At 32.2% G+C, this 118898-nt stretch overlaps 6 protein-coding genes and 11 long non-coding RNA genes across 21 annotated transcripts; 10 read left to right on the top strand and 7 right to left on the bottom strand.

Moving 5' to 3' along the window:
• Positions 1 to 4774: 4774 nt before the first annotated feature.
• Positions 4775 to 6913, top strand: LOC121123410 (uncharacterized). The gene is made up of 5 exons (XR_005866002.2): positions 4775 to 4996; positions 5182 to 5267; positions 5336 to 6344; positions 6398 to 6537; positions 6598 to 6913. It is a non-coding gene; the product is annotated as an uncharacterized lncRNA (long non-coding RNA).
• A 13964-nt stretch (positions 6914 to 20877) lies between these two features.
• Positions 20878 to 23243, bottom strand: LOC139907563 (uncharacterized). The gene is made up of 3 exons (XR_011784268.1): positions 21775 to 23243; positions 21583 to 21722; positions 20878 to 21520 (listed from the first exon to the last, which is right to left on the bottom strand). It is a non-coding gene; the product is annotated as an uncharacterized lncRNA (long non-coding RNA).
• Positions 23244 to 25362: 2119 nt separating this feature from the next.
• Positions 25363 to 27475, bottom strand: LOC139905337 (uncharacterized). Its single transcript, XR_011780000.1, has 2 exons — positions 26945 to 27475; positions 25363 to 26882 (listed from the first exon to the last, which is right to left on the bottom strand). It is a non-coding gene; the product is annotated as an uncharacterized lncRNA (long non-coding RNA).
• Positions 27476 to 27781: 306 nt separating this feature from the next.
• On the top strand, positions 27782 to 29108 carry LOC121117564 (uncharacterized). The gene is made up of 3 exons (XR_011779999.1): positions 27782 to 27901; positions 27987 to 28124; positions 28252 to 29108. It is a non-coding gene; the product is annotated as an uncharacterized lncRNA (long non-coding RNA).
• A 4509-nt stretch (positions 29109 to 33617) lies between these two features.
• On the bottom strand, positions 33618 to 34724 carry LOC121117553 (uncharacterized). Its single transcript, XM_040712013.2, has 2 exons — positions 34517 to 34724; positions 33618 to 34222 (listed from the first exon to the last, which is right to left on the bottom strand). Exons 1-2 carry the CDS (start codon positions 34546 to 34548, stop codon positions 33802 to 33804), a joined length of 453 nt encoding a protein of 150 aa, XP_040567947.1. The 5' UTR covers positions 34549 to 34724; the 3' UTR covers positions 33618 to 33801.
• A 5-nt stretch (positions 34725 to 34729) lies between these two features.
• LOC121117544 (uncharacterized) lies at positions 34730 to 36838 on the top strand. The gene is made up of 2 exons (XM_040712004.2): positions 34730 to 35812; positions 35930 to 36838. Exons 1-2 carry the CDS (start codon positions 35466 to 35468, stop codon positions 36720 to 36722), a joined length of 1140 nt encoding a protein of 379 aa, XP_040567938.1. The 5' UTR covers positions 34730 to 35465; the 3' UTR covers positions 36723 to 36838.
• Positions 36839 to 41347: 4509 nt separating this feature from the next.
• Positions 41348 to 43401, bottom strand: LOC139905335 (uncharacterized). The gene is made up of 2 exons (XR_011779998.1): positions 43229 to 43401; positions 41348 to 42403 (listed from the first exon to the last, which is right to left on the bottom strand). It is a non-coding gene; the product is annotated as an uncharacterized lncRNA (long non-coding RNA).
• LOC121117538 (uncharacterized) lies at positions 42315 to 43359 on the top strand. The gene is made up of 2 exons (XR_005864200.2): positions 42315 to 42452; positions 42555 to 43359. It is a non-coding gene; the product is annotated as an uncharacterized lncRNA (long non-coding RNA).
• A 1164-nt stretch (positions 43402 to 44565) lies between the features above and the next one.
• Positions 44566 to 47347, top strand: LOC121117497 (eukaryotic translation initiation factor 3 subunit D-like). The gene is given in 5 exon segments (XM_040711954.2): positions 44566 to 45080; positions 45145 to 45761; positions 45764 to 46097; positions 46336 to 46601; positions 47251 to 47347. Coding segments are annotated over 5 exon segments (1662 nt in total). The 5' UTR covers positions 44566 to 44661; the 3' UTR covers positions 47277 to 47347.
• Positions 47348 to 51663: 4316 nt separating this feature from the next.
• LOC121117486 (eukaryotic translation initiation factor 3 subunit D) lies at positions 51664 to 54611 on the top strand. 2 transcript variants are annotated; one of them, XM_040711943.2, is made up of 5 exons: positions 51664 to 52266; positions 52332 to 53285; positions 53524 to 53789; positions 54276 to 54362; positions 54441 to 54611. In XM_040711943.2, the coding sequence occupies exons 1-4, from the start codon at positions 51848 to 51850 to the stop codon at positions 54308 to 54310; spliced, it is 1674 nt and encodes a 557-aa protein (XP_040567877.1). In that variant the 5' UTR covers positions 51664 to 51847; the 3' UTR covers positions 54311 to 54362; positions 54441 to 54611. The 2 variants fall into 2 exon arrangements, with proteins under 2 accessions (XP_040567877.1, XP_071744331.1); XM_071888230.1 differs by lacking the exon at positions 54276 to 54362 and having other exon boundaries at positions 51729 to 52266.
• LOC121117505 (WD repeat-containing protein 54) lies at positions 54528 to 75702 on the bottom strand. Of its 3 annotated transcripts, XR_005864196.2 has the most exons (4): positions 75259 to 75702; positions 74551 to 75185; positions 73942 to 74139; positions 73752 to 73881 (listed from the first exon to the last, which is right to left on the bottom strand). XR_005864196.2 is itself a non-coding variant. In XM_040711967.2 (3 exons), exons 1-3 carry the CDS (start codon positions 75536 to 75538, stop codon positions 54626 to 54628), a joined length of 1074 nt encoding a protein of 357 aa, XP_040567901.1. In that variant the 5' UTR covers positions 75539 to 75617; the 3' UTR covers positions 54528 to 54625. The 3 variants fall into 3 exon arrangements, 2 of the variants coding, with proteins under 2 accessions (XP_040567901.1, XP_040567917.1); XM_040711967.2 differs by lacking the exons at positions 73752 to 73881; positions 73942 to 74139 and adding an exon at positions 54528 to 54784 and having other exon boundaries at positions 75259 to 75617; XM_040711983.2 differs by having other exon boundaries at positions 73758 to 74139.
• Positions 75703 to 83346: 7644 nt separating this feature from the next.
• LOC139905325 (uncharacterized) lies at positions 83347 to 84492 on the top strand. The gene is made up of 2 exons (XR_011779986.1): positions 83347 to 83962; positions 84009 to 84492. It is a non-coding gene; the product is annotated as an uncharacterized lncRNA (long non-coding RNA).
• Positions 84493 to 93571: 9079 nt separating this feature from the next.
• LOC139905324 (uncharacterized) lies at positions 93572 to 95209 on the top strand. The gene is made up of 3 exons (XR_011779985.1): positions 93572 to 94240; positions 94294 to 94433; positions 94496 to 95209. It is a non-coding gene; the product is annotated as an uncharacterized lncRNA (long non-coding RNA).
• Positions 95210 to 95536: 327 nt separating this feature from the next.
• Positions 95537 to 97128, top strand: LOC139905323 (uncharacterized). Its single transcript, XR_011779984.1, has 3 exons — positions 95537 to 96162; positions 96215 to 96354; positions 96417 to 97128. It is a non-coding gene; the product is annotated as an uncharacterized lncRNA (long non-coding RNA).
• Positions 97129 to 97500: 372 nt separating this feature from the next.
• Positions 97501 to 98677, top strand: LOC139905322 (uncharacterized). Of its 2 annotated transcripts, XR_011779983.1 has the most exons (3): positions 97501 to 98106; positions 98160 to 98299; positions 98362 to 98677. It is a non-coding gene; the product is annotated as an uncharacterized lncRNA (long non-coding RNA). The 2 variants fall into 2 exon arrangements; XR_011779982.1 differs by having other exon boundaries at positions 97501 to 98299.
• Positions 98678 to 100930: 2253 nt separating this feature from the next.
• LOC139905320 (uncharacterized) lies at positions 100931 to 101613 on the bottom strand. The gene is made up of 2 exons (XR_011779980.1): positions 101340 to 101613; positions 100931 to 101251 (listed from the first exon to the last, which is right to left on the bottom strand). It is a non-coding gene; the product is annotated as an uncharacterized lncRNA (long non-coding RNA).
• Positions 101614 to 102299: 686 nt separating this feature from the next.
• On the bottom strand, positions 102300 to 110483 carry LOC121117477 (helicase domino). The gene is made up of 4 exons (XM_040711929.2): positions 110066 to 110483; positions 105882 to 109935; positions 105452 to 105687; positions 102300 to 105315 (listed from the first exon to the last, which is right to left on the bottom strand). The coding sequence occupies exons 2-4, from the start codon at positions 109824 to 109826 to the stop codon at positions 102435 to 102437; spliced, it is 7062 nt and encodes a 2353-aa protein (XP_040567863.1). The 5' UTR covers positions 109827 to 109935; positions 110066 to 110483; the 3' UTR covers positions 102300 to 102434.
• Positions 110484 to 118898: the final 8415 nt, after the last annotated feature.

Genomic DNA, 118898 nt, shown 5'->3' with positions numbered 1-118898 from the left:
GAAGCTGTTCCCTCTATGTACATAAAACCTTTTATAAAAAATAAAAAAAGTCGAAATTTATCATAACTAATCTATAATAGTACAAGGTATAGGCATTAATATCATTCATTATAGACTTGAAATGAACTCAAAGGAAATTTGAGGACTCAATGAAAATATTCAAGGAATTTGATAAGCAGTATAAGTTTGTTTATTTTTCCCACCTCTATTCTCAAAGGGAATAGAAAATTAGGGAATATAACTTAACTACCAGTAGTTTGTGTTCAATACAGCACATTCAAAAATCAAATTAATGAGGCTCTTTGTTTCTCCTCAGTCTCTACTCCTCAAAGTCTTGGATTTGTCCTAGTCTCAGTTTCAAGACCAATGTAAAGCAACTAAATTAAGTCTTTGTCTTGTCTCTGTGCCGGTTTTACCATGAGGGAGTCAGTTGGTAAAGATAAATATATACCCTTTTCTTTGTTTTTGTTAATTTGAATATCGTATTTTTTCTTTAGATTACATATGTTCAATCTTATAAAAAGTAATTTTGTTTGGGGGTTAGGACAAGTGCCCTCAATACCTCTTTAAAACTGGCTATTTATTGACTGCACAACGAGCAACTAAATAAACAATTATTTTAGAAGCATTTAAAAGATGCAGCATATTAATTAATCCTAGTTTTTTTAATTAAGGCCCGTACAACAAGGCTTCCCACTTATGGGAACACACACAAAAAAAATTGACTTAGAAAGTAATTACCTCCAAACTCCACCCCATCACATTTAAAATTGTTACGTGAAGCCTTTTAATTATATATATTCCTAAAAGAATAATAAAATTATTCAAACTCAACCCAAGCATAGAATGGGCACCTATATATCGCCTATATGTTGAATATTTTTCTATATGAAACATATTTATTAAACCTACATAAGGGCGCCAATATGACCTATGTAACTCAATATGGTTATGGTTGATTATGACGGTCGTTTAAAAAATCTGAGAAATTGCACTACTGGTGTATATCGAGGCTATTTTTAGTTAGTAGCATCTCTTGAAAGAATCTCATGAAGCGAACAAGCTCCATCACTAAACATCGTCTTCCTCTCTTCGTTTTTCTTTATTAATTAAACCCTTTTATTATTAAGACGGAAGGATTTTAAAGTACTCTATATATAAAACATAAACATAAATAAATACAAGATCAAACTTATTACATTCAGGTATATTGGTTTATTTAACTCGTCCTCAGACGTACTACACACACACACACACCAACTTTCAGTCAGATAGGTCTATTTTTCCTGTTTGCCATTCGTTTGAATCAAGGAATCGGCCGACAAATTATGGCGACTGTCTTTTGAATTCGCAAGGAACATTCCTCATCGAAAAGGATAAACTATATGTTTCATATTATTCATCGTTATTGGACCGTTTGAAAGCTCAGCTGGAAGAAAAACGCACACGATTGGGACACAAACAAGTCCTTTTCTATCACGACAATCCACCAGCTCACATCTCATCAGTTGTAGTCGTAAAATTAATGGAAAAAGGGGTCGAACTCGATATGCCCACAGTACTAGCAATCCCTCGCACCTTAACTCTTCTGTCATCCATCACCATATCATGGACTTTATCAATGATTTCTGGAGTATTAACCTCAACAGGACGCCCAGAACGTTCAGTGTCACTTGTGTCCATATGGCCACTCTGAAATTTTTTAAACCACTTAAATACTGTTCTAATCGAAGATGCCAAGAACGTAAAATAACCTCAATACGCGTCCGAATATCATATCTGGGACTTTAGACGAACTTTTCAATACTCAGAAGTGCAAACTGTTATTGATTATAATAAAGAAACATATATGAATGAAATTTCATTCATTTTTGGTAGGAAATGTCCAACCAAAAAAAAATCAATGTTATAATTACAGATGTAGAACTTTTCAAAATCAAAAAGTTTGTGTTGGTAATCTGCAAGATATAAATGCTCCTATTTATTATTCCTCCCTATTTTGAAAAATTTAAGCGTATCAGCAAGAAAGAGCACTAAAATGTTCATAGTGATCTCTGTAGGCAGACATGTCGTTTATCAATGTTTCTTGCCTATACTTTGTTTTTGATTTACCTTCACGAGGTTTTAGACAATTTTCACCTCTTTAGTCATACCCTCTATTATATATCCCAGTCTTTACTCCTAAAAAAAAGATAAATAAGTCCCAAAATCAAATGGTAGTTAGACAATTCTTTGAACTGTCGAGTTATTAGGTAGATTTTTAGTGGAGCAAAGTTCAAAGTAGAACTATGCCGTATTGTTCCATGGATCCTTCCCTGTTGTCTGTATTGTTGTTTGTGGATTGCAGTTGTACTTTGCCTCTTTGCCCAACACTTGACCAAAAATCTACCTAAAGACTCTACAACAAACGATACCAACAATTGGTAAGTTTCCGTAGGGTAATGAGGCCTTCTTCTACTTTGCCCGTTACTCCACCAAAAATCGACTTAATATTCAGTAATTTTTGGAAAGGATACATAGGCCAACAAAGCTAATTCAAGCTTAAGCAATCAACGTTCTAAACAATCACCTTGGAAAAAAAGTAGAAAAATTGTAAGCTGAAAGAGGCAAAAACAACTTTGTTAGCAGGGATATATTAAAATATATAGTATCACACATGCTATGTGTATTATGGTTCTAGGTAATTTTGTTGCTAACATTTTCGCCCCCTAAATTTTGCCACTGGTAATTATTCCTCGAGGAGATTTTGTCGCTTGACATCTTTGCCGCCTTTTTATTTTTTTCTATTATCAGTTCGAACTTTACTATTGTATCTAGATCTGATTAATTATTAAGGGTGACAATTTTGGTAAGAATAGAAAAGCGTGCGAGGAGAAGAGAAGAAATACTTATGGCATCATTGATTAAATAATATACATCTTCTTCTATCAATCATGAACGTCATCATTCCCGCCTTTATTATTCAATATTAATATAATAATATTAGATGGGGATAGTCGATAGAGAACTGAATTAAATGCCTAAAATAACGTCGCCTTCTGTCTGGATTTCTGAAAATGGAGGCCCAGGAATTTGGAAAATACTTACCGGATGAGAAACAGATGGCTTGTCGGATTCGTCGATATAAATGTGCCTTTATCCTCATCTCATATCAAGAGCATGGATATTCATCTAAAAAATCAAGTTAATGATGAATACATCAAGTCAGACTTTAACTCTGATCTCACAAAGATGCCTATTGCACATAACCTTATCCATTGCTAAACATCTACGTTCAAAAAATTTATGGAGAAATACACGGGTAAACCTATCCCTTCCCGAGGAACCATCATTAAATTAATGGAGGATGTTGGTACTGATGTCATTTATAGAAATACATATAAAAATGTTTTGAGTCATCCACACCAAATGACGATCAAGTTATCAGTAAAAAGTATAAAATATTTACTAATTTCGAAATGGAACTCGGAATTTTGTACTATCTAACAGTAAGTATTCAAAAAAAAAAAAAAAAATCTAACCCTCAAATATGATTCTATTTTAGCTAAAAATATCAAGAATTATAATACACAACTCATTTAATGGCAAAAACAACTACTTAAATGGTCACAACAACGGGGGTAGTAGCTTTGGATGGTACGTAACTAGTTTTTCTGAGACTAGTTTCTTCACTTAAAGACTTGGGTATGATAATTAGGTTTTCCAATATGACATAGCCAATAAATATTACTTTTTTTTATCACTTAAGGCTTAGGTATGGTTGATCGGCTCCAAGAAATGGTGTTCAGAAAACTCATAAAAGGCAAAAACAACTGCTTAAATGGTCACAACAACGGGGGTAGTTACATTGGGTGTAGCATTATAATTAGCAATTGTGTATATCCTTCATGATAATTCATTGTTATATTAGCATAAATAACGGGGGAAATATCTTTTTTGATGCTCTGAATAAGGAGTAATATCGCCGGACATTACTACATAATTAGCTTTTGCTCTAAATCTTTAAGATGGATTTACTTCTAACATTTTTTTTATTACTATATTTATTGTTTAATTTTATAATTTTGACATTTACTTTATTATTAATCATTAGTTAGATCTCATCGGTAGAGATAAATCTATCATGTGCACAATTGTATATAGCAACTTCCACATGAAGAATAGGAGTGATCATCTTTTTGATTAAACTCCACGTCTCGTTTGTGTTTTGCAACCTAAAGTTATGACATATTTAACTGGATTCCGATGTCAGAACAAGAAAATATTATTTGGATCAATCTATTATTTCAATATTCTGTATTTGTAATTTATTGTTATTATTATTTATATGATTCTAATTGTTTAATTTTGTATATTTAACATAAATGTAGGATGGTATATTTTTTTAGTATGTAGATTATATTTAATTAAAGCCTTCTTTTTTAAACTTGGAACTTCAAATATATTTTGAAATACCCTATTTTATCTTTTCATCAGTTATTATTCCGAGAATATGATTCATAATGAATTACAATTTCATGGAGTGTGCCGTTTTCAACTCTACTGTAACGGATAAAAAACGTCTAAGTCAATTATACGTAGTATATCTTCATTAAACATTTTTGCTAATAAATACTTTCGTTATACCCTCAAAAATCACAATAAAGCAGGCAGATGATAATCACATCAGTATTTTAAACAATGATACCATATGTATTTTTTTCTTCCTTTTCCTTGCACTCGTTTTTCTCCACAATATTATGAACTTTATTAATTATATAGCTAGGAGAAGAAGAAAAAAGGAATAATGACAAAGAAGTTATCCATAATCTTGTACTGTTGATATATTATATGATAAGGAGAAGGAGTGAGCAATCACGGATCTGGAATGCTGAGTATATTTCGACAGGACTCATTGACTTGTGGCACGTTGATGAATGAAATGAGAAATGAAAAAAATCCATCGATAGAAAGAAATGAATATTTATAGATGAATCATAGACCTTGTCCGAATATGGTGAGTAGCCTCTTATTTTTCTACCGTATCTCATTTTACTATTAACGAGATTAAATAACTCACGAAGTTGAATCTCTTCGTTTGAATTCATCTCACTTGGCCTTAGTCTGATCCCATTGTGTAAAATTATATTTTATTAATATTAGTTATTAAGAAATTATTACTGATTCTTTCATTCCTTGTAGGCTCTGGCTCGACTTCCCTCTAAAGCTGCAAATCACCAAAGAATCTTACCTGGACAAACTACTTAAGACTATCTCTATTCCAAATGGTCGGTAAAATCATCATGCTGGACTATCTCTTAATCAATGATCTCCTTTGTATATTTCCGGAATTTAGACTATCACTCTCCAGAAGCCTTTTTTCCCATTTTGGAACTCTTTCTCTCTCGATCATGCTCAATCAAGAGGGCTATCTTGTCAACTTTATTCTGATCATTGTTTATTAGAAAATACATCAGCCGTAGATGATACAATTTTTCTTTACTTTAGCGTTGTGGAGTACGACTTTTTATCTCTTAATACTAACTTTATTACTTTTTATTTGACATGATTTTGCATTTTTTATTTATATGTGTTATCTATTTATATATAGTTTATAGATAAGCTCTGGAGGAGCCGATAGTTTGTCTTATATTTAGTTTTTTTTAATTTTCAAGTCATTAGTAAGGGTGACAATTTTGGTAAGAATAGAAAAGCGTGCGAGGAGAAGAGAAGAAATACTTATGGCATCATTGATTAAATAATATCCATCTTCTTCTATCAATCATGAACGTCATCATTCCCGCCTTTATTATTCAATATTAATATTATATTAGATGGTGATAGTCGATAGAGAACTGAATTAAATGCCTAAAATAACCTCGCCTTCTGTCTGGATTTCTGAAATGGAGGCCTAGGAATTTGGAAAATACTTACCGGATGAGAAACAGATGGCTTGTCGGATTTATCAATATAAATGTGCCTTCAGTCCCCTGTCTAGAATTACACGCCACTCATTATCCTCATCTCATATCAAGAGTATGGATATTCATCCATAAAATCAAGTTAATGATGAATACATCAAGTCAGACTTTAACTCTGATCTCACAACGATGCTTATTGCATGTAATATAACCTTATCCATTGCTAATCATCTACGTTCAAAAAATTTATGGAGAAATACAAGGGTAAACATATCCCTTCCCGAGGAACCATTATTAAATTAATGGAGGATGTTGGTACTGATGTCATTCATAGAAATACATATAAAAATGTTTTGAGTCATCCACACCAAATGACGATCAAGTTATCAGTAAAAAGTATTTACGAATATCGAAATGGAACTCTGAATTTTGTACTATCTCACAGTAAGTATTCAATTTTCTTTTAAATCTAACCATAAAATATGATTCTATTTTAGCTAAACATATCAAGAATTATGATACACAACTCAGTAAAGGGCAAAAACAACTGCTTAAATGGTCACAACAACGGGGGTAGTAGCTTTGGATGGTTTGCAACTAGTATGTCTGAGACTACTTACTTCGCTTTAAGACTTGGGTATGATATAATTTTTCCAATATTACATAGTCAATAAATATAACTTTTTTATCACTTAAGGCTTAGTTATGGTTGATGGGCTCCAAGAAATGGTGTTCAGAAAACTCATAAAAGGCAAAAACAACTGTTTAAATGGTCACAACAGCGAGGGTAGTTACATTGGGTGTTGCATTATAATTAACAATTGTGTATACCCTTCATGATAATAGTATGTTGTTATATAAGCATACCTAAATAACGGGGGAAAATCTTTTATGATGCTCTTAATAGGGAGTAATATCGCCGGACATTACTACATAATTAGCTTTTGCTCTAACTCTTTACGATTAATTTATTTCTAATATTTTTTTATTAATATATTTATTGTCTAATTTTATGATTTGACATTTACTTTATTATTAATAATTAGTTAGATCTCATCGGTAGAGATTATCTATCCTGTGCACAATTGTGTATAGCAACTTCCACATGAAGAAGAGGGGTGTTATCTTTTTGATTAAACTCCACGTCTCGCTTGTGTATTGCAACCTAAAGTTATGACATGTTTAACTGAATTCCGATGTTAGAACAAGAAAAAATTATCTGGATCAATCTATTATTTCAATATTCTGTATTTATAATTTATTATTATTAATAGTTATATGATTTTAATTGTTTAATAATGGTTTATTTTTTAGTATGTAGATTATATTTAATTAAAGCCTTCTTTTTTAAACTAGGAACTTCTAATATATTTCGAAATACTCTACTTTGTCGTTTCATTAGCTATTATTCTGAGAATAAGGTTCATAATGAATTACAATTTGATGGAGTGTGACGTTTTCAAATCTACTGTAACGGATAAAAAACGTCTAAGTCAATTATACGTAGTATATCTTCATTAAACATTTTGCTAATAAATACATTCGTTATACCCTCAAAAATCAAAATAAAGCAGGCAGATGATAATCACATCAGTATTTTAAACAATGATACCATATGTCTTTTTTCCCCCTCCTCCTTGCACGCGTTTTTCTCTACAATATTATCAACTATAGTTATAACTCATATAAATTAATATTTTAATAAACTTATTTTCTAAAAACTTATATATACAAAAATAAACTTCTTCTTCCTCCTCCTCCGTTTTTTTTTCTTTTTTTGCCTAGTAACATATTTTCTTCTTTTTAACCAGTTAATTCGTCTGGGATTGCTGCAAAAACTTATTTAGGTATGTTACAAAAGAGGGAGTGCTCTAATCTTTTTTCTCCTCTACGTATTAAGTTGCTCGAACAGCTGATTGAGAAGAAGTTTCTTGACATACAACACGTAATAGATATGTATATTTTTTAAGTTATAAATTTGATGGCTTTATCTTAAAAACATTACAAAAAAATTATCCCAATAATGTTCTAGAGGGTGTAAACTATTTTGGCATTGCAAAAATTCAATAAAAAGTCGCAATATACAGTGTCATTAAATAACTTAAAATGATCTCTAAATTGGCTTTGATGAACCTTCTAATTAATAGAGAATTTTTTTTAAACGCAAGGAAACTTGAACATTTTTCTATTCATTAGTAAAAAAATATATAAATTGATTAAGAGTATTTGTATTTGAGAATTTGTAATTTGTAGGTGCTTATAAATTAGGGGAGGAGTGTCATGTTTGTGTTATGTTCATTCTTTTTTGATCACTGAGCCTCGTACAACACATCTAGGAAAGTGTAAGTTTCGTAATTCAAACTACGAAAGTCCTAAATGTTGAAGTACATCATTTAAGTGAGGTAACAATGACAAAACTCTTTGGGTCATATTTAATATGCCAGTCTTAAGAAACCAATTCTTTTTACGTGCAATTCAAGGAGAAGGTGGACTAAATTTTCGACTACGAATCTCCGAATTTCTCAGTGAATAGCTAATGGATTTCAATAATTGAGGTACTTATGGGAAGAAACACTTTATGCACAAACGTAAGAGTCCCTTTTCAAATTCATATTTTGACTTTTTTCATACTTTGTAACATACCTAACTTATGAGAATTTAATCTGTTCGACAAAGCCAAATAGTGACATTGTATAACTAATTTGACGTATGACTTTGGTAATATTTCTTCTTGATTACTTAAGACAACAACATCTTTCTATATTAGATGGGTGTACAAACATGGATACATTTCGAAAGAACCATCACATCACACTTTCATTATCATGCCCCATGTGTTCGTGGAACGGGTAAGCTCATAATAGTAACGATTATATATATATTGTTTCAATGATTGAAATAAGAATACACTTAACGTACATAGACATAACTGATTCTAAAATGTGTAAAGATTCCAGGCAATTTTTTTCATCTACTTTTATTTTTCCATTGTATTGTCATTTAATACTTGGCGTTGGAGTTTTTCACTTGTTTCTTTCCACATTTTCCTTCTATAAGTACCATTACCTCTTTCTATTTCAAAAAGTATATTTGACTTTATTGTATTTTATTAAAAAAATTAATATTTAAGTAACTAGTTCCACGTAGAAATACGTACAAAGACCATGATGAAATTAACATTTCTAAATATTTTTTGTTGAAACTTTCAGATTGTCATTCGTCATTATGCAATTCTACACTTATAATTATTTTCATCTGGATTGACACAAGCCGCACAACCTCATTATTAGAACTTTTCAAAAAAATAATAAATAATTATTCTATCAAATAACAAATGTAGAATAAAAGAATTAATTCTTGTTAAAAAGTGATTAATCATGAACGTGGAGATAGGGACTTATCCGATCGTTCATTGAAATTTGTGATTTAACTAATCAATCATGGAATTGTTGATCCTCTGGTGAAAGATTTTGTCGGAAAATTTCCTTTTTTGGTCAGAAAATTTGAAAGAGTCCTCTCAAAGCAATGATCAAGTATGATTTAATTCTATCAAAGGAAAATAAAAAAAGTTATAAAACATTTCCTTTTATTTCTTTCAGATTAAATTCTAATTGCAGATCGCCTTTATTAGTGAGAATGGAGTTAGGACCTCCTATTAAACCACATCGAAGGAAGACATTTTTGAAGGAATATCCATAACATAGTTATGAAATTGTCAGTTCCTTCTTAGTTCCTCATATTTCTCTTGTATTGGAGAAGAGCATCTCTTGATGAACATGTTTTCATCTATAGATGACTTCACACGGTGTCAGGAAAGCTTGCATACGGAAAATTTGTATAGAGAAAGTTTCTCATGCGATTATTCGCACTGGGAAAATTCGTATAGGATAAAACTCGCCGAGGGGAAAACTATCATCTTTTATTTAATGTAAATAATAATCTCACTTATGTAATGACCAATGTGTTCGAACTAGAGACAAATGATAATAGAAAATAATCAAACACGACAGTATTTCGAATAGAATTACTAGCCACTAATGAATACTTAAACAAAGTTGTTAATATATTATTATAATCTCTTAATTATCCGTTATGAATTATCATTAGACTTTGGCCATGATTGATTATTCATATTGCAAAAGCCTCATAGTGCAACGAACATGCATAACATCAGATTATGGGAGAACAGTGATTTCATCTTCGTTATGAGTCAGTATGTATCAGTAGAACAGGTGGTTGGATGTTGTCGCGGCAAATCTATCATTTTAGCATAAAATTGCAATTTGCATTATACAAACCACGTTAGCATAATTAATAATTTCAAGTTTGAACTTGTCGAATAATTATAGCTAGTTTTAACTTATCCAATTTTCTCCTTTTGTCTATTAGTGCCAAATGAGAAAAAGTGTTCTAACTTGGCGCGCTATTAATGCACGCCACAAAAGGAGTTCTTCACTGTGAATAATAATCACTTTTTTCAGTCAATGCTATTTTGTTGCTATTGTTAGGAAGAGGTCTAAATAGCTTTTCTGTTCTAAGTAAAATAGTATTATTCTCATCACAATAAATAGCTTAGAGCCTCTTAAAATATGGTTGAATACTCTCCACCCTCCGATTGGCCAATGTCCCGGGGGTTGTTTCAATAACAAGCGTGTTTCATCCTTTCAAATTCATGTTTATTGAGTACTTCTAATTTCGAATTAGTTAAAGTTGACTTTAGAGTATAATAATGCCTCTTTTTTTAAGGAATTTTAGAAGTTTGTGCTTTTGTAGCATAATTTTTAGTATTAAGAAATTCGGACCCTCAGTTTGTTGGCAAATTCGAAGGATTATTTATCCTAGACTTCATAAATTAATGAAAAAAGACTTTGTATTATCGCTACATCGGTCCCATCGGAACGTATCTTCAGCAAGACAAGACAAATAATTTCTGAACGCGGAAATTTTATATATATTAAATAAATTTATGTCGAATAGATTACAATCTTTCTGTTACAATTTAATCTTTAAAATTATTGCTATAATTATTGAATACGGATTTTTAAGTACCAGTTTGAATCATTGTAGTAATGTGGATTGGTTAAAAAAATTAATAGTCAATATAATTATAAATTAAAAAATATATTTACCAATATCATTCTTACAAATCTATTTTTTAATGCATGGTAACAAAAGCATTTATTTACTTCAGATTAAACATTAAAAAGTACTGGTTACTTGCATTGAGGCCTTAAGATTTTAGCATACCACATAATAAAATGATAAACCATTCGTTGCCATTTTTATTAAGTTTCTAAGTATTATTACATATTAACCTAGAGTTATTAGGCGCCAACGAACAGGCAAACTTTGCCTTAATAATATAGAAAATATCTCCCCAAGACATCATCAGGGTTATTTTCTATTTTTCATGAGCATACTTAGACTTGGATATTTTCTCCTCAATATTGAAAGAATAAATATACCAGCTTAAGAAAAAAGAACAATATGAAGTGATGTGTAATATAGTTCAAAGAGGTACTTTAGTCTAATGAACAAAGTACTAATGCTATTTGAAATGTAGAAAATATTATAATTTTATTTAAACTTATAAATCTTTATTTTATAATGCATTTTTAAATCACTAAACTAAACATAGGCAAGAATTATTCTTTTAGATGGAGATGTGAAGATACACAAAACTTATTAAATAATGACCAAAAAAGAAGAAAACAGTCAAAGACCAACCGTTTTTCCCTTTTTAAACGCTATACTTAATTTTTTCTTTAAAAAAAAATCATTTTTATTTATAGTATAGAGTTGTATGAGTTAACCCAAAACGCCTGCACCATTTCTTTCATTTTAACATACCGTTTTTATACAGCTCTACCCTTGAATCCGTTCCTTAATTCAAAGATGCATACTCTTTTAAGTCAATTTCATATCCTACCTCATCAGTCATCACAAATAAAATTTTAAACATACTTAAATATAGAATCGTGAAAATGTAGATGTTGTAAATTTTGATGAAACAATTGTTTAAAAAAGACATGTCAAAAGTTCAGATGTCCAAATATTAATAAATAAATACATTATTGTATATCTTGATAATGATGTTTTTTGTTTAATTTTAAAAGAGTATGTATTTAACACATTAAAATTAAAGGTATAGGTACAAAATCGAAATCTCCAAATTATTTATCATAATGCACATAAAAAAATAACATACATATGAAAATCTGAATGATCTATAATCATAAAATAGATTCAATATTATTTTTTCCTTCCATAATGAAGTAAGGATCGATGACATACAAGTAAGATACATTTAATTGAGTTCCAGAAATTAGTTGAAATAAAGGAACTTAAAAGTGAACTCTGGTGCGTTCCATCCTTTTTCTTCCTACCTTCAACTCTGTATTTTTATTTAATGATGTCTTTAATGTAAAGAGTTTTAGATAATAAAGTGAGAGCAAACTGATAAAAAAATTATATTACTAGATGGAATAACCACCTTGGGCCCTGTTTATATAATTGAAATAAAGAAAAAATACAGTGAATAGCATTTACATACGCTCAACAGTCAAAATGTCAAAAGATTGAAGTAGTTGAGTTTTATTCCCAAATCTCAAATATGAGTGTCCGGTACTTTCGCCTTAAACCATTTCGCCTTAGGACATTTCGACCTAAGTAAATTTTGCCTCAAGGATATTTCGCCTTCATATATAAACAAACGAGATTTATAGGTTGTTATTATAGATTTTTTTGTTGAAATTGATGTTCCCCTTGAATATTTTTATCAAAAGATGTAGTATAACTGTTTTGTAATCTATGTACAAGAAAGAAGGTTCACATAAACCATCCCTTTCTATTCCATTTCCAGATTGATCTAACTGTACTGAACCTTACGTCTCTCATTTCCCAGCACTCTCCTACGACCCGACGTTTTAGTGCCTCGCCTAATCCTCTCAGTGACGTGTCTTACCACAGCCTCTTCTTCTGACGCATCCTGGATCATAACGAAATGAAAATCACTGTGCTTGCCTAATATTATAATATTTCGTTAATCCATGAGTTTTTTTCAATATGAATTATCCATCATGTCGAATGATAATTGATAACGGAGAACTAATTAGTACTTCTTCCATTGGAATCGTTGACTTGTTTTTTTATTTTTCTGATTATATTAATGAATAATTATATTTTCTATTTTGTCTATGGGATGAACTCATTAAATAGTGAGATTTCTACAATATAAATTGAAATTTCAATATTATTCAAACAGAATACAACCATTTAATACTCAACAATATATTTTTTTTAAATAAAGGATAACTACGTATAAATTTCGTTTAAGGCGAAACTACCGTCGGAGCCTTAAAAAAAGGCTATAAAATTTGTTTGTTTTTGTATTTAAAAGCTCAAAGCTTTTTTGAGCGCTTGGTCTAGAAAATATCAATAAATTATATTAATATAATATTTCAAAACCTAATCTAAAAATATTTCAAAACAATTTTTTTAAATGTATTTATCATGTTTAGAACTTGAGTTATCGGTGTTTACAGTTGAACATATTTGTTTTCTCATTTGAGACTCATAGCTCAAAGAAGATTAAATCCAGAAAGTGTGAAATATTTCATTTTATAGTTGAAAGCCTCAACTATTTTCAAAAGGCCATATTAAGAAAAGAAGAAAAAGTAAAGGGTTGGAAGGAGAAATTATTAAATAAATCTGCAACTCTATTCACATTTTAACATATAATATAAATAAATATATTGCCTTCAATAAGTAGGGATCCACATGAGAGGCTTAATTAGCACACATTATCAACTTTCAGCAAAGATTAATCTAATTCTATACTTAGTGAAGACATTTTAAAAATGTTTTGAAATCTTTCAATATTCAAGAAGATAATTATTCTCAAAAAACTATTAATTTTGACTATAGACTGTCATTTGTATTGAAATAACAAGGATATAATGCATTTTATCGATAAGGATATATTATTACATCATAAAATTGCTTCAACATAATTCATAGCTAAAAATAGTAGACATTAACTAAGTCTTCTGTATTAATTAATTTTTTTTTAATTTTATTAAAAGCGAGCCTATACATTTGTAATTCCGTTCTACCTAAGTTATTTTAGAAGCAGACACCAAAACTTTACAATAAGCATCTGGTCACCCTGAATCTCACAATCACTACGGCATGTCTTACTTCTCTTACATAATCCTCTTTCTGTTGATAACTCTAACTTCAACTAAGTAAAAAGAATGGCTGGAGGGAATATTGTCAAATGTATAGCTATGCTTTAAATAAAATATGATGTTAATAATGTCATGGATTTCTCAACTGTTTAGAAACTCATGGTAGAGTAGACTTAGTTAATGTCTACTATTTTATTTCATAGCTTAGGTATACATTTGTAATATTTTGTACTATTAAAAGTAATATTTTATTAATTGTAAACTAACTATTTCCTTATAGGAACATTATAAAACCGATGAAAAGCTCATGATTCCTCACACCAAAAACTTTACTTAATAACTTCCTTAACTGAACTGTCATTAGCTGTTTTTAAAGCTACAGCAGCCTCTCTTAAGCTATGAGTATTAAAAACTTCAATATTTATACTTGTCATTTGCATGATCTCTTAACCATCTATTAGCAGTCTGAGTTGAAAAGGTGTGGCAATTCTCCTTCTAAGTCAAAAATAATTTATCTTTTAATTCTAGTGTTATTTACATATTCATTGATATGTCTGACTAGATCCAGTCTTTCATCGAAGAAAAACTTGCTAAATTAAGTCTCAGTTTAGGTGCTTCACGTTGGTATCACCCTTCTTTAAAGAGTAGTTGTATTATCCACATGTAATAATATCTGTGAGTGACATGAACTTGAAATTACGCTTTCTCTACAGCTCATATTCTGAGCTCATTAATATGAAGATCTCGATCATTCCCTGTCTACCGACCCTGTTCAAAGGACCCGTATGATAATGAAATGCCATAACTCCGTAAGGAAGCATCCATAAAAACTTCCAGCGTTGGATTAAATTTCTTCTCACTGGTGTACATGCAATTATTAGTTCTTCCCATCATAGTATATCTTTCTCGCTCTAGGAGGATATTTGTATTTCTGGATTGAAAGGATCATCAAAATTTTCCTTTTATTAATCTAACAGAAGGTTTCTCTGAAAGAGAGGAGCATACTCAAACGCTGGTTTCATACTTCCAATTTACCCAGTTATTTGTTTCGGACAGACAACCCTCGTCTTTGGCGGAATATATCAACAAGATCTCGGATCTTTTGCGTAGTCATTTATTGAAGGTCTCGGACGACAAACATCGCCTTAGGAGGAATTAAGTAGCAAGATCGGGGATCTTTTGCGCCATTATTTGTTGAAGGTCTCGGACCGACAACCTTCTCCTATGGCAGAATTTTGCAGCAAGATCTTAGATCTTTTGTACTTTCTCCTCAGAAAGGGTAATTTCATGGACACATAGTCCATAACAACTGTCGGTGTTGCGTCCTTAGAATCAAAGAATTCTTATTCAAATTGACCTGGAAACTAAGATTGTGGGTAATAGTGTGGCTAAACGTGAGGAGAGCGATGCATGCACAAAGGCATTGGCTTGCAAAATTAAGTCATCTAAATAGATGCTACAACATATCTTAAGTTGTGACCTTAGATATGAAATCATTTATTTCAAAAGCTTAGTAAAAATTATCGATGCTGACGTCTTACCAAAATGTAAAACAATAAATTGGTAAATATTGTTTCCTCATTAAATTGGTAAATATTGTTTCCTCATTAAATTGGTAAATATTGTTTCCTCATCAAAATCTTAAAAAACGACGGTGGTCAGGAAAAATCTTAAAGAATGAAATGTATCAAACAGATCTAAAGAGCATAAAAAGGGAATCTTGATTTAGCCAAAATCTTAATGAATCAACTTATTCTAATTCAAATTTCGAATAAACTTATTAGAGATCTTGTGATTTCTCTTTACTCTCCATCGAGAGTTATCCATTTAGGAACAGCGAATATTCCGGAAATGTAGAAAGGAGAATATTCATTTTCAGTAAATGTCTCAATAGCTCGGGAAAACAATATTTCCGTTGTTTCGTTATCAATTGCTGGTTTAGCCTTAGAGCATAAAGGAGGATTGCCTCCCACATAGGAAAAAAAAGTTTTTTTAGATAAAAATTGTGGTTTATAACCATATTCAAAATATTAAGTATAGATTTACTTTTAGTTAAAATTGCACAATTATGTAAATATAGTCCTAGCTTCTAAAAAAATTGAAGAAGTTATACCCAAATTTCAAAGTATTTGAATTGCTTTGTCTAAGTCTCAAAATCAAAAATATACCTAAAATACGGAATAACTCAAGGAGGGGTACTTCTGTATTCTTCTCTTGGAGGCCTTTCTCAATTTTAAGTCAGATTTTGAGTAGGACACCCCGTGTATGGCCAACGTCTCCCCTGAAGATGATAGGGAGTGTCTAATGCAGCATGTATAGAAGGACGATAGCTTGTCCAGTGTCGTTATTTCTATAGATTTTTCACTCATGCTTATTAAATTTTAATTTAACTATTTTCTATCTATGTTTATATGTCTTTGACTCTTAAAGGGTAGAAACAGAAAGAGGATGAGGTTAGAAAAGTAACACATGCCGTAGAGGTTGTGAGATTCAGGGTGACAACATTCTTATTGTAAAGTTAGGGTGCCTGTTTCTAAAATAGCTAGGGTAGAACGGAATCACAAATGTATAGCTACGCTATGACATAAAATTGATTTTGAGGGGTTCCATTTTTCAAAATGATTAATAGACAAGATGTTCAAAATATGTTTTCATATAATTTGAAACAGCAAAACTTATTTATTATGAGTTTTATGATAAATCGATGGTAGCATTTGAAATATTATGCTTAAAAATAATATTATTAACAAGTATATAAAAATGTAATATCATGATTTCAATTCCTTTTTGTAAATATGCAAATATTTCTCCATGTGATTTAAACTTTTCAACCCATATTATTATACCTCGGAACAACTTTTGATTCTTTTGATAAAGAAAATATAATAGATTATCCAATATTCAGAGCATCAAAACGCCTCTGGATATTTAATCAGAATAATATATACATAAGAATAAAGGATAGTAAATAAAATAATGCAAATGCATCCTACATTTTTCTAAGAAAATAATCCTTCTAGCTGCTTACTTTGTGAATAGGTATGAAAAATCGTGTGTATAATAGGCATGTTAAAAAAAAAGAAACCGAAAATCAACATGCTTACTCTGACATTTTGAATAATGTTTTGGAGGAGATCAACTATGAGAAGGGAGGAATGAGAAAAGGATATAAACGAGGAGTTTTTCTAGAGTTACTCCCATGTTGATCTTCAATTCTACTCTGAGTCCAACAAGGACTTTCAATTATAACTCTGAAACGAATCCTCATGCCTCTTTCATGAGTACACAGGAATTTTCATTTAGGTTTTGAATATATTTAGGAAAGGAAGTTCACTACTCAGGAATTTAATAATTATGACAACTGCTAAAAAAAAGAAAATTCATTCTTCAGATTACCAATTCCAAAAAAAACGGGCTAGCTAAAAATGCTCTCCTCCATAGAACGAATTGAGCGCCCCCTATAACTTCTTTAACATACCTAGGTATAAAACGTTATATAACTTTCGCAATTTTTTAGCTATCTTATTTTAATTTACTTTTTTGATTTCAAAACTCCGGAATATTTAAGATATTATCTATCACCTGATGAAATTTTATTAAGCTGGCACTAACCATATTTGCGCTTTTTACCCCGGAATTGTATATATTTCTAGAATCATAACAATAGTAACATTTGTAATTCCAATTAATTATAATTATTTGTCTATAACTACTAATTTTTTTTTTTTAAATATCTTTGTAGTTACAGACAAATATTTATAATTAATTGGAATTACAAAAGTTACTATTTATTTGATTTCAAATAATATATAACCTGAATTATACATAATTCAAGTCACAGATAATCGAAGTCGAAGATTGAACCTGAACTTTCTGCTGAGTTGAAGAAATTAAGAAGCTATTGACAATTATTTCTTTATCTGTCATTTTATTTAATGTTTATGAAGCCAAGAAAAACTGTAATATTTTAACTATAAATCTGAAAAAACGGAATCAAACCCCCAAAGAGAAATAACAGCTATTATCTCACAACGTATCTTAAAAATATTTGAGCTTTAGAACTTAAGTTATTAATAACGAATATTACAAACGGATTCAAGTAAATTATTAGCGACAAATGTAAATTATCCACCAAAATACAAAGAGAAATTTTTACACAGAAATAAATATACTAACAGGGCATTTGTTTCTAATCGTTGTAGGTGACAATTAAATTTATTTAGTCAGTCATTGTGTTTGTTTTACTTTCAATCATTTTTATTTTAAGATCTTGATATGAGGTAGGGTATCTGTTATGTTTACATAGATTTGGAAAAAATGGGTTTCAACAAATCCTTGTAATAGCTTGGGCACATTGCCAGTGGGAACTGAATGTAAATGCATTTATAGGCATATAAACATCTAACATTAAAGATATACAAACACATTTTTATCCTAATTTACAATGATAATTTAAATTAATATAAAATTCTTTATTAATCTATAAAATGTTAAAACTTTTAATATGAACAATGTCACTAATATGAAATTAAAAATATGATAATAATTAATATAATAACCTATATCAAACTCGAGATGATGCCATTTTTGCTACAAAGATCCAAATTATCGCACTGCTGTCCCAATCCACGGGATGTTCAGTATTTTGCATTTCCTCAGAAAAATTTGATGCTCCAGTGTCTTTGGATCTCAGTCTGCAGGAGAAAGAAAAGTGATGCAGTCCCCTCACTCATTATTCCCCTTTGTTTCTCCCTCTTCAGATGAACCCAAATCCTCCAGAGATATTCGTAAGGAAACTCGCAAAAGGAAAGAGCTTGTGAAACAACTATTGGAAGCAAATAAGGTCCAGGAAACCAGTATGGACTCGGAAACAGAGACTGATAAAGAAGGGCTCATGGAAATTTGTAGCAGGATCACTGAGTCCCAACAAGAGCCTTTGACCAAGACGCAAGGCACCTACATTAACTTTTACAAATTCGAAAAAGGTCAAGTGTGAGGAAGCAAATGGGCCTTTGTTTTGGGAACGCAAATGCAAAAAATTGCAATAAGAACTTTCTTTGACAAAAAGGAATTGTGTCGGTAGCAATCCAAGTGCAAGTTTCTAAACTCAAAGAAGTTTAAACAAAATTTAATAAGGACCACCCTAGAAAAGAGCCACTCATAAAATCTAAGTAAAAAGAATTATAGATCCCTTAAAGAATTTCAAAAGAGGATACTCAAAGGAGGATGTAACCACTACCCTCATCTTACGAAGCATTAGTTCTCGAGCCTTTGAATATTCACGTTCCACGAAACGTCTTCCATTCCCAGTCGCTATACACATGAAACCTATTTACAAGATTTTAAGTGTAAACCTGGCTATCTCGAAGATAGCAACAAAATTATCTCTGAAAAAATTAGTATTTGAGAAAAATATCAAGAGTATATGGCGGTTCTTTGTTTCGATGAGATGGAAGTTAGAAGGACATTTGAAATTTTCTCTAAACTTAAGCAAATATTTGGACCTTGGAAAAAAATGCAAGTTGCAATGGTAAGAGAGATTTTTCATGCCTGGAAGAAACCAATACAAGTGAAGTTCGACACAAATATGAAAAATAAATTGTTGTTCTCCATCATTGAAAGGCTTGAACAAGCTGGAATTTTAATCAAAGCGATTGCTTTTGATTTGGGTAACAAATCATGAATCTCCAAGTTACAGCTCTTTCCGGACAACTATTCATTTGAAAATATTGTGGATAGAAAACGACAATTTTTTGTGTTCTCTGACTGTCCTCATTTGGTCAAATTATTTCGAAATCATTTATTTGATTCAAGATACATTTTCAATGATTTGGATAGTAATTCTGCAAGTTTGACTAAAGAGGACATCCAAAACCTTCTTGAACAAGGTTGTGGGGAGTTGAAGATAACCTTCTAAGTGACTAAAGAATCCCATCTTGAATGTAATGGAAATTCAAGATAAATAGTTAGAACTGCAGCGCAGCTTTGATCTAACACAAAGCATTTTTATTCATCTATAGGCACAAGAAAAAATCTCAGTGTAGAATCATTCAAATAGTTAATGATTGGCTTACATACAGATACTTCATTATTATTAATATGCAAATTAATGTTAGTCTGTTTAAATAATTAGTTCTGAAATTGATTAATTTATTATTCTATGAAGTTTCAAGCAAGGATATCGTCAAGCTTCATAACAATCGAAATAAGTATTGGAAAAGATTTACTTTTATAGATATTAATATCAATATTTGTTAAATATTTTTGCTTTTCATACTTTTTGGCATGGCCCTAGGTTTACCATTTTGAACTATAAATGAATTTTAGTTATATTTATTTACGTAATTTGTGTTGCCTTACAATGGATTAAGTCTGTATTTTAAAATTATTACTTTACAATTACAGAGTGTTATGTGCCTCAACAGTGACGTCATTAAATGTTCCTTTCTGCTCTTGATAATGACAAAAACACAAGCGTAGAATTTCCTTGCTGCCTCACCTTTATATAAAGTTGATAATATTGTACAGAAAAACGCGTGCAAGGAGAAGGGGGGGGGGGATACATATGGTATTACTGTTTAAAATACTGATGTGATTATCATCTGTCTGCTTTATTATGATTTTTGAGGGTATAACGAAAGTATTTATTAGCAAAATGTTTAATGAAGATATACTACGTATAATTGACTTAGTAGTTTTTATAACGTCACACTCCATGAAATTGTAATTCATTATGAACCTTATTCTCAGAATAATAGTTAATGAAACGACAAAGTAGAGTATTTGAAATATATTTGAAGTTCCAAGTTCAAAAAAGAAGGCTTTAATTAAATATAATCTACATAATAAAAAATATACAATCATACATATATGTTAAATATACAAAATTAAACAATTGGAATCATATAATTAATAACAATAAATTATATATACAGAATATTGAAATAATAGATTGATCCAAATAATATCTTGTTGTTCTGACACCGGAATCCAGTTAAAGATGTCATAACTTTAGGTCGCAAAACACCAGCGAGACGTGGAGTTTAATCAAAAAAGATAATCACCCCTCTTCTTCATGTGGAAGTTGCTATATACAATTGTGCACAGAATAGATACATCTCTACCGATGAGATCTAACTAATTATTAATGATAAAGTTAATGTCAAAATAAAAAATTAGACAATAAATATACTAATCAAAAAAATGTTAGAAATAAGTCCATCTTAAAGATTTAGAGCAAAACCTAATTATGTAGTAATGTCCGGCGATATTACCCCTTATTAAGAACATCAAAAAAGATATTTTCCCCGTTATTTATGCTTATATAACAACATACTATTATCATGAAGGATACACACAATTGTTAATTATTTCTGCCTTTTATGAGTTTTCTGAACACTATTTCTTGAAACCTATCAACCATAGCTAAGCCTTAAGTGATAAAAAAGTAATATTTATTGACTATGTAATATTGGAAAACCTAATGATCATACCCAAGTCTTTAAGCGAAGAAACTAGTCTCAGACAAACTAGTTGCAACCCATCCAAAGCTACTACCCCCGTTGTTGTGACCATTTCAGCAGTTGTTTTTGCCATTTAATGAGTTGTGTATCATAATCCTTGATATGTTTAGCTAAAATAGAATCATATTTTATGGTTAGCTTTTAAAAAAATTGAATACTTACTGTGAGATAGTACAAAATTCAGAGTTCCATTTCGATATTAGTAAATAATTTTTACTGATAACTTGATCGTCATTTGGTGAGGATGACTCAAAACATTTTTATATGTATTTCTATAAATGACATCAGTACCAACATCCTCCATTAATTTAATGATGGTTCCTCGGGAAGGGATAGGTTTACCCGTATATTTCTCCATAAATTTTTTGAACGTAGATGATTAGCAATGGATAAGGTTATATTACATGCAATAAGCATCTTTGTGAGATCAGAGTTAAAGTCTGACTTGATGTATTCATCATTAACTTGATTTTTTTAGATGAATATCCATGCTCTTGATATGAGATGAGGATAATGAGTGGCGTGTAATTCTAGACAGGGGACTAAAGGCACATTTATATCGACAAATACGACAAACCATCTGTTTCTCATCCGGTAAGTATTTTCCAAATTCCTGGGCCTCCATTTTCAGAAATCCATACAGAAGGCGACGTTATTTTAGGCATTTTATTCAGTTCTCTATCGACTATCACCATGTAATATTATATTAATATTGAATAATAAAGGCGGGAATGATAACGTTCTTGATTGATAGAAGAACATGTATATTATTTAATCAATGATGCCATAAGTATTTCTTCTCTTCTCCTCCCACGCTTTTCAATTATTACCAAAATTATCACCCTTACCTTTATATACGTTTCTTCTATTCGTCCTCTTTTCTTTTCTTCTCAAAACGTGAAAACATAAAATGAACCTTAGACATACGTCATAGCCGATAAACAAACAATTACATGGAATTTAAAACTCAGAGAGAGGAGGTGGGAATTCCCAATCGAAATAATTAAATTACTCCGTTCCTATCGAATAAATCAGGATTTATAGAGCAAAGAGAGAAAAGAAAGCCTATTTCCATGAATCAAAGTCAGAATTTGGAATTTTTACTCAACTTTTTAAGGTGGTTGCTCCCATGGAAAGCATCACCTTCATCTGCCAAAACAGGACTTGCCAATGAGACGTTTATGATTGCGATACATACAACAGCAGGTATTATACAGCTCTCTGAGTACTAGTTTGGCCGTAAGTATATCTGTTTAGGCAATATAACCTGAGATCAATTAGAACTACATTTCGGGCAATACAAACAGTTTTCATGGGCTGATTATTAATAAGCTGCCGACAATTTGTTGAGGTGAAGAAAACTCATACAATTAATAAATTCTTCTAAACAGTGCTTATTTGAAATTTTTTATATTATGAAGAAAGAAAATGATTCTTTTTAAAAAGAAATAAATGAGATTAAATCAATTCTAGATCTTAAGAGGTGATCTTAAAAAATCGTCAGATTTTCTTTCTTTAACAACATTGAATGCAAATCATCTGCATGTTCTTATATTTTCTTCACCTCAAGCAAAAAATATTTTACTAACTTCTTCAATCCCTCGAAAGTTATTTGTATACTTATTTATTGATTTATTAAGGATTGGAGAATGTTCTATTCCTTTAGATTTAAAATGCAGAAGCAATACTAATTTTAAAGACTATGCTGCCCAAGCTACTTTTAAATTTCAGTGGAAAAAAATTAAATAATGAAGCCGACAATCATTACATAACAATACATGCTATGAAAGTTTTGAAATACATTTAATCCTAAAAATTGTTTGCTTCAAGCAATCCTTGTACAGTTGGTATTTGAAATTCTATATGTTTTCTATACACTTAAAAACATTTACTATATGTTAAGAGTAGAATTAAACTGAAGGATTATTGACATTAATGATTCATGATCACTATATGTAATTATGTTCCACTTCATCAGAATAACTTTATCTTTAATTCTGAGTGATGAAGAAACACGATCTATCTTTAGATTCAATTTCAAACAGTCTCCAAGGAGTCTATCTTCTATTTGATGAAGAAAGCTTATGATAATTGATAGCCGTCCTAAACAAATGACAGACAGTACAAATGAGTAATTTCAATAAATATGACTGACGATAATTGGGTCTTGAATTGATGATGACAAGGATAAGGAGTTAACACAAAACAAGCCTTCCATTTCACTTCCCTAATGGGTTTAAGTGAAATCAAACAGTCTTTTTCGTTCTTCGCTGAAGTCCACTATGGGAGAGTGATCCTCTGGAATGCTTCATTAGGACGAGGAAGATCCTGAATGGGTTGGGGTGGTCTCTGGTAAAATGATTGTGGTAAAAAGGTTGAGGTAATATCGTTTTGTCCATTATCATGAATATAATATCATCATGAAGCAATATGATTGTGATTAATTTCATTGAAAGACAATATTATCGTGTCCAAATGGATACAGTAATTCCATGTGTATATGCACTTCTTTCAAAAAAAAAAAAAAAAAAAACTGTGAGTGAGACATACAGTAGATTTCAGGATCGATTAATGAAGAACACATTTTGAGTTACAATTAATCCTATCAGTGGATTAGCTGATTTTGAACTAAACACTATATCTATAACTAAGGATGTTTTCCCTTTGTCTAAAGTTGTTGGACATTTTTTTCATTTGGTTCAGTGTTTGTGGAGGCAAGTTCAAAAGTCAGGGCTACGACAAATTTATATTGAAAACGATAATGTACTAACTAAAATAAAGAGTTTTATTGCTTTACCTTTTCTACCTCCTGATAGAATTATAAATACTTCAGAGATCTTCACAGAAACATTTCCTGAGGATTTCAGTCATTGGCGATTATTTTAAAAATAATTAAATCGATAGATATATGGAAAGATCAAGAAGAGAGCCAAGATATTCGCCAGCTTTATGGAATAGGAATAAAAGAACGGAAGAAAGTTTACCTAGAAAAAATAACTCCTTAGACTCTGCGCATTTCTCGAAAACGTCATTAAGGAAAATGGATTACAAGAAGTTGTCTTCCAACAAATTATATCAGTATCAGTTTCTTTGCCCCCAAAAAAAAAAAAAAAAAATATCTATATTATATAAAGATAAATGATGCACTAAATAATTTAATTCAAAATATAAATAACTTGCCTATTCTTGATTTTTTAGGTGGTTGCGCGATAAATATAAAAATAAATGTATAATTTAAAAATTGAATTTGTTTTAACTTATTTTAATATTTGCTACCATAAAAGTAGAAGGTAAATATCCCGAGTCGTCACCTACAATGGGGAGGTAGCTACGCGGAAGAAAGTAAATGGAAAGATGGAGGACTAAACGAATAAAATGTGTATCATTATTGGCGAGATCCCACTAAATACTAAAAAGGTAAAGATGAGTACGTAAAAGATGATATATATTGTACAAGTATTATAAATACAAGTTGTAAATAATACCAATATGCTACGATAACATTTATCTAAGTCAAAATAGATTACATCTGACCTATCAGCTATTTGTGATTAATATTAGACATTCAACCCTTAAATGTTTTTTGTTTCACACATGAAACAAACCAACCAAACCCCTATTTTATATAATATTCAACAAGAATGTGTCAAACTATTACAACTATGTTGGTATGTGTGAGTAGATATTCGTATGATATTGATGTTGTCATCAGCATACGTGCTAAATAGTTATAAAGTCAATAAAAAAAACTTTTTAAGTTTAAAGCATTTTTTATATATAAATTATAATTCAGATTAAGTGTGACTATTTATTTTATTCTATAATTAGTAACTTCTATTAAACCAATGAACATAATAGTCAATTAAAGAAAATCATCATTTAGCTCACTAATTTAACTATCATCCACGAATAATAAAGATTTTTCATAAAGTTACTAAATTATAAAAAAAATTCCACTAAGATCATTCCATCTAGGTCTTTCACAGGTCCAATGTTATGAATTAAAGGTTCAATGTCATCACTTGGGCAACGAAAATGATCGGAATTGCACATCCTTTTTTAAAGATCCTACAACAAGAGGATTCATAGAACGAAAAGTTTTAATGCCATCCCGCACAATATGTTTTGTAAATTCATTCCTCCAAAGAAGTTTATAGAGTTATGACGAAATTCGATCAGAACCTCAGTTTCTCCTTCCAGACTTCTCTAACTTGATTTTTAACACCGCTCTGGTGGGCGATGAGTGATGACGTCAAATAATGACGTAATTTATTTCATAATACTTAATATATGAAAATGTCACTAAAGCTAGTTTTTTTTTTAATAATATATATTATTTTTTCTTTACACATTCTAAATAGGAACAAAAACAAAAGAACCGAGACCGATAACTTTTTTATAAGTTATAACATAAGATATTGATAAACAAAAATCCCTAGTTACCTTCTGACGTATAAATAAATGAATGAATCATAGGAAAAGCTACACCTAGCGAAGGAAAATACTGACCATACAATTTTTTTAGGCTAACGGTCGCGTTTCGTTACTTGGTTTAAAGCTTTACTATAGACCATGGGTGGCAACCTTTTCAAGAGCAGATCCATTTTTCAGAATCCACCAATTGTGGAGGGCTGCAACACAAAACCCTGATTTGGTATTTTTCGCTTTTATTTAAATTTAAAATAATAGCATTTACAACTAGGATATGAAACAATAAACATGCATCTATTTTATTTATAAATGACAGGAGATATTAACTGCATATTTTTATAATATTCATAGTTAGTGAGAAGCTTGATGTTGAATGTTTTTAGCCAAATGGTTAATGTTTGGTTCTATTCTTGATGTGCACAGACGCAAACTATGCAGCAGATAACTGTCAGTTAGATTGCTTCTCAGTTTGCTTTTCATGAGTTTCACTTTAGAAAACAGTTGCTTGCACACAGGTATCCGTACTTCCAAACATGCATTCAAATCTTCTGGCAAACCGCTTTAAATTACAGTAATCTGCCGCAGGTAGAGACTTATAAAAGTCGATTAGGTTCATTTCTTTGAAATTTTGTATGAGAATGTCATCCTCCTGCAGTGCGTTCAATTCATGCTGGAGCTGTACAGCTGCTGAGCTTATCTCACAGGTACAAGACAATGAGAAGACAGTCATCTCACTTCTGAGATTTATGAACTCTGTAAAATATAATATCATCACTACATCTCGGTCTTGTGCCCTTTCATAATGATCAGAAACCAAAAATATGTAGGTTTCATGTTTTCTTTGGAAGAAATTCGAAATATTAATATTTTTTGAGGAGGTATCAAATATTGCAAATATTACTGTTATAACCTGCTTCTTGATTCAATGGTTTTTATTTCTGTAACCTTCGATGAATCAATGATGAATAATTACTCTTTATTCCAATTGGCATTACGTTTTCTCTGGTAGTCCAAATATATCATGTCCACAACCTCATGAATACGGAAAATATCAAATCTATCTTTTTCAATGTCAAAATCATAAATTTATAAATAGTCATTTATCATAATCAAACTTATATTCAAATGTTTAAAATAATGTCAAAAAAATTATAAAAAAGGCTTTATGATGATATAAGCTTTAAACGATCTAAAAGTTCAGGCCAAGAAAATAATTGTTATTTTAACTTCAAATCAATACATTTTTGGTATAATGCGTATTTGTCAGTTATTTGACTAGTTAGCATTCTCCCCATTAATATTGAAAGATCAATGTAGGATATAATATTTCATATTATTCAAATGAAACTAACTACATAATCTTCTACACATGATTTGAAGTTGACATTTTATTTTTGAAGGACAAATTTATCAGTTTAAATTAGTATTTCAATATTTGTTTTAAAACTTACTTCACTTTAGAAAACCCTTTAAAGTACATCTACTTTCATTTCGAATTGTATACATTAATTCATTTTGTGTTTAACAAGAATTTTTTTAGGATTTCATATATTATCCCAAAATGGAAGAGTTGCGATGTTAATATAAAATTACAACTAAGACAAATATTATAGCCTTATAAATTATAATGTACAAAAATCAAGAGTTTACCAACAGGAATTTCTCCTTACAAACGTTATTTTTTCCCCACAACAGGTTGCGCGATTGGAGCTTATGCTCCTCCAGATAGTATTAGACCTCATTGACATTGTTAACAAGTGACGTCACACTCTAGCACAGGATTTTTTTTTGATTGCATATATCGGTTGGTAGGAAAGGGGCCTGTTTTGTTCATCCTATTAGTCTAATTGTCTATTAAGTATTAACTCATTACTATTAAAATATAAACTATAGTAAAAAGTGTAACATATGCATTAATTTGGATAAAACATTCTATTTCGTAGGTTTGAACATTGATAGATGGGATGTCAGATGAAAACGAAGTTACCGTTCCGGAGGTAGAGAAAATTGCTTCTCTATCGGGACCATTAAATCAAGGAGGACTTAATAATGAAATACAAATCAGTCCCAACGTTTTTGAGGTTATCTATTTTTTGTTTTGTTTTTGAATCAAGAGTCTGTTTATTTCTTAAAAATCTATTACTATACTGACCCTCATTTATTTTCTCTTTCATTATGATTTAATTAATTTATTTATACTAAGTTTAGGGTAGCTCGACTTATTCATACAAAGAAGACGGATAAAGATGGTGAGAATCTGCATAGAGTTCTGGACATAGAGCTTGACAAGGAGTATATAATCAACAAAAATAATGGTTCATTTCAATTTTTCAAGATTAATATAACAAAAGAGGATTTAGATAATGGAGTCATGATTTTGTCCGAAAGCTGGGATAACTTCCAAATTGCCTTTTTTCATGAGGGGGAACTTTCTATGGCGAAACAGTCTGAGTCTGTAATTGAAGGGATTGCAAGGAACTTTTTTGTTTAACTTCGAAAAAGGATCACAATTATATGATTGCAGAAGAAATTTTTTTTAATTATTATGAATATATACTCCCTGGAAAACATTTATTTTGTGTTTGTCTGAATAGTGGATATTGCAGCTTGTTTTGTTCGAAAGCTCAACCTCGATACGAAAAGTGTGCTGAAAGAATTAAAATAGAAAGGAAGGATATACAAGTAATGCAAGAAAAAAAAAATTTCTTGGAAGATGAACTTAAAGAAGTCGAGAAAAAAAAAGATGGAATCAAAGATAAAACAGAAAAATTAACTCCAAATACGGAAGAATTCATATCCAAACGAGTAAATTTGTATAATGATTTATTCCCAAAAAGTGAAGAAAACCATGGTTACTGTAGTAATTTAAATATTTTTCGTTGTTAAAGCTTATAAACCTGAACTGCTTATTTTCTTATTGCAAGTAAAAAAGTAGTTTTTACCATTTTGTGTACATTGACTTTGTATTTATCGCTCATTACTTGTATAAGACTAAGCTCTTTGCTTAAATTCATATTAATGTATGAATGATTGATATACGTCAAATAAACAAATTTTATAAACTATTATTGAGATAATACCTGGGAATTAGTACATATCATCATAACGTTGATGAAATTATCCATTTTGTACGATGATTAATTCACCTTCAATACAAAAGAGGAGAAAATATTCTGAAAGTAGTTTTTGTTCTTAAAATCTGGAAGGAACATAAGAAAGAGACATTATTTGAAACTGGTAATAATATTAACTTGGCTCCATTCATGTATTATTATATCCGTAATTACACAAATTAATGATTTAATAAATATATATTTACTAATTGTTACTTTTTAAAGTGATTATCGAATATGAGCAGGGCCACTGCAACGAATTTCGCAGCTCAGGAATTCCTTATTCAAGTAACTTACATATTCACAGCGTGTGCTGTAGGCCATATTTTGAGGCTTCTGTAGGCAAAGAGGTGTCTGGCAAAATTATTAATATAATATATTAAATGGCTCTGTTGAGTAATTAATAAGTAATATGACTGAGTCACACTAATTTGGAAATATCGGGACAACTTTGGTTTTGGCATAGATATGTCAAACTTTGCAAAGTAAGAGGTGTGACCTATATCAAGCCTAACATACACATTATACACCCTGCTTATGTAATTTATCATTCAATAATACTGTTTAGGCATTTTTACCTAATTAGTAACTAAATAAACACAGTAAATCAATTTAGTTTCATTTATATTATTTTAATGCAACTTTCTTAGCCCGTGTTACTCTGAGCTTGTGATAATATAGAACAATTGTAAGTTGTCAAAAAAAGCGTTTAACTTCAAAAGTTAATATTTTGTAAAAAAATGTCCTATGCATTAGATGCAATAAATAACTTACGAAAATAGTGCGTAGAACTGACTTTATGAAGGATTTTCTGAAGCGCATCTAGGAATTTTCTTATTTTCCCCTCACTAATTCGGTACTTTATTTTTATTTTCCAGTACCTTTGTTACAAAGCAATTTTTAGGTTAAAATTGTTACAAATATAGTTAGTATGGCACAAGAGTGCCTAAATTTGTATTTGATTTTATATAACTATGGATTCTTAAGGACTTTTTAACACCGAAGAAACTGCCACTCTTATTTATATGAGCAAATCCAAGATTAATAGAAATACAAGGTTATACCATAACGCTTTTCCAACTGATGTTTGACTTCCACCACGCTTTTTAATAGTAACGTCATAAAGTATAACTGTTACCAAGAGTAACCTTATATCTATATTAACCTTGAGCAAATCAAAATTCTATTATTAAGTTATTTTTGGGTATAACTATACTTTTTTTTAGTCTCTGATGAAGTCATAGATATATATATTTCAATACAAAATAATTCTGATTGAAGTCTTCTGAGTTAATTTTACGTTAGATGTTAGTGTAAACGGATCGATCGTAGGTATTTGTTATGCTCCTCTAACCCACTCTCAGAAAATTATCCTAGTCCTGAGTACCCCTATCGTTCAATCAATTTGACTGATGTTATCCCAACTATCATCACCAAAGCTGTTAAGGATTAGATGAAAAAATTAAATCCAAAAGTGAGGATATCTAGTAGTATTGATCTTCGTTTTCTTTGTACACACCCTAAGAAGAGCCCACAGCCTCTTTAGAACATCGCAGAATGCATTCCTGTGGCAATATACATCTTAAAGGTGCTGTTTCTTGCATTTGGTGAGTTATCTTTGTTTTTTGTAGGTAGAAGGTAAGGACTTAATTGCTCCCCCCCCCCATTAACATATCCAGAGCCAAAACACATAATACTTTTTTATCATGATACAAATTTTCTATGACGCTACTGTCTGAGCAGCAACTCTTTCTTTCTATCATTTCCATCTTCTCATCGATGTATTTTATGCTAATTTTTCCCAAGGTAACTATAAATATATTTTCTAGTTACCTTGGTTTTTCCAATCTATTTAAGCACTTCGTTATTTTTCTGTATTTACCATGAAGAAGAACAAAATATTTCCACAAAAAAATTATTTCTAGATATTGTGTCGGCCAGAATATTTTTTTCATTATTTAAGGGTATTTATATTCTATAAATTTTGGTTATGTAAATCCTGGACATAATTCATATACATAGTTTTTGTTTACTTTTAATTTCAACTATCTTGTCTTCTCTTTCCTTTTTAGTCTCTTTAGGTTCATGAAAAATAGTTAGCTAATATATAAAGAAAAACAATTAAAATTTGCAGAGTAATTAGCGTTAGAATAAATGTATATATTTTTTTCACAAATGAGAAAAACTTTTAAAAGTAGATATAACTTTTAGTCTATTTAGTTAAGTTTAAAGGTTTAGATATGGCAACAAAATGAGACCGGAAGGTCATATATTTTCGTGACCCTTCGAAGTAATGATTAACTGAATAACTCGAAAAAGTAGAGATCCTTCTCCTCTTCCTGAGTGAATATGTTCTTATTTTCCCTTCGCGTACCTACGCTTGACTAATGAGTTCTCAGACTATCTGGAGGAGCACAAGAACCAACCACGCAATTTGTTGTGATAAACATCAATTTTTATGACAGATTCCTGTTGGTAAACTTATATGATCTTCGCCCAAATATAAAAGAGTAATAGTTTGTCGTTGTGGTAGTTTTTTTTGATGACATCACGTGAGGTTTTGTTTAACTCTTCCATTCTGGGTTATCATTTTAAATTCCCAAAAATTGTTTTTTGAGGCGAAATTGATGGACTCTATTCTTGTTCACAGCTCAAAATCAAAGTTGCTATTTTTTAAAAGGTTTTCTAAAGTAAATCGACAAAAAATAATTTAACTAATTATTTATACGGATAAATTTGTCCTTCAAAAATAAAGTATCAACTTCTATTCGTGTTTGTACAAGATTATGTATTATCATTTATCAGTTTCATTCAAATGATATTATATTTATTTAATAGATATTAATCTTGTAATAATAAAATAATTCATTCATTATGGTAAACAAGTGAGTTTATGTTGGGTGTCGAACTGGGTCCTATAGGAAACTTCCTTTTGGTGTCGGACTATATCGATTTCCCTAATCCTTAATTCGTAAACATAAATGGATCAACATGACCCGTCGCGAAACCTCATCGATACCTACGTCTAATTCTGTAGTTTGATCATAATATTTTAACGAAAGAGATTATTTTTATATTCCTAAAGGACAGAAAACACAAAGACTTAAGGCTGAGGCCTAACCTTCAATTTCTCCCAAAAATAAACAATCAAAGATGAGAACTACTAAAAATTATATGGCATGTGAAAAAATTATTACTGTAGTTAAGAAAACCAACAATAGACAACCCATTCGATGAGCTTATTTTTTTAAGGCAATGAAGCATTTTCCGAAATATATCAGTTTGATTAACTCATAAAGACCGAAAGTCCCATAAAACACCTAGGCTATATAACCATGTAGAAAAATCTACATTTCGGCATTATAGGGTTAAAAAAAAGAAAAAAGATTCGTATAATTGTTTCTTATATGTTCTTAGTAATCAAAACGGTGAAAACTATATTTTGACGTTTTTTATAAACCAAAAATACAAAAACCGAATTATATTTGGTAATGAATGTTACAATATACAATTTATAAATTTGTGTGGTAACATTCAAAACATTTTGGATGGAGGCCCACGTTGCATTTTTTGCACATAAATGAGGTTCTGCCTTACATTTCCTAAATAGCTTTGCTTGGTCACAGGATCTTATCAAATGGTCTTTACCATCGAATCTAGCCACTTCTGATAGCTTAGAAAACTTATTTCGCCACTGTAAGCTTAAGTATCCAAAAGATTTACAATATTGAAGAGATAAGGCTTGAATAAACTCGTAGTGCGTTAGTGGACTTCCTTTTGTCTTCATTAGCTGGTAAGCATTGTTTACAAAAGTCGATTACAGATATGTAAATATTGGCCACCACCATTTTTTATGACGTATCCGTACTCTATAAGTACAAATGGCCTGGTCCATAATATCAACATATCCCATGTGGCTATTATATTTTTGAAAACAGTCAGGCTGTTGAATTTGCTTATACTTTTTTTCGTTTCGGATATAACGCCTGGTTGACTTGAGAATAGTGGAATCAAAATTGGTAGCAATACTCACTCCTTTATTATCTTTCCATTTTATCAGTAATATATCATCACTCATTCTTTGGTCTACAGCTCCTCGTGGCTCATTTTTCATCCACTTCTTCTCTGAGATATTTTTCTGTTCGATTGTCTCTATAAGTTCCTGATGCAAGATAACCTCGGGGCAACATTCCCTCCTAATCCAATCTTTGCAACGTTATCAATTGGAGTTTCATCATTTTTGCCCATATAAAGATCAAATCCATGTAAGTATCCTCCTTTTGAGCACATTGCCCACATCTTATAACCAAATCTAATTGGTCTACCACGAATAAATTGTTTTGCAAAATGTTTGCCAAAGTAAGGGATCAGCTAGATGTTCGGGAAACCCACCATGTTCAATAAATTTTTCTGAATGTGATCTATAAGTGGCCTCAATTTACTTGCTCGGTCATTTGTCTCTAGGGTGTTGTCATGAAAGTGAATATTGTGTAATATGTCGATAAAGCGATCTCGTCTCATACTATTTGCAAGGAGTTTCGGGACATTGTCTTCTGATGACCAGTATTTTCTTTTATTGGGTAAAGGGCATGTTGCAGAGAGAAGTAATCCTCCTATGAAGACTTTCAATTCACTAATAGTTAAATCAAGATTTTTTTTTTTTTTGAAATGCATAAAGATTTGTTTGAAAAACAATTTCAGATAGGAGCTCTTCGTCAAAAAAGTCATGACATTTATCTAATGACATAGCTACATTAGATGGTGGTAATGTAATAACTGATTGAGAAATAGGACATTCTCTATAATCTTTCCGCCAACGTCTTCGTGCATGCTTTTTTGAGTTAGAAGGTATATTTTCCTCCATCTCATCCACATCTTCATCTTGTTCAATATGAGCTGGGGCTTGTAAAAGAAGTCTACTCAAACGATCAGAATCTCCTATGGCTTCTTCATCAGTCTTGTCACTATCGCCATCAGATAAATCATTGACATCTGGAAATCCCATGATAATATCATTATTACTATCAAGCCTATCCAATATTTCAATGATTTCATCTGTATTCAACCTCATATGTGAAAATATAATAATAAATTACATTATTAATTGCAATTATTGATAGAAAATGAATTCATACATCAGAAAATAATATTATAAATAATATGAGAATAAAATAGCCTATAACGCCGAAATGTAGAAATTTCTACATAGAAAGTTTCGACGAATCTTATGTTTAAATTGCATAAGTATAAATATAAAAATAATAACCAATTTCACAGATATAACATTTATGAACATGGTTGTGATTTAAAAAATAAAAAATAGTTACAAACAGATGAGTAATTAATTAATAAATACTTACGAGCGAGACTTGCTTGAACGTGAGGACGCCATAATAAATGAAATGTATATTTATAAGGATTATCTCGTTAATCTGGATTTTTAGACGTATATAGAATCCTAGGTAGGACACTATAGTTTGTGATGACATGATTATGGACTTCAAAAAGTGATCTAAATAACGTTCATAAGCAGTTTAAATGCATGTAGAAAAATCTACACTTCGGTTCTAATGGTGGAATAAAGGATTCTACTAAAATATACTTAAAACAAACAATAAAAGAATTATCCCATTTCATGATAGATGGAGGTAAGTAATTTTGTAAATTTATGAAGATTAGTATTTTTTATAAATTATAGTATATACAAGTTAAAGGGTTAAATGGTTAAAGGAAAGTAGCGCAACATAGCGTAAACAAAAAAAAAGTTGTTGGACATAAAATATTTTATTTTTTAAATGGTAGATGTCCTTTTCCATTTAACATTTCATTCAAACAGGTAAAGAGGAGTTGATGAAGGATGAATTAGAATAAACACATAATAAATGTTACTCAAACACCCTCTAGCGCTTGTAAAAGAACTACATTTGGTCCTTCTTTTTGAAAAAAAGAGAAGTTTATGTACTTATAGCGCCACTTTACTTTAACGCTTTAATACAAGTCAAATACATACACACGCCCTCTATGTGTATAGCCTGCTTACAGTTTGTGCCCTTAATATTAATGCTGCTCATAATAGGTGAACCTGACGTCATGCTCCTGTACAATAAATATAATATTTTTCGATTGCATGTGTTAGCCTATATATTTGTTGACTCACTCCTATTTCTAAGTTGAATTGTGGTTGCGCTGCCAGTTTAATTCCATCTATTACCTTAATAGTTATTACTTATTAATTATAATAAAAAGTATAACTACGTTAAATTGACATTAACATTGATATTTCTTGGGTCAAAAATATTGATTGAGAGGATGTCGAATGACAAAGATGACTTCTACTTCATTCTGAATGTTGAAAAACATGCTTCTCCATCGGATATAAAGAACGCATATAAGAAATTAGCGAGGATTTATCATCCAGATAAAAACGTGAATGATGAAGAAGCCGTTAAGAAATTTCAACAAATATCAAAAGTGTATGCCATCTTATCCGATCCCTCCAAGAGGAAAATGTATGATCAAAAAGGAAACGTCGATGAGTTGGAAAATCAAACAGTTGTCAACATAAATGAACTTGGAACGATGTCAAAAATGTTTTTTGGGTTCTTAAATAGAGGAGGACTTAAAGTTGAAACCCAAATCAGTCCCAAAGTTTTGAGGTTACTTAATTTTTGTTTTTCAAGAGTATCTATGGTTCTTTAAATCTATTGCAACTCTCAAAATTATTTATTTTCACTTTCATTATGATATAATTAATTTATTTATAATTACTTTAGTCAAGCTCATCATATCGCTAATGGGAAGAAAAAAATAGATGGTGAGGATCTGCCTAGTGTTCAAGACGTGAGCTATGCCACTGAATATAAAATCATGATTCAAAGTCAAACGGCAAAATTTTATAGGATTAATATAACAAGAGATGATTTAGATCATGGAGTCATCATTCGGTGTATAAGCAAACATAGTGATAAATTCAAAGTCATATTTTTTGACGAGAAGGGGGAAATTTCTATGTTCAAAGAGTCCGAGTATGTGACTCAAGGAAGTGAAGGGAACTTTTTTTTCTTCCCGTTTCGTAATTATCATTTGAAAACTGAGCATCATAATTTAACTAAAGAAAAAGATATTCCAATAGCATTTTCTTTACTGGAATCTTTCTATTTGAATTATGAGTCTATACTTCCGGGAAATCATTTATTTTGTGTTTATCAAAACAACTGGTTAATGAGTGGAAATTGTATCTTGTCTTGTTTAAAAGTTCAACCTAATCACGAAAAGAATATCGAAGAAATTAAAGATGTAGAGAATAATATGCAATTGAGGAAAACAGAATTGGATAAATTGAAGGTGGAATTTAAAGAAGTCAAGGGAAAATGTGATGAAATCTCAAATAAACTAAACAAAGTAACTCCTGCATTGAAAGAAATGATATCCACTCGATATGACTTGTATCAGGATTTGTTTTTGGAATGTAAAAAAAAATCTACAGGTGTCATTTATTGTCCAAATGATTCTCCAAATGATTCTCCTGGTTTTTTAGATAACGTACTTTATTCATTTAGAGGTTAATAAATCTAAAAAAATCAATCAGTCTAATTATGATATTATATTGTGCATCATTTAATGTGATTTTATTGTATAAGTATATGTCTAACCTCTTAATTATAATTCACTTGAATAACTGATATATGCACATTAATTAAACAAATTGCATAGATTGTAATTCGATTTACCCCTGGGAAATTAGAAAATATCATCATAATTGATGAAATTTTCCATGCTACACAGTGACTGGACGCAATTATTCATTATTCACCCTTAATGCAATCATAATAAAGAAGAGATTATAAATTTTGTGGTTGCTATTAAAATTCAGAAGGAACACTAGAAAAATACATTATATTACATTGTTTATGGTTGACAGTTATCCATCTATTGTATACGCAATTAGACAAATTAATAAGTAGTTTTAACATTAAATAGTATAATTTTCAGGGTAAAAAGAAAATTGCATTTTTTTTTGCATCCATGGATATTTCATTGTTAAGAGTACTCTTTACTTTACTAATTAGTAATTACAAATTTTCAATTTAGTAGAGTGCTCAGGTTTCCTGATATATGAATATAAAGTAGCCAGATTTCTTTAAAGCTGGTTGGTGTGTAGCTAGTCAGGAATAAAGCTTGGAGCGCTCTGGTGAAGGAGTGTACGATATAGTTTGAGATTCGACCCCGGTTTCACTGCCAAAATTGGAAAATATTAAATATCGAATTCTTATAAATAATACATGTTATCTGAACCAAAATTTATGTAGACTTCAAATTTAAAGTCGAAAATACAAAATATACAAAGGCTTTTTAGATATACTCATTTTTATAAAGGTATGTCTAATCTGACGGAAATAAAAAAATGTCTTCAACATTTTCAAGTGAGTCAGTGAATGTGGTTTTGAGTACCTGTAGTTGTTTTATGACAAATTGGACCTTGAATGCTACTGGTCATATAATTGCACAATATCACGCGTTCCATAAATATGGATATTTTACTCAAAAAATTGAGTTTCTGTTCTGTCGTAAATTTTTTTTTTTTTAAATCAGAATTATTGAGTAGTTTGACTCAAATTGGGTATCATTTTCATAGAGAAGTATATCCTGGCCATAATTGATAAACTTTTCAAGAATATCGCTCATTCCGTATTTTTGTTGCGGCCTCTCGTAATGCGAAATTTCGATAAAATTTTAAATGCGTAAATCGTAAAAAAAAATCTGAAATATTACATATGGTAGGAGAAAATAAAACCCATCAGCCTAAAATATACTATTTCAGGTACAGACCGTATTTTGAAGTATATAGCTCCAAACGTTTTTATGTACCATCCATTTTAATGACGGACGGTATTATTTTCACACGTCAATAAAATTAGGGAGTAGGCCTAATATTTTTATTTTAATGTTGTAGTACAAGAAATAGTAATATATAACATATAAATTAGGTATCAATTTAAAGCGTATTAAATTTCAAATAAAATTATATATAAATCAACCCTGTAGTCATTTCCTATCAGTAGATCTGGCTACCTAAAGCCAGGAATTTATCAAATAATGTGGATTTTTGATTTTGTTTGTCACTTGATACATATTTTTTAAACGGGCATTGCACAAAAGTTATAGAAGAAACAACTGAACAAACAGTTTTATTTTAAAGCCATGGCCACTATCTATCATTTAAACATAAATAATAGTTATTTTAATGCACATTGTAGATTCTATAGGTCTAAAAATTTGGGATTTCAAAATTCGTCACGCAAAAACTGTAATTTTTGTGGGAAATTGGTCACTAATTCAATTTTTTTGGCTAAATGACCCAAAATACAAGGTTAAAAACTTTAAAAAAATCATAATCTACTGACATTTTTACATTATAAAAGACTTGGAATTCCTTATTTCTTCAAAATCTTTAGAGCACAATCGAGAATTATATTATGATTTCCAAAGATTTCATTTCATTTTTAGGACCCATTGTCTTCCAAGGAATTTTTCCCTTGGAAATGAAAAAAGTGTCATCCCTTCAGCTCACGAAGGATTCCTGTAATCCACGGCGCACGACAAGAAGGCATACGTGGGGTATTTTAACAAAATATATCGCATTTGTAGAGTTCTTCACCTTAAATATTTTTAAATTTTGAATGTTTTGGGCCAGGACACAAACACCTGAGAGAGTCAGCTATCGTCAAAGCGGATAGCCTGGTGACGTAACTCTACTTATAGGGTTCTGTTTGACATGTGTCAACAATATTTAATCCATTGTTTTTATAGTTTAATTCAACAACACACGTTTTTGACTCGTAAAAATGTCTAATTTTGTTCCTACAAACTATAATATACTTCCTGTACCTATTATATATGTTCATCAAAGATTTTGAGTCGTTATTTTGATATCAATAATACTTTAGCATACTTAAAAAAATAAGCAGAATGAACCCTAACTAGCTTCAGGTATAGAGTATCCCATTAAGATATTGGAAGAAGTAATAAATCGTCAATACTTTAATTCGAAAAATCATATAAGCTTTATTATAGAATAATTTCACCTTCAATCTGTAAGTGCAAAAAGACGAAGATACTCTCCTGATTTTTTAGAAATTTCAATACTTGAATCTGAAATTATTTATTTTCCATCTAAATCGCGTATAAGAAGAATAACAAGTGTGTTCTCAGTTCAAGAAGGAGTGCCAATCTCAACAATTAATTATTTACAATCTAGAATTAAATTATTAGATGAAAAAGACAACATATTTCTATAATAATTGACCAAGTCTATTCCTCACAGAAAGTTGAATTTAGTACTGGCAATTTTTTTTTTTTTTTTATGTGATAGGAATGGAAACTATTCTAAAACCATACATTGTTTTATGGTGAAGAGTGTAGTTTGGAAATATAGTGACATGGTAGCTATGGTACTAATCACAAATATTACATCTTCCATTATAATATTATATGAAAGTTCTTGAAGTTGAAGTTCAAAGTTGGCCTACAACCTGATTCAACCCTTACGGATGCGTATGCCTCAAACAGAAAACTCTATGTACATGAACTAGGAAATTGAACTTTTCCTAGATATATACTGAATCCTTTATCCACTTCCGAAAAAAAAATATTGATGTTATTCGATTCGGTACAAATTTTCAAAAAAAAATTTATAACAACTTTACTAGCAGATTAAAATTTTCATGTTCATCTTTTGAAAATGAGGATGTTATTCTTGAAGCCGAATTTGGGCTCGTGAGTCAAATCTACTACATGGAGCTAGGCCAGGGATTGAAATTAGCTCACAAGCTTAATCATAAAGTAATTGCTCCTCAATCAATTGAAGTGTAATGTTGATCTTTCTGTAAGGTTTTTTCATGAGTTCACTCTGAATGCACTTAACCATTATGTGTCGAAAGATGATCAATTCAGAAGCTTCAAACAAACAGGACAAGTTATGGATATTCTTCAGCGCTTTTGGAATTGCATAAATGTGAACTCTAATACTATGTACGTCCTAAAGAGAGACGATTAATTAAAACCAATTTCTGTAAATGAGTGGGAATAAATTGATTTCCTGATTAAGTTTGAAGAATGGATTATAAATGGGAGACACTCTCAAAAAAACATGGAGGTGTAATCTCTTCCGAGACAGCTCATCTCGCCAATCAAACATCCATAGGTCTTGCCCATTTAGCTAGTATATATTTACTGCATAAAAATTAAGTTAAGTTTATTTTTCTTCGCAAAATTAATTCGGACTCAATAGAAATGCGTTTTGGGCGGTATAGACAACTTGCTTGTGGAAATTACTTTATCAGTTGTCGACAGCTTTTTTGAGGGTGGAAAAAAAATCGTGTTAGCCTACTTTTAAAATCAATATCATCAATTGCATTCATTTTAGTCGATACAAGAGAGTCTAATTATACAAGAAAAGAAGAAGTTTCTATATTTATCAGCCTTATATCTTCCAATTCTGCAATGGAATTATATTCACTTAAAAGTCTGGAGCCGCTCATTTATTTTGTATGTGGCTATTTTACCCATTCTATTTTAAAAACATTAAATCGGGAGTGCCGCACCAAGTTCTTATCTTCGGATGGAGATATTAATTTCTCAATGGATGAATTGGGATAATATCAAGAATTAGATTCTTTGTTAATGAAATTAATAGAGGTGGTCTAAAAAAGCCCAGTGATGTAATCTATTTTCTTGAAGAACATCTCTATGAACTGATGCAACATTTCTTAAAATAAAGAAAGGCGAAATGTTATTTTATCTATGGCTACTCTAAGAAGTGGGGTTTTTTTTGAAGGTGCACGAAGATTTTTACTTCTAATCACACTATAGCATGGTTTGAAAAATCTTCATGCAGAAATGTTTAATATGTTTGCAAAAAAAAATTGTGTATGAAGCAAACATCCATCTTCATGTAAATAAAAAAAGGATAAGTACTTGCAAAAATTCTTCTAATACTAAAAAAATTTCAAAGCTGAAATTAGATTGAATAGTAAATTAGCTCCATTTTTTCTTCAATATCATTTGTATATTGTACATGTTATATTACTTTCATTATAAAATTAAGTTCAATTAAAATTATGTGTGAAGTGTTCAATAAAAAAATTACATTCTTAGAGGTTTAAAAAGGCTAAGTTATGACTTATGCGCTGTTAAAGTTTCAATTTACTTTATTAATTTGATAAATAAAGTTGATAATACCCCCATTGTAGATTGTGATGTTAAGATAATTTTCAGCCTGTTTAGAGTCATCCATACCAAATTATGAAATGGAACTCTGAATTTTGTACCATATAACAGTAAGTATTCATTTTTTTTTCAATTATCAAGGATTATGATACACAACTCATTAAATGGCAAAAAAAAGTGCTTCAATGGTCATAACAACGGGGGTAGTAGCTTTGGATGGTTCGCAACGAGTTTGTCTGACATTAGTTTCTTCACTTAAAGACTTGGGTATGATCAATAGGTTCTACAATATTGCATAGTCAATAAATATTACTTTTGTATCACTTAAGTTTGAGACAGATATGACATTCAAAATGTACCACTATGGTGTGTTGATTGACAAAAAGGCAGTGTCACACATCACCTCAGAAGGCAAGGTCAACACTGTGATTCAAGCCATCAATTTGGTTTCCTTTCTGGGAGCAAAAGAAGAATTGAATCAAACATAGACCTGGGAAGACATTTTCAAAAAGTTGGGGAAGTTTCTCAACTCCTCAGAGATTGAACCTAAGAAAGCTTCTAAGCTCTCTTTCATTCGTGAACAAATGGCTCTCCTCTTCACCAAACCAACACCTAGATAATATTCACCTTGTCTTCTTTCAACCGCACTCATGTAGGAGAATGTCAGATGAGGACTATGTAGAATATCCTAAAAGTCAAGAGACCTGGAGTTAGCTACGAAAAGAGAGATGAGCTTTCGGAACCGATATCTGAGAAGAACAAACTTGGCCTCTCTTTCTTGAGAGATTTTGTCAACTTTCTCATCGAGTGGCAAAACAGTAAATCACCTGGCCTCAGAGGCCTTCCTAGCAACAAAGCCGACGTGCCTTGCTGCAGCAGATCTGGCAGAGTATCTTCTCCTAGATGAAGACTTCTCCTATGTACTCCTCAGCATGTTCCAGTCTGTTCACATCGAAAGAAGGTTCAGATGGTACAAACAACTAAGTGGAGGTATCTACAACATCAGCGTGAGACAGATCCTGGAAGCAGAGAAAAAGATTTGTATTCTGAGTCTTATCAAATTCTCAGGTAAATAAGATATTTGTTAATAGCGAGCTTCTTTATTTTGTTATTAATTATTTTCAGAATATAATAATATCATAACAATATTTGACTTTTTTAAATTTTCAGGTCTGACTACTTCAGAAAATAAAGGTCTGCTGGATGAAGACCTGGTAAAAGCTGAGCTCATTTTTACTAACTGGCAACCAGATGACCTCCAGGAACTAGCTTCCAAGTGAGAGAGTAATGCTCTCTACTTTGTTGCCGGGTATATTGGTTTTTTTTGGAAAAAAAAGATCAGCTGTACATCATACTAAGAGTTAATGGTCATCAGAGACACACCTACGGACTAAATAACCTTCGATAGGCCAACCAATCAGCATGTAGACCTGAAAGAGTTCATCGACATAATGAGCAGAGGGGGGGTTGTCGACTCCATCCGACCTTCTCTACCTCTCCTGTCTTTATGCTCACTCCATATTCTCTTACATCACAGTTACTCCTGAAGAGAAAAACCAGTTTACTTGGCACCCCAAATCCTAGAGCTTCATTTGTTGCCACATTCCTTGACAGGATGCAGGACAGTTTAAACTCTGACATTATCGCCGTTGTGGGAGTAAAGTGCAAGGAAGGATACTCCTGGTCAGCTTTTCTTCAAAGAATTACATTCGCTTTGTTTAATGTCATGTGTAAAAATTTCAGTGCTAAACTGAATGATGACATCCGATTTTTAACAAAACAGAGAATGGCAGCTAAGAGTTCAGAAGCTAATAGAAAAAAAGCTAAATTTCAATCGAAATCACCTGACTTGTAGACTTGGACCAACTTTGTACTTTTTGATTGTGCCTTTTCTTTTTTATATGTTTTTAATGTTTATTTTGATTAAAGTACTAATAACTACCACTTCTATTAGAAATATATAAACTCATCTTTATTATTTTGATGATTTTTCCTAGCAAAATACTTTTAAAAACCCTTTATTTTGTAGAAAAACACTTGGGGAGAGACATTCCATAAAATACACCCATATTGGAAACGCGTGAGCGCAGTGTCCTGTCCTGCTTACAGGAGTCCTTGGCTCTGTATATAGCTATAAATTTTGCACCGACTCTTCAGCCCTGCTTGAAATTCCAAAAATTTGTTCTTGACTTAATGTATAATAAAACTAGATTTATTTTAAAGTGTTTTCTAACGTAGAGGTTCAAAATATTATCAAATTTATTATTTAAACTGATAAATTTGTTTTTCAAAAATAAAGTATCAACTTCAGTTTGTACAAGATCATTATGTTATAAATTTTATTCAAATAATTAAACTTTGTGAAATATTATTCTTCGATTGATCTTTGGATTGATGTGATTAATTCATAAAGTTGGTACAGTATTTGTACAATGCGGTTAATAATGTTATAAGCCTTTCACGATGTTATAAGCCTTTCACGATCTAACAGTTCAAACAAAGATATTTCTTAAAGAATAATTTATACTTTAACTTCAAATCAATATATTTTTGGTATAATGCATATTTGACTAGTTAGAATTTTTCACATTAGTATTGAAACATCAATGTAGGATATAATATTTCATATTATTTGAATGAAACCTACTACATAATCTTCTACAGACATGATTTGACCTTGAAATTTTATTTTTGAAGGACAAATTTATCAGTTTAAATTAGTATTTCAATATTTTTTTTATAACTTATTTCACTTTAGAAAACCCTATAAAATACATCTACTTTCATTTCGAATTGTATACATTAATTTTTTAGGATTTCAAATATTATCCCAAAATAGAAGAGTTGCGATGTTAATATAAAATTACATCTACGACAAATAATATAGCCTTATAATGTACAAAAATCATAAGAGTTTACCAACGGGAATTTCTCATGAAAAATTATATTTTTGACCACTACAGACTGCTAGATTTGAGCTTGTACCCCACCCTCCAGATAGTATTACAACAAGAAGCTTATAGTAAAAAATAAAGAAAAAAGAAGTATATGATTATAAAAACCCTTCGTCCTATAAAAATAGAATAATTGATCACAACTCTAATAAATAAATAAGCTAGAGAAGCCACACGTACGCTACACAACAGCGATGGCTGGAGCAGTAACACACGTGGAGTGTCTCCCTCTAGCGGTGTGAGTTTTCGCATCTTCTTTCTGTAGGTTCCTCATTCCTCCCGCAAGAACGAAGGGAAGGGGAAAAGCATGAAGTGATAATGGAATGGGAGAGAAATTCGAGATTAGTAAGGTACAATACAATCCCACGGGATGGGGTCCCTCGTCCATCCCTCCTCAGTTCAAGGGCATGCCTTATCAGCCCTTTTCCAAGTCTGATCGCCTTGGGAAGATATCGGATTGGACGGGCAACACCTACTCTGACCGGCGACATGTGAACAAGTACAACTCTCAGTTCGGTGCTGGAGGCACGACCTACGCCTACTACTACAAGGAGGACGAAAAATCGCTCCAACTGGTGGATACGTCCAAGATGACGCGTCCACTCTATGGGCGGGGAAGATACTTCCGCGGCGGTCGTGGAATGGGGAATAACTTCCGCGGAGGTCCTCACATGAGGTGGCCCAATGCTAAGAACACGGATGGAGTCCAAGTCCTGAGCAAGGGTCAAATGAACAAGGAGAGGTAATGCAAGTCCCATTTTCCCATTTCGTCTTTAGTAGTGAGCATTTCTTTGTTTTTTTCTTAGAGAACGCATTCGTCAGGTTCGTAAATGGCAACGAGGGCGCCAAAATTACAACAAACCTGTTCAAATCAAGCAAAGAGAAGCGTCTGTGACAGTGAAAGGAGATTGGACAGTCATCGAAGAGATCGAGAAAACACAGCTTAGCAAATTGTCATTACCAAACATTGCCGAACCAGAAGATCTTCTCTGTTGTGGATCCTTAGAATACTACAACAAATCCTATGATCGTGTTAATATTAAGAGTGAAAGACCACTAAAAAGAATAAATCGTGTCTTTCATACTGTTACTACCACTGATGATCCCATTATTCGCAAGCTTAGTAAATCACACCCTGAAGCTAATGTTTTTGCAACTGATATTATTCTGGCTACTTTGATGTGCGCTCACCGCTCAGTGTACTCGTGGGACATAGTTGTTCAAAAGATAAGCGATAAAATTTTCTTGGATAAGCGTGACAATACTGAATTTGGATTACTCACTGTGAGTGAAACTGCAGCAGAGCCACCGCAAGATGAAGGAAGCAGTCTTAATTCACCTCAAAACTTAGCCCTCGAAGCTACTTTTATCAACCATAACTTTTCTCAGCAAGTGTTGAAAACTGATTCTGAAGTTTACAAATTTGAAGAAAAAACCCTTTCTGGAGTCCTGATGAAGAGGGTGAGGTTGCTTCGGTGGGCTACCGTTATAGGATGTGGACCTTGGGTAATAATATTCGCCTTATTGCTCGTTGTGAACATGATGCCGTTTGTTCGGGCCCAAACAATGAAATACAATTTATGAATATCAAAGCATTGAACGAATGGGATTCTAAATATTCTGGAAATGTTGATTGGAGACAAAAGTTGCATACCCAAAGAGGGGCTGTTCTTGCCAACGAACTTAAGCACAATGCGTGTAAATTAGCTAAATGGACAGTTCAAGCTCTACTAGTCGGATCTGATGCTTTGAAATTTGGGTAAATATTCATCTTCGAATTCTGATTACAATTTAAATGATGTTTTTCTCGTTCGTATGATAGATTGAGTTATAATTTGATCATCTCTGATATACATCAGAGGGGTTAAAAATATCTTAGTTTTAATGTTTACAATTATCATCCTGATTCCAAGACCTTATTATTTATTTTTTTGTTCAACATTTTATAATTATTTTAAGGATATTTATTCATACTACTTTGCATGTTTATATTTCAGATACATAAGTAGGTATAACGTCAAGGATTCATCACGACATGTTATTCTAGGAACACAACACTTTAAGCCCGCTAAATTTGCAAATCAAATCAATTTGTCCTTGGATAATGCATGGGGTATTGTTCGATGCATAGTTGATTTAGTTATGGCCCAAAAAGATGGAAAATATCTTATTGTGAAAGATCCTAATAAGCACGTCATTCGTCTATACGACATTCCCGACAATACTTTTGAATCGGAAGAAGATACAGATGACTCTGATGAAGGTAAAATTTGAGTTGTGTGGGATTTTCATAAGATCGAATGAGCATAGAAACTTATACTTGAAAAATGATACTTTTATAAATTCATCTTTTCATAGTCACCACGTAGCTGCGTTTTTACCTTTTAAAAAAACATTTTCGCCTTCTATTAAGAACCAGTCTACAGACAATGAACTTGAATGTTATTATGATAAAAATAAAACATTGCTTCCTTACAAAAAAAAGTCTTGAGGTCTTACGAAAATGAAAATAATAAATTTATTACAAATTTTTTGCTCTCACTAACCTCACATTTCCAAAATGAAAAAGTGTTGTTTTTGTGAATACAAGTAGAATTCATTATAATAGTGTATATAGACTAGTTCCTATATTAGGACGAGAAAGTAAAGATAGAAACATAAATAATTACTAATATCTAATATGTGATTTTGTTGTGTGTGTTATGAAACTAAATACTTAACCTTTTTTGTTTATTTATCCTGTTTAGACGGAGATGGTTTGGAAATTCCTCTAAAGGCCTAATCATTTCTTGATTTGTTAACCCTAGAAGTTTCTTGTATACACAATTCAAAAGGTTTGTCTCCCCTTTTTAACAAACTTAATTCATTATATAATTTTTTTCCATTTATCAATTATACATAATTTATTTCAGATATTTCGAGTGAAGAGTATAACTGAATCCTGATGCATTATATTACTACATATATACATTTACTTAATAAACCCTATGAATATACATTTTCATTCTTTTTTTTTTTTTTTTTTTTTTTATTTAAACATTGTAAATGTTCCTGCTCTGAATTACAGCATCATAATTGTATTTTTTTAAGTTTACTATTGTCTATCGTATATTTGGATTATATTTGTATTGTAGCTGGATATTGCGAAGGAAGATCCAATTGGGCTCATGAACTTAACTCCGGTAACTAGTGTCTCAACCATTTTTGCAAATTTGTGCTGTACAACACGTCCAGTTGTCGATAGTTCCCATACCTAAAAGAGGAGAAATTAGTTAGTTTATTTTTCGAATTCAACATAGGAGAAAACACTTTTTACAATGATAGCCTGTTAGACAACTAAAAAAACTTGTGCCATATTTCTTATCACATTTAAGACCTAATATCCTAAAAGATGAACCAGGTAATTGATCCAAATATCAAAGTGAAAGTTTCCTCGAAAGGAGCTAGTTGCCTCACTTATGGCCATACCGCTTAGCTTATTATGGAGATCCGAGCTTTTGGTATAAAGCTAAAACATAATAGGCAAATTTAATCACCAATTTCATAACATAATTAATGGAATTTAAGCTGTAATATCAATACTAATATTAGCAACTTTTATGTCAACTTGCCCTGCGACTTTTTTTAAATAACTTTCTTATAGGCTTTTATAATGAATTATGACCATACTTCTTTTAATGACGATCAATGTATATTTGGAGGTTTATAAATAAACATGATAAAAACTTTTGGGGAGCCTAAGTATGCCATCCCCCAAAAAAAAAAAAAAAAGACTAGCTGACGAGAATATTTCTTTTTAATTTTAAAATAACCCAATTTCTTATAAATGAAAGGAATTCTTTTATTTTTATAGTCTTTCTATTAAAAAACAAAACATTTTTTTGCCCCTGAAATAAACGAAATTGCAATTTTCATCGATTAGTTTTTTATCTCATAACTTATTTGATTTAGAATGTAGTTATTCTTTTAGTTATTTTCGAAACGTCAATTACTTATTCATAAATAACTCAAGCCCCTATCTACTCTATTTGAGCTGCAAAAGACGGTTTTTAGGTATAGCGTAAACCCACCTTATATGACCTCCCCAAAAATTGACACCCCGTCTTAGCCTGTTCAAGCTCTAAAGAGGGACTCATGCAAAATTCCAGCCTCCTAGGTTCTATGGTGTGGGATCGTATAAAGGACATCTATACACACACAATCTCTCTTTTATATATTTTTTTTATATACAGAAGACTATATACAATATATATATATTTTATTTTTTTTCATTACAAAGAAAATAAATATAAAAACCTTTAAGATTAACGCGTCTGCTGAATAAAAGGAGCCAGCAACAGACAATTATCTAAATAAAGTGGAGATTTATGTATGAAACTTCAGTTGTTGAACTGGATTTCAGTTTCTTATCACACTACAAAAGAAGTATGCCAATTCATCTGGACTGCATGTATTGCTTTTCTAGTTCTATATTTATGGGTAATTCCACGCCAAATTAATCAAAAAATAGACATTTTTACGGCACTATCTCCTATTTTAATATTGAATAGAAACTGAATAATCTAAAATTTTATTTTTTATTTTTTAAATGGACGCTCACAGTATCTTAAGAGTTTCATAAAATATCCAACGAACAGGTGAGTATTTACTATAGAATTGTTCCAATGAAAACTTTGGACCCCGTCTTGAACAAAGAAAGAAAAATTCTCACCAAAGTTACAACCATTTCTCCATTTATAACTCTTTTAAAGCTAGAGGATTATTGAACTAATTGCAATATTGGATATTATGAACTAAATATGAACTGCTCATTTGAAAATCATAAACCAAAAATAAGATCTTAATTTGTCATTTATCTTGAATATAATAAAAATAGAGTTCAATGTAATTATTTTGCTAACATAACTGAATATGATGCCTTGAATAAACCTCTTTTGCCTTCTGATTTTGACTCTTCTCTCTAGAAATATATATATTAAATATTATAATAATACTAGGGAAATCAAGCTTTCTAAAACATAATAATACAGTAATACAGACCAATAAAAGTTGTTTAACTAATAATAGGAATGATTTTGAAGTTTCTACTCGCTTGACAAGAATCTCAATAACAAAATAGCATTTGCAAGTCCAAAATAAAACTGTGAATCAAATAATTGTAATATAACTTTGAAGCATTTTAAATATTGTCTTAAATCAAACTTATAATTAACTCGTATGGCACACATTTGGTAATTTTTTTTGTAAAGATCCCAAATTTTCGAGTGAGTAATATTACGATTTAGCTGCTCAGAAGAGGATTCCTGAGTCAATAAGCTTGGAAATTGTGACGACATTCAAAAATTCCAATGAAATCTACAGAAGTTAAGAAGTCACTTATATTTTTTTAAACATATAATCACTCAATAATTCCCAATGCCTATTTATAAGCAATAGCACAATAGAATATGCTTTGTTGACAAATCTATCAAGAAAAGAGCGGTACGTTATATTTAAAGTCTAGAATAATCTCCTACTTGTTTTCCAAGCACAAAAGAGTCTCGCAACTAATAAAAAATCAATAAACAGGGATGAGGCTTAAAGTGTCCAGGTTATATAAATATCCATATAGACTATACATTTCTACATTTTATGCATCAAGGACACTTATCAATGATATAGTTTTCCAACAAGAGTAACATGACAAAAGAATACCAGAGAAGGCAAGCTAACAGACAGAGTAGCCAAACAGAGTAAGGCCAGTAAATGTATTGAATATAAAATAGAGTTCCGTAATACCCAGCAAGGCTTCAAAAATAAGTTTAAACGGATCGCGGATATTGTCGATGGTACCCTTGATCCCGTTGGGAAGTGTAACAATATGGAACCAACGATTCTGCATGAATTGAATTCAATCTTTGTGAAGGAATCAATTAATGACTAAAGATCACCCCTAACTGGAATAAGTAGCATGGGACTGAATCCCTTAAGATTATGGGCCCTATTACTATAGATGAGCTTAATAAAGCAGTTCCCCCTGAGTAGAGCAGGTAAAGATTTCTTTGGGTATACAGCGGTATATATCAGGAATCTCTACCAGGGGAATTTATTGAAGCACTTGAATTTTTAAATGCCCACACTACATTTATCCCAAAATTGAGAATCCGGAGAGTGCGTCCGACTTCAGACCTATCTTTATCTTATTACATATTGTACTTGTATTACACAGGATCATTGATTCTAGACTACAGACAATTAAGATCTCCGTAGAGCAAGGGGGCTTCGAAAAAATGGATGGATGCTCTATCAATAACATGTTTCTAAAAGGTCTTGTTGCGCATAGCAAGAAGAAGAGTAAACCACTTTCTTTGGTGTGGCTTGATATGCGTAAAATATTCGACTCTGTTAGCCATAAATCGCTGATTAGGGGCCTTATAATTCACAAAGTCCCATTACCAGTGGTTAATTATATTAGAATGATCTATCTTAACCAGTTAACCAACCAAGTAGGGAATTTTTTTTTTCTTCCTTTTTGGATATTGTTTTGCTCAAATCCAAACTGCCATAAAAAATAACGGTTCTAGGACACATTGGCGAAAGCCATTTCGCCGAACGGACACTTTGTCGAAGGACCACTTTGCCAAATTTTATAATAAATATATTTGATGATGATTCATTCTCCAATACTATGTAATTAGGATTCCCATTCATGCTACTCCAAAATTAAAAGATAATTTGTTTAATTATTTGTCACAAATTGCAATAAATAAGTGTTCATTAATTAATAATTTATTGATTCATTTAATTATGGGGTTGATTCAAAAGTTAATATTCATTTTTGATCATTACATGTATATGAGCACAACACAGTAGCATGGCGTTCCAATCTTATCGTTTTTGAAGGACAAATTTATCAGTTTAAATTAGTATTTCAATATTTTTTTAAAACTTATTTCACTTTAGAAAACCCTTTAAAATACATCTACTTTCATTTCGAATTGTATACATTAATTTTTTAGGATTTCAAATATTATCCCAAAATGGAAGAGTTGCAATGTTAATATAAAATTACATCTACGACAAATATAGCCTTATAACGTACAAAAATCATAAGAGTTTACCAACGGGAATTTCTCATGAAAAATGATATTTTTGACCACTACAGACTGCTGGATTTGAGCTTGTACCCCACCCTCCAGATAGTATTACAACAAGAAGCTTATACTAAAAAATAAAGGAAAAAGATGTATATGATTATAAAAACCCTTCGTCCTATAAAAATAGAATAATTGTACACAACTCTAATAAATAATAGCTAGGCATGGAAGGGAAGTTTTAGCTAGGAGAGCTAAGAGGAAGCTAGAGAAGCCACACGTACGCTACACAACAGCGATGGCTGGAGCAGTAACACACGTGGAGATATGGAGTGTCTCCCTCTAGCGGTGTGAGTTGTTGCATCTTCTTTCTTTAGGCTCCTCATTCCTCCCGCAAGAACGAAGGGAAGGGGAAAAGCAAGAAGTGATAAGTGGAATGGCAGAGAAATTCGAGATTAGTAAGGTACAATACAATCCCACGGGATGGGGTCCCTCGTCCATCCCTCCTCAGTTCAAGGACATGCCTTATCAGCCCTTTTCCAAGTCTGATCGCCTTGGGAAGATATCGGATTGGACGGGCAACACCTACTCTGACCGGCGACATGTGAACAAGTACAACTCTCAGTTCGGTGCTGGAGGCACGACCTACGCCTACTACCACGAGGAGGACGAAAACTCGTTCCAACTGGTGGATACGTCCAAGATGACGCGTCCACTCTATGGGCGGGGAAGATACTTCCGCGGCGGTCGTGGAATGGGGAATAACTTCCGCGGAGGTCCTCACATGAGGTGGCCCAATGCTAAGAACACGGCTGGAGTCCAAGTCCTGAGCAAGGCTCAAATGAACAAGGAGAGGTAATGCAAGTCCCATTTTCCCATTTCGTCTTTTAGTAGTGAGCATTTCTTTGTTTTTTTCTTAGAGAACGCATTCGTCAGGTTCGTAAATGGCAACGAGGGCGCCAAAATTACAACAAACCTGTTCAAATCAAGCAAAGAGAAGCGTCTGTGACAGTGAAAGGAGATTGGACAGTCATCGAAGAGATCGAGAAAACACAGCTTAGCAAATTGTCATTACCAAACATTGCCGAACCAGAAGATCTTCTCCGTTGTGGATCCTTAGAATACTACAACAAATCCTATGATCGTGTTAATATTAAGAGTGAAAGACCACTAAAAAGAATAAATCGTGTCTTTCATACTGTTACTACCACTGATGATCCCATTATTCGCAAGCTTAGTAAATCACACCCTGAAGCTAATGTTTTTGCAACTGATATTATTCTGGCTACTTTGATGTGCGCTCACCGCTCAGTGTACTCGTGGGACATAGTTGTTCAAAAGATAGGCGATAAAATTTTCTTGGATAAGCGTGACAATACTGAATTTGGATTACTCACTGTGAGTGAAACTGCAGCAGAGCCACCGCAAGATGAAGGAAGCAGTCTTAATTCACCTCAAAACTTAGCCCTCGAAGCTACTTTTATCAACCATAACTTTTCTCAGCAAGTGTTGAAAACTGATTCTGAAGTTTACAAATTTGAAGAAAAAAACCCTTTCTGGAGTCCTGATGAAGAGGGTGAGGTTGCTTCGGTGGGCTACCGTTATAGGATGTGGACCTTGGGTAATAATATTCGCCTTATTGCTCGTTGTGAACATGATGCCGTTTGTTCGGGCCCAAACAATGAAATACAATTTATGAATATCAAAGCATTGAACGAATGGGATTCTAAATATTCTGGAAATGTTGATTGGAGACAAAAGTTGGATACCCAAAGAGGGGCTGTTCTTGCCAACGAACTCAAGCACAATGCGTGTAAATTAGCTAAATGGACAGTTCAAGCTCTACTAGTCGGATCTGATGCTTTGAAATTTGGGTAAATATTCATCTTCGAATTCTGATTACAATTTAAATGATGTTTTTCTCGTTCGTATGATAGATTGAGTTATAATTTGATCATCTCTGATATACATCAGAGGGGTTAAAAATATCTTAGTTTTAATGTTTACAATTATCATCCTGATTCCAAGACCTTATTATTTATTTTTTTGTTCAACATTTTATAATTATTTTAAGGATATTTATTCATACTACTTTGCATGTTTATATTTCAGATACATAAGTAGGTATAACGTCAAGGATTCATCACGACATGTTATTCTAGGAACACAACACTTTAAGCCCGCTGAATTTGCAAATCAAATCAATTTGTCCTTGGATAATGCATGGGGTATTGTTCGATGCATAGTTGATTTAGTTATGGCCCAAAAAGATGGAAAATATCTTATTGTGAAAGATCCTAATAAGCATGTCATTCGTCTATACGACATTCCCGACAATACTTTTGAATCGGAAGAAGATACAGATGACTCCGATGAAGGTAAAATTTGAGTTGTGTGGGATTTTCATAAGATCGAATGAGCATAGAAACTTATACTTGAAAAATGATACTTTTGTAAATTCATCTTTTCATAGTCACCACGTAGCTGCGTTTTTACCTTTTAAAAAAACATTTTCGCCTTCTATTAAGAACCAGTCTACAGACAATGAACTTGAATGTTATTATGATAAAATTAAAACATTGCTTCCTTACAAAAAAAAGTCTTGAGGTCTTACGAAAATGAAAATAATAAATTTATTACAAATTTTTTGCTCTCACTAACCTCACATTTCCAAAATGAAAAAGTGTTTTGTTTTTGTGAATACAAGTAGAATTCATTATAATAGTGTATATAGACTAGTTCCTATATTAGGACGAGAAAGTAAAGATAGAAACATAAATAATTACTAATATCTAATATGTGATTTTGTTGTGTGTGTTATGAAACTAAATACTTAACCTTTTTTGTTTATTTATCCTGTTTAGACGGAGATGGTTTGGAAATTCCTCTAAAGGCCTAATCATTTCTTGATTTGTTAACCCTAGAAGTTTCTTGTATACACAATTCAAAAGGTTTGTCTCCCCTTTTTAACAAACTTAATTCATTATATAATTTTTTTCCATTTATCAATTATACATAATTTATTTCAGATATTTCGAGTGAAGAGTATAACTGAATCCTGATGCATTATATTACTACATATATACATTTACTTAATAAACCCTATGAATATACAATTTCATTTTTTTTTTTTTTGTTTATTTATTTTTTATTTAAACATTGTAAATGTTCCTGCTCTGAATTACAGCATCATAATTGTATTTTTTTAAGTTTACTATTGTCTATCGTATATTTGAATTATATTTGTATTGTAGCTGGATATTGCGAAGGAAGATCCAATTGGGCTCATGAACTTAACTCCGGTAACTAGTGTCTCAACCATTTTTGCAAATTTGTGCTGTACAACACGTCCAGTTGTCGATAGTTCCCATACCTAAAAGAGGAGAAATTAGTTAGTTTATTTTTCGAATTCAACATAGGAGAGATCACTTTTTACAATGATAGCCTGTTAGACAACTAAAAAAACTTGTGCCATATTTCTTATCACATTTAAGACCTAATATCCTAAAAGATGAACCAGGTAATTGATCCAAATATCAAAGTGTAAGTTTCCTCGAAAAGAGCTAGTTGCCTCACTTATGGCCATACCGCTTAGCTTATTATGGAGATCCGAGCTTTTGGTATAAAGCTGAAACATAATAGGCAAATTTAATCACCAATTTCATAACATAATTAATGGAATTTAAGCTGTAATATCAATACTAATATTAGCAACTTTTATGTCAACTTGCCCTGCGACTTTTTTTAAATAACTTTCTTATAGGCTTTTATAATGAATTATGACCATACTTCTTTTAATGACGATCAATGTATATTTGGAGGTTTATAAATAAACATGATAAAAACTTTTGGGGAGCCTAAGTATGCCATCCCCCCAAAAAAAAAAAAAAAAAAAAAGACTAGCTGACGAGAATATTTCTTTTTAATTTTAAAATAACCCAATTTCTTATAAATGAAAGGAATTCTTTTATTTTTATAGTCTTTCTATTAAAAAACAAAACATTTTTTTGCCCCTGAAATAAACGAAATTGCAATTTTCATCGATTAGTTTTTTATCTCATAACTTATTTGATTTAGAATGTAGTTATTCTTTTAGTTATTTTCGAAACGTCAATTACTTATTCATAAATAACTCAAGCCCCTATCTACTCTATTTGAGCTGCAAAAGACGGTTTTTAGGTATAGCGTAAACCCACCTTATATGACCTCCCAAAAATTGACACCCCGTCTTAGCCTGTTCAAGCTCTAAAGAGGGACTCATGCAAAATTCCAGCCTCCTAGGTTCTATGGTGTGGGATCGTATAAAGGACATCTATACACACACAATCTCTCTTTTATATATTTTTTTTATATACAGAAGACTATATACAATATATATATATTTTATTTTTTTTCATTACAAAGAAAATAAATATAAAAACCTTAAAGATTAACGCGTCTGCTGAATAAAAGGAGCCAGCAACAGACAATTATCTAAATAAAGTGGAGATTTATGTATGAAACTTCAGTTGTTGAACTGGATTTCAGTTTCTTATCACACTACAAAAGAAGTATGCCAATTCATCTGGACTGCATGTATTGCTTTTCTAGTTCTATATTTATGGGTAATTCCACGCCAAATTAATCAAAAAATAGACATTTTTACGGCACTATCTCCTATTTTAATATTGAATAGAAACTGAATAATCTAAAATTTTAGTTTATTTTGCCTCCCTCTCAGGAGTTGGATACTCCTTAAGTTCCAGGCTCGTGGCTGGCATCCATATTTTTAAGCAGCAATTTCTATTTTATTTTTAATCATGTCGATCTACTTTAAACGTGATTGGATAGATATTTACACATTTATTATTCTATATTTATATTTTTACCCAATAAAATTCATCTTTGACCTTGAGGTCACGAGGTCTAATTTTTGACTTTAAGAATTTTAAACATGGATTTTTTTTCTTAAACTTTTTATGAAATGGCCGTCAAGATATATTTAATAATTACAAAATTAGTTTTGGACTGCATTCAAATTTGGGTCAACGCTATAAGTGAAATACCGAGAACGGGATGTAAAAAACTTGGATAAAATATTAGAAAAGAGAATTAATATGGAATTGTGGCAATACAAATGTATACTCATTTATATATTTTTTTTAGTTCCAGATTATATAGATTTAGTACACTATAATGGCCGTAAGTGTTTGTAAATATATAGGGTATAATAAGCCTAAACAGCTACAAATTTTGGTAAATAGAATTTCAATAAAATTCAAAGTAATGATAGGATCACAATATAAATTTCTAACCTTATTTTTTTATCAAGAATTCACAAATAATTTATAATGGCACAGAATAATATTTTTTTCCCCAACAGCTGCTGTATTATATATATAATTTCTAAATCAATATTTTACTTTTTACTGTCGATACTTCAAAATGTTTTCACCGTTAGGAAAATGATAAGTAGCAAGTATTGTGGTGGCCCTCTTTAGCCTATCTCTTATGATACAAATTCTTGATCTTATTCACTATATTTGTATTATACAAAATTGGTATTCCTAATATTTTCTTCACAAAATTTATAAAATTTCATAAGAGACAAAATTGGCTTTGAGTTATTTCCTTCTGAACAATGGTGTAGACTTACTTTACTCACTAACCTTTTAACTTTACCTCCTAAACCATCGCATGGCCCTTATCCGTGACTTGTTGCAAAACTGAGATTCCAAAATCTTCTTAGTGGTAGCAAAGGTCTAAGAATTTCTTACAATTCTATTATTTGTCCTGCACATCCGTCCGAAAAATATTTTATGTAATTAATGTATGGCAAGGTTTCTTTAACAAATTTGATAAATTTTTTGAGATATAAATGGACGCTCACAGTATCTTAAGTGTTACACTCAGATATCACTACAAAGTTAATATGTTATAAGCTGGTGTTTTCATAAAATATCCAACGAACAGGTGAGTATTTACTATAGAATTGTTCCAATGAAAACTTTGGACCCCGTCTTGAACAACGAAAGAAAAATTCTCACCAAAGTTACAACCATTTCTCCATTTATAACTCTTTTAAAGCTAGAGGATTATTGAACTAATTGCAATATTGGATATAATGAACTAAATATGAACTGCTCATTTGAAAATCATAAACCAAAAATAAGATCTTAATTTGTCATTTATCTTGAATATAATAAAAATAGAGTTCAATGTAATTATTTTGCTAACATAACTGAATATGATGCCTTGAATAAACCTCTTTTGCCTTCTGATTTTGACTCTTCTCTCTAGAAATATATATATTAAATATTATAATAATACTAGGGAAATCAAGCTTTCTAAAACATAATAATACAGTAATACAGACCAATAAAAGTTGTTTAACTAATAATAGGAATGATTTTGAAGTTTCTACTCGCTTGACAAGAATCTCAATAACAAAATAGCATTTGCAAGTCCAAAATAAAACTGTGAATCAAATAATTGTAATATAACTTTGAAACATTTTAAATATTGTCTTAAATCAAACTTATAATTAACTCGTATGGCACACATTTGGTAATTTTTTTTGTAAAGATCCCAAATTTTCGAGTGAGTAATATTACGATTTAGCTGCTCAGAAGAGGATTCCTGAGTCAATAAGCTTGGAAATTGTGACGACATTCAAAAATTCCAATAAAATCTACAGAAGTTAAGAAGTCACTTATATTTTTTTTAACATATAATCACTCAATAATTCCCAATGCCTATTTATAAGCAATAGCACAATAGAATATGCTTTGTTGACAAATCTATCAAGAAAAGAGCGGTACGTTATATTTAAAGTCTAGAATAATCTCCTACTTGTTTTCCAAGCACAAAAGAGTCTCGCAACTAATATGAGGCTTAAAGTGTCCAGGTTATATAAATATCCATATAGACTATACATTTCTACATTTTATGCATCAAGGACACTTATCAATGAATCATTAAGGTGATAATTTTGGTAAGAATAGAAAAGCGTGCGAACAGAAGAGAAGAAATACTTATGGCATCATTGATTAAATAATATAAATCTTCTTCTATCAATCAAGAACGTTATCATTCCCGCCTTTATTATTCAATATTAATATAATATTACATGGTGATAGTCGATAGAGAACTGAATAAAATGCCTAAAATAACGTCACCTTCTGTCTGGATTTCTGAAAATGGAGGCCCAGGAATTTGGGAATTACTTACCAGATGAGAAACAGATGGTTTGTCGGATTTGTCGAAATAAATGTGCCTTTGGTCTCCTATCTAGAATTACACGCCACTCATTATTCTCATCTCATATCAAGAGAATGGATATTCATCTAAAAAATCAAGTTAATGATGAATACATCAAGTCAGACTTTAACTCTGATCTCACAAAGATGCTTATTGCATGTAATATAACCTTATCAATTGCTAATCATCTATGTTCAAAAAATTTATGGAAAAATACACGAGTAAACCTATCCCTTCCCGAGGAGCCATCATTAAATTAATGGAGGATGTTGGTACTGATGTCATTTATAGAAATACATATAAAAATGTTTTGAGTCGTCCACACCAAATGACGATCAAGTTATCAGTAAAAAGTATAAAATATTTCCTAATTTCGAAATGAAACTCTAAATTTTGTACTATCTAACAGTAAGTATTCAATCTTTTTTTAAATCTAACTCTAAAATATGATTCTATTTTAGCTAAACATATCAAGAATTATGATACACAACTCATTAAATAGTAAAAACAACTGCTTAAATGGTCACAACAACGGGGGTAGTAGCTTTGGATGGTTCGCAACTAGTTTGTCTGAGACTAGTTTCTTCACTTAAAGACTTGGGTATGATCATTAGGTTTTCCAATATTACATAGTCAATAAATATTACTTCTTTATCACTTAAGGCTTAGCTATGGTTGATAGGCTCCAAGAAATGGTGTTCAAAAAACTCATAAAAGGCAAACACAACTGCTTAAATGGTCACAACAACGGGGGTAGTTGCATTGGGTGTAGAATTTTAATTACCAATTGTATATATATGTTGTTATATAAGCATAAATAGCGGAGAAAAAAATCTTTTTTGATGCTCTTAATAAGGAGTAATATCGCCGGACATTACTACATAATTAGCTTTTGCTCTAAATCTTTACGATGTCATGTTAGAAAACTACAATAAGTCAAGAATGGTTGCCTGAATTGTCTTATCAGTTAAATTTGAGTGCATGGATTAACTTTTTTTTTTTTAAAGATAAATATGAAATAAATGAAAGTGGGATTCTAAAAGCTGTTCTTACTAAGATTGGAAGAAGATATGGATTGAAATCTAACATTATTTTATGATTTACTTTATTATTAATAATTATTAAAATCTCATCGGTAGAAATATATCTATCCTGTGCACAATTGTATATGCAACTTGCACATAAGGAAAAAAGGTGATGATCTTTTTGATTAAACTCCACGTCTGGCTTGTATTTTGCAACCTCAAGTTATGACATATTGAACTGAATTCCGATGTTAGAACAAGAAGATATTATTTGGATCAATCTATTATTTCAATATTCTGTATTTATAATTTATTGTTACTATTAGTTATATGATTCTAATTGTTTAATTTTGTATATTTAACTTAAATGTATGATGGTTTATTTTTTAGTATGTAGATTATATTTAATTTAAGCCTTCTATTTTAAATTTGGAACTTCAAATATATTTCGAAATACTCTTATTTTGTCGTTTTATTAGTTATTTTTCTGAGAATATGGTTCCCAATAAATTACTATTTCATGGAGTGTGACGTTTCCAAATCTACTGTAACGGATAAAAATCGTCTAAGTCAATTATATGTATTATATCTTTATTAAACATTTTGCTAATAAATACTTTCGTTACACCCTCAAAAATCATAATAAAGGAGGCAACTGATAAATACTGATGTGATTATCAGTGATGATCACATCAGTATTTTAAACAATGATACCATGTGTCTTTCTCCCCCCTGTCTCCTCGCACGCGTTTTTCTCTACAATATTATCGACTATATCAATGACATAGTTTTCCAACAAGAGTAACATGACAAAAGAATACCAGAGAAGGCAAGCTAACAGACAGAGTAGCCAAACAGAGTAAGGTCAGTAAATGTATTGAATATAAAATAGAGTTCCGTAATACCCAGCAAGGCTTCAAAAATAAGTTTAAACGGATCGCGGATATTGTCGATGGTACCCTTGACCCCGTTGGGAAGCGGAACAATATGGAACCAACGATTCTGCATGAATTGAATTCAATCTTTGAGAAGGAATCAATTAATGACTAAAGATCACCCCTAACTGGAATAAGTAGCATGGGACTGAATCCCTTAAGATTATGGGGCCTATTACTATAGATGAGCTTAATAAAGCACTTCCCCTGAGTAGAGCAGGTAAAGATCTCTTTGGGTATACAGCGGTATATATCAGGAATCTCTACCAGGGGAATTTATTGAAGCACTTGAATTCTGTATTTGCCAGTGGTAAGATGGACAAGAGATTGTTAAAGTCCCACACTACATTTATCCCAAAAATTGAGAATCCGGAGAGTGCGTCCGACTTCAGACCTATCTTTATCTTATTACATATTGTACTTGTATTACACAGGATCATTGATTCTAGACTACAGACAATTAAGATCTCCGTAGAGCAGGGGGGATTCGAAAAAATGGATGGATGCTCTATCAATAACATGCTTCTAAAAGGTCTTGTTGCACATAGCAAGAAGAAGAGTAAACCACTTTCTTTGGTGTGGCTTGATATGCATAAAATATTCGACTCTGTTAGCCATAAATCGCTGATTAGGGGCCTTATAATTCACAAAGTCCCATTACCAGTGGTTAATTATATTAGAATGATCTATCTAAATGCTAGCACAAGTCTTGAGAGTGAGTTAGACGCTAAATTTTGCAGAATAATACTGTAGGGGTACCCAATGTCAGGCACTTTATTCACTTTAGCGAGGAATCTGTGCTTCATGATTTGGGCACTGACGCGCCTTATGAGATTGGTATCTCTGGTACTGATATCTAAAGAGCGGCGCTTACTAATGCTTTGGTCGTGCCAATCATGACAGACAACGTGGGAACCAAGTCTAAATCTAATCGATATAGGGTAATTCCAAAGAATAACAAATGCGAAAGCTGTGGTGACAGGCCAAATCAAAGAGCTACTTAAGAGATTTGGCTTATCTAAAAGTGGTATTGATATCATGGTAGTCAGGGCCATGAGTGACTCATTTAAGGTTTGGGTAGCAGAACATCAAAGACAGGACCGCCTAGGCAGGTTTTAACTCCCTTAAATAATTTTTAGTTTTTGTAGGTTGTAACTAATATTTTGCTTTTACCTAGTTGTCTATATTGTAAATATCATATGTTTATGATTCAACATTTGAATAACTAGAATTTTCCCTTGTTGGTCCTTATGGGCATTGGGATGAAATATGTTGTGTGACATTGGGCTACAATTAAATAGATTTGTGGATAATTGAGATGCAAAAATTATCGTTTCTTTGATTGTTTTTCTTTTGGTTTAACCTCTAATTTTATTAATTTTTTATTTAATTAAGAATTTTCATTGTGACTAGATCCATTTCTAGCCTTTCTTCTACTGAATTTATGAAATTGAATTCCTAAGCGGCAGTCCTTTACTGGTGATGGATTTAATTTTGATTAACCTTCTTAATAAAATCTACATCGTTCAATTAACCCAAGGTTAGTATAAATACAAGTTTAGACCATCATGTAATCGGGCTTACAAGAACCAAGTTTTTTACATCCCGTTCTTGGTATTTCGCTTATAGCGTTGAACCAAATTTGAATGTAGCCCCAAAACTTTTTTGTAATTATTCAATATATCTTTACGGTAATTTCATGAAAAATTGAGAAACATTGAAGTATATCATGTTTGAAATTTTTAAGGTGAAAAATTTGACCTCATGACCTCAAGGTTTGATCTAGGGGACGGTAATGTGAAAAGGTACGATTGGGGGCGCTCGAGCAAAAAAACAGTGATTACATATATTTTAAAGCAAACAAATTGATCTCAAAAATTTAAAAAATGTGACTATTAGGTTTAGTATTGAATAGGTTGAATATTATCCAGTTAATACGGTGAAAATACGTTATATCGCGATTGTACAAATGTACTTCATTATTAGCGCCTTTATATTGTATTATATACTCAGAATATTCTTACTTTATATGCAAACATACTACTTAGCATAAATAGTAAATACTCATAATTAAAAAAAAAAAGTAGAAATACGGAAAAGTAAGATCCATACAATACAACCCAGATTCCACATTCTAAAAATTCAAGAAAATACTTCTAGGGAGTCAGTAATTATAAAACTTTATTAAGATTTTTTTTTTTTTTTGCATCAGTTAGCTTTTATTTCTTTAACTATTTTGTTCATAGATGTGACTGGTTAGGTAAATATCTTGATCTAAATTCCAGGTGTTAAACACATGGTTGTAGTAGAAAATTGTTGGAAAAAAAGTACAGTTACAGTATTAACCAGTTAACCAACCAAGTAGGGAATTTTTTTTTTCTTCCTTTTTGGATATTGTTTTGCTCAAATCCAAACTGCCATAAAAAATAACGGTTCTAGGATACATTGGCGAAAGCCATTTCGCCGAACGGGCACTTTGTCGAATGACCACGTTACCAAATTATATAATAAATATATTTGTTGATGATTCATGGTCCAATACTATGTAATTAGGATTCGCATTCGTGCTACTCCAAAATTAAAAGATAATTTGTTTAATTATTTGTCACAAATTGCAATAAATAAGTGTTCATTAATTAAGAATTTATTGATTCATTTAATTATGGGGTTGATTCAAAAGTTAATATTCATTATTGATCATTAAATGTATATGAGCACAACACAGTAGCATGGAGTTCCAATCTTATCGTTGTGGTATACTTTAAATAAATTAAATAATAAGCAAACACAACAGTGCTTCGTTCATAGGGACTTTATATCTCTATGAATTCGATCGAATGGAAGAAGTAATAACCGTAATATATCCGTTATCTATTATAATTTTACGTAATGGATTATTTGTATTTAAAAAGGTTCAAGGATGGACTGACAAGCATAACAATTTACATAAGATCAGGGAAGAGTACAAATTTCAGATTTTTACTTCGTTATGATTCAAGATGTTTCTGAAGAAGAGGAGGTTGGCTGAAGAGAAGCAAACCACTGAAAGGATTTGGCGAGGCACTCAAAGGTAAGGTCGTAGGAGAGGTACAGGGTGATACAGGGTGTCCACGATAAATTGGAACTATCTTAAAGTTCAACCTGCTTGATAAAAATAGAATTTGGAGTGTATTCGTTAATATGAAAAAGTTAGACATGATATTAAACAATAAATTTATTCAACATGTCCTCCCTCAGCAGCCACCATCTTCTCCATCCTGCCCCTAAAGGATTTGCATACCCTGATAACTTCCGCGGAATCGACAGCATTCCACTTCCTCGAAATGGAGCCCTTCAGGGCCGTGATGCTCTTGTGGCTGACCTTGCTCACCTCCCTCTCCAACTTCCCCTACCAGTAGTAGTCACACGGATTGAGGTCGGGTGTGTTGGAGGGCCAGGTGTTGCGATCCGAGAAAGTGATGTCGTGGGAGTTGAATGGGTTAGTGGTCCTCATGGCGATAGGTGCGGGCGCGGAGTCTTGTTGGAATATGACCTCCCTCCCAGCGGCTGTATCCTTCATCCAGGGGATGACAAACTCCTCCATGCCTTCGCAGTACCTTATCGCGTTAACCCTTTCCTTGAGATTGAAGAAGAAAGGAGGCATCACCTCACCAGTGCTGCAGATGACACCCAGGGTCATCACAGAGGCCGGAAACTTTGTGATGAAGACTGCAGGGACCTCTTCTCTCTCCTTGGCAAGCCACCTGTCATTCTGGACGTTGTAGCTTCTGTCGACAGTCCAGTTCTTCTCGTCGGAGAAGAAGATGATTCTTCCACCATGGCTCTTCAGGTCATTGAGAAGACGCTTACCGTTGGTGAGCCTGGTGGCCTTCATGGATGCCGTGAGGATGTGTTGTTTGGCCATTCGGTATGACCTGTACCCGAGGTCCTCATTCACAACCTTGGAGACCAGCTGCTTGCTCACTCCACGGTTCTTGGCCAACCTGGACAAGGAAGCCTTGATGTACTTCCGAAGGCCTTCAAGGAAGCGGGGAGTGCGGATTCGGTCACTTCTCATGTTGTGGGCCTTTTGGCAGACCTTCCCCTCAAACTCCCAGGTATTGAAGACCTGGTACACCGTGGTCTTGGGGTAGTTAAGAAGCTTGTAGATAGCATAGGGCTTGTGTCCCGCGCGAGCCAATTCGAGGATGGCGTCTCTCCTTGCTTGTTCCATGATAACTATTGTTTGTTGTCAAAACAATTGCAGTGGAAGTTATAGTGTATTGTTCACGTAACCTTTTATATTCGTATGATTTAACCCCGAATATCCACATTATGGATCTGGATGAAGTTTAAAGTAGTTCCAATTTATCGTGGACACCCACCCTGTATACCGCAATAATTTTTTTCTTACTTTGAAACGAATTGGAGAAGAACAAAGTTGAAGAGAAAACTGACGGTGAGTATAACAATCATTTCCTATTGAAATTTGGAATATGTACGAAAGGAGTCAAGCTATGACGATTCGAACGAATAATAGTGTATAAGGATTTCACAAAGCTTTAATGTTGTGTCTTGACGAGGTTGAGGAGACACAAACTATTTAAACCAAGGAATCCAGGATGACCGAAAGAAATGAGGAGAGGAAAGACGTGGAGGAATAAAACAAAGGTTGTCTAATAGGAACAATTATATTCTTATTAATACAATAACCTACTCTGATACATACATAAAATACACGACTATTTATACTTAAAACGAGGTAAAAGACTGTACTTTACACACATATATATATACAATAAAATAAGGGAAGTAAGAGAACAAGGGGGAAGGAAACACGAATACATTACATTTAAAAAGCTGTGTTAGTAGTATTCATCCCGACATATGGAAAGTAATAGACGCTTTGAAGAAGGAAGAGAGCTTAGCAAGAAGAAAAAAGTGATTTGGACTGGAGTTAAATAATTCCAATATCCAAAAAAATATTTAAGTATAAATAGAAGGATCTACAACATTACTCTTAATTATAATCCAGACGAAAAGATGGAATATCTTAAACATAGCCTGGAATTATCATACGTTTTTAGATTTATTCATCGTTATTATTTATTTAAAATATAATATTTTGTAAAGTACTTTTTTGCTTTCATTACATTTAAAAAAGGTTATAGAAATAAATCATATAAATATATCATTTTATGGAATAATTTAGTTTCAAGAGCTATTGTTTCTTTGGGAATGTAATGGAATAATGCTGGATTTCGGATTCAAAATAACTAGATTCTTAAATATGGTACACTTTTGATTATTTCAATATACCCTTGCGCTAGGGATACTCCACGCTTCTTAGGGGTTCTCCAACAGTTTAAGAGACCCTGGACTAAGGAGCAGTAAATATAATTAACCAAGAAAAGAGTAATGTTTTTATTTCGTAAGGTATAACCCCCCAAGAGATGCCAATACTTTATAAAGAGATATTTGAAGTGAGTCAGTTCGGATAGACTTTACAGATTAAAAAAGGATTTAGCATTGGACACTAGACTGGAAATATGAATATACCCTTAGTTGATATATTTTCTGATCATCCAACTTTTCATTTCTTACTGAAGCTTAGGCAGCACGGACAACAACTTGTATGAAAAGATGAAAAAATCTTGGTAAACATACTAAGCAATAATTAATTATTACTTGTGTTCCTTGTCTAGTGTAATTTTGGATTCTACTCCAATGAAAAACACAGTTTGAGAATCATTGAGACCCAGACACCTTCAAGAAAGAGGAGTGCCCATCAGGACTTGACCAGGTACATAGGATTTCCAATACATTCCATCCAAATTATTTTTCATTCGCATTGCCCATTGAATCTCAATCGACACTCCTTGAGTCATTGATTAATCTTAATCCACGCTGGACTCCCTCTCTTCTTCAAACATATTTTCTCTTTCTAATTCATTTATTGGGTGGTTGTAATGACTTTTGATAAAACAGTTCTAATTGAGGTTTGAACTATCTTTTGAAGTATCCTCATAATTATATAGTATTGGAGCATGAATCATCAACAAAATATTTATTATATAATTCGGCAAAATGGCTTTCGGCAATGTGTCCACGTACGTAAAATAACTTGTCTTCCTATATTTATTTGAGAATTACCCATCTTCTTACTGCAGCAACATTTCAAAACCACATAACTTACTCCTTTGAAAATTCCCAAAGCGAAATTTCCGTAAAAACCCATTTGATACCCTAATGAAAATAGTTATAGTTGTATCTTATATATTTATTCAGAATAAAAAATGTCAACCCATCAACAAGTAACAAAAAAGTTTAGGCAGTATAGCGTGGTATATTTGAAATATGGATTTGTATCAGGACCGCTGAATCAACATCAACCTATGTGTCTGGTATGTGAGAAAGTGTTTTCAAACGAAGCCATGAACCCCTCCAGACCCTCAAAACATTTAAGAACACTACATTATGATGAAAAGAGATGGGAACATCTCTGGAAGTTGGTTCAAGAACTGTTATTTGCTAGGCAACTTATAACAAACATTAAAGGAGAGTCGGTACTTGATAATTTTTTGAAAGAGAAAAATATCCCACTTGCAAATATGCTTGCGTACGCAACAGATGGGCACCATCCATGATAGGTCGTCATCGTGGCTTCATTAGTTTTTTGAAGAAAGCCGTACCTGTAATACTTACAGTTCACTGTGTAATTCACAGGTAGCATGTAGTTGTAAAACACCTTAGTGGTCGACTTCACCTATCAATTAATACTGTTATCACATCAGTAAATATGACCAAGGCACATTCTCTCAATTCCATACTGCTTCGACAGCTTTGCATTGATAATGATGAAGAGTTTGATCGTTTATTTATAAAAAAAGAAGTTGGATGGCTATCAAAGGAAAACTCCCTGAAGGGTTTCTATTCTTTGTTTGATACAGTTATTGAATTTTTCAAAGAATCTAATATTGGGCTATGTCATGATTTAAAAAACATCAAGGATGATATTGCCTATTTGTCCAATAAATCCTAAAATTCTAATTTGTAATTGCTAGGAAATGATGCCAATCTGATAAAAGTCAAATATTTTATATCCACTTTCCTGTCTAAGTGTAAGTTATTAAAAAAAAATTAGCACGTAATGAACTTTACCAATTTATATGCTTTTGTGAATTGGATAAAGAAAAGAAAATATCTGATGATGACCTTCAATTGTATTGTGCTCTCCTGCAAGAATTGCAAAGATATATGACTGAAAGATATCAGGATCTGTTATGGCTTAAAGTATCAGACTGGGTTATCAATTCATTCCTAGAAGTCAATAGTGAGGAAACCAGAGATGTACAAAAAGATTTAGTTCCAATCAAAAATGACATTGAGCTAAATCCATGGTTCGAAAAATCATATCAAGATTTTTGGCACCAAAAAAAATATCTAACCTCCATCCAGTAGTATGGAACAAGGTTAAGATATATTTGACTGCTTTTCCAAAATCATATATGGTAGAACGGGCCTTCAGTATAGTTACTATTCTTCCTTCCAAGCAAAAGAACAAACTTAGAATTACCGAAGGTGAGGATCTACGTCTTCTTATTAGTGAGTTTTAACCGGATGTGGATAAACTAATATCTTTTTTTAATGAATTTTTATTTTTCAACATAGCCCCCTTGTAACTCTACGCACTTTTCCTCGCCAAGTTACAGACGGGACGAATAAAAGATGGAAGATGTGAATAGAGTTACAAGGAGTTGTTAAAAAATATAAAAATCCATATTTTTATTTCACAAAAAAACTCACATCAGCTCACTTAAGCGACTGTTACAACTGTGCGTTGAGGAGAAGGCTAGAGCAAGATAATAGGGTACACTTGAATTAAGAACCGTATTAATATCAGCTGCCTGTTATATGATTTTAAGGGGGAGAAAATGCAATTTTAAATGTAAAAAGGTTCTCCACTTTATAGAAGTAATTCATTTTTTCATAAACAGTTTCCCTTATTATCCGTTGTCAATCTATATGTTTACTTGTTTTTGGCACTCCACGTAATAATAATTTCTATTACTTTAGCAACTTACAATAAAATTTAGTTGTGAAATCTGATATTTATTTGATTCGATTTGGAGGTCACTATAGTTGCTTTGATCGTTTGAGAATCCAAAGAATTTTGTTGGCTACGATTTTTTTTTCTTCAAAATGAAAAATGAGGATTATATTCTTATGCATCACTTGAGAAAAGGAACTTTAATGAAATTTTTGAAAATCATCATTATAACTTTAAAATTCAAACTTCTGAAATTCAGCAACATAACTTTAAAATTCAAACTTCTGAATACCTGTACAAATAGTCATTTTGAAATGGCTACAGAAGTCAAACCACACCCTTTGAAGACTGAAACTTTACAAACATTTCCTTTTCATTAAAATACAACCGAAGATGGCATTTACATGTCACCCTAAGAATTGGACGCCACAGGCTTTTTTTTTTTTTTGTAGAAGTTGACCTTTTTATTACCTTTAACCTTTTATATTAGCTTTAAACTGCCCTTTATAAACATAAAATGCTATAAAACTATTGCTTTAAGCATAAAAAGGTTTTAATGATCACGACATTTCCGAGTTTCTTCTTATTGCTTTAAAAATAGATTTTTTTCCAAGAGTGCGTAAAAGATGTTCTTGTATCCAAAAAGTTGGGCTAAAATTTAATTTTCTAATTTTGATGAATTAACCCCTACTTATAATTCATTATATATCACGTCGTTACATATATTGTATCACACATCCTTTCTTCTAAAAAGAAACAGAAAAAGGGCCGAAATCATCTGGTAGTTAACCGAATAAGTCAATCATCCCAACTGCCATTTATCTCTTAAGTACTCCCAGACTATCACGGTCATATTATTTCTTCCCCATTTTTAAAATAAATTATATATTTATATTTCTTAACATTGAATTCTTACAGAATATTTTATTCGATACTGTATTATGATATTGTATTAAAAGCTAGTTAAACATTTGTATTTCTATAAGATAGCCAAAATTTCTTCATTGCAGTAATAAAATGGCTAATATAAGAATAAATGCGACGAGAGATCTACAGGAAATTTTATTCCTGTCCTTTATCAAACTGAGTATAAGCAAGTATATATGTTTAGTCAGGTTGAGCATAAGTACTTATACTTTGTTTAATTATCAAAAAGAATTAATTATGACATAGTCATGACGTATCAAGCGAGAGGAGGTAATCGACAGCTAACAACAAAATATATAGGGTATTTTTGTGTTCGCGAGGTAACGCCGTGATATATATAAATATATTCTATTCATATAACAGATAGGTGATAATTAACAAGGTTCTTAATTCAAGTGTAGCATATGACTCGGGCTCGCCTTTTCCTCGATTTCATTACAATCTACTCTTCTCTAGCAATAATGAATACTTCAGATAGAAAAGTTAACACTACAACGACCGAATAAATAATAAACAAAAAATATGAAAAAAATGTAATACTTACACATCCCAAATCTTTATCCGATATACTTTATCCTCAACAAGAGATACTTGAATACCTATATCTATGTGGATGATGGCAAGATGAAAATTTATCCGAAGAAGAAAACCTATCTAAGACTCATACAACAATCTATCTATGCTTTTAATTTCTACAATTGCTAAGGCTTAAGATAATTCATAATTCATTGATATATGAAGAAGTGGGCTTCTATGTTCTGCAAGAGTTAGGACGAAAGAAATATAGACGGAATCGATGTTACATACTTTTAACTTGTTCTAACAGCATCAAGAGATACTCTCATTTGGAATTCTATACTCCGAAAGAGACGATGAGATAAAAATTCATCCGAGGAAAACTACCAGGATTCATGAGAGAGTAGAGTTGGAGTTGGGAAGAAGATTCTAGGATCGAACAAAAAAATGAAGGATCCATGGACGATGAATAGGGAATTTATATATTTCAAATATAATTAATAACATTCTCCAACAGCAAAAATAGTACAAAAACAGTATTTGCTTTATTTAATAGAGTTTGATCCCCTGATTCCAAATATAGCCTTATTTTTTCTCGCATAGCCTCGTGGCCTTCAGAAAAAGGCAATACATTTTTGTTATTTTTCGCCAATTTTTATGTTCATAGCTGCTTTAAGCCCTCGGTGTTGAAGATAAGGATAAATTATGTTATTATATTTTAAAACCGAAGGTTAAAAAATTCTGCATCATACTTTTAACTCGAATTATCTTTGTTTAAAGTGGAAAATAGGTGCTTTTTGTTCAGAGGCTCATACCTTCAAGACTTAAAGATTACAATATACCTTAAATTTAAAGAAAGACGTTTGCAGCCAAACATTTAATACTCACGAATTACATATATGTTCTAGTAATAATTCATTATTGTCTTTGTTTTTATAATATTCAATCCTTGCTAAGAGTGAAGAAAATAAAAAGTTAGCTAGGAAGGAAGGATTGACTAATTGGTCTTTAGGACCGTTGAATGGTTAATAAGGATCGGATATATTATTTAAAAAAAAGACTGAAAGGGATAAATAAGACTGGTTAGGAATTCATTCCTAGGACTGATCCAATACTTGGAGAACTGAAAATCGTTGCTGATAAACCTAGTGCTGCCAGTCAACTTTTCAACAAAACCCCAGATGTAGCTATATAAATAAGGGTTCGATGCTATCAATATATAGTTTTGACTGTAAACGTCATTGATTCGTTATTCTCTTTATGTTCCTTTATTCTTGAAACGTTTATATTTTTTAATTTAAAATTACTCCTCCTTCTAAATCATTGATTAAGTTTTACTTGGCTTCCATGTTATGGAGTTATTATTATTTCTCGTGATATGCGGCAAAGGAGTGAGATTTGTTATAAAATCTAATAAATATATCCTGTTTGGAATTTTGAAGACCATCTCTAATGTCTTTTAGTTTATAACAATACATAAGAATAATTTCTGTAGATATTTGCAAAATGTCCGCTGCAGATTAATGGTAAAGCCTCCGTTGATCATTAAGATAGTTTTCTGTATGTTCCGGTGTAAGTAAAGGGAAATATAAAGATTATGGTATAACAGATAGAACGGAAATGTTGGGTTTTTTCATATACTTTAGGCTATAGTAATCTTAGCTTTGCAATAATTATATTATTAAATATAGTTTATATTTGATTACTAGGAACTTTAAACGATCATGTTTTAATTTTTTATGAGTCATTTTATCAAATATATTCATATTCATCAAATGTGATAATGCCTTTCCTCTTAGATAAAATTCATAATATTTTATGAATGCTTTGATCATTTGGATCAATTTCTGATAGTTTTCTAACTCCTCTATTTGATCTTTAACAAAGAGAATCAAAAAAAAATTGTACTCCGATGAAATCATGATAATACAAAACATGTAGCCTACAATGCTCTGATTGAAATTTCCTAATTAAAGTTTGTTTAACCTTAGCAACAAATACAGCATAAGTTGTAAAATAGGTTTGGTTCTACAATCACTCAACGTTTTGAAAATTCCACTTGCAGCGTAATGGGTTAAAACATATACTTTTAAAACAGATTCAAACGTGAATGTAAGATAAAATACAAACTGTTCCTCTAGAATATAAAGTTGAGTCAAATAAGTAAATAAAATGATATAGCAATTGTTCTTTATTAGCTTATTATATACGAAAAACTCAAGATTATAGATATTTCTAAACTAAAACCCAGTAACCCACCATGATACCGTAAAACCCAATATCTGGGGAGGGGAGACCCAAGCACTGACAAGCCTGGACTAACCTTGTTATATTAACATTGGTCCGACATGACTTGTCTGCTGATGCAATATTACAAGTATTGGAATATTTTTAGATGTAAAATTTGGACTTTTTATAAATTATATTATTGAATATTTAGAGCAAATTATAAGACTGAACTTTATAATATTTTCCCTTCTAACCAATAAACAACATAATTTCACCAAAATTAATATTATAAATAGATGTGATTCTGAGCTCTCTTACTTGTTAATGAAGTCGTCCTTGACGACAATCATGGCTTCTAGGTAGCGGTGGAAGGCCTGGCACTCACTGCAAATGTAGTCCTCTGTCATGGCGTCCCAGTACTGGCTGACAGTGGCTTTGATGGCCTCGGTTTTGGGATGACCGGGACTGCAGGCCTTCCCCTCGACATGCACCCAAAAGGTGTAGTCGAGGGAGGGGGTGTTGGCATATAGTCTGTAGGGGGAGGCGGGGTGTAAAAGGGGGAAAAAAAGAGCTCAAAAAACCCTTTCCACCCACTTTTTTGATAGGTCTCTGGACAGTCTTGAGAGAACCCCAGAGATCTCTAGCATGTGCCCTCATGGAATTGAGAAGATTTGCATGGGCTCTTATTTTTTAAATCCTCCAGATCCACTTTGGTCTTTTTACATAGCCATTCTTCCTTTCCAACGTTTTTGTCTTGCTGACGGGGTAGACGGTGGTCCTGGAGACGTCCAATTGCTTGTAGTACGCGAATGGAAATTCGTCGTTCACGTTCAAGTATCATTTTCTCAACTTGTACGTAAGCTAGATAGCTCAAATTTGTTTCGTTTATTAAGTAATTGCTTATGCTTTAATATATCGAAATATAAATTAATTTAAATCCCACAACCTTCGAGAATTATTAAGTGTGTAAATTTCAATGGACCATCCGGTAATGGGGAGTTGTTACAGCTTAACAGGAGCTTATTCAAGTTGAACCAATTCATATTTGGAATACTAATCAATAGCGATGTAAGTAAAAATTCAACAGCCAACAAAAACATACATACGAGTAGTTGATTTAGAAGTTAAGATTGTAATAACTCTGGGACTATGCTAAGTCTGACTTTCTACAGTACCTGTATAACTCATTCATTTCATAAGTTGATAAATCCATGAATAACAACACAAGCATCGTTATGTATAAAAACTAGGATTGGTGTGGATATTATTATCGCTCTCCTGCTTATACTTGAAATCTGACTAAATAAAATTTTGATTTTTTTGGAAAAAAAACGGAAAAAGCTAATTTTTTCTACAATATTATTTACGTGAAAAAAAGAAAAAGAAGGCAAGAATGTTAAGTCAATTCATGATACATTTAATAGAGTATATTTCAATTATGCCACATGAATTTCCGTATAATATTTGACTATACGTACATACACAATACACAAACTCAATTTTATAATTATTCACATCCTTATGACCATTTAATGCCCAAATTACTGCACGCAAAACGTGTCGTGAAATTCTACGAAAAAATAATAATTGGATTAACTATACATAAAAAAGTATCTAAAAATTGTCTAACTTTCCAATAATGGTTTTTATGATACATGATTCACCACCATGTATCTAAGTTTGACTATATCCATAATTAAAACCATAAAATAGACTAGGAAGTGTAGCACTTTTGTCTTTTTTAAGGGATTTGATGCACTGTGCCCCATTTTTAACTATCTTTTGTCTCTCTAAAATCGTTGAACGTTCCAAAGAGAAAGTGTACTTCCTAATTGGGTTGAGACCAAGTCAAATTCAAATGTGATTAATTCAGTTAATGAGATGTTGCCTGGAAGGAGAGCCAACTCCCCCCTCCTGTACAGAATATTTTCAACGAGCGAATCAATTTCATCATGCATAACAAAATGAAAATTGTGAAAAGGTAGCAAGTTTTGTAACCATGTAACTTAGGAGCGATAATATTTCCCCAACCCCGTGAAAGTCGAGTCACAAATTAAAAGATTAAAATAGTAAATTGATTTCTATTAGATTAGACTCATTAGGAGTATTTTTTTTGTTAAATGCTATCATTTTGATCGATTATTATAATAAAAAATATAATTAAAGAGCTAAGTTAAGTAATTGCCACATTTAAGGAAAAGTGATTGTAAAAGATAGTTAATTTTATTGCATGAAATACCTTGATAAAACAATCCTCTCCGGTTGATACAAGAATTCCGGATCGTGTAGCCAAATCTAATGCTGTGATCCAGCCTGAGTGTGCGTTGATTTGGGCAATAATGTTACCTGCAAGTCCAAATATTTTTATTGTCCCTGATCCATATGCGGCAATAAGAATTCCTCGTGGAATTTTATTCCATATGCACATGGCTGTTACGGGATAACCTTTGGAAACTTTTGATGAAGGAGACTCTACTGCTGTCAAGTGATCCAAAATTGGACCAGGAGCATTTTTGTCCATTTTTTTCAAATGCCATAAATGGATTTCACCCTCCTCATCTCCTGAAGCAAGAATATCTATGGAATTTATCCGTGTGGAAGCGAGTTCCGTAATTGGTTTTTCATGAACTCTACGTGTATCAATCAATATACATTCCAAGTTTGAGTCATCTTCTTTAGCTCTCACTCGAAAAAGAAGAATTGTTCCAGTATGAGTCCCTACTGTAACATTATCTGATCCAATTGCAGCTATTCCCTTTGTCATTGAGCCTGTAGCCAATCGGTAATCAACACCAATACCATTTTGTTGGAAATCGTAGTAATGAAATAGGTTCATACCGTTCCATGTGAAGAATAGAATCCCATATTGACAACCTGGAATTTTGAAGCGATCAATATTTGCCTTTCATATCAACCTTAATTTTCCCTTCTTTTCAGTATCACCTACCTATGATAAGAGCTGTACATTTATCTAGGGGACACCACTTTGAGGCTGATATGTATAAATTTGGAAAGTCTTTTCCAAATTTTTCAAAAAGGGCTGTTTTCGCATTGCAGCAAATATTTTTATTCAAATTAAGGTCAGAGCAAATCCCTTTGAATGAGTCACCGTTCACTGTACCCAAATATACATCCTTCCACTCAGCATCAAAACTTACCAGTTGAAGGTTTTTACTTTGAATATCTGTTATATGTTCATTCACAAGAGCACGACCCCAAGAATACATATTGTCTCGGAGAGCTTTTTTCAAAGACTGACTTTTTCTTTACATAGTTTATATAGTGGAGTAAACATACATACAAAATATATATGATATATTATTCCAAAGTTATAGAGGCTTTCTATTTCATTAGCAAATGAGAAAAACGCCTTTTGTAACACAAAGTTAAGTCCTTTGGTCACGATTTTCATTTTATATTTCCAAGAATAACCTTTTACTTCTTAATCGTAATACTTGTAAGTATGTATGATTGCTCAGCAAATGACATCCACGTTTATAACCCTACAAATAAATTTACTTATTACTTTAAATACCTACAAGTTTGTATATTTAGACAAAATCCTAATCTTATTTAATCATGGAAAGCCTTTCCTTGTTATATGTTCAAAGAGGGTTAAGAACAGAGGAGACTTCTCAGGTATGAAAGCAACATGCATTATACTTACCTGATTTTCTCCTCCGGCGTACGCACATATAGAATGTAATTGAAGTTACTAAATGGTTCTGCAATTCAAATTCTTATAGTAAAGGACTTTTAAAAAGGTTTTCTACAGAGAAATATATATTATTCTTTTTTGAATATGTTCCTTTAATTGGTTAGCAGACGGAGTTGGACTATGATTTAAAAATACGTCAACACTATAATATTACAATGACTCCATCTGACCTAGGAATTGTTTTGGAAGTTCGTATATATATATATTGATATCATGTAAAATTTATATTCTTCTCTCTAGGACTAACCTTGAATCGAACCTACGCAGATTGAGCAAAAGAGAATATTTCTCCCGAGCGCGTTGTTCACTGAGCCACGTCACTCGATTCAGTTATGATGATTTTATGGAATGAAATCTTGATTGTTTAAATTAAATTAGGGTGATGAAGCGTTCACCTTTTGCATCCTGTCTGGGGCTTCTGGGACTTTTTAAAAATGCATGAAAAGTCAGCAAAATAACAAATTTTGTATTTACCTAAATAGAAAATATATCTTACATTTACAAACGATACAAATCCAAAAACATTTATCCAAAAACAAAGAAATCTAATTCAATTTTAGGGGGGTTCTCATATAAAAAAACGAGATCTTTATAAAAACAAGGATTCAAAATATTTTTTCGAAACAAACAAGAATCAATAATTCTTCAATTTATTAATTTGAAAATATTTTTTGGATGAATTAATTTAAGCATATCTGTATATATATAAACTAGCTAATGTCCAGTGTTGCTCGGGCTAAGGAGGGAAAGGGAAATCACATTGAAAATGGTCAAATTAATTGAGAAAATTGAAAAAATATTCAGAAAATACTTCTATATACTAATAATTATAATATGAAAGTTTCGTTGATGTCTAAAAAGATCCTGATAATTCTAATTCTCTTGGATTCTTCACACTATATCAATCCGGTTAAGTAAGGCAAGGAATACTAAAGTATATGAAAGGTTTTGGCGCATTTATATACTATGGGGTTAAATTTCCTTTAGTCCTATTTATTTTTTATTTGTGAAGGAGTAAATCGTTTAGTTTTAAGTTCCCTATTTGTGTTAATTAATTGAATTGGTTACGACAAAAAAGTTGGTAAGGGTTAATTCTATGGTTCCAATAATTACTAAGAGTTAAAGAGGCTATCCATTTTCCTACTCATATTTAAGCTATGCCTGATTAACTATCAGAGTATTTCTAAGCTCCCAATAATCTTTAATCAATGCTTCTTACAGATAATGTGTGAACCTGATGTTGCCTTGGCTATAGAAGTGGCTACCGTGAATTAAAAAGTAGTCCAAATTGATCCAATTCTTGTATCTTGTTTAAAGCCTTATTTCTAAACGAAGAGTCAAACTCAAACGAGAATCTCTAATTTAGTATCTAGCAGCTTGACTTATATTTAAGAAGTACAAAAGAAGAAGATACTCTCTTAAACTTTTAGGAATGTCTACTTTATGGCAAAATACAAGCCTGACTCTTTATCGTCAAATTAATGAATCTGGACTGATTTTTTTACCCATCGTAAAACATATTAAAAAGTTGAAGAGTGTATGTATTTTCTGTTAATGGCCTGGTGAATACTTCTACTATAGATTATATTCATGCAAGACTAAAATCATTATCACCGAAAGATAAATTTATATCAATCATAATCGACGAAGTTTATTCGAGTCAAAGAGTAGAATTTGTTAGAGAAAGTTTTTATGGATGTAAAAACTATGGATTTACAAAAACTCTTTTATGCTTCATGATTAAAAGTGTTGTTGAGCGATACAATGATGTAATTTGTATGGTCCCAATTACCAAAATCAATTGTTCCACTATGAAGGACCATTGCCTCAAAGTTCTTGAGGTAGTTACTGAGGTTAGCTTTGTGACGGTTGTAACTATAATTGACGCCCATTCTGCGAACAGGAAGTTTTATAGGGAAGAATTATGTCGCCGAAGTAATTGTACATATATATTAAATCCATTCGCCAAAACAGAACAAAAAAATTATCTTCTTTTTGATACAGGCATATTTTTAAGAACTTCTATAATAACTTCTTAAACAAAAGTAGATTTTTATGTCCATCATTTCCAGATGAAAACGCAACTCTTTATGGTGAGTTCAGACACATATAAGAAATATTCGAAGCCCAACTTGGACTTGGTACAAAATTTGCCCATAATCTAAATCAAAAAGATATTTCTCTTCAGCCAAAAGAAGGATCTAACGTTGACTTGTGTGTAAGACTGTTTTATGAATCGACAATAAATGCTCTTGATCATTATAGTTCCCAAAATCCATCAAATTAGTGCTACAAAACTACAGCTGATGTGATGAGAATATTAAAAAGATTTAGGAACTGTGTAAATGTCTGCTCTACTTCCACTCATGTCTTTAAAAGAGATGCCACATTGAAGCAAATTACCTACGATGATAAGAAACAATTAATTTTTTTAAACATTGTTTTCCTCATGGTTGAGAAAGTGGCAATAAATGACCAAAAAGGAAGGCTTTGAAGTACTCACGCCAGAAACTTTTACGGGTGCATACCAAACAACCCTTGGTTTAAGGGAGTTATGCAAATATTTAATGGATATTAAAGGCGTTCAATACATTCTTTTAAAAAAATTAGCTCTTATCTAAGAGAGAGAAGGTTAAGGTGGTATCGAAAACTCAGATGAGATAATTATCGCATAAGTACAAGGCAATTTTGGGAAGCGAAGACAAAATACGTTTGTCTTTTCTTTTGAAGACCAAAATAAAGTCCTTAGGCAATCTCAAAGACATTTTTCGAGGTGAAGATGAGAAAGGAATAGGATTTCAAGACGTAAACAAAATTTTATCTTTAATCCCTTCCGATTGCTTCTAGGATCTTCCATTTCTTTTGGTAATTGAAGGTCTCTTCAATGATTTAAGTGGATATTCTACTCATTCTCTGATTAAATCACTAGAAAGAGACTGTTGTCCAACGTTTTTATCCGCATCAGGAGAAATTAATCTCCTGTTATGTACTGACGGAGAGGATGTGGAAGATACTGAGAAGTTTTTTAACAGCATAAACAGAGGTGGTGGTCTTACACAACCAAGCAATGTTATGTTGTTTTTATGTAGCCACATATTTATTATTAAGTTTTGTTTTAATGGCGAATAAATAATTAGTTCTTTACTGTCAATGTCTAATCCAAAAAAAACACAACTCTAATTATTGCCTCTTGTAACCTTAGTAGTGGTATTATGAATAATAAAAAAAATAATAATAATGCGTTATAAGCTTGAAATAACATACCAACGTATATGCATCTAAAAAAATTGTCTAGATGAGAAGTATATTTTTAATTATTTAAATAAATGTTGTGTTGGTATTTTTTTGCCCAAAAAGCATTGTCTTGTGACATTTTTTTCATAAAAAACTGAAAATTGATGTTTTATGTCATAGCGTAGCTATACATTTTTAATTCCGTTCTACCCTAGCTATTTTAGAAACAGGCAGCAAAACCTTGCAATAAGAATGTGGTCACCCTGAATTTCACTACCTCTACGGCATGTGTTACTTCTCTAACCTCGTCCTCTTTCTGTTTCTACCCTTTAAGAGTCAAGACGTATAAATATAAAATAGTTAAATTAAAATTTAATAAACATGAGTGAAAAATCCATAGAAATAACGACGCAGGACAAACTATCGTCCCTCTATACATGCTGCATTAGCCACTCCCTATCATCTTCAGTGGAGACGTTGGCCACGCACGGTGCGACCCACTCAAAATCTAGCTAAAAATTCAAATCCTTTATGGATGAATTTCATAAGCTACAGGAGTCTGTCGATTAACAACTGGTTATTCTGATGACAAATCCGCTAGTAAGTGCCTGGAGGTAGTGCCACAATTATCACTCTAACTGACAAACACAAAAATTTCAGATTGTCTTCTAGACCCATTGTGGAGGCCTATGAGAAAATAAGTGACATTTCTAGAATGTTAACTGCGATCCCTCCCTCTGCAGATCTTTTCGATAAAGCAGTAAGTAAGGAAGGAATCAATTTTTTTGGAAGCCATGGCCATGTGATTAAAGGAATAGGAGAATTTCTATGTTTCCTTTATGGAACTCTTCACTTCTGTGGAAGGGTATGTTATTTACTCGATACAATACCTGAGAAGAATGGAAAATCTCTTTAAGAATGCAAGAAAGATACTTTTAGTCTCTACCTTTAAAGAGCCCCTTAAACCATCAATCCTGGAGGAGGAATAAAAAGGCTCGGCTCCAAGCCATCATATATTTGGTCCCTCATCAATCAAGATGATGTTCGACAATATTCGGAATGACCCAGCTTTTTCTAATGCGATATAGAGGGGTTCAGGGTATCGAAAGATACCTTTGTGTATACAACGGCTAACATATCTTCAAACCCTAACCCTTCCTTAACGTCAACACTCCGCTTAAGAATTTTATGGGACCTCCAAGAGGTCAGAAAGGCCTCCAAGAGGAATACAGAATTACACCTCCTTTAGTTATTCCTCATTTTTGATTTTGAGACTTAGATAAAGCAATTCAAATACTGGGGTATAACTTCTTTTCTGATTACTTTTTCAAAGGTTGTAAAACCTAGGACTGTATTTACATATTTGTGCAATTTTAACTAAAAGTAAATCTATACTTAATATTTTGAATATGGTAATAAATCACAATTTTTATCTAAAGAACTTTCTTATTCCTATGTAGGAGGCCATCCTCCTTTATGTTCTGAGGCTAAACAGGCAATGGATAACGAAGTTGCAGAAATATTGTTTCCTCGAGCTTTTGAGATAGTTACTGAAAGTTATTAGTCTCCTTTCTTCATTTTCGCAATATTCCCTGTTCCTCAGAAGGATAACTCTCCAATATATGTGAAATTCGACACACATATGAAAAAAAAAAAAATTGTTGTTCTCTTTTTATCAGAAATTAATATTAAGCCAGTTACATTAGGCTATGGATTTAAACTGATAATTGATTAATGAAAGCACCCAATATACGTGGTTACCTTTATTTACCTTCCAAAAAGAAACAGGAAAAGGCCCAAAAATATCTGGTAGTTAGCCAAATAAGTCAATCACACCAACTGCAATTTATCTCTTAAGTACTCCCAGACTATCACTGTCATATTATTTCTTCACCATTTTCAAAATAAATTACATATTTTTAAAATCTATATTTTATTCGATACTGTATAATAATATTAATTACTATTATTTTATTAGAAGAGTAGTTATGAGTAGTTTTTATATTATTTCTATGAAAAAATATAAATATAAAATGGCCAATATATATATTATATAAACGACAAGGGATCAACAAGAAATTGTATTCCTGTTCTTTTGGAAACGGAGCATATGTATATAATATGTAATTACTATGTTTATTTATTAAAAAGGATACATTAAGAAATAGCCATGACGTATCAAGCGAGAGGAGGGAATCGACATGTGACAACGAAATACGTAGGGTATTTTTGTGTTAGCGAGATAACACCGTAAATAGGAACTTTTTATTATCCGGCACGTCTTGTCAGCTTATGCAAGGTGCACGTATCGGGGAAAATTCAGTAGGATTTGAAACGATATATATGACTGAAAACATTATGAAATGTGAAAATTCCAAGCACAAAGCAAAACATAAGAAAATGATACCACAGAGTAATTTGAATTTTTAGAAAGAAATTCGACATTATCCCAGTTTTTAAAATTTAAAATCATATCAAGATTGTATAGAGGGCGCCCTAATGGCAATTCTTGTACATCAAACAGCCCCAATAGGGATTCATTCAAGCCCTCTGATATATATTATTTGCTATTTATATAAGATAAAATATTCAATGTTAGGCGTGAGCTATTTCATTTATATCATAGGGGAGGAGGGGAAGTGTTTCATTTGTTTGATGATTGATTTACATACATTGATCATGCAATGCACCTATTAATCTATAAAAATATTGATAATAAACAGGTACCTCACACCTAATAAGTAATAGGCATGTATTAACTTGTTATCCTTGTTACAATTATGGGACTTGAAGTATAGTAATTTTCAAAAAGGGGTTGATAGCATTTACAACTTTCCTCTCATAGCTTACCTTTTTTATATTATATGGCATGATAAAAGATCATTCTTAGTGTTCGATCGGTCCTAGTACTGATTTCCTCATTGTATGGATGGGCATAGAGGGAGAACGTGTAAAAATGGCATACTATTGATTAAAGTCACGGTTTTGGAGGATAGAATATCATGTGATTCTACTATAGAAATGAGAATCTTCTTTCAAATTGAGGAATACTTGATTTACTTCGTGAAACTCATAAAAATAAATTTCATATTTCTATATTATAGATCTATTAACATTGAGATCCCCTAAATTTCTTCCTTTAAAATCGCTCATATCATATACTCATGAGTAATCAAAAACTAATGGCTAGCACTTTAACCGTAGCAGTAGAATACGAGTAAATTGATACGTGAAGTATATTTGAGATATTAAGTTACAAAGCATGGGTAAAAAAACAACTAAAATAACGATTAATTATTACAATAAATATTAATTAGAAATTTTAATAGAAGTTATACATAGAAAATTAAACAAATTAATAAGGACAAATGATACGACATAGAAGTTATTAATATTAAATACCATATTACAAAAGAATTCAACAAATTAGTAAGAGATATGATCAAAGATAGATGGGGGAAATCGAAGAAAGATACTTCGAACCTGATCATACATCTCAAGAGAGCATATTCGACTCCATCCTTGCAAATGAGATTAAAAAGATTACAATAATGAAGAGATCCATTCCCGATGAGTAGGGAATTTTAATATTTCAAATATAATTATTATTTACTTTATTTCAAATTGTACGAAGCACGGTATTATATAGAAATATTAATTATTATGAAGTATGACGTCTTTATCGTTACATTGAAATAGTGAATATTATTAAGATCATTGATTAAAGTATTATAATATATGCTTATAACAGTAAGTTAAATAAGTATGAGTAAATTTAAAATAAGTACAACTAAAAAAATAATTATATTAATCATAACTAGAAGTGATATGATAAGATATAAAAGTTATTAATATAAAATAAAACAAATAGATTTAACAAATTATTAGTGACATTATACATATACAAAATGAGATCAGACATTTTTATACATAAATAAATATACTTATTAGCAGAATAGAATATGCCTAGGCAGTGCAGAAAAAAACTATCGAGAAAAGAGAGGCACATTATTTTTAGGAGTTTAGAATTATCTTCTACTTGCTTTCCAATTGCTAAAGCTGCACATATGTAATAATGAAATCAAGGGTCCAAGTTATCTAGGTAACTATCCATATAGATTATACATCACAAACTCCACCTTATAAATATAATTGTGATTGAGATAAGTTCCTTGATCTATGTTATATATATCAAGGAAATGGAAGGACTCTTATAAATGGAATATTTCTCTTAGACTAAGATACGAAGCAGAGTTGACTTAAAAATATAAGTACTTCAGAATTTCAATGAAGGAACATTGGATGGAGGATAATAACTCTTTCTGTTCCTCACTTGGGCTTTCAGTGGATTATTCTGTCTTTTTATGGAATTCATTAGTTCTTATAAAGGGTGATTCAATACGAGCGGTTATTTCCAGTAGGGATTTTTTGAGAGGCGCGCGCGAGTTCTGTTAAATTCATACGTCATTTTTACTCAGTATTGTTTAACAATTCTTCATGGAAAGATATACGCCACAACAACGTGTACAAATTGTTCAATTGTACTATGAAAATCAGCGTTCTGTGAAAGAAGTTTTTCGCAAATTACGCCCAACTTATGGTCCACATAATCTACCTTCAGAATCCACAATTCGCAGAATAATCGAAAAATTTGAAGGGCCGCAACTTGCTGGGATGTCCCGTCGTCTGGTCACGTACAGTTCGCAGCGTAGAAAATATTGCGGGCGTAGCCGAAGATCGTGAAGAATCGATTCGCCACCGCTCTCAACAACTTGGCTTGTCGTATGCAACTTTTTGGTACCTCAAATTGAAGCAGATGGTCTCCACGATATTTGGTTCCAACAAGACGGTGCTACTTGCCACACAGCGCGCGTAACAGTGGACTTATTTGGACATCATTTTGGTGAGCAATTAATTTCATGTTTTGCCGTTGTGAATTGGCCAACAAGATCGTGTGATATCACACCTTAGGACTTTTTTCTTTGGGGCTACGTAAAAGCAAAAGTCTATGTGGATAAGCCAGCGACGATTGAAGTATTGGAAGCAAATATTGAGCGAGTTATTCGTGAGATTCCGGTCACAATGCTAGAACGTGTCATCGAAAATTAGCTCGAAAGAATGGATCATTTAAAGGCCAGTTGGGGCCAACATATGAAGGGGATTATTTTCTAGAAATAATTGTAAAGGATTGTTTTTTCGGTTCATAATAAAGTTTTGACCATAATATAATATTTTATTTCTACAATCCAAAAACCGCTAGGGTGATTCCTAGGGGGCGCAGAAATTGGGTAGGAAAGAAAATAGACTATTCTATAAAGTAGATGGTTTTATTATATTAGAAGAAATTTTTTCCCCCCTTCAACTATTTTACTCGAACACTTAGCTTGTTTTTTACTTCTTTTTATATATACAGGGATCGGAAGCAAAACGTGGACTGTTAATAAATGCTAATTATGTAATTAAAATAGAGAGAATTAGAGATTTTTTCCTGCATATTCCGCATTTCCTGTCCTTTTTGGAATAAGTAAACAATAATAAACATTTATCAAATCTGTCATCATGAGTGAGCAAGAAGCAAAAATGCGGAGGAGCTTAGACCTTATATATGCCAAAATTGAGGGGGGAGAGATAATGGACATTGTGAAGTGCTCCAGGAGCCTCATTTTCAAGGTGGCCAAGAGGAAAAAGTATGGAAAAGGCCCCTCAAGCTAGGTAAAGCTACTTCAGCTGAACTCAAGAGCTATTTTATTCTATGTGGTACCCCCACCCCATTAAATCTAGTTGTAGCTGATGCTGGAAAAAGCTTGTCAGATGCCCTTAACTACTTTGTGCATTTGACAAAGTTATTCAAGCTCTTCTTAGCCTCCACCCATAGGTGGGAGGTCCTCCTGAAACATATGAATCACTCTGAAATTATGGACAGAGACCAGATGGGAAAATAGGATAAAAAGTATTGAGGGAGTAGGGTATCAGGCTGAGCAAGTCAGGGAGTATCTTCTGGAGGTGAAAAAACAGCTGCGGATCCGGTGGTTAGAGTTGAAGCTCAGTTTTTGGCCGAGGAGCTTGGATCCTATCGCTGTTGCATATGTACTGCTGTATGGTATGATGTTCTCAGCAAGATCTAGAATGTCAGTAAACTGATGCAGTCACCCTCCATGCAGCTTGGTGTGGCTATCGAGTTGCTGAAGAAAACCAAACATTTCCTTACCAGCTACAGAAAAACTAGTTTTGTAGCTGCACAGATTTGTAAGGAGATGAACGTGGAGGCTGAACTCAAGCAGAAGCGTTTGAGTACCACCAAAAGGCACTTTGGCTATGAGTCTCCTTATGAGCCTATACAAGATGCACTTCGAAAAATAGAAACTGCATTTTTAAATGTGATCGTGGATACTACAATCTTGTGACTTGATGAGAGATTTCAGAGCCTTGGAGAGGTGAATAACAATTTTGCTGTCCTCCACAAATTCACCAACTTAGAAAGAGAGGACCAGCTAAAGAAGTGCCTAACTCTAAGTGCTTCTTTTACACATGACAGTCAACTGGACATTGATGGCACTACACTAACCAAAGAAATAGAGTATTTCCCCTCCACTACCATCAAACAACATGACTACCATATAAACCTCTGCCTTCATCCATGCAAACAAGCTCACAGAAATTTACACAAACAAATCATCGCTACCCTCCCCATTACAGCGGCTGCTGCTGAGAGAAGCTTCTCAAATCTCATGTTAATAAAAACAAACTTGAGATCAACAATACCTCAGGACTGTCTAAGTGGGCTCGCCATTATCAGCATCAACAATGAGCTCTCATATCAGCTACCGTATGATGCCATTATTGATGACTTTGTTGCCAAAAAGACATGCAGAGTAGGGTTGTAAGATGTGATGTGAGACTATGGAATGTCGTGGTGCATTTCTTAAGTTGTCACCACCACCAGAGGTCCTGATAAAATTACATATGTTTAAAGCTTCACCTTTTTTATAGTTGGTATGATGATTGTTCTTTTGTATGTTATTATAGTATCTTGAGTGTTGTTTAATTTTTTTAAAACAACATTGAACCTTTTTTCCAGTTTTTGTGCACAACCAATTTCTGTTTCAAAAATTCCTGAATAAAACAATTATTAAAACATAGCTATTTGTTTTCTTTTCACGTATTCGCCGTCTAACTCCTGAAAAAGAGACTATAGTGAGGAAAGAAATTTCTAAGCTATTGCCAGCTGGAATTATACGCGGGTCAAAATCTGATTGGTCTTCCCCAATTCACTTGGTACCAAAGCAGGATAGTTCATGGCAGATTGTTGGGGACTACCGGTAGTTGAACACCCTAACCCTTCTAGACCGTTACCTGATGCCTCATATTCATGATTTTATAACGAATATCGGAGGTTGAAAATTCTTTACTATCAGGTACTAATGTCAAGCGAAGACTGCAAGAAAACTGCAGTAACGATGTGTACAGGGCTTTATGAATTCACAAGAATGCCCTTTGGACTACGCAACGCCTTCCATACTTTCCAAAGATTGATGGATTCCCTGTTTGGACGATTGGACTATGTTTTTGCCTATAATAACGACAGCATGATTGCTTCTCAGTCCGCATGGTCATATCGAAAAAGTACTGTCAATTTTAAAAGATAATTACGTGGCGTACAATATGAAAACAAGCAAGTTTTGCAGACTGGAGATAGAGTTCTTTGGTGTTAGAGAAGCCCTGCGTTACTTTCAATCTTTTACCAAAGGACGTGATCTAACTGTCTTTAAAGATCATAAGCCACTCATCGACGCCATCAAGGCTAAAACTCCTACTAGGCCCAACAAAGTGCCTCGGGATTTCGCGGAAGTGTCTGAGTATAGAGCCACGTTACGACACATTAGTGGTGAAGACAATATACCTGCAGATTTTCTCTCTAGAATCAACAATACCCTAATCGACGTGGTGGATTGGGAAGAATTTTTCGTCACTTCAGGGGTGAGAAGGTGTGACCTTATATGAAAACTGTAAAGTGAATGGACTCAATGTAATTTTTGACATCCATAATCCAGTCCCTTGTCCAGTTGTACCACCATCGTTGCTAACTAAAATTATTAGAAGAATTCACTTTGAAAGTCACTGAGGGTTTAAACCATAACCAGGAAAACCTGTTATTTTTGGGAGAATCTAAAATAAGATGTAAGAAAGTTCGTCTATGATTTTAATACTTGTGCCTAGACGAAAATCACAACCCACATGGACAAAAAGCCGTCAATGGCTGATGTGTCTAACAAGAAATTCTACCCTGTCCATGTCGATTTAGTTGTCCCCTTCACTCAAGTAAATGGAATGAGATATCTGCTCAATATAATTGACTGAAGGACTAGATGGCTAGAGGCAGTGCCTCTTTCGAATACTACTGCTCCAGTGATTGCAGATGCATTTCAAATAGCCTGGGTGTCCAGTCTATAATGACCTCAGACTTGGAAAGACAGTCTATTTCTTAAGTATGGAGGTACATGTGTAGTCATTTGGGAATACCACACCATATCATTGGCAACAGGGCCGTACGTCAGTATTGCGCTTTGTTCGCTTCAGCGGACCAAAAAAAAAAAAAAAAACCTTACTCAACCGTCCACCAATCATATAGGTATGTAAATATAGATGAATTATGTCATAATTAATTATTAAAATCTATTATATATATGTAACTTATGACCAACTCATAATAGTACTGAGTCATTATAATAAAATTACATATTTGTAGCAAGTCCACCCAAAAGGAAGCTAGATAATTTTTCTCAAAATTGAACATGGAATACATTTTCCAACAAATTATAGTTCATTTAAATGAAAAAATGATTCTGATTAATCCTTTGGAGGCACCACAAATTGTACTTAAAGTAGCCAAAATTCACCGGCACATTTATAGAATTAGTAAATTAATAAATTATATCTCTAATACAATATTGGGGCCAAATTAAGTCAGATAGATAAAACGGAGGTTTTAAACTACAGTTAACACTCTCGGGTATCTCAATTCATCGCAGAAATTTGAATTCAAATCCTGTAATTTACCCTTTCTTTCAAATATTGCCTGTCATTTTATAAATATAAATGATTGAACCTTTGAATATAAAACGTGTTTTCCGCTTCCCGTGATACATTTCTGATAATTAATAAATTACTGCAATTATTTCAAGAGTACTTTACAGCCAAAAATAAAAAACAAAGACGCACACAACATTTTTCGTATGGATTTAAAGTACTTCACATTGAGTGGATATTTGAGTTAGATATTACGTTTAACGTTACTGGTTGCAAATGTGAAGTACTTTACAGCCAAAAAAAAAAAAAAAAAAAAAGAAGACGCACACAACATTTTTCGTATGGAGTACTCTTGAAATATTTAAGAGCGTGAGAATTTGTTTCATTGAATACAAGATAAATTAAATTATTACTGCTTAAAAGGGACATAAATAATAGTTATGTACTTTTTAAAGTGGATTGTTGCAGTAATTTATTAATTATCAGAAATGTATCACGGGAAACGGAAAACGCATTTTAACAGAGAGTTGGTGATTTGTTCTATCTATCAGAAGGAAATACAGAAGGACAACTTTAATGATCACAATGTTAAACTCCATAAGAATGACCCCAGCTGCAAGTATCAAGTGAACATTGATCATAAGAAGCAGAAAACATTGAACTTTGCTGTTAAGAAAACTTCCTCTGCTACATCCCATCCTCAGTCACTGCCTCCTCCTGTCCCGATGACCCTGCTCCAGTTGAGGCCTTACTGCCTGAACCAAGATCTGAAAAGTCAGTTTCTGCTGAAGAGAAAGTTACTGCAAACACAGAAAATAATGGCGACTTATCAAAGTACCCCAGCGGACGGATTTATCATGGAATAAGACTTCCTAATCTCTATATCGGACTAATCTTCTCTCCCGAGCAGCTCTCTGTAGTCAACAACAACAATATTCCGTCTGCAGAGGACTCTGAGACTAGCGACAATGTCCAGGGAGGTGGGAAGAGCAAGACTGAGGAGATGGAGTTTGTGGACGGAGGCCCAGAGTACCCTGTCGTCTTCACGAGCCAGCTGGGTGACCCGATACTTACAAGGCGGGAGCCAAAGTGGAAGGACATCCAGACCAGAACCAGAGTGGAGACTGAGCGGGAAACTGTGCCTAAAGTCGAGAGAGATCATCCTCTACAGCCCAAGTTACAAACATACAGTCCTCAAATAGATGACAAATACTCCAGAGTCTTTCAATATGATTGGTTCCGTAAGTTCCCGTGGCTAGAATATGACGAAGTTGAAAAGTCAGCCAAGTGTTTCACCTGTTCCAAATTTTCCATTTCCAACCTTGGGAAATTTGAGTTCAAAACATGAAAAAACAGTTCCTCGTTGAAAGTTCATTCTAACAACAAAAAACACAAACTGTCGATGGAAAAGTGGATCAATTTCCTCACATCAAAGAGAAAGAATACCTCAGTTCTCGGCCATGTTCAGTCTCAACATGCTGAGAAAGTCGTGAAGTGGCGAGCTTATTTGAGGTATCTTTTCCAAACTGTTGGGTTCTTCGCAAAGCAAGGATTGGCTTTTAGGGGCGATTCCGAAACAAGAGAAAAGTTGACGTAATCTAATGAAAACAATCGAGGAAACTTCATGGAGCTTTTGTCCCTGCGTTCACACGACAATCATATTCTCAAAGATAAACTGGAGGCCGAAGTCAAAAAATTTGGTTCAGCTGGGGCAGGTTTTGCCAAATGGACTTCACCTGACATCCAAAATGAGCTGATAGAGATTATAGCATCCAAAGTGACGGAAAATATAATTGAAGATGTCAAGACTTGTGGCGGCGATGATGACAACTGGTTCTCTGTGATTGATGATGAAACATCAGATATGTCAAACACGGAGCAGTTCAGTCTGTCACTGGGATATCTGACGAGTGAAGGCATCAAGAAAGAGAGCTTCCTCAAGTTTGTAAAAGTTACCCAGACTGACGGCAAATATTTGTTTGAAAAGCTTCCCGAGGCTATCAAGGATCTCGGCCTTAACCCCGCCCGCACTGTCTCCCTGGCCGCGAACGGTGCCTCCAACATATCCGGCATCAAGAAGGGGCTTGCCGCCAGGTGGAAGGAAGCAGCCCTACTGTGTGCCTACATCCACTGCTACGCCCATGTCCTCAATCTTGTAGTCAAGGATCTTCTCTCAGATATAACCCTGTTGAGAAATACAATGGGGACAGTACAAATTTTATACAACTTCAATGAAGGTCACCAAAGAGGTCAGCAATCTACAAGTCGGTGAAGATAACAAGTAAAGATGAGGAGCATGCCAAGGTGATGATCCTGAAGAACCAGTCTGCTACACGCTGTATCTCTAGGGATGGTCAGAATCATAAAGACCCTCATAATAATGAGAAAATATAAAGATACATTGTCAAGTTCAACAGCATCTTTAGTCACGAATTTGTTTTCGGCATTGAACTGTTGAAGACACTCCTCAGACACACATCTAGCTTGTCAGATGAACTTCAAGGCAGAAAGGTTGACCTAACAAAGGCCCGGAAACACGTCAACCTAGTGATTAGGACTCTTGAAGATCTTAAGAATGAGAAAATCTTTGAATCAATCTGGAAACTTGCTGAGTTGAAGTCGTCTGAGATGAAATCAGTATTTGACCAGGAGGACTCAATTGATTTGGAATTCAAGGAGGCGAAGATTCCAAGGAGAATAAAGTGGAAAGGAACAACTGAATCCTACTTCCGTGAAACACATTTCGATGTTGCAATCAATAAGATAAAATAGAGCTTGAGAGCAGATTTGCCACCGACGATACAAACATCACAATGGATCTCATTGCAATCGTCAATGACAGTGAAGTGGAGACCTGTGTCATTGAGCATGTCGCCAAGCACTACAGACTCGAACTCGAGCAGCACCAGTCAGACCATGCAATCTTCCAGCAATTCAAGGTTAATATTATAATGTTTCATTTTGCATTATATGTATAAAATTTATGTTTCCCTAGGCAGATATTGACACAGAAGACATGGTTTCGTCACAAATTGCTGTGGAGTTAATAAGCTCGGGAGTGTTCCGCCTGATGCCGGAGCTATACAAGGTGATCGTTATCCTGGCCTCAATGCCCATCAGCAGCTGTGAGGCGGAGCGGTCATTATCCTGTCTCAGAAGGCTCAAGAACCCCATGAGGACCACCATGGACCAGGAGAGGCTCTCCTCCCTCACCCTCTTGAATATGGACAGGGTGATGGTGGACAAGGTGCTCCATGAAGACATGGACAGTTTGATTGACACCTTTGCTTCAAGGAAAGAGAGGAAAAACTTCTTCTTCTAATCATGATAAAGAACACATGCATTTTTTTCAAACTCATCACCACGTATACATGTAAGTTAAGAACATCAAGACTTGTGAACATAATTTATTTTCTGTCGATGTAACCGTTTCATGGTATATTATAATCTCGTTCATTATCTTCATCCGTTATTATTTTAAAAATATTTAAGGAGGTTTAAATTGTTTAACTTAATTGTATAGTTCAAAAATTTTCTCTCATTCTTGCACCGTGCATTTTATACTCCATTATACTCCTTCCTTTATGAATAGGTCGGCATTGACTTTCCTTCAAGAGTTTTTCCTTTTTATTTTATTTTTCCCAATGTTTGCCGGAAGAAAATAATGGTCAGACAGTCCATTGGACGATATTCTTGCAAGATTTAATCTATGCTGTAGCATTTGCCCTGTTTAAATATCCCACGTTCACCACTGAAAATCAACCGTTCACCCTTGTAAAGCGGACCGAAAAATCTTGCTGACATACGGCACTGATTGGCAATCCAATGCTTTGGTGGAAAGAGCACACATGACGTTGAAAGAGGTCTTGAGGGCCCGTCTTTCGAAGAACGAAGAAAATTGGATAAGGGCACTGAACAGGGTCTCTTATTCGATCTGACAACTACTCCTCGTACGGATTTCGACGTTTCTCCTTCTCAAGAAGTCTATGGCGAAGAAATTTGTTATCACTCTCTCCGTGATGTGTTCGTAAGGAAGAAAACATGGAATAATAATTTCAGGACAAATCATCACTCTTCAGTTACCCAAGAGACTTTATCTGAAGAAAGAAAGTTGCAGTTAGCCAAGAAAGCCTTCATAATGAAAACCCCAATCAGAAGACCTCTTGACGCTCGCTCCATATGAGGGTATTTTCGTATATTGGAAAAACATGATGATTATTTTATTTTAAGCAGAAGAGGAACCCCTTCGAACTAGTCAATTAATCGCTTAAAAACAGCTTGTATTTCCATTTAGTTTAATATTTTGTCATGTTTTATTTCATTCACAATTTTTTGAATATTTTACCCGTGTTTCGTAACTTCATCCCGGGAGGGGAATAGTGTAGCGCTCCGCTATACAACTTGATTCCACGTTCTTCCCGAGAGTATCTCTGAACTTATTATTTTATATGAACTGATTGAAACGTTTACGTTTTCGATTATAACTTATGTTTAGTAATTATAAGAAACGTGTATTATTCTTGAGATACTACATATATATAATCCTACGGCTGCCCATGAAGAATGAAACCTCATTCATTTATAACTGCAGTCTACTTAGACCAATCCAACACTAATCATGTAGGTTTTTTAAATGTTTAAGAGTACAACACGTCGCGTAGCAAGGATTCTTTAGAGATGAGTTGTTCATATTTCTTATTATAATTATCCGACATGCATATCATTTTTTTGCAATCAAAAATATGGAATGACCTTTTTTAGAAAAGACATTTCCATTTTTTTCTCAGGCATTACATAAGTATGTAAAAGTAATTAAAGCATATCTTTCTGGTAAAAATATCAAACATTTAAAAATAAAAATAAAACGAGGATTGGAAATTATTTTCTATAAAAAAAGTTCGAAATTAAATTCATATACAAAAAAAAAATCTCTTTACCCTAAGATTCTTCACTGTAAAACAGCATAAGAAGAAATTTCTAATTAGGAGAAGAAGCATAAGACATAAGGTCCATGAACATTTAATCAGGGTTGCGTAGTTGATACATAAAATGTCCTACTCAGACTCCAGTATTTTGAATAGTACTGAGTCTGACTCCAACACACCATTTTTTAATATTATATTTTATAGGCTATCTAAGTACTATTGAGCCAATATACTTTAAGTATAGATTTCATTTATAGCTATAGGTAGGTATTACTGTAAGGGTGATAATTTTGGTAAGAATACAAAAGCGTGCGAGGAGAAAAGAAGAATTACTTATGGGTAAGGGTGATAATTTTGGTAAGAATACAAAAGCGTGCGAGGAGAAAAGAAGAATTACTTATGGCATCATTGATTAAATAATATACATCTTCTTCTATCAATCATGAACGTTATCATTCCCGCCTTTATTATTCAATATTAATATAATAATATTAGATGGGGATAGTCGATAGAGAACTGAATAAAATGCCTAAAATAACGTCGCCTTCTGTCTGGATTTCTGAAAATGGAGGCCCAGGAATTTGGAAAATACTTACCGGATGAGAAACAGATGGTTTGTCGGATTTGTCGATATAAATGTGCCTTTAGTCCCCTGTCTAGAATTACACGCCACTCATTATCCTCATCTCATAACTAGAGTATGGATATTCATCTATAAAATCAATTTAACGATGAATACATCAAGTCAGACTTTAACTCTGATTTCACAAGGATGCTTATTGTATGTAATATAACCTTATCCATTGCTAATCATCTACGTTCAAAAATTTATGGAGAAATACAAGGGTAAACATATCCCTTCCCGAGGAACCATCATTAAATTAATGGAGGATGTTGTTACTGATGTCATTTATAGAAATACATATAAAATGTTTTGAGTCATCCACACCAAATGACGATCAAGTTATCAGTAAAAAGTATTTACGAATATCAAAATGGAACTCTGAATTTTGTACTATCTCACAGTAAGTATTCAATTTTTTTTTAAATCTAACCATAAAATATGATTCTATTTTAGCTAAACATATCAAGAATTATGATACACAACTCAGTAAAGGGCAAAAACAACTGCTTAAATGGTCACAACAACGGGGGTAGTAGCTTTGGATGGTTTGCAACAAGTTTGTCTGAGACTACTTACTTCGTTTTAAGACTTGGGTATGATAATTAGGTTTTCCAATATTACATAGTCATTAAATATTACTTTTTTATCACTTAAGGCTTAGCTATGGTTGATGGGCTCCAAGAAATGGTGTTCAGAAAACTCATAAAAGGCAAAAACAACTGTTTAAATGGTCACAACAACGAGGGTAGTTACATTGGGTGTTGCATTATAATTAACAATTGTGTATATCCTTCATGATAATAGTATGTTGTTATATAAGCATACCTAAATAACGGGGGGAAATATTTTTTGATGCTCTTAATAAGGAGTAATATCGCCGGACATTACTACATAATTAGCTTTTGCTCTAAATCTTTAAGATGAATTTATTTCTAACATTTTTTTATTAATATATTTATTGTCTAATTTTATGATTTTGACATTTACTTTATTATGAATAATTAGTTAGATCTCATCGGTAGAGATATATCTATCCTGTGCACAATTGTATATAGCAACTTCCACATGAAGAAGAGGGGTGATTATCTTTTTGATTAAACTCTACGTCTCGCTTGTGTATTGCAACCTAAAGTTATGACATATTTAACTGAATTCCGATGTTAGAACAAGAAAAAATTATCTGGATCAATCTATTATTTCAATATTCTTTATTTATAATTTATTATTATTAATAGTTATATGATTTTAATTGTTTAATTTTGTATATTTAACTTAAATGTTTAATGGTTTATTTTTTAGTATGTAGATTATATTTCATTAAAGCCTTCTTTTTTAAACTTTGAGCTTCAAATATATTTCAAATACTCTACTTTGTCGTTTCATTAGCTATTATTCTGAGAATAAGGTTCATAATGAATTACAATTTCATGGAGTGTGACGTTTTCAAATCTACTGTAACGGATAAAAACGTCGAAGTCAATTATACGTAGTATATCTTCATTAAACATTTTGCTAATAAATACATTCGTTATACCCTCAAAAATCATAATAAAGCAGGCAGATGATAATCACATCAGTATTTTAAACAATGATACCATATGTCTTTTTCCCCCTCCTCCACGCGTTTTCTCTACAATATTATCAACTATACTCTATACTAAGGGTGATAATATTAAGAATACAAAAGCTATACTTATGGCATCATTGATTAAATAATATACATCTTCTTCTATCAATCATGAACGTTATCATTCCCGCCTTTATTATTCAATATTAATATAATAATATTAGATGGGGATAGTCGATAGAGAACTGAATAAAATGCCTAAAATAACGTCGCCTTCTGTCTGGATTTCTGAAAATGGAGGCCTAGGAATTTGGAAAATACTTACCGGATGAGAAACAGATGGTTTGTCGGATTTGTCGATATAAATGTGCCTTTAGTCCCCTGTCTAGAATTACACGCCACTCATTATCCTCATCTCATAACTAGAGTATGGATATTCATCTATAAAATCAATTTAACGATGAATACATCAAGTCAGACTTTAACTCTGATTTCACAAGGATGCTTATTGTATGTAATATAACCTTATCCATTGCTAATCATCTACGTTCAAAAAATTTATGGAGAAATACAAGGGTAAACATATCCCTTCCCGAGGAACCATCATTAAATTAATGGAGGATGTTGTTACTGATGTCATTTATAGAAATACATATAAAATGTTTTGAGTCATCCACACCAAATGACGATCAAGTTATCAGTAAAAAGTATTTACGAATATCGAAATGGAACTCTGAATTTTGTACTATCTCACAGTAAGTATTCAATTTTTTTTAAATCTAACCATAAAATATGATTCTATTTTAGCTAAACATATCAAGAATTATGATACACAACTCAGTAAAGGGCAAAAACAACTGCTTAAATGGTCACAACAACGGGGGTAGTAGCTTTGGATGGTTTGCAACAAGTTTGTCTGAGACTACTTACTTCGTTTTAAGACTTGGGTATGATAATTAGGTTTTCCAATATTACATAGTCATTAAATATTACTTTTTTATCACTTAAGGCTTAGCTATGGTTGATGGGCTCCAAGAAATGGTGTTCAGAAAACTCATAAAAGGCAAAAACAACTGTTTAAATGGTCACAACAACGAGGGTAGTTACATTGGGTGTTGCATTATAATTAACAATTGTGTATATCCTTCATGATAATAGTATGTTGTTATATAAGCATACCTAAATAACGGGGGAAATATTTTTGATGCTCTTAATAAGGAGTAATATCGCCGGACATTACTACATAATTAGCTTTTGCTCTAAATCTTTAAGATGAATTTATTTCTAACATTTTTTTATTAATATATTTATTGTCTAATTTTATGATTTTGACATTTACTTTATTATGAATAATTAGTTAGATCTCATCGGTAGAGATATATCTATCCTGTGCACAATTGTATATAGCAACTTCCACATGAAGAAGAGGGGTGATTATCTTTTTGATTAAACTCTACGTCTCGCTTGTGTATTGCAACCTAAAGTTATGACATATTTAACTGAATTCCGATGTTAGAACAAGAAAAAATTATCTGGATCAATCTATTATTTCAATATTCTTTATTTATAATTTATTATTATTAATAGTTATATGATTTTAATTGTTTAATTTTGTATATTTAACTTAAATGTTTAATGGTTTATTTTTTAGTATGTAGATTATATTTCATTAAAGCCTTCTTTTTTAAACTTTGAGCTTCAAATATATTTCAAATACTCTACTTTGTCGTTTCATTAGCTATTATTCTGAGAATAAGGTTCATAATGAATTACAATTTCATGGAGTGTGACGTTTTCAAATCTACTGTAACGGATAAAAACGTCGAAGTCAATTATACGTAGTATATCTTCATTAAACATTTTGCTAATAAATACATTCGTTATACCCTCAAAAATCATAATAAAGCAGGCAGATGATAATCACATCAGTATTTTAAACAATGATACCATATGTCTTTTTCCCCCCTCCTCCTCGCACGCGTTTTTCTCTACAATATTATCAACTATACTTGCGAGGAGAAAAGAAGAATTACTTATGGCATCATTGGTAAACAACTGTTTAAATGTGTCACAACAACGAGGGTAGTGATTAAATAATATACATCTTCTTCTATCAATCATGAACGTTATCATTCCCGCCTTTATTATTCAATATTAATATAATAATATTAGATGGGGATAGTCGATAGAGAACTGAATAAAATGCCTAAAATAACGTCGCCTTCTGTCTGGATTTCTGAAAATGGAGGCCTAGGAATTTGGAAAATACTTACCGGATGAGAAACAGATGGTTTGTCGGATTTGTCGATATAAATGTGCCTTTAGTCCCCTGTCTAGAATTACACGCCACTCATTATCCTCATCTCATAAAGTATGGATATTCATCTATAAAATCAATTTAACGATGAATACATCAAGTCAGACTTTAACTCTGATTTCACAAGGATGCTTATTGTATGTAATATAACCTTATCCATTGCTAATCATCTACGTTCAAAAAATTTATGGAGAAATACAAGGGTAAACATATCCCTTCCCGAGGAACCATCATTAAATTAATGGAGGATGTTGTTACTGATGTCATTTATAGAAATACATATAAAATGTTTTGAGTCATCCACACCAAATGACGATCAAGTTATCAGTAAAAAGTATTTACGAATATCGAAATGGAACTCTGAATTTTGTACTATCTCACAGTAAGTATTCAATTTTTTTTTAAATCTAACCATAAAATATGATTCTATTTTAGCTAAACATATCAAGAATTATGATACACAACTCAGTAAAGGGCAAAAACAACTGCTTAAATGGTCACAACAACGGGGGTAGTAGCTTTGGATGGTTTGCAACAAGTTTGTCTGAGACTACTTACTTCGTTTTAAGACTTGGGTATGATAATTAGGTTTTCCAATATTACATAGTCATTAAATATTACTTTTTTATCCCTTAAGGCTTAGCTATGGTTGATGGGCTCCAAGAAATGGTGTTCAGAAAACTCATAAAAGGCAAAAATAACTGTTTAAATGGTCACAACAACGAGGGTAGTTACATTGGGTGTTGCATTATAATTAACAATTGTGTATATCCTTCATGATAATAGTATGTTGTTATATAAGCATACCTTAATAACGGGGGAAAATATTTTTTGATGCTCTTAATAAGGAGTAATATCGCCGGACATTACTACATAATTAGCTTTTGCTCTAAATCTTTAAGATGAATTTATTTCTAACATTTTTTTATTAATATATTTATTGTCTAATTTTATGATTTTGACATTTACTTTATTATTAATAATTAGTTAGATCTCATCGGTAGAGATATATCTATCCTGTGCACAATTGTATATAGCAACTTCCACATGAAGAAGAGGGGTGATTATCTTTTTGATTAAACTCCACGTCTCGCTTGTGTATTGCAACCTAAAGTTATGACATATTTAACTGAATTCCGATGTTAGAACAAGAAAAAATTATCTGGATCAATCTATTATTTCAATATTCTTTATTTATAATTTATTATTATTAATAGTTATATGATTTTAATTGTTTAATTTTGTATATTTAACTTAAATGTTTAATGGTTTATTTTTAGTATGTAGATTATATTTCATTAAAGCCTTCTTTTTTAAACTTTGAGCTTCAAATATATTTCAAATACTCTACTTTGTCGTTTCATTAGCTATTATTCTGAGAATAAGGTTCATAATGAATTACAATTTCATGGAGTGTGACGTTTTCAAATCTACTGTAACGGATAAAAACGTCAAAGTCAATTATACGTAGTATATCTTCATTAAACATTTTGCTAATAAATACATTCGTTATACCCTCAAAAATCATAATAAAGCAGGCAGATGATAATCACATCAGTATTTTAAACAATGATACCATATGTCTTTTTTTCCCCCTCCTCCTCGCACGTTCTGAACATAATTTATACACACGTAACAGAGGAACAACAATAAAACCAAACTCCCACTGCAACATTACACGTATTAAATTGGCTACGCGATATAATAATTTAGACATGAGAGATGTTCGGGAATTTTGATTGTATAGAATATAGAGCACGTTTGAAATTTTTGAACTAAACTTATTAATTAGTTAACTTTCAAGTTTCATAAATTAATAGTACTTAATAATTATAATTTATAACCATTTAGAAAAAAAAAACTTTACGAACACTAAATGCAATAAGTTTTATTTACATAAATTATTTTAATTTTTGTAGACAGAGCCTGTACAAATATTCCAAGCCCTGCTTTTAATATTGAGGCCCTTGTAAATTCTAAGCCACTGATATGTCGTATCTCCTATAAAAGAGAGGTGGGTCGTCAAAAACGATGTTAAACGACAATAAGGAAGAGTCAGTCAAAAGGTGACGTCAACGATGTTTCAAGAAAATGATAATGGATTTGTAATATTTTTTTAAAAGCAGTAAGCAATTTTAATCCCTCAGAATGACTGTAAGATATTTTCTAAAAAGTGAAATAAACACCTGTTTTAATATACTTAGAGTGGATTCATACTTTGCCGTTAGTTGCGATGTTCTTCATCTGTTAGTTATAATTAATTTTAAGAACTTTTTTAAATCAAATAGCTCCAGGCTTGGATATTATGCCATAGTTTAAAAGAAAAGTAAATATTTGTGAGGTTGTGTTCAAGGGTCCTTGCCAAACTTTGATATAAACAAACCCATTAAAAATAATAATCAAGATGAAAAAAATTGCAAAAAGTCGTGGAAATAAATGAATTCATTCTAAAGGCGGAGGCGATAAAGTCGCAATTTATCAAAATTCACATAAGAATTGAAGAAGAAAACTCAAGATAATTTAATAAAAAAAAGTAGAAAGAATAGATGATTTCTATAACAATCCAATCAAATTGTTTATTAGAAGTGTGAAGATTTTATTTTTTCGTGGTTGGGGTGGATTAAAGGATATGGATGGCCCTTTTCATTTTCCCAAAAAATGATAAAATAAATCTTTTGAATTATTTTTAATTTAATGTAAGAATGTTGTTGTTTCATGATTTTTTTTAAAAAGGTCAATGGTTTTTGGGTCCGTTTTACAAGACTTTTCATATTTAATTTAATGGTTTTTTTTATTTTTAAAAATTAATATTTTAAGTACTTCCATGAATTCATTTTTATAGAATAGGTATATTTTATTTTTACAGAAGGTCTTCATTTACGTTTATTATAGTCACTGCTTACGTAATTCAAAATTTCTTAATGACACCCCATTGTTAATACCTCAATAGCACCGGCACACAACAATTACCCCACTTTCTAAATGAGTTATGATCATTATCTCCATCACAAGTAGGACTGCAAATTCTTCGTTTAAAATGATTCAGCTGTAGATACACACATAACACAAAATCAAATCTATTTCTTACATTCAAAAATAAGGGTTGCTTGCCTTTGGAAATGATTTTTTGTATCACTCATCAAGGCTTAGACGTTGTCGATGTTCTATTTCTTCCCGGCCCAAAATAATATGCCTGACGAAGATGATTAACTACATAAATATTTTTTTTTATTTTAACATTTGAGTGTTTAAGCGTTTGTTTTAAAGAGATGAAAATGGATTGTGTTTTTTTTCCTACTTTAAAAATCAGTTCAATTTCTATATCACATTTACAACAAGTATGGGATATCTATAATTAATAAAAATAATGGTAATTATAATAATAAAACGTTATAGGTAGTTATAATCAAAAGATTTTTTGTGTACAGAGCTAAGTCATTTTTTTTCTTAGAACAGAAAATTAAAAAATTCTACGACTGGATAAATAAAAAAAATATAAAAAGACTGAAATTGGAGAATCTTCTTCACTAATTGTAAGTTTGCGAGAATAAGAAAGAAAGAAATATTATAATACATCATTCATTATAATCAATAATATCTTCAATGTCTACATACCTCACCCTAACCTGTAAAAATAAAAGCATACATCGTCAGTGTGTAGAAGAGGAGGAAGAGGGCAATTAGGTAGAAATGTGGCTGGTATAGAAAGAGCAGCTTCAGAGGAGATTTTGTTCAGTTTTCGCACAGAATTCACACTTTTAAGAGGATAACATTTTTTCTAGAAAGGAGAAAAAGTTTTAAAATAAGGGAGGGGAGTACAAGAGGGAGGGTTGCAAGGGTAAGAAGTGAACTCTAAATGTGTGTAGTGGTCCTTATAATATTATTATTATTTACTATTGTTTTGAAACCATCAAAATATCATCAGCATAACTTAATGATAAAAAAAAATAATTTGTACTTTTATTTTCCGATATTTTTTTTTAACTCGAATAATATCATTAGCAGTAAACGTTTGTATGAAATAATAACTATTCTGTATAATTAATGAATTATTAAATCTGCCAATCAACATACTCAAAGAATCGAATAAATATGACATGAATATATATGTATACTATAAGGATATATATATATACATATATAGTATAGATAATAAGTTGAACATGTATATAATTAAATATATATATATAGGTATAATGATAATAATAAAAATATATATGTTCTTTCTTTAAGTATTTTTTTTTCTTTTTTTCCCCAAGGAGAAGAATACAAACAAACAAATAAACATTATCATTCTCATCGATTCATTGTGATTTTTCTTTCTTTCTACACTTTTAAGAAGACAAAATAAAGAACATTGGGAAATAAGTAGGGCATAATAATACAATATAAAGATTGGCACTTTTTATTAGATTTTCTAAGTTACTTTTGTAATTTTTTTTGTGTATAGCGATTCTCTAAAAAAATATGCTGTGTAAAGAATCAGATTTTTTTATCTTAAAATAAGAAAGAAAATAAGGGGATGGGGAAAGTGGCCTTTTTTGGTTTTGAATGAATAATAAAAAAGATGCAAAAAACGCAACAAAAATATATATTAAAAAAAGTCACGATAACAGAGTTCAGCTTTGCTTGCGAAATATGACAATTTCAAAATAATAGTTATAATAGTAGTAGTAGTAGTAGTAGTTTTTGTAATAATAATAATAATGATTATTTGCTGTCTTTATTAATCCCAGAGGAAGGAGTCGTAGAAGACGAGGTTGTTCCCCCTGTTGATGAAGGTGAATTAAGATTGGCTGTGGATGTGATAATAGCTTTCGCTTGTTGAACTGGAGTAGGAGTGGAACGAAGAGCTACGGAAACAGGGGCTCCATCTGAGGTACGTACAGCCATTGAAACTGGCTGGCCTAAAGCAGCTGAAACTTGGTTAAGTATTTGCTGACTACTTGCAACCGATGAGGCTGCAACTTTTATGTGTCCTCCTTGAACTGAACCACGTCCAGATGACGCTGCTACAACTTGAATAGTCTGAGGATTGCGCCCAGTAGAGGATGCAGGAATAACACGTGCTTGGATGGGTTGTCCTTGTCCCTGTTTAGTCAGAACTGCATGAGGCGTTGCTCCTTTTAAAATTTGCTGAACAGTCACGGCTTGGTGGGGAACATTTTTCTGTACTATAAGCTGCGTAGGGAGTCCTTTTCCCCCACCAATAGCGACTCGTTGAGGTTGTCCTGACGATGGCCCTCCAGTAGAAGAGGTCCCTGCTCCTACCGTCTTTCTTTGAAGCAATTGTTGTTGCAACAGTTTCATCTGCATTTGTTGTCCACGAGCAAGAGCGGCCTTGACATGAGGAACTGACTGAACAGGAATTGTGACTTGACCTCCTTGACCGATGGCAGATACAGTCTTAACTAAAGTGGCGACTGACTGTCCCCCACCTCCTTCTTGAACTTTAATACCAGCTTGAGCAAAAAGTTGAGCAGCAGTGACATTGCCAGGGATTTGAACTTTCCCAGTAGCCTGAAGTTGTTGCTGTTTAGCCACCAATATTTTCATATCCTGCTCCGTCATGGCTCGAACATTAGTCGTTTTGGAGCCTCCAGCAGTAGCAGTCGTCAATTGTCGGATCTGTGGGTTTTTGGATAGATTTCCAGCTTGAGTAACAACTGTCATTCCCGCAGCCTGGAGTGTTCCACTAGGAGCCATTGCTACAGATACCTTTGACCCTAAAGAATTTACTCCAGTTACCCCTCCAACACTCTGGTGTTGTTGCATTCTTAATTTTTGTGCAGCACTTAGTTCAGATTTGCTATTATTAAGAATTGCTTGTTGTCGAAGAAGATTCACTTGGTGGGGTGTGAGAGGCCTACCTGCAACTGCTCCACCTTGACTTATCACTTTTTGAGCTGCCTGAAGACGATTGAAACTTGCCAGAGTAACCACTGTTGAAGGACTTGTTACTACCACCGTGGCATTACTACTTCTTACCATTTCTTGCAATTGTTGTTGCTGCTGTTGTTGTTGTTGCTGCTGCTGTTGAACTCGAGCAACTGCTGCAGTTTGAGCAGCAGATACTCCTTGAGGATGCTGACTAATACCAACTACAACAGTCTGTTGTTGCTGTCCAGAAGAGGCTGAACCTTGAGCGTTGACAACACGGGCTGCTGTTGCAGCAGCAGACTGCTGAGCTGCATTAGCTGCTGCTTGAGCGGATGCAATGCGCTGCTGTGTTAAATCGTGTTGTTGTTGCTGTTGGGACTTTTGTTTTTCCCTTTGAAGACGATCTGCACGATTTTGCGCAACAATTATCGGATTAAAAGGAAGGTCATAAGTAATTCCAGACTCTGCTAGAACCGCTGCATGCTTGGGATTCTTTTGAGTTGGATTAACAAGCAAGGGCTTCGCTGTAGGAGTTCGTTTGTTCGCAACTGATTTGATATTTTCAAAACGAGAACGATATAATAGTGTCCATTTATTGTTACTATCTTGTAAATAAAGTTGCGATGTTTTCATGGGTCTATTATTATTTGATGATGATGATTTTGAAGGCATCATCTTAAGAAGGTTTTTGCTCTTCTTAGATTTTTTTGATGAACTTAGGGGACTCGAACCGTTATTGACAACATTGGAAGGTGTTGATGAAATGGAAGGTGGGATGATGTCGTAAAGAATACGACCTTCCTCCCTTGGGACAATTATAGACTCATATCGATTTTTACATTGTCTAGGACCACGATATATTCGACTCACAGAATTAACCATATCCGCGACCATGTCCCAATTGGGCGTGTGGCCAGGATGTAGAACTGTGAGATTTAACGGTAATTCTAGAAGATCTTCAACTGCTTGGTGAAGAGCCCAATCTTCTTGAATTAACCATTCTGGAGTATTTTCAGCTTCAACTTGTGTACGAGGCAATGGCGTGCGAATTCCTGCAACAGCTGAATTGACTGGAGTAGTACTACTGGATGTATTATTGGCGGACACTCCTGACGATCCATGCGATATACTGACTGAAGTTCCGCTACGAAATTTATTTATACGCATATCCTTACGAGCCTTTAACAAAGCAGGAGTAGGTCGATCAAAAAGTGATCTCGGAGCATGAGCTGAAGATTCATCTTTTTTCATTTTGGGTTTTATTTCGGGTAGACCTGAATCCGCTCCTCCAGAAATCCCTGCTTCAAATGATGTTCTCTTAAGGGATTCTTTCTTAACGTATACTGGAGGAAGTTCATGATCTTCCATTACACGATCAGTCGCGTACCAAAAAGAAAGATGGAATTCAATGAGATCATTATTATTGATGATTCCTTCAATAGCAGGAGCAGTTCCATTAGTGGGAGAAGGAGCTGGCCAAAGAGGCATAGGCTGTCCAGTAGAGCCATACCAGGCCCTGTTTGCGTCATCTACACTATAAGTAAGCATAGTCATTGTCTCCAGCTTGTTAACCTCTTCTTCAAATTCCATCAACTTAGTATGATGTCGTTTTTCCCACTCAATGCGATTTCTCAATGAAAAATCATCGGACTCTTCATAAAAACGAGGCAAATAACAACAATCAGAACTCGATTGCTTAACCATTCCGAATCTAATGGGGTATATATAATGACCATTAATATAAAAGGTTAGTATAGTAAAATACTTTTTTTTCATTGACATTAATTAAACAAAAAATACACTAGTGCCCACAAAAAAATCTTATATTGATAAATGTTTCAATCTACCTTTCAATGGGCTTCAGGTTATCAAATATTTTGTGAGTAGAAATGTCAAGATGGCTAATGATTTCTTGAAAGGACGAACTATCTACACAACCAGGGTCCAGCTCAGCTAGGTCTACAACTATTGATTTGATTATATCATTAGAATCGTTTGATGACCATAATCTATCTAAAGTTAGAGAGTTAGGTTCATGATTGTCGGTGTCAACTCTAAAATGTGGCAATTCTTTCGATAGCATCTGAAACGAAGTTATAAAATGAAACAATACTATGTATTAATAAAATATGACCCTAATGATAGAGTACAGTGATATCACTTCACTGAAGGACTTTAAATCCGACAATGATGCTGAGAAACGAACTAAGAGATTAAAATTTCCTTTCATAATCGCATGGAAATATAATTTGATTTAAAAAATAAATAATGTCTTACCCTTAATTTCTCTCTAGATCTTGACTCTTCATCTAAAGCAATGTTTTGATGATTGAGAGTCCCATTTTCCCGCAGATTAGTAGAAAATAAATCCTCGATAGTAGAACAAGATATTTCAGGACTGTCACAAGAAATTTCAAGATCTGCTGCAATTTTCTTTTGCACAGATTTTCTCGAAATACTTTCTTCCACTGACCCTTTACATAAGAGTCTATGAATTACAACACCAGGAGAGCGAGTAATTCCTTGTACCCATGGATTTGACCTGAATCCGTCATGATCCCAACTTGAATCATACAGAACAATATTTTTGATATTTAAAGATGATACATTAAGTCCAATAGCACTTGTTCGAGTGGATGTAAGTAAAATAAATACATCAGACATATTATAAGAGAGTAAACTTTCAGAGTTGCATTCAAAGGAATTCTCAGGCTCTAAAACAGTGTAGGAATAAAACTTGTGTCTTAGATAGATCTGTATTAAGTCCCTCATTTCCTTAACTTCACAAAATATAGCCACATGTTCCTTTCTTTTGACTGCATCTATTATTATTTCATTCAGCTTATTCAATTTTGCGGAGGGCGGGAGGTTCCATATGAGTTGACTTCGATAAGAAATTAAATTTGGTTTTTCATTGACGGAATGTAATAAGCGAGTGTTCAAATCATTATCTAAAACTGAACGAGGAACACTTTGGGGAAATAGGATAACTGGAGATGTGTAGCATAAGATTTTTGAAATAATGGTACTTTCAGAATGAATTTGCTTGAAGGCGACATTCGATGCATTAACTAAAGATCGTAGGCCTTGAGTTTGATATCGAAAATGATTTTTATCTTTAATCCGAGATTCTGCTCCCTCAAAAGCAGTCACACAATTAACGAGCCCCATACCACGGAACATAGATTTACAGGGTCTCATGGATGTAACTATCGTTAAAATATCAACGAGGTCTTTACCATACAAAGGTAGTCCCATGCAGCGTCGCTCATTAAATGTTGCAATAACCCTCAAGGACTCTTTATGAAAAGCCCCAAGAGAGCTGGGAACACTATTTGAAGAGTTTGATGGAGGTAGAAATGCCTTACTATTAACAGTAGATTTTAGAGATTTTATAACTGAAGCTGAAAGTAATATATGTGGACTACTGCTATTAGTGCTTGAAAAAGAATTTTGAGAAGTTCTAGTAGAGGATGAATTACAAGAATTACTGGATGTTTGGAACTCTAGTGTCAATCTTCCACTTGGAACACTTGGAGGCAAGTTTAAAGAATCAGACTTAAGTGGTAACTCTTCAATGAGGGATTTAGATGCTCTAGACTTTCGAATTCTATCACTTATTATAACGGTAAGAGTCGTTTCATGGGTAAAGAATACAAAATTCATAGAATTCAAGTCAACATTTTTGAAGGGATCATACTGAATTGCAGATTCGATGAGCTTAGGGACTGAAGGTTGAATTAAAGGGAAGCAAATAGGACTTTGTGGCCTTCCTTCACAAACGAGAGATGGATGATCACATATTAACCGTAGTTTTTTAAGAACATTTGATACTGCGACAGGATCGCCTGTTTGTAGAGTAGATCGAGTATCAGAAGTAGCCAAGAAGTCATCGTATAAACGACGTTGCTTAGGCATCATTTCCAGTATATACACTTTTTCCTCAGGTAACGGCAGTTGTCTTTCAACCTGAGATCGTGTTCTCCTTAGAAGGAATGGACTAATAATAGCATGTAATTTCTTGACTGTTTCGGCGTATTCTTCAGTTCCTTCAACAAATGTCCTAGATTCAATTTCTTGATGCAATGCATAAGTCTTGGGTTGCAGCAAGTAGAGAATATTCCACAAATCGATAGGATTAGAAGGTAAATGCCCATCTAACACAGAGAGTCTAAGGTGACTTTTTAAATCAAGTATAGATGTCATTTGACTAACACGTCCAAGATTTTGGGCTTCATGTAAAATTAAATAATTCCAAAATCGTTTCAAGAAGTGATGTGAATCGCCAAAAAATACTCTATAAGATGTCAATATAATTTGATTAGACCTCCAACATTTTCTAAGAGATCTTCTAAGATTTTCAGAGCCATCATATTTTTGAACATTCAAAGAAGGACACCACCTCTTTAATGTACTTGACCAGCTTGACATTGAAGATACTGGTGTAATTATTAAATGTGGCTTCCTACACATATCGCTAGAAGACAACCACGAAAGAAAAGCGACGATCATTATTTTTCTCCCTAATCCTGGTTCATCGGCTATGGCTCCACTAATTTTACTCTTATGCATAGATATAAGCCAATCAACACCAATTCTTTGATAATCTCTCAAATCTCCACGAATAAAAGGTATTACCTTTTGATGCGGAACTTCGAGTTGACGAAGTGAAGACTTGAGGGGTTTATGTCGATCTGCTTCTTCAGCTAACGTTTGAATATCACGGATTCGTAAATTATTAATTGAGTTCGATGTATCATTTTTAGATAGGAGAGAGTCTAATGATATCTCCAATGAATTGCCACTTTCAGGAGGTGTCATAAGCTCAAGCTCATCACCCTCGTCTTCAGAAGAGGTTGCTTCATCTGATGATGAGAATTCAGCTTGTTCATCTTGAATTAATTGATCGTATAGATCCAGGTACTCGGATAATACACCAGGATAATCTGATCTTAATATCTGAGATAAAGGTGTCTGTGAGTCTGATAACAGTTTTGTGAGTTCCACTTCATGGCCACTTTTAGAACAACAAAATAACTTATTTTTTTCTTCCTCTTGACGTTGTTCATATAGTTCTTGTTCTAATATCGTGGATTCATCATCATCATCTGATGTTGACGATGAATAAATTTCCTTAGTATCATCATCATCTTCATCATCCGTATTGACACCATTTTCACTCATTAGCTCACAATTATTATCTTTGCTTGATCCTTCCACAGGAAAGTCATCTCTCTGATGTTTTTCTTCAGATTGTGTAACGTAAGCCAATTGTTGTTCCAGCATTTGATGCTGCATAATCCGTTGTTGCCGTCTAAGTTTTACTTCAGATAACTGAGAAATTCGTATCCAAAAGGACCTTACTTCACTAGCAATAAAACTAGCAATGCGCCTGATGCGAAATTCTTCATTTTCTTTGAGTAACTGACGTTTGGCCTGCAACTTTTCAACGTATTCCTTGGCTGAGTATGCTAGCATTTTAGCTGCTGCTTTTTTCCACTTTTTTTCTTGATGGAAATCTGCTGCCATCCACTGCATTTCATTCAATAAAGAGTCCCAATGCACCCGTGGCCTATGCCTTTCAACAACTTTAGGAAGTCTTTTACTAGACCAAAGTCCTTCACGAATTAAATCTTGAACACGCTTAATGACCCATGTTTCTTGCTTGCATTTATCCACCAACTGTTCCTTAGTGAAACGAACTAGACGAGGAAAGGTGGAGTCTTGTGTGGCCATGTAGGGAGTGGTGCGTAGAAGATTCTCTCCATACTTGACAGGGGAAAGGAAATTGGCTTTAGGCTGGTAGGTTGGACGTCGTCGTATTTTAGGTGAAGGGATGAGAGTCGGCGAAGCTCCCGTTCTTAGTGGAGAAGGAACTGAGGGCTCTGCTTGCTGTTGCCCCATCTCTAGCTCCAGCTCTGGAGAAGGGATGGGAGGAGCATCCTTCTCAACTCGAAGGAGAACAGACTCTGGAGCCTTCCTTGACTTCAGATATTGATGGAAGGGTTCAGAAGAAGAGGTGAGGCTGTGGAGCTCCAGCATATGCGTTCGATAAGAAGAGATGAGGCTTTCCAGTCGAGACTGACGCTCCAAATACAGTTCACGCCGATGCTCTTCCTCCTCATCTTCCATTTCTTCGAGCTTTAATCTCTTTCTGACCGGTCCCGAAGATGGAGGACGACCCGTTGGAGAACGAACTTCTTCACGCGAATCCTCGTTCATCTTTGTTATCTCTTTTGAGTCGCCTTTATCTATAGGGATTCATCATTACTATTTACTTGGGATCCATTAGCCTCAACACGGGATCCACATCCCTTCAAGAAGATGAATCCTAGAAAACAAAACAAAAATCCGTCAGCGCCTCAAGAGTAAGGAAAAAAGCCGCGAGGAGAAATCCATTAATATCAACAATACTCAGGGACTGATCTCCTTATCACTCCTTTAATGAAGAAGATGAGTACCTCGGAAAATGATGTAACCAATTGGGGGAACTCCCCAATCACCAATTAATTCGTAAAATGACTATGAGTAATCCCGAGAATAAAGGGGGATCTTCCTTTTCATTAGATATATTTTTCTTTCCTTTCCTTCTTCTTTTTTCCTTTTCTTTCTTCTTCTATCTAGCAATGCTCCAAGCTGCTCATTGCTCACTGCTCAGCAAGACTCAAGTGATAGTCGATAGAATAGTCAAAGCGGGAAATTCAAAATTACAACTAGATAATTTTATTCCACTTTTTTAACATTTATTTTCATTATGTAGTTCCTTATCAAATTAACAACTCACTGATATCTAATGATCAAATTTTCAATCGCTATTGACTTCATAGGAAGCTAAAATGGGGACACATCTCCCTAAGGCAAATCATAATAGAGGACGCTTCCTTTTTAAAACCAGTGGCGGCCTCTATCGTACGCTTTATTATTCCTTCCCTCCCCCTTCATAGTATTTGGATATAAACTTTACATTGATTACAATACATACTGAAATCATACTCCGTTATTCTATAATAATGATTTAAGTAAGATCCTAATTCCAAACCATAGTTATCTCTAGTGTTATTTTGTAGAGGTATTTATTCCGCTGTATAAAAAAATATCTTGACCATTTGTGATAAAACGGCGGATATAAATATAATTTACACAATAATATAGTGACATTGAATCCTTTAAAGAAGAATTTGAAATATGATAGTTATGTTCGAAATTATAAAGTAAATATCTATACAAGAAATGAGTTATTGGTAAATATAAGGGATAAGAGGTTGAGAGAGACAAAGAGGCATATCAAAATGAATAAAGACAGAAGATTGGAAGGGGAAAGGAACCTTTGTTTGCGTCAGAGAGACGTCATAAATAACCCAATAATACTATCAAGTTGTAGCTAGAATGATGGTTCAGACTCTGTTTTTATCGACTTAAGTTGACGTCAGCTGTTGTTGAAGGATTTATGTTATATTTATGTATACTTTTTTTTATATTTCTTGTTTAAAAAAATATAAAAGTATGTATATCATAATTCATACAATGGGGTAACACAATAGTTGATGTGAATGCACGCGATACCAGCGCCCTCAAGGAATCTGTACTTATCTATGGTCCAGAGACGCTTAGGTACTTTCCTCCAATAATAATAATAAAAACACTAACCAAGGGGGGGGAGAGTACGCTATATTAAGTAGGGAGGAAGTCTGCTGCGTTTTGTTTCGGAATTATAACGAAATCCTATAAATATTAATTGTATTTTTAGAATTATTGTTGTGTTATAGTATAATATACTTTAGACTATAAGTCCACTTATTTCTGTATGGCTATAACGTATAAGCTACAATTTTCTTGAATTATTATCAATTCTGTCATATATCATTTTTTTTTTTTTTTTGTATTTTATTAAATGATAAATACCATCAGTACTTGGTAATACACTTTGCAATTGTTCTATGAATTAATACTCTAGATCACTGAACTAATTATTAATAACTCATAAAATTGTCGTATAAAGTTAATTTAATCATATACTTAATCTTTAGTTTAACTATTTTGTACTTAAAATCATTTTAGTATTTTTTTATTTGATTGTATTATGTAATTAATTCAACAATAGTGAAGTAGTGATGAAATTTCTGGATCAAACAATTCCGTTTGGGGATTAAAAACTTGTTTTTTTCAAACAGCTGGTCTATTGCGCAATGTTGTAATTTTCTCTCCTGTTTACGTAAGATCAAAGGTTAATAACAACAGATAACAAATAAAAAAATATGATGGATTCTTATTTTCACTGACGTCATAAATTGCATCCTTTATGGAAGGATTTGCCATTTTGTGGCCTCAAAGTTAATCTTTTTACTACTTTAAATTAACACATTTCCAATAAACCTTAATAAAACTTCTTCAAATGGCTTTATTGATAGAAAAATAATTAAAACTTTTATTGAATACTACTTAACGTCAATGATAAACACTGATATTTGAATTAAATCGAAGTAATATTTACTGATATCCCTAAAAATGGTTAGATTTGTACATTTTTTTTAATCAATTAGGAACAAAGTTTGATCATTTGAGAAAAATATTATATTCTTTCCATTGTAATAGCTAATTTTTACCCACAACACAGAAATAAGATTGTATAACGAATGAACTATAATAACATATATTTAATAAATATTAAGGTCCGATATATAATAAAACTAGGCAATAGATATATACTATTTTGATGGACAGTATTGAGTCCTTTTATTTGTTGGTCTCATTTTGACATCCAAAAGTTAACTATTTTACTTAATATTATTGAAAAAAGTGTTTTCATTGTTATATAACTTGGTTGAGAAACCTCAAAATAGACAACATCAATAATGTGACGTCACGTAAAAACGCTGTATTGATGCGAATGACTTTATATTATTATATATCGGATATCTATGTATAATTGAGGGTCTACGAGTGAAAATATATCATTGTTAGTGTAATAAATATTTTTTGATATTTCTCTGAGAACTATGTTCTATAAGAATTTCTATTAAAGAATAGGGAAACATTTATAGTAGTGAATTATTCCCTGATTGTACAAGTTTTGATTCTGTAAGTTTTATAATTAATAATAACATCGTTATTAATTATCCCCCCCCAAAAAAAAAAAAAGAATTATTGTTTTTTACTAGAAAACTCATTATTTGATTTTTTTTTACAAAAAAATTTAATTTTCTGTGAATGACTATGTATTTTTGGAGCTTTTGTCCAAAAAATTTAGTATATGATTTTTTTTTCACCTAACTTTATATTACAAATTTAATTTTTAAATTTTTTTGAGAACAACTATGGATATTTGGAATTTTTTCCCCGAAAATTTCTATTTTTATGAACGGCTGTGGATCTTTTAAAATTTTCTCCAAAAAATTAAATTTTTTGTGAATAGCTGTAGATTTTTCCAAAAAATTGTTTATTTGGAATTTTTTTCCAAAAAATTAAATTTTTTGTCAAAAAAAAATAATTTTTCAATTTTTAAAAAAAATAATTCCAAAAACCAAGCCTCCCCTGAAATATAATTCTGTGGATGCCCCTAATAGCAGAATAACTATTATTTAAAATATTAAAGAATCGGCAACGGGAATTTATGCTAGAATCGCATCGGAATTTTTTTTTTTTTAAATCTTCCGTCACTAATTAAAATGAAGAAGAAAAATAAAATTATTAATGAAAATGTCAATTATTTAAATTAGGTTATTTTTTAATCGAGGAGGGATCCAGAAACAATATGCATCTTAATATTAGGTAATGATTTCCACAATAAATATCAAGCTATCCTTAAATAAAATAGATAGAAAAAAGGACCGAAAATTAATTGGTATATAGCCAATTAGGTCATTTTCTCAAATGTTTTAACATTTTTTTTAATAGTATGGATATTCATAATTTATTGTTAGTAAGATATAATTCGAAGTGAGAAGTTGTACGTTTAAGACAATAATGATTAATTAGGATTTCAGGAAATAATCAATGTGAAAGATAAACGGCAAACCAAAATAATATTTACAATGTATATAGAGGTATATCAAGGCATTTATTCCCCCCCAAAAAAAAAAAAATGTGACATGCATACTGGGATAATAGGTGTTTATTGAGTTTAAACTTTAACTATGACTAGAGTGTAGGGAGGACTAAGACATTTCATATTTAAATACAATTTATAGAAAAAGTACGCATCATGAGTGTTATTTAATTAATTCGTTCTTTATTAAATAAATGTAAGTTTCTTCTTTTTACATTTAGTATGTCTAATCCGAATAATCTCAGAGTAATTGAATAAAACGTCAAGAGTTTCAACTGAACATTTCTGCCCTAAAATATTATAAAGAAATGATATTGAGTTTATTATCTTTTATTCATTGGGATTCTATTCCAATAAGTCTTCAATTTAAGGAATACAGTGGAAAAAATATTGGAATATATAAATATATATTCATATTTTATCTGCTTACAAAATATCGGTGTTACAGTGTAAATCTGAATAAATAATTTTTTTCCCCACTTTCCTACATTATATCCCTTAAATTAGTCTTTAAAATGAATATTTATAGATATTATTCGTATAGGAAATTATTTTAAGCTATTTTTTGACATAATTTGTATTTGATAAAAACTTTCGATAAAAAAAGATGGAATTGAAGGCTGTTATATAATAAATACATATCCGTTTTTAGATTAATACAAGTAGCACCAGAACTCAGTAGCCTATTTCGTAAATAAATGTAGATTAGTTACATTAGCTATAAGATTTTTGTAGTCGAGTTTTATTCTAAATTATATTTTTTTAGGTTAAAAAACCCTCAGAAATTGAAAATTTTGCTTTTGTGGTTTAAAAATTGATTTTTTAGTGATTATTAAATATTCTGACTCATTTGTCAACATGAATGGAAAAAATATGGAAATGAAAGAAATTGCTTATTTCCATTTCACAGGAGGGTGTGTGTATCTATGTATTTTAATGCAAAATTGAATGGCTATTTGTCATGATCACAAAAAATGATACATTCATAATCCTCAAAATAAATGTGTCACAACTTTTTCTCCGTTGTATGCAATTTTTACAAATTCAGATAAGGATATTATTTATCATATTCATAATTTATTAGTTATCAGATATGCTGATAACATTTGCATTAACTAAATCAGGGGAAGGCAATCTTTGAGACATGGACTTTGAGACTTCAACATTTCTAATGAATGAGTGTGCCGCTATCAACAATAATGGTAAAAATACACACAAACTACGGGAATATGTTCTTATTTGGGCATGCAAGTGAATTTTCCTCCACGTGCCAGCAGTGGCACGCGTGCCATAAGTTGCCGACCCCTGAACTAAATCATTGTCTATAAAACTATATATTCTAGACCTTTTCAAAAATCCCTTTTCTTCATGATGAATAAATAGTATGAATCTATATAATGCTTTTAAGGAATTAAAAAGTAAATCTTTTAAAAATAAAGATTTTTTTAGTATGGAGTTAAGAATTTACGTGCTTTTCAACATAAAACAAGTATTGATAACGGTGGAGAAACAAAAAAGTTCCAATTTGTTGCTAAGTGTTACTTTTTGGAACAATTATGATTTTTGTTAGAAGTATTCGTCATTTTATTAGGATTACGCAATAAATATTCATAACTATAGTTCAACTTGCGATAGTACTCATTGTGAAGAGTAAATAGGCGTCAAAGAACAGAAATACTTTGCTTTAATATTGGTAATAAAGAAAATAACTCCCCAAGAAATCTTCAATGTTATTCTTCATTTTGCATGATCACACTCACACGAAGTTACTCAATAAATAGATATTCTCTCCTCAATTGAAACAATAATAATAACAGATTGAGAAAATAGAAAAAAAAACATTGTTCAAGTTGCCTACAACAAATAATTCACATGATAAAAAATGCTCAGGCTAAACAACTCTACCTATATGTACTCACCTTTTCTTTACCCTTGTAATATGACGTGTTGAGCGTATACACTCATTGTTAAACCTATTATAAAGTCACATTCATTATTTTTTATGTGTACTTCCCAAGATTAATAGAAATACACGGTTATATACTAACACTTTTCCGACTGATGCTTGAATTACATTACACTTTTCACTAGTGACGCCATAGATTATAACTGTTACTCTTAGAATAGCGCTATTATATTTTATCACGTCAAAATATGTCTGCCTTGCCTAGCAGTTGGATGCAAGAGGGGCGGGAGGGCTGGAGAAATTAAGAAATTTGGATTTTTCCAAAGAAAATTTAATTATTTTGAAATTTAAGTTAATTTTTCAAAAATAAAAATCCAAAATATTTAATTTTTTTTTCTGTGAAGAACTTTGAATTTTTGAAATTTTTCTAAAATTAAATTATAAGATTTGAAATGTTTCTCAAAAAATTTCATATTATATTTGAATTTTTTTTTCAAAAATTTTTATATATAACTGTTTTTGATTTTGATTTTTTTTTCTAAAAAAATTCCTTTTTGAGAATTACTTTTTATTTTTTTTCAAAAATTTTAATTCTTAGATTTTCTTGCGAATGCCCTGGTACGGTACATCAAATTGAAAATTTGAGCAAGCCTGATTACATGATGGTCTAACCTTGTATTTCTATTAACCATGGTACATCTTTTTCTTTTCTTATTTAATATGACGGGCTGTGCATTTTGCATACACTCGCTCCTTGTTAAAAATTATTTTTACCAAAACAATAAAAAAACAGACAAACTTTGGTTAATTAATATAGAAGATACACACAATATGTATGTAAAACATCTATTTTGACATTACGAGTATATCAATCTTGTGATAGTCCTTTCCACATCATTTAATGTATGATAAAATGATACTAGAAACAGTATTGTACTTATTAAATATCATTATAGCTATAAACATTATATTATATATTTTTAATAATTTGCTCTTTTGCTTTTGTTTTTTGGTAAATGCCAAGGCCTTTTTGAGCAAAAGCAACTGGACATGAATAATTGTATAAATTTTTTTATTTCCATGTTTATAGGATAATATAACTCATTTTTTATAAATTTATTATATATAATTGAATTTTCACTTGTCTAATGTTTGATGAACAATTAAAATTTTAAAATTTTTTAATTATTTTAATTTCCAGTGCATATTTTCATTTTCTAATAATTCGTTGTCTTCCTAATATCTACTATACATGCAATTGAGCCCAAAACGATTTTTACCCTCACAGAAATGCCAAGAAAACATAATTAGATGTTCATGTTGGATTTACAACCCATTTAGAAAATATTCCTAGCAAATCAAAAACTAATCTTAACTAAAAAAAAAGTATAATAATTTATTCATTTTTCGGAGTAAATTAACAAAATGTCTCTTTTGGCGTTTTATGAGTATTCATACCCAAAGAGCAAGATCACTAAATACATGACATTGCCTCTGGCGTTTAAATACGCCTGGGATAAGTCCTTACCAAATTGCTTCTATATGCTAATAATTATAATATGAATATATCGTTGTTGTCGAAAAAGATCCTGATAACTCTAATTCTATTTCTCTTGGCTTCTTCAGACTATATCAATCCGGTTAAGTAAGGTAATTTACAACGTCTCGTCATAGCATGAGAAGATCCCCCCCCCCCTCCAAAAAAATTAACCCCTTATAACCTTAGTATTATTATTATGAATATAAAAAAATGTTTTATAAACTTCAAATAACATACCAACATATATGCATCCAAAAAATTGTCTAGATGAGAAGTCATTATCTATTCACTTCAAAAAAATTCCAAATCGAAATTTGCTTAAAATATAGTTAATAGCATTTATTGGAATTGCAAAAGAAACACAAACCTACCAATATTTTTTTCGTACTTGCGAAAACCAAAAAGTTATGAAGAATAACGTTGTTGAAAAAATAAGCCTCGATAGCTGGATCATTTTTGGAAATATTGCAAAAATTATGTAACACAATTTTCTGGAAATTGAAAATATCTCATTTCAAAGTTAGTGTCTCAAATTTTATGTCCAAAATGTATCGTTTTGTGGCATTTCGTTTAAAAATATTGAAAATTGACGTTTGATGAAAAAATGCGGGAAAAAAGGGAAAAAAATGACAGATATTTCAGTTAAACATCCATTTTTATTTAGCAAATTTATATGCAAACCAATCTCCAGACAAATTTCTACAAACTTTATTCCATTTAATAATCCCATATTCCATTGAAAGTTCATTTTTTTGCACCTAAAATAAACGAAATTGCAATTTTCACCGATTCCTTTTTTTTTACCCATAACTTTTTTGACTTTGAATAAATTTAGAAAACTTAGTTATTCGTATAGTTGTTGTTTGAAACACCAATCTCTTTTTGATAAATAATTCAAACCCCATATTGTCTCCATTAGCTGAAAAAAACGGTTTTTGGGTTTTAAGCATAGCATAAGTCCCCCTTATATGACCCCCTCCAAAAATCGACCCTCCTGTCTTAGTACGTCCGAGCTCAAAAGAGGGACGCTTGCAAAATTTCAGCCCCCTAGGTTCAACTTTTTAGGAACTTATAAAGGACATCTAGACACACACACAATCTCTCTTTTATATATATAGATTTTTAATTTAATAATTACTTGACAAGAACTAGGGCCTAAGTGCACTAATTTTCCTTCGTACTTAGGATGAAAAAAAATAACAGGCTTTGTTGTGTGAGACTAAAGACTATTTAAAAAAATAAAATATGATATTACTTTTAATTGCTCTGTTTTCTCCAGAAAAAAGAAAAAAACTTTTTAAGGCATATCAACCTCATTTCTTAATGTAGTCATTTCAAATTGTTAGACAAAGAACTACTACTATAAGACCAACATTTTTGCTTTTTATAAGTTTTTAAAAAAACTTCAAAGTTTAAAATAAATTGTATTCAAAAACGCGTTTGTGATTGAACACCTTTATTTTATCTCCCATGAGAAAAGAAGCATAAAAAAATGTTGGAAATCAATTGGTATATAGCCAATTCTTTCCAATTATAAAATAATTATTCAATAATTACAGGGAATTGCTTAGAGTGTGGCATGCACTACTTCTAACTCAAACAAATAACTAATGGAACAATGATTAAGAGAAAATAAAAGAAAAAAACAACAACATAATATCAATAAAACCCAATAATTAAGCAAACCCCAAGTTAAATTTTTTGCATAATGACCTCCTATGTTGGATAAAAAAGTTTAAGCTCCTCAGAATTACTCCTGAACAGATATTGTGTACGACGATACTCCCACAGTTACGTCTGCTT

The sequence above is a fragment of the Lepeophtheirus salmonis genome, chromosome 1 (genome assembly GCF_016086655.4).
Source record: "Lepeophtheirus salmonis chromosome 1, UVic_Lsal_1.4, whole genome shotgun sequence".
In the NCBI taxonomy this organism is placed as follows: Eukaryota; Metazoa; Arthropoda; class Copepoda; order Siphonostomatoida; family Caligidae; genus Lepeophtheirus; species Lepeophtheirus salmonis.
The sequence above is the reverse complement of the archived record's forward strand: the minus strand, read 5'-3'. Positions and strand labels throughout refer to the sequence as shown.

Coding starts and splice junctions, on each gene's coding strand:
- LOC121117553 (XM_040712013.2), bottom strand. CDS start 34,548: ATGGCGTCCTCACGTTCAAGCAAGTCTCGCTC. Junction 34,223..34,516: donor CGTTCAAGCAAGTCTCGCTC/GTAAGTATTTAT, acceptor TTCACATATGAG/GTTGAATACAGATGAAATCA.
- LOC121117544 (XM_040712004.2), top strand. CDS start 35,466: ATGTCGAATGACAAAGATGACTTCTACTTCATTCTGAATGTTGAAAAA. Junction 35,813..35,929: donor ATCAGTCCCAAAGTTTTGAG/GTTACTTAATTT, acceptor TAATTACTTTAG/TCAAGCTCATCATATCGCTA.
- LOC121117486 (XM_040711943.2), top strand. CDS start 51,848: ATGGCAGAGAAATTCGAGATTAGTAAGGTACAATACAATCCCACGGGA. Junction 52,267..52,331: donor GCTCAAATGAACAAGGAGAG/GTAATGCAAGTC, acceptor TTTTTTTCTTAG/AGAACGCATTCGTCAGGTTC. Junction 53,790..54,275: donor TACAGATGACTCCGATGAAG/GTAAAATTTGAG, acceptor TATCCTGTTTAG/ACGGAGATGGTTTGGAAATT.
- LOC121117505 (XM_040711967.2), bottom strand. CDS start 75,538: ATGTATTCTTGGGGTCGTGCTCTTGTGAATGAACATATAACAGATATT. Junction 75,186..75,258: donor ATGTACAGCTCTTATCATAG/GTAGGTGATACT, acceptor TCAAAATTCCAG/GTTGTCAATATGGGATTCTA. Junction 54,785..74,550: donor GAGAGGATTGTTTTATCAAG/GTATTTCATGCA, acceptor CTCCTCTTTTAG/GTATGGGAACTATCGACAAC.
- LOC121117477 (XM_040711929.2), bottom strand. CDS start 109,826: ATGAACGAGGATTCGCGTGAAGAAGTTCGTTCTCCAACGGGTCGTCCT. Junction 105,688..105,881: donor GATCTAGAGAGAAATTAAGG/GTAAGACATTAT, acceptor ACTTCGTTTCAG/ATGCTATCGAAAGAATTGCC. Junction 105,316..105,451: donor AACCTGAAGCCCATTGAAAG/GTAGATTGAAAC, acceptor ATACCCCATTAG/ATTCGGAATGGTTAAGCAAT.